Raw genomic sequence first — 106850 nt, forward strand, 5'->3', positions numbered from 1 at the left:
CCTTTAAATGCATAAACACACTGTTATTGAAATAGCGAATAAGCATAACAGTCTCGTCTAATTATTCTTAGGTTTTTTCTCGGTAAAGTCACGTAGGTAAAACATTAAAATTAATGAAAATAAAATAAAAATCACGACGTTTCGGAGGCAACACAAGTCTCCGTCATCAGGTGGGACCGTCACAGCCAGTCTCGTCTAATGTTAGAACAGATTGACAGTAAAAATCCCATACAAAATCCATTACTTTAGCTCCGTTCACGGCGGGTTTTAAGCTGAAATAAAAGCGGACATTTTCAAGTTGCCGGGGCAGAATCGATGTCATGGATCGCAATTAGCGATCCTAACGGGACAGAGACACGCCTCTTACGACGCCGTAACTCCCTTATATGGGCAAAGACACGCCCACTTCCGCTTTTATCGTATTACACGTGCGCGCGCACATTCAATCGAACCCCTCCCCCCCGCATCCTTACAGTCGTCCGTCAATCAGCTCCGTCCGCGACTAAACCCCACCCCCTAACTTTACATTCGGTGCCGCCCACTGGCACCGTCCACCAATCGACTCTGCTTGCATAGGGCGACGGGGTGGCCACGCCCCGACTGCTGCGAATGACCCCGTCCCACCGGGGGGGGGGGTTAAGCCCCGCCCACCCGAGGGTTAGCCACGCCCCACCAGGGGGGGTAAGCCCCGTCCTAACGGGGGGGGGGGGGGTTTAAAGCCCCGCACCACGAGGGGGGGGGGGAGGTTAAAGCCCCGCCCCACCGGGGGGTTAGCCACGCCCCACCAGGGGGGGGTAGAAGCTCCGCCCCACCTGAGAGTTAGCCACGCCCCACCAGGGGGGTAAGCCCCGCCCCACCGGGGGTTAGCCACGCCCACCAGGGGGGGTATGCCTCGTCCTAACGGGGGGGGTGTGTTAAGCCCCGCCCCACGAGGGGGGTGTGTTAAGCCCCGCCCCACCTGCGAGTTAGTCACGCCCACTAGGGGTGTTAAAGCCCCGCCCCACCGGGGGGTTAGCCACGCCCACTAGGGGGGGTTAAAGCCCCGCCCTCTCCGTATCAGTGGCCGACGGGCGGGGTACGGGGGGGGAGCCGCTCCCCATTTACTCCGCGCTCCAGCGCCGCCCTCATCAGTCGCCCTTCGCTACCGTCTGTGTTAATATTCCACCTTCTCGGCGTTGTCATCCTCTTTACTCTGCTTCTACGCGACTAACCGTTCACCAGAATTGAAGGGGGTGTCTATGCAATTTCGCTTCGTTTATAAATAAGTCAAAGGATAGTTTAAAACAATAATTCCTTGAATTTTTGAGGCGTTATAGCGCGCCGCATATTTGTCTCGGTTGTTAAGGCAAAGGGAGCGGTGGAGGAAGGAGGAGGGCTGCTATTGACATGGCCGTCACGGCGAACGGGAAGGCTGCCTCGGAGCCTAACCTGGGGGGTGGAAGCGAGGGGTCACACCTCGGGACACAGCAACAACAACAGCAACGTGGGAAGCAGCAGCATCAGCAGCAGAAGCAGCAGCAACAGCGACCGAAGAAGACGCACGCAGTGGAAAATGGCCACGCCAACGGAGTCGCTTTTACGGAAGTGAGTGCAGTTCTCCTTCAAGCAATCTTTTTATCGGCTGGTTTGAGCTGGGGGTGGGTGGGATGAGACGTCGTTCGATTCACTACCGATCCCGTCAAACAAACACGGAGTCAAGCCGCCTTTCCCCGAGCAATCAGGCCCAGATCGTGTGCCGTGTGTCCGGAGGGGCGATGTCCCCGTAACGGAGTCTTTAACGCTGCGGGTTTTATGATGTCGAAGGGTTTGGTGGAGGGAATGAGACTTTTTGTATTTTTTTTAAAGTTTGTGGCCACGCTCGCCGGGTCTGTTCAAGGCGCACCGGGTTACGTCGTGATGTTAGCGGGAGGTTCAAGGCAATGTTTGATGGCCAACGTGGCGTGGATGGGTAAAAATGTGCTTTGGGAAGTGGCCTCGCTTGATCAAATCTCTGTGTTGGTGCGCACTAAGCTCCCGATTTGGTCGTGTCGGACACGGCACGGGCCGAGGTTATCTGTCGATGATGAGCTATTTGCTCTCTGGGTACCACATCTTGTTTTGTCCACCTACGTTAAAAGAAAAAAAAATTAAAGGATGCGAAATAATTGTTGGTTGCAAGTGGTGAGCAATGCGTTGAACGGGTTAACCCCCACATCGTTGTTTAAACGTGGCCGTATACACCGCATGCAGTGCGGTTCAATAAGATCGTTCCCGTGAAATGTCACGGGTTTTTTAAGGCCCCCCCCCCTTCCTCCACCTTCCAGAAAATACTGAACTTATTCGCCTTGCACACGTTGCCTGGATTATTATCTTCATTTTACAGGACTACCAACACCACACCCACCGACCACTCAAGTTCCACACAAGATTCAGCGTGATTAACTGTTTTCTTTTACGGTTATTTTTTTATAATACCAAAGTTAAAAGTCATGCGGCCTTGCACGGCTCGTCATCGAGACAGTAGAGGTTCGTTCTACGGTTGCTTCCACACGGAATGAGTGGCTCTCATTCGACTGCACGATGATTGTCAAGCAGCAAGTCCCGCGGCTGAAAGATGAACGCACAGCTGCGTCGGTTTGCAAAGTCGAATTTTCGAATTCCGATGGAAATTCACATTACCGTCCTTGTTGGTTATGGTTTTAGGCGTCTCCCATATTTGTTGTATTCTTCGGGGTTTTAATGTGACATGTACAAGTACATGTTAAAAGCAGTCCGTTTATTATAATGCTGTCTTCGACTCCACTGCTGGATGAGGGCCTACCCACACTGCGCCTCATTCGGGGTCATTTTATCATATAGTACTGTACTTTAAAAATACCACTTGTATCAAGCACGCTCATAGCTTTTTGCTTACTGCTTTAAATAATTTGTGGATTCATCAAAATTCAGAAGTTCTTGTTGCATTGCTCCTTTTTACATTGGATGTGTCCCCTCCTGCCAGCGTCATTGCCTCGAGGCCCTTGACGTCAGCCGCCTCTGAAGCACTTTGGCAGATTTCGTAATTAAGTTGAAGTCATTTCGGCCACGCAACACTGGCGGCCAGTATATACGAACCAAAGCAGTAGGCCGATGATGGCGGGGTTGCAAGTGCTTTTCGAAAGCTAAACTTAATGTGAAGCAACACATGCCATTATAAAAAGATGGAACTTAAGGTCAGAAGTGTATGTATGTTGAACTTCTTAAGCAACGTACGTAGCCAACCGTGTTAATAGGAGGTGCGCGGGAAGATCGCACGCAACTAGGGAGAGATGGATGCTTTTGGTTTACACAGGTGAAAATGGGGAATACACGTACAGTACAGTATTAGCATACACAGTATAAACACGTATCTTTTAATCTAAAGAAATATGATTGGGGAATGAGCAATAGGGACAGTCGGTGTACATCGGCCAAGCAAAGACACTGGGTGTCTCCTGATGCCGGTGTTCTTCACTAATTTTAAGAAGGGGGTACACTTTTTCTGATAAGACATCCGTGTGAGGGCTGCCACACATTTGAAACCATTGGTTTGACACCAAGGGCCGCCAGAGGCCTGCCGGCCTTGCAATGAAGAACACTACTTTAGGCTATCTAGAGCACATGTGCGTCACTTTGCCCAACTCCCCACTGGAGATCGTACTGGGTGGCAGGAGTGGGAATCTAACAATTCGACTCCATGCAGTACGGTTCACTTTAGATGTGGGGCATGTCACCTGGTGGTAGTTGATTGAAAGATGTCGGGTGTTTGTGGGGCCCTTTCCCTTGTTGGAAAAAAAGTTCTTGCAGTCCTTGGGACTAAATGTTTTGAAGTTGAAGTCATGGGACAAAGCCCTTTGCGCAATTAATACAGGAATGTGCCACCGATTAATGTGTAACCATAACCGGTTCAATGTTTTATTGGTCAATTTGCCTGGAAGGCTTTTGCATATTTTAGCTTATGACTTTTTACACCCTATAATCAGCCCCTCTATAGGACCTAGCTTCCTGTTGTGATTATTGTTTGTTTTTGACCATACTGTAGTAATAATATTTTACCAACCGGTTACAACTGCCGTTAAAACATACCTTCACATGGTCATTGCCAGTCTTATGTTTGAGATAATTACCTTTCCAGTGAGAGGTTTACCACTTTTTCTTATTTAAACACAACCCAGAATGTGCCTTTATTTGATATTGGATTTGGCATTTGAGTTATGGCAAGCTTTCGTGAGACGGCCAGGGCTTGTTTTGAATTTAGTGGCGGCTGGTTTTGTGACGTGTGCTTGCTGGCTTGTACCGGGACGAGCGAGCGCCGCTGTCACCCCACCGCACATTCCGAAAATTTCCATGAGGGTTAAGGTTAAGATGAGGTAAGTTCCTTCTTTTTAGTTTTACCGAGTTGATATTGTGTGGCCTGGTCTCCAATCGAGCTCGTCCATGGCACGTTTCTTTAGTGCGTCTCGTGTTAGCTCGTGACAACGGCAAAATGCACCCGTGATCCCAACGTGCGCCTAAGATTTACGAGCTACGCGGTCAGGGCGAATTGCCTCGGATGGAATGACACTTTTCGCATTGCTAAAGGCGGGTTCCTCTCTAAGAGGTCCTGGCGTTGATTTGCCGTGATGCACGTTAGTTTGTCATGAACTGGGCTGCGTGCATATTCCATGGCACTGCTTTAACCAAATATACTTGACAAACAAGGCAACAAACGTTTCCTTGGTTGGAGTGGAATCGTTGCATGTTTCATCTCTAGCTGTCAGCACACTTTCCATATCTCTGGCATATACATGTTCCAGACTATCAACATTGAACGAAAATGCCTAAACATCTCTCTAATTCACCATGCAAGTTTACTCAACTGTGCCCCATAACTATTTCCTTTGAACTGAAGTAGTGGTTTGCCTTTTAATTATTAACGTTTGGGTTGAAATAAGATTGCGCCACATGAAGCCAGGTAAGTTACATCTAGTCGTCATGACGATGCGGAGGAATGCTCCCTTTCATACATTGGCTTGGGTGGCTTTCTTTTGTTTGTGCTGTCATGTTTTAAAAACAATTCATTCTCCAGTCGTCGATTCTTTACTCTGCATATTTATTTATCGCTGTCCTGCTGCGTATTGCTGCGCTGAAGTCGCACCGTCGCTGTTGTCAGTGGGTACAGTGGCAGCGTCGTGTGTGTTTATTTCCCTGCCGCGTTGGCTCAACAAGAACATCTTTTATACAAAGTCACAGCGGCCACACTTGGCTAAGGAAAAAAAATATTTTTCCCCAGCTTCCACGAAAAATCGAGTTTCATAGCTGTATTTATAATCACATCTCGGTAAGATCTGTAGCAGTCGCGTACAGCTGGTTGACGGCAAAGTCATTGTATTGCGATGAAAGTGGCCGTTCGGACATGTTTCTGTGATTCTTGTTTTCGGACTTCCACTTTGGGTGTATTTTAGGGTGTCAAACCACACTTGTGTGTCCCTGCTTGTAGCAACAATGTCTGCAAAATCGATTGTGCCCCCAGTGTGGCCAAGGAGGCCATTGTGCATGTCCACCTGTTAGCGGTTCGAGAGTTTGGTTTGCTTTTGGGGCGCCACGGTGGCGAGATGTTAACTACCTTGCCTGGTATACAGGAGTGCGTGGGTTCGATCCCGACCCTGACACCTGTATATTCGGAGTTTGCATGTTCTCCCCGCGGTGAAGTGGATTTTTCTCCAGGCCCTCAAATATGCGTTGAGAATATTTGGCTGCTATACATTTCCACGCGATAAGCCACTTCGTTAAGCTATCATTTGTGGTCAGGTCGCTTCTGAAAAAGAGCTATATAGCTCAGTGGGCCTTACCTGGTAAAATAATAAAAAAAGAGTTTAGTTTAAAGTGCAGCACGAGTGAAGGTTAAGTGTACCTGTTCACCCATTAAAATCGGTTCTTGCACTTTTGAAATATGCGTCACGTGATGCGCACAAAATTTGTTTACGATCTGCGCTTGGTTTGTGATTACTCCATTGAGAGCCTATGAGCCACTGTTGATTCTGCTCCATGCACCGCAATGGTGAGGAAAAAAAAGATTGATCCTTGAATCAAATCTTGATGGTAGAATATTTACAAGTCGTTGAATCGTTGCAAGCCCAATGAGGACAGTCATAAGAGACTTCTGCAAATTTAGCATTTAGCAATTATGGGAAATTTAAATTTAAATGTTTCATTGGTCCATTAGCTCGGTGTATTTTTCATTTGTAAGGCAGTGTTAGTCAATGATGACTTTGTAAACTAATACCAGCAAACTGTTGGTTTCAGGCCTCCCCCATGGCACCTCGGTCATTGGGGATTATTGACGATCATTCAGTATGTGGGTTGGTGATAGAGGTGACCCAGGACACCGGTTCATACAGACCTCGCCACTGATATTTAAAACACTCGACACACACAAGAATAAATATTTCATTGGCCGTGTTTCGGGCAATGGCCCTTCTTCATCGCCATGCCTAATACCACTGATGTTAGGCGTGGCTGTCAATCAAATTCAGGTCACCAGTTTCATAACCAAGTCTGAAGCATGGCGCTATACGGTTCCACCCATACCCTGTATGCCACATAAAACTGCCACATGTACATGTGCACCCTTACAGTGCTGAATAAACACCCGCACGTATATTTATATAGTACCGCATGTGATACCGTGTGGTGCCTAGTGTGGAATTTACAAGTTGCGGGACCCAAGCTTGTATCCCCACGACACCACACATGCCACAAATTGCCTCCCCACTGGGGGCCCAAACGTCGAGCTGACACCCGTCGGACATGGTGTGTGTGTGCGCGCAAGTGCGTTGGTCTAGTACAGGGGTCGGCAACCTACGGCTCCGGAGCCGCATGCGGCTCTTTACGGGCTGCTTCTTGACGATGAGTACGTATGTACAGTATGTACTCAGATGCATTGCGGCTCTTGAAATAATGAATTTTGTACCGAATTGGAAAGAAATGGCTCTTCTTGTTATTTTGGTTGCCGACCCCTGGTCTAGTACATAGCACACTGCTCATAGAACTTTCCCCAACAGCGTATGTAGCCTACAGGAGGTGGGGGGGGGGGTCTTTGTCTTTGCGTGTAAGCTCGAACTTGTGAAGGAGCGTGTGATTTTAATACACGAGAATTTCCTGACTGCCCTGTTCACGCAGGATGAGGGCCGCGACCCCTATGCCTCGATGTACAAGCGGCCCTTCCGGGAGACGTTTGAAGAGACGCCCATGCTGGTGGCCGTGCTCACGTACATGGGCTACGGTGTCCTCACGCTCTTCGGCTACCTGCGAGACTTTTTCCGAGCTTGGGGCATTGAGAGCTGCCAAAATGCCACCGAACGCGAGGAGCAGAAGGTGAGAAAATGTGGGCGAGTGAGTAGATGATTTCGCGATTGTTTGGGTTTGGTGAGCGAGTAGGTTGGTGGATGGGTGGGCACATCGGTGGGTGCGTGGTTTGGTAAATGGGTGAAGTGGATGGGTTTTCTGGTCGGTGGGTTGGATGGGTTCATGGCTACATGGTTTGGTGAGTGATTAGGATGGGCAGGTGGGCAAGTGTGTGGATTGGTGGGTGAGTGGATAGGTGGGCGAGTGAGCAAGCGAGTGGGTTGGCTGAGCAACCGAAATTAGTGTCTAAGCAGAGGATTGGGTTGACGACCAAGTGGTGAATGAGTGTGCGAGTGGATGGTCAAACAGGGTGGGCAAAGCATGCAGGTGAGTGGAGATGGCATTTGAGGCCATTTAAATACTTAACCATTCCATACCTCTGAAGGATTGCAAATGAACAATTTAAAACTAAAGTCCGAAGGTTGTATATTATTTGTTCCTATTATATTCACTGTTTACAGCTTTTGTTAAACCATGAAAAAGTATGTTTACAGTGTAATCATGTCATTCAAAATGTTGATTTAACCACCAATGAGTTCACTAAGATGCATTCATCTATCTTTCACAGGAGATTGACCCACGTATCCATAGCGACATAGAGACAACTATCAATTATTCACACTTTTGTTTTAAGCAATTTACCAGAACACTTCGACACGTACATACAATGACCCACCCTTGTGAATAATGCCACACGATGTTGAAAGTACACTTTGATGCAAATGGTTTGCTTTAGAAATGTATTTAACGTAAAAATCTGCTCTGCAGCCTTTTATCAATCCACTGCCGGATGAAGGGCTTCCCTTGCCGTGTCGGTCATCGGGGTTGTTTGACCAGACTTCACCTTTTTGGTCAATGCAGGCTGATGAAGGTAGACGATAGGGAGGCGGGGGGGGAAGCCCAGAACAGGTTCTGATACCATTAACCACTGATGTTAGCTGTGGCCAGGAATAAAATTCGGGATTTCCAGGTCCGTAGCTCAATGCGCTATACACTGTGCCACTTATCTACCCCTTATATCTTACATGTGGTCCTTGCTCTTTTAGCGGCTTATTATATTCCAGGTTGAACACAATTGAATACTGCGTGTAATGATTTGTGACAAAAGTAAATTGTGGTAATTAGACCTTTAGAATCAGAATCTTTATTTATCCTGGAGGAATCCGATGAGCTATGAAGCTGTTTTTCACGGATGTCCAGTAGGGGCAGGTCAGACCTGTAAGGAAACACCCACTTGTGAGTTAATTAATTTTCACCATTTGGGGGGGGAGGTCACACTTTGATTCGAGATTCCATACATTGTAGGTCATGCGAATTTATTGTCTAATTAGTAATTAGTTCACATGTACGAATAGCAAATAATCTGTTACAGCATTCGATGGCATGTATCATGGGAAATATAATAGATTTGCATCGGAATCATTGTATTGGTACACCAATTGTTACATTTAAGTAAATAGAGCGAACACAAATGTTCAAACTAGATGGAACAAACAAGTAATATGAATGACACTTTAAATGACACAAAAAAAATTATTCTTGAACAGAATCGTGATCATTAATCGTGACAATCCATAAAATCATATTGTGAATGGGCGAGTGAACACGTGTGTGGGGAAGTGAACGAGTGTCGGAAACTGAGTGAGTGGTTAGGCACCTGAATGAGTGGGTGAATGGGTGGGTTGGTGAGTGGATTAATGAATGGGTGGGTGAGCAGGCGAACAAGCACACTAGTGGGTGAGTAAGTGGGTAGATAGGTGAGTGGACAAGCAGGTGGGTAGGTGGGTGAGCGCAAGCCAGCAGGGAGGTGGTACTGTGGGCGAGTGAGGATGCGGGTGGGTGAGCGAGTGAGTGGGTAGCTCGGCAAATGATTGGACGATAACCCCAGTCACGTTATTGATCATGACAAACGTCACCGTTTGCCGTGCCCACCTTCTCCCTAGGACTTTGTCCCGCTCTATCAAGACTTTGAAAATTTCTACACGCGAAACCTCTACATGAGGATCCGAGACAACTGGAACCGGCCCATTTGCAGCGTCCCTGGTTCCAGGTTTAAGGTGATGGAGCGCGTTACCGATGACTACAACTGGAACTTCAGGTACATCGCACTGACTGTCAAGTGGTACACCCAGATACACTTGTCAGAGAAGGAAAATTGTTTCCACTTTCATACAGTCACTCGTTTTGGGAAATTAAATCGATTCCAAAAAATGTAGTTTTTTTTTCCTGTTCAACACCATCATTATCCATAATCAAACCACCTGCTCATGATCCTACGATGCAACTCTCCGCCTAGCGCTTGCACATGAGCCAGTTAGTTTTTCATGATATGACATTCAATGCATGAAAAAAAATGAAAATGTCTTCATCATTTATTTATAAGTGTACTATTATGGTAAATCTCAAATATGGCCTTTGACCTAAAACCACCATCTTGTGTGTGATTACTCGTGTTGTAGCGCAATTCACGACTCCGAGGCAGGTTGCTGTTAGGGGCTCACGCCACGTTTATTAAGGGCTTACGCCAGGTTTGTTAAGGGCTTTCGCCGAACCAAAACCCCCCTAGCCGATAACTCCCCAGGGGACAGGGTACTGGGATCCCTACACCCCGGCTAACTCGGCTCTCCTCCCTGCCCCGGGCCGGGATTACCCCCAACCTCGGCCGGTCGGGCGGAGTAGCCTCCCCTAGCCTCGTGTGAGGATCAACTACCCAAGTCCCCTATCCTACCCCCGACGAACCCTGGTTACATCCCGGGTCCCCCTTTAAATGCCCCCCTGGGGGCATGACGGTCACCGCCCTCCACGGCCCGCCTGACGTCACGTTCCGCGACGCCACTCTCTCAAAGGGCGAGCGTGACGTGATGTCACCCACTACACTCGTAATATTCCTATTTATTTTCAGCCTGCACGTATTTTCCTGCGATTAGTTTCTCACTGTTTACAGAAAGCATTTGAATTGCTTTTGAGATATGTTGTCATCGTTTTTTTCCAAATTCCCAACAAAACTCACTGTGCCGCAGGTTCACTGGGCGGGTCAAGGACGTGATCAACATGGGTTCATACAACTACCTGGGCTTCGCCGAAAACGTGGGGCCCTGCACGGAGGCGGCGGCGCAAGTGGCGCAGAAGTACGGCGTGGGCGTGTGCAGCACGCGGCAGGAAATGGGTGAGCGTCCCTCCCGTTGCTCATCTACTGACCAGGCTCAAATCCCGTGCGTGAGCTTCCGTGATCTGACAAGATTGGGCGGCTATTGGGGCATCTTGATCACAGGCTTAAGAGCTAATGCTATAAGAGCTATCCTTTTCACGTGTGCGCTTCATCCAGTGGAATCTATTTTTGCACGTTTAATAATGAAAGGGCGGAGTTGAATGTCTGTGCAAGGGTCCCTCCCTCTGTTGAGCAGCACGTGACCACCAGGAGGTGGGGAGGGAGAGGGATTGTTTAGGTGTCGTTGTTTCGCAACCAAACCACAGGTCAGTTGATAACGCATGCAGTCACTGGCGGGTTAGGTCTGCACTGTCTCAACTTTCCGTGATGACTAGAGTGACCCCAAGTTCACGTTTAACAACGCTTTATGTTCACACCTGAACATGCTCGCATGAAGATACCCCCTGTAGCCATACAGTTTGTCGGGACAAGGGTTATTATTAGGGAGCACCTATTGAATCCAGTATGGAGTTGTGTAATTAACACCACGTCCGTCCAGCCACCTTTTTCCACCCAGACATGATGTGTACCCACTGCACTAGGTAGTAATTTTAAGGTTGAGTTGATCTAGGGGAGACCCAGGACAAACGTGCTAATCGGAGGTATGGAGGAAGGACAACAAACTAAACAAAAACATGTTTATTATGGTCATGAATTTAACTACATTAAACTACATAGCTGGGATTATGTTACAGTATGCAAACCACCGCTCCATACGCATACTTACACATACTTAGCAACAACTGCCGATAACCACCAAACAAACGGTGGTCATGTCACCAAAACACGTATGGCAGCTGAGGTGTACTTTGAGGCAATGTGATGTGGAATATACACACACAAATACGATGGCTTGTGTGTGTACACACACACACGTACAGTATATACGTGCATACATACGTAAACTTTAACCATGAACAGGTGCGTGCTCATTCTTATTATATCTTTTGCGAGGGAGACATTGGGTGTAAACAAATGAAATGCGCAATAAAAATGTAAGTAAACGACCTGATACATAGTTCGTTTCTGCCAATGTAAAAAAAGATCACGACTGGGGTAGCTGGGTTGAGGTTTTGTTGGGGTGGTTGGGGGGAGTTGGCTTGCTTGGTCCCACGGGGACTGGCGTGTGGGGACTGGCTTGGGAGGCGGATGGACGTACATTATTGTGAAATTGCCCTGTGCCTTGAGCTCGAGATGGCGACTGATAGTTGGCAGCCTGGAGCAGTGGCACCAGGGTTATTAGGTTGTAGATTTAAGCAGTTTGAACGAGCCGGTTAAACATTCACCTCGGAGGGGACCGGAATGGCTTAAACGTTGAGGGTGGTAGGCTGGTGACACAGTGGGTAAGTACACTGCGCCATGAACCATGCCCAATCATGGTCAAACAACCCCCAAGAGGCCATGGGAAGCCTTCATCCATCCAGCAATTAATTGGCAGAGGGCTGTGAATGATAATTTAATATTGTATTTTTGGCTTGCATAGGGTGCATCAATGGGCTGCATTTTAAATACTTCACCACCATGGGTGAGGGAGCATAGGTGTCATTGAAGCAGCTACCCCAATTTTTTTTACTTTTAGGGCAAAGTGTTAGCGAGCCATTTTCTGTGGCCCTCTGATTTCTATCCTTCACCCCGTCACCCTTGGATACTCAACATGGATTCCCTTGGCTACTTGTCTCCCCAAACGTCTCCTCGCATTTCTTCAACGCTGCCCAGCTGGCAGAATCGTGCATGGGTGGCCGACCGACCATTACCTGCCTCTGGCCAAGGTCGGGCTGAATCAGCAGCTTCATTCGTGTTGGCCATGAAACACAACATTGTGGCTTTCTGGTGTAACCAGTGGTGGTGGTGGTGGTGTGCCTGTAAGCACGCGGTTTGGCTCCACACTTACTTTGTGGGCTCAGCCTGCCTAGGCTTGCCAGCTTTGTGTTGCCGTTTGTGTGGCTGTGCTGCCCTTGGGGTTTTGTGACGTCAACCTAAGGATTCGGGCAATGCATGCGAATCACAGATGTCACCTTCCCTGACTGATGGGCAAGGGCGGGTCATATAATGGCTTCAAGCGGTGATGGTCAGTAGACGAGACTGGTGACGGAACGGTAGCCAAAGAAGTTAACGCGCCCAAGGGAGACAGCTGCCATGGAGATGATATTAGCGATGACATACGGGAGGGAACATGGATTGTATCATCACAGGACTGTAAAGGATGGCGATGAGAAGCCTTCATCCAGCAGCTGTGAGACCATGGCAAATGATAACCTTGAGTCGGGCTTGTGGAGGGTAACTAGTACAGGGCAGCTGGTGTGAATTCTTTGTTGCTGAATATATGGGGCTGTATTTGGCTTTGGCCCATTGCATTGGATGAGGCCAGGATCTGCTTTTGTCCAATCCCCCCCCCCCCGTTCACCATTAATCATGGAGCGAATCCAATGTTTACTGTTCATGAACTGTGATTCTCCCCAGCGCCGCTGGCTCGTGAATCTTTGCAAAGCCGCACCGAACATTTTCCAACTTCGGTGTCAGCAGGGCTTTGTGTTGTTTCTGTTGCGCTAGTGAATGGGTGCCAATTTTTTGGTGGTGGTTCAGGGTTAAAACCATTCAACAACCACTTACCTCCACCCCAGTGATTCAATTACTTTAGGGTTGCAATTCGTATCAGGAATGTTTCTTCTCCTTTGCAGTAGTGTTGTTCCCATTAGGCTCAATGTAATGTCGGCAGATTGTTTGCGTATGTGTAGGAATTAATTTTGGGGTTGCAATGTCATGAATTTTTATTATTATTAAAGAATGTGGTGAATGGTAGCGCCCTCTAGTCTGCAGGGGTGACATGAACCTATGACATTCAACATGCACGAACGAAAAGAGATCGATTCTTAAGTGCACGATTTTAATCATGTATTGTGATAAAAATTATTTTTTAAATGCCCAAATTGAAAAATGACCCACAAATGACTGAATTTGGATACATAGCAATCATTGCACCCTTCTGGCAGATATACCCATGATCACTCTTGCAAATGAGACTCATCTTGATTTCTTGAGTCCATACCTAGTTAAACAAAATACACTTTAAACATGAATCCACTGAAGTTGTGTCAATCGTGGGAGTGGTGTGACCATACTTTACCACATGGGTTGGTGTGTTAGTGAAGGGGGGGGGGGCAGTCCCAAGACCATTTCAGATGGAGCTAAAAAAACAACATTTAGAAATTGAGCTCGTGTCGCTGGGTTTGTAACCCAGTACCATATCCATTTTCCACCGTTCCCCCAGTTACATAATTTTCATAGAAGCTGGGTTTAATACACAACTCCCACGGACACTCCGATACAAATACCAGCACGGGATGTGCTGGTATTTGTATCGGTACCTGACTGCGGTATTGGCAGCAGCAGAGGAGATGACAATGTCAGGAAATGTTCGCTGCTGGCTTTTAACAGTGAAGGCAGTGTGCGTTGTTTTGCACGTCAAAGATGAAAAGTAATGTAAACACGTTGTTTTTAAGACGAAATATTCCTGCACGGTTCACTGCACCCACACGGCTCCAGCCTTGCCGTTAACGACGCCACGGGATGTCGACTTGGTGGGGGGTCCCATTGTGCAGACGTTGGCGTGGGCAGATTGGACTCTTGCACTGTAGATTTTATTTTTGCCCGGTCTTGCGGCATTGCCGGGGTGGGCGCGGTGGCGGAGGAATGCCGCTTGTGGCAGAGCCAGTTTTAGCAACTTAAACGGGTAGAGCGAGATGGCGCGTTGCTCGCAGAGGTCTGTGGTGGTGCAGGGGTGGTAGTGATCGTTACATGCTTTGCATTCAAGTAAGAACCCTGGCAAAGGAAAGGTTAGGTAAGGGTACACTTAATGTTGGCGGGTGGCGAGTTAATCCCGGGTTGAAATGTGTTTTAAAGTTAATCTTGATAGTATTCACGAAACGATAAGTTGATATAATATTGTTGATTCTTAAGCTCACGGTACAAGCTTGGGATTTGTGAACCCGAGAATCGATTGTTTATGATTTGCTCGTGTTACGTTCAGGGTAATTCGGTGGACGTAACTGTACAGATGAGGAAAAACTGAGTAAACCAAACATACGAGACTCTAAAAAGGTAGAACAAATACATTGGTTATAATTTTTTAATCAAATTACAACCCTAATAGTGATTATTCAATGAATCGCTGGTGGGATGAATCATTAAATGCCTCCCAGCTAGGATTTACTAATGTCTTTAATTATCACACCACTTGGTGGGAAGTCAACAGTGGCCATCCTATGAATGGGATTGGTTTATGGCATAGGCATGGTGGATTTTCCCACCATTAGCTCAGAACCAGCAGCGAAGGTGAGCATTACCTAGTGCTTGTTTTGTGCCCAGAGTTCATAGAAGGAACACATTTTTGCACAGAAAGAACCTTCCAAAGTAAGAAAATTGTGCAAGGTGCTCCTGTTATTTATTCTTCTAATTGCTTAACACAGAAACGCACGGCTGTGTTTGAACACGAGGCCACTCTCTGCTGTACGTGCCTTCGAAAAACGGAATGAATTGGTCTCTGAGGGTTCCAGCCGTGATGACTGATTCGCCAACTCATCCCCCCCCTTCCCCCGCACAGTAGTAGCTCCCTAATAGAATAATCAAATAAACCAAAGCGCCCGTAATTGCCACTACTTCGTGAACGAAACGCGGCGAATACAAACCGAGCCGTCGGTCTAAGCCTCGTGTTGTTTCTGCCTAATTGTGAAATGGCGAGTGGAGCCAAACAGCTGGAACCAATGAAGCACGCGGCAAATTGATTTAATAGTAATTTGCAGTTACAGGAAAACGAAACCCATGAAGTGAAACGTATGCGTTCAATCATATATTCATGATTTAAGACCAGAGGACAGTATTTGTTAAACTGTCGAAGGTCGCTTAATAGTTATATGCCATTCTTTTTGGTGGTATTATTGATCTAATCTGCCAGTGATACAGAATTCTGCCCATATAGCCCGACCAGATTACTGTGCTTGCAAAGTGGGCGGGTGGGTGGGTTTGTCTAAATCCGGCGCTACCGTGGTGGTACGTGCAGTAAGAACAAGTGCTGACAGGACCAGTATTTCACATTCGTCGGACGTTACTGTATTTCACCAAGAGGCTACACGAATTATTCTTTGGTTCTTTCGGTAAAGTCACGTATAAAGATAAAATAATAAATTAAATTAAATACTAGCATACGACGTTTCGATTGCAACACAAGCAATCATCGTCAGGTATAAATTAAATAGAAACACAAATCTAGTATACTTAGAAATGTAATGTAATACAACAGAGAGTCGGATAACATAACACGAAAGCTCCAAATTAAGTTTAGGCTACACGAAGCGTATAGAGAGAAAAAAACCCTCTTCTGCTGATGTAGCAACTGACGCAGAGCTTTGTGATAATTAAATATGTTGCCTTCGCAAGTATTTATTGTTTGTCCCAAATAAGAAAGGGGAAAGTCACAGGGCTTTTAAGTACTGCAATCAATTTCTAAAACTGGTACTCAGGGCTTCATTTCTCACTGAATGTGGTCTTGGTTGCTGGTAGACTGGAGTAATGCCTAGAAACAGGAACGTAGAAGGCGGATCCAGGACCAAATTAGATAGTCTGTGTAATCGCACGATGTCTGAGCACTCTGAATGTGTGGATTCCACGCGTGTTTTATGTTGTCATATTTCTGAGTGCAGAAATATGTATGTTTGAAGTTCTTTGGCACTGTACGTAGCCGAACAGGACAAGGTAGATTTAACATTTAACCGCTCTTGATGAATGTGCGCGGAGAACGGTGGTGAATTAGATCCCAGGCCAAAGCCAACATCAGTGAGGAGCAATATCCAAACCGGTCCGGGGTGTAATACTAATCAGAATAGTGAAACATGGTCACAGAACCCCCTTTGACCATCACATTGTAGGGAGGCCTTCATCCAGCAGTGGATTGACAAAGGACTTATTTTTTTAATGATATTATTTAATACGCATTTGTGATTTAAATTAATGACTGGGCAGTGAAACAAATTTGAGGAAGTCATGCAAGGCACTTAGTCTGACATGAGATATTTTCACCCCTAGCAGTTTAATTATTTTGATAGTTGGTCTGCCTGTGTCTTTATGTTTATTTCGCATCTTGTGTGATGGTGATGCTCTCCTGTAATCTAGTACTTTGGATCCAAGTGCTAGTGGATCACAAATATGTATGCAACTTTTGTGGCCAGAAAATTAAAGGCCAGAAAGTGGGATCATGAGCATGTGTGTGCACACATTTGAGTGTTACCCCCCTCGTCAGGGGTGGTCGGTTTATCGGAGTACTCCATACACACAAAACTCCTTAAAATAGATTTTGCCAACATCTCAATGCAGCGCCTTCCTGACAAGTCTTGTGACTCAGCAAGGCGTTACTGGATAATTAAATGGCATAATTACTGTGATCTATGTATGTCTGTCTTCTATCTGTGGTTTACTGTCTCTGTCTTCATCTCTGTCTGCTGTTTTTTTCCATTATCTGTGTGCATGTCAGTTTCTTTGTCTGCTTCTCTGCCCATGTATGTATGTTGAACTTCTTTCACACCGTACATAACCAACCATGCATCTGTCTGCTTGCATGTCTCCTTTTGTCCTTCTGTCTGCCCTGTATTGTCTGTCTTTCTTCCATCTTGTTTGTCTGTTTCTCCTCCTGTCCATGTTTGCCATTCTCCCTGCTGTCATGTTTATATTGTCTGCTTCTTTGTTTGTCCGTCTATGCAGTATTAGTAAACTCCCATTGATTGACAAACTCTCTCTGGGGGCCCTGCCTCGGTGCCAGCTGCCGCCTCGGTGCCAGCTGCCGCCTCGGTGCCAGCTGCCGCCTCGGTGTTTGGCGAAATGTTAATCGTTCTCGGCGTGTGTGTCTACAGGGAACCTGGACAAGCACGAGGAGCTGGAGAAGTTGGTGGCGCGTTTCCTGGGTGTGGAGGCCGCCATGGCTTTCGGCATGGGCTTTGCCACCAACTCCATGAACATCCCGGCCCTCGTCGGCAAGGTGAGGAGGGGGCGACGGGACCAAGGTCAAGCTTTAATCACATTTCAGTTTTGGGACAAGTAGACGATTAAGCCAATTCATTGACTAGAATTGTCATAGGCTACCTTTGTTGCGGTCGATTTACTCGTGCCCCATTAAAATGGTGGCCGCTCCCACATGCTGCCTCCCGAAGGCGGGAAACGCCCTCCAAGCCACGGCTGATGATGCCGGTGACGTCGCCAATCGCCACCGCGTGTCACCTCTCGTCCAGCGGCACAAGTGTAACTGTGAGACTTTTCCGACCATTATTGTTTTATCCAATTTGGTAATCGAATTGATAATCGCTAATCGATGGCTTAAAAAATTGGATAGCCCAGCTCTGGCCATGTTTTTTAAACTTATAAATGCGTGTGTATCCACTCAGCCATAAATAAGGTGCAGTGTACAAACAAAAGCACTGAGGAGACAAAGGTGGATGGGTGTAGTCCTGCTCGGACTGTGCCAGCAGTAATAGATGCTCGGTAACAGCACTTGCCCAAACCGTATATGTAAGCTACACAGGCAATCATTGTCTTTCTTGTAGAAGTGGAATGATCTCGTGGTTTTTTTACGCACTTTGACCAGACGCAGTGATTTTTTTTTTTTTAAGAATGGAAATCTTTCTCCTACTTCTAATTGGAAAAACAGAATGCCAACTTGTATCCAAACATGATCTGGGTCTGGCCTTGGTGCACTCAGCCTTCAGTTAGCACTTGGTGTGCAGCCTTGGTCTTGAACATCAGCCCAGGATAACACTGACCACACCATCTCATCATGATGCCAGCGTGCCTGCCCTAACTCATCAGTGGAACTTGCTGCTGAAGGTCTGCGAAGTTAAATGTGGGCGATCGTGCATCTCACCCAGGGCTGTCTCATCCTGAGCGACGAGTTGAACCACGCTTCCCTCGTCCTGGGAGCTCGCCTCTCCACCGCCACCATCCGTGTCTTCAAGCACAACGGTGAGCTGCTCGCCTCACTCATTAATCATTATTTTACGTGAATGGAAAACGCAACAAAAAACTGAGTTAGTTCATTAAGAGTGTTTTTATTTAGGGGATTTCACTGCAAGCAATTGTTAACAGTGAGTGCATGACCTTACATCCACATCCTTTTGTTCTGTGCCGTCATCGTGCTAGTATGTAGGGTAACATGAATATATATTTTTTATATATACAAAAATACTTGGAAAATGTTTAGTTGGCAATCTGGGCATTACTGTTGGCAAGCTTGAGTTTTGCAGAAATTATTTCAGGAGTTTTGTGGTTTTTATGAAAACATACAAAGTGTCTTAGGTGGCATAATATTTGCCTGGCATAGCAATAGGGTAACCCTTTAGCTCCCTTAACTGGGTGCTGTGTTATCTATATATAACTAGGCTATGTATATTGCAATCTAATGCAGTTTTTAAGCATCGTTAATTATACAAACCAATTGAGGGTGGTGATGATGATGAGGATAAGAGTTGCATTTGGTTTTAAGTTGCATCGTTAAGGGAGCGATTTACTGCGCTTCCCTTAGTGTGGGCACGGAGTCACTGAACCTCGATGAGTGTGGAACAACTAATATTTAAACCAGCGGAAATAAAGATATTACTTTACAAGCATGGTCAATGCCCAATTTTGGAAATCTGACCACAGATAATCAAAAGGCATTAGTTTTGGTTGCACCTTTACGGAGCAAGTATATTACCGCTCGCTCCCCACAACTATTATATAACTGTCGCGTTGCTGCTCGTTGTGCTGGCAGACATGGTGAACTTAGAGAAGCTGTTGAGGGACGCAATCGTGAACGGGCAACCACGCACGCACCGGCCCTGGAAGAAGATTCTCATCCTGGTGGAGGGCATCTACAGGTGACCTCCGAAAATTCACACACACCACCCCCCCTGCCCTACCACCTCCAGAAGGCAGCCACTTTGGTTTCTGGCATAACCAGAATTATATGTTCACTTGCTGATAGGTGTAGCACGATAAATTGATTAAAATGTATTCTCGCACTGAAAAAACATGTATCCGATTATGCTTGCGACTAACCATTATTTTCCTCCTTATGCATAAGTATATATTTGTACTTTTAGATATCCATATTTTCATACATTATTTCTCACCACACAGCATCCGTAAGGATGGCAGTGTTCCCGGCCAGAGGCCAGTCACGGGGTCAAACCCAGCACGGAACTATTTTATCAGGCAACTCCGTGGTCACCTGCCACAGTAGGCATATACCACTTCAGTTGGGGGGTTGTCTAAAATTTTTGTTGGTTTGGTTCCATTATCTAGAAGCATAAACAGAAGAAGCCTGTGCTTGGTCAAATATACATCCTGTACTGCAAGGATCCGGCATCAATAATCAACCCTTACAATCATGATTTTGTCTCTGAACTTTAGGCATTGATGCCAAACCCTAAGAATACTAATGAGGCTTGTGTCTGGCTGTCTGCGCTATTATGTCATTTCATACACGAGTTCGCTTTGTGTCTTACGTATTCATCTATGCATATAGAATGTCAATATGAAACGTAAATAAAAATATAACAATATCTGCTGTTCGTTGTGCCATCACAATGTCTCGCATGCTGTTGGTGGTGCACACCTCGGCCCTAAGTGAGGCTTTCCTGGGATCTTGCAAAAGACTTAATTTGTATTAAATGAAGGGTGACTTTGTTAGATTGCATACGGCTACACAACAGAGAGGAGGCTTTGCCCCCTCCACTTCCTCCTCCTCCACATCCCCTGCTCGTTCTATCGCTGGTGACTTAACGCAGTCGCCCGTGGCTTCTTCTTTTCCCCACTGCGCGCAGCATGGAAGGGTCAATTGTGCGCCTGCCAGAGGTGGTGGCGCTGAAGAAACGCTACAAGGCCTACCTATACTTGGACGAGGCGCACAGCATCGGCGCCGTGGGGCCCACGGGTCGTGGCGTCGTGGAGTATTTTGGCTTGCACCCCCAGGATGTGGACGTCTTGATGGGCACCTTCACAAAGAGTTTTGGCGCCTGCGGAGGATACATCGGCGGTCGTAAGGTGTGGGTCGAGGGGGCAAGGGTGGAAGTCGGTGGTATCCAGTGTAAGGGAAGGTTGGGATGAGGCAGCCCCCCCCCCCATACCATTCGATGGGATTATAATGATTTGGGCCTGTTTGAGATTTGATGAATTGTCAGGATTTGGGTTGTGCTTATCAAGAATAGTTTGGTTTCGTTTATTGTAATTGTAGCACCCTTTCATGACCCCATAGGTCATGTAAATAATCTGCACATACAAAAACTGAAACTAATTGATTCATATACATACAATTTGATCCATGCATCTCGAGTGCAAACATTTATTTTAATAGATAAATAATTGTTTAGAAAACAAGTGGTCAAAATTTTTTATCCTTAAATTCCTGTATGAGGTGGCCCGATGTTAATGCACATCTTTATTCGAACAATTTTGGGGGGGGGGCACGGTTAGTTGATCGTCATGTGTGCAATAGATTATAAAGCAGCAAGTAGGTTGCTGACCTATTTGTGTACTGTATTTTTAAGTGTTATTTGCACAGTTAATTTTTCTGCAGGTACTTTGACCAAATACTTGAAACGCACGATCCGTCTATAAAGTCTCGGCTCATTGAGGCTTTCCTGGGTGAATAATGAAAACGGAATTTGTCTTTAACTCTTTTTGTATCTGTGTCCTGCCTCTTCTAGGATCTGGTGGACTACCTGCGCATGAACTCGCACAGCGCCGTCTACGCCACGTCCATGTCGCCGCCCATCATCGAGCAGATCCTGCAGTCCATGAAGTGCATCATGGGAGAGGATGGCACGACTCTCGGTCAGCCGATTTCTCGTACTTCTCATCCCCTCTCCTGCCTCTATCGTCAATGATACTTCTGGTTGTGAATTTTAGGGTTGAAGGGAAGGGGGGGGTGTAACGCGAGAGGTGTTTAAAACGCTACACTTATTACGCCACATGTTTTTCTATTTTGCTTCTATCACAGTGGCTTGGCCTTCATAGTATATCCATCTGAATAGTTTAGGAATTATGTACTGCCCTAGGGAATTATTGATAGATTTCTGTATAAAATAAGTGCTATTTTGTTGCTTAAAATTATTCACTTGTTGCCTTGTATTTTGAAAATGTTCATTTTATAAAACAGATTGTTTATGAAAGTGTGTGTGTGTGTACGTGCCTTTCCTCCCCCGTAGGCGCCCAACGCATTCGACAGCTCGCGGAGAACACGCGCTACTTTCGCCGGCGCATACGCGAGATGGGCCTCATCACCTATGGCAACGAGGACTCGCCCGTCGTTCCCGTCATGCTGTACATGCCCGCCAAAATTGGGTACGGAGCAGAGGGGGTCAGCGGGCCGAGGGATCTCGGCGTGACGTTCCGGGAGGGGTCCCCTGGCCCACTTCGCGGCCCTAAATCGCTGACTTCAGCACGTGGTGGCGGCGGCAGAGTTGGTAGCCTCACCTGATCTCTGGTAACAAGAGTGACCCAAACGCGTCCTCTGATTTGACCTCCACTCTCTGCCGTTCGGACCCTCGCGGTTGACTAAAACCTTCCTGAGTCGAGGGGTCGTGTCTGATGTTTGTCTGTGGCTGATTTGACCGCCACCGGCAGCCATCGCCAGACTCGCCACTGAGTGCTCTAGTGGTGAATTTGGGCCGTGAGTGGGTTGGCTGTCACCACCATCCAGTCTTGCGTAGCGTTGAGAACCCCTGCCTTGTTGACCCCCGCTGCTCCATGCCCGATTTGCAGTGCCGAAAGTGTGCTATCCGGTAACTTTCCTTTCGAAGCCAGGTCATGGAACTTTTATCTCTATTTTTGTAGTTCTCTCAACAACCTTGCCTTTCTCTTTGCACCATTATCTTGTTTACACTTCTTCTGAGACTGAACATCATGGTGATATTATTCGGTTGAGTTCATTGTTTGCTGTATGATAAAAGTAATAATCAATGATTAATGGAACTGCATGTCAACTGACCAGACTATGTGCAAGAGAAATGTTGTCCCACTGAGGAAGGACATAAGAAAGCAGCATACAACAAGGCAGGCTGTATAACACGGCTTCCACTACCTACAAACGTGATTTAAAAAAATTACAACATTGTTAATTGCTTTGTGAACTCGTGATCTCTGAAAATCATCAAGGGTTGCATGCATGTCTTGTGGGTAGTATGGTAGTATGGTAGTCTAGGTTAGGTGCCAGTGTTGTCGTTGTGCTGGGATGTGTCCCCCTCTGCTGCTCCCCTTCCTTTTGATTGCAAATTTGCAGAGCTTTCGGCCGTGAGATGATGAAGAGGAACATTGGTGTGGTGGTTGTGGGATTCCCCGCGACACCCATCATCGAGTCACGTGCTCGCTTCTGTATATCTGCTGCACACACGCGGGAAATGCTTGACGAGGTACGAGTCGCGTGTCACACTTGTTGTGCCGTGGCTTTAACCATCTGTATTTTAATTGCGCTATAAATGGTTTAAAAGTATCTGGAGCCAATGTACGTTACAGGAGATGTAATTTATTCAACGTTAATTTGTTTAGTATGTTCAATTATTTTGTTAACCAGTTGTTTTTGTCCCGATTTCTATTTGCTTTTGCTGTACTTAATGCATGCTTTTTGTCATTTAGGTGATATAGGTCTCTCACCTGGCTAAATAAATAAATTAGATCTTGTGATGCCAAAAAGTGCCATTTTTGTTGCTTTTCACTAGACACTGGCTGCCGTCGACGAGATCAGCGACATCCTGCAGCTGAAATACTCACGCCGCCGCCAGGGCTCGCGGACAGATTCGGGTTACGGCGAAACGTACATGGACCAGGATGACTGAGGACTGTCTTCGCTGCATGTCGTCTTCTTCCCCTTGATCCCTGCCAATGTCACGCTGTCCAGCTCCTCTTTAACCCATTTCCCCTGAATGACATCCAACATCAAACCCACACGCTCAGCTCTGGCTGATTCTCTTAAAGCAGCCACCCCAGCCACAGACCACCAGCTCACAGTGAAGATTTTTTTTTTTATACGAATAAGGAATGAATTTTTTAAAAAAGGTCTTCTGTTTTTTCATACACTCCATTGCAAAACAAGGCATGGAACAGTGGCTCATACTCTTGGTAAATATTACCAGGGCTATGTATTGCCATGGAATTTTTTTATTATTTTGCACTGCATAGTATAGTTCACAATGGATTTTAGAAAAGGTTGCCAGGAGGAATGGTTGCACAATTTGCTTCAAAGATGTATCATTGTTTGGCTGTTTGGCAGCATGAAAGGGTTCGCATTGAAGTCACAGCATGTGCTACTGTATTTCGTTGCTAGAGATTTGCTACCACGGGATAGTACTCGCAGTCAGTACTGGGTTTTTATTCCACCTAAGGGCACGAATGCTGCATTTGATTTGGCTTGGTCATGCTCGCTTGCTCTCCAGCTCTCCAGCTTCACAACTATTTGCATGCCAAGTAGTCTTGGATCATTTGTGACAATGGTGCAGTGTGCAATTTTAAGATGCAATTTTCACACCATTCTAATGTTATTGCAGACCATTGGGCATGACAAAAACGTGTAATGATTCCAGTAGTAGCATATTTGAGACCAAGAGCATTCGTTGATAAATAATGTGTACGCAGGTACCATCAGGGCATTCCGACCATATCAGGCAGAGAGAGGCATCTTATAATTTTTTTGTTTTGTTCCTTTGCCTGGAAACTACTGTTCAGATGCGTGTGAAATAAAAGTGTCATTGTGTTGTGGACGGCATTGGTTTTACGTAACTATACATTCCCCTTATTTTACATAAAGCTTAATTGAGCCTATCACCAGATGTTGAACAAACTGGCACATCTCCGGGAAAAGAAGAACGTTTATGGGCGGGCACTGTACTGTACTCTGTGTGTATGCGTGGTGTCCTCAGTCCATTCCCGTTCTACAACTGACCATTATAATGGACGCATTCAACTAAACCACAAGGTGCGTAGGGTGTCCAGTAAAGTGTAGACAATGGCTGTGTAATAACTCGCACTGATCATTGCAAGATTTCTGCCTACCATAGGGTTTGCGATGGCCCCTTGGTGTATGGACTGTTGAGTTGTAGTGTAAACTATATGATGTAAATTTGAAGTTTATAACATCCACTCTCACCCCGGTTTTAATTTATGAATTGTGTTTCTGGGAGCTGCTGATTTTGGGGGAATTGCTGGAATTTTAAAGAGCCCTTTGGCCCGGAGGAATGGATGGAGTGGTTCCTCATGGCATTGAGAAGTGCAGCAATGCGGCATTGTACTTATAATGTCAAATCGGTGTGAGGGTAGGATATGGGTGTAACTTCTTGCTCGTCTTCCCTCCCAACCCCTCTGATGGTACCTTTATGATATTTTAAGTCAAGAGTTGGCCAAACTGCCAGTCTGGTTGACTGGGCAGGCCACTTTTTTCCCCCCACAGTAAAAAATAAACTATTTTATTCCATTTACGAAACGTTCCGACATGCCGCACGTGTCGATGCCTCGCCTTGGAAAGATTAACTTTATCCCCGGTTCCTAAGTGCCCGCCATTGCCCCCTTTCTCTCGTTTACACAACAACGCTGCGCTTCAAAGTGATAAACGGGAAACGGGTTGTCACATACCCCGGGTGCAAAGTCTCGGTGATACCGAAGTGCTGTGAAGTTTTTGTTCAGGGAGTGTCAAAGAAAAAAAGAGATGGCAAATGAGATTTCATGACAAAATGGAGCACCGGTTTTGTTTATTTATTGCAATTTCTTTCCTGATGCTGAAAGTTTCTAATCATCTCAAATGTACATACATTTTCTAAAATAAAATTTTCTCTTGTAAAGTTGCATTTCCTCTTACTGTTTTAATGTATATTACTGCTCGACAAATATGGGAGTTCTGAGTTATCGTTCAATGTAATTACACGGCAAATATGATATTAAACTCATTAATAAATATTAAAAGAATTACACCACTTTACTATAAATGCATATACATGTTTTGAAATCCCCTGTTTGCATGTGCAGTGAAACTCATCCGTGCTGATGAAGTTGGAACTTAATGGCGTGTTATTGCTTGTGGCTTGGAATTTGTGTGCATGATTGGCGGTTTCGCATGGATAGGACATTTTTTGCTTCCAGATACATTTTATTATACATTGGCAAGCTGAGCATATCCGATTTACCAATGGCGCAATTTATAATTCTGGGGTGTAGATGAATAAAACGGTGGCTTAAGAGGACGTATGAGCCAGTTCATTATATGGTCCAGCGCATCCACATTTTGCATACTTGGTAGAACTTGTTATAAATATCCCAAAAGTGTGCTTATTAGTATCTCACCATTGGATTTAAGCCATTTCTTTTCGGAACTCTTGCATAAGCAGTGCAACATCACCCCGTTGGAAAATTACAACTTTTCAGGTCTCCGCAATACATTTCATTCGTGCTCTCGTATGTACACAGTACATTAGTATTTTATGGCACACAAATAATTTTATAGCCCTCAGAAATAATGAGTAGATTAAAATCAAAGAAATTGATCTTCTGGGTTTTTTTTGTATAACAGGGCTAAGACCACAAGCACGCTACACTTTACCCGATTTAATCACGGATGGATGAAACCGATTCTATCCCATTTATCTCAAGTGCGGGCTCCGTGCCCTGGCAGAATAATAATACTGTACAGTAATGTTATCATTTATTTTAATGGGCAAAATCCGAGTCTTAATACAGTTTCAGAAGGTTCCTTGAAACGGTGGTCCAACATGTATAACGGCACTAAGCAGTCCCTTAAAGAGCCGCATGTGACTGGAGCCGCAGGATGCCGACGCCTGCACTCTACAGGATCGTGCAGATGTCTGGTGACCCCTATTAATTTTCTTGGCTTAGTAATTTTTGTTAAACAAAAGAGATTACATTTTACAGACTTATGTAAATGGTGGGGGGGGGGCTCGAGATCTGGACCAGCCCTGTACGATTAAAAACACATTCCTGTGGAGGGAGCTGGTAGGAACGTTGGGTTGCTCGGTCAATGGCCAGGGTCAACGGCGGCGTGGTGTATCCCGCAAATATGCCCGACTGTGAGAGTGTGTACAAGCCGGCATAAGTAGGTTGAGTTGTATAAGGGCACCACGGGGTGACCAGCCCTCCCCACCCAGCCCCACCCCCACCCAGCCCCTCCACACCCAGCCCCACCCCCACCCAGCCCCTCCACACCCTCCCCACCCAGCCCCTCTCCATCCAGCCCCACCCCTCACATTTTTGGATGCACGACGGACGGACACAATAATCCCCTGTGGGCTGGTTTAACCAGGAGGTTCCTACCAGTAAAATATATATTGATGTACTGCCATCTCCTGTCCATTTCACATAATTGCCCCACTGAGCCACCTTGGTATCTAAGTGTCACCCGTTTAACACGTCAGCTTTCGCGACCAATATAATTCATGTTTTTTTTGGGTTAAATCGCGTAATTTGCTCTCCAACACTGGTGTGCTGTACTAGTAACGAAATTACATGTTCTGTTTACGTTTCAAACCTTAAGAATTGGCTGTCGGGTGGTGGCGGGTTTAACGTCACATTTATATGTACGCGATCTAATCCAAAACGATAACACATTCCTACGGAGGGAGCTGGTAGGAACGTTGGGTTGCTCGGTCAATGGCCAGGGTCAACGGCGGCGTGGTGTATTCCGCAAATATGCCCGACTGTGAGGGCGGGCACAACCCGGCATGAGTAGGTTAAACGTTGAGTTGTATAAGGGCATCACGGGGTGACCAGCCCCTCCCCACCTAGCCACACCCCTCCCACCCCCCACCCAGCTCCACCCTCCCGTCCCCACCCAGCCCCTCCCTGCACGACGGACGGGCACAATAATCCCCTGTGGGCTGGTGTAAACAGGTTTCTACCATTTACACTATGAGATCTTTCGATTTAAAGCTTTCGTGACTGCATCGATTCATCTTCTTGGTTCTTTCGGTAAAGTCACGTAGAAGGGAAGTAATAAAATAATAAAACATAATAAAACAATTCTCACGACGTTTCGGCCACAACGCAAGCAGCCGTCCTCAGGCGTCCTCTTCGCCTGAGGACGGCTGCTTGCGTTGTGGCCGAAACGTCGTGAGAATTGTTTTATTATGTTTTATTTTTATTATTTTATTACTTCCCTTCTACGTGACTTTACCGAAAGAACCAAGAAGACTATGAGATCTCTTTTACCTGTGGCAAAATATAGTAGTAGGTTTTTACCCTTTTAAACTGGTACAAAACTGACACCTTTATTCAAGGCATCATGTTTGCAATAACCACAACACAAGTAGTAAGAATATGAATCCTTGCAGTCACGAAAGCTTCAAATCTAGAACGAATAAACCGTCCCCACCGCCACGTGACCGGGACCGCTCGCCCAATGAGCGCGGGGCGCCGCCCACCCCGCGTCCAATCGACAGCCGGAGGGGCGTGGTTTCCCCCGTCAATTATCGCTGTTGGCGGGAACCGTTCCAGCCAATGGGGATTGAAGGTGGGCGTGGCTTGGCGCTTTACTCCCCGCCCCCACCCGTCTCTCGCCCCGCCCCCGCCCTCGCCCCGTCCCTCATCCCCCGCCCTTCTTCTCGTCCGCCATCAGCAGCCGCTGTCTTCTGCGGCCCAGTGCGGTGACAGCAGCCACCGGTGACCGCTTGTTTGGAGTTTGATTTCCTCGGGCTTCGAGGGAAGGGGGGAACCACACGACGTCATGGCCGACGACGGTGGCGAGGTGGCGGCCCCGCCGCTTGCCGTGCAGAACGTGGCCGAGCCCGTGGTGCTGCAGAACTTCCTGCGGGGCCTGGTGCCGCTGCTGCTGGAGGATGGCGGGCGCGAGGCGCCGGGCCTCTCCGCGGCGCTCGACGACAAGCAGAGCGTGGAGGTGATGAAGAAGTTCCTGGCGGACGCGCAGGTGCACACGCTGCTCGTGGAGAGGACCATGCTCAAGGGTGAGAGAGAGAGGAGGGGAGGGCATTGCTGTTGTTTCGTGCCGTGCGCGCTGAGGGAAAGTGATACTGGGGCCTGTTGTGGCGCTGGTGGATTTGCCAGTCATCTCGGTCGGTCAACCCCGGTACGGTGTGTAGTTAAACATCGTCACCGGGGAGACAAAGGCGGCTGGGAGTGGTGCCTGCCACACCCTTCGTGTACCGTGCCGGCCTTCATAGTTGGCTACTCGTTAACCGCATTAACCCCAACAGTCTGTTAAGGCTACACGGGGGATATTTGTTTTGCATCTGCCAGTCATCTCAGTCCGTCAACCCATGGCACGGGGGGGGACTACCCCGCGACCTCTTGCCAGCAGCGAGGTTTCGACACCCTCACGTGGTTGGTGCACCTGGCCTGGCACCAGCGCCGTGGTGACGTCACCGCCACGACGTGGCCAATGGTCGCGTTGTTGTTGTCGTGGGGAGCGGTGGCGTAGCGGTTAGCGCGCGGCGCTACGAACCTGGCGACACGGATTCGATTCCCGCTCACGGTTAATACCAGTGACTATTATCTGAATCGGTTGTGGGCCTCTTCTAGGTCGGCTCAGCCTCAAATGACGACCTGTGATATAGTGGTCATGGAGGAGGTGAATGAGGGGGTTATAGTGGGAGTGGTGGTGGAGGGGGTGATGGGACTGGTAATGTAGCAGGTGATAGAGGGGTTGATTAAATCGGTAGTGATGGAGCTGGTTGAGGAATGGCTATGGAGGAGGTGATGGGGCGCGTGATGGAGGTAAGAGATGGTGATGGAGAAAGGTGATATTGGTGCAATTGCAAGGTGGTGGCTGTGGATGCAGTGTTGAGTTTGTTTTTGTGGTCGTTGAGCAGAGGATGTGGGCGAAGAGGAAGAAAAAGAGACCGCCGCCTTCTACAAAATCACCAGCGACGTCCATTACGGCATCAAGTCTAACAGGTGCCGTCTTAATGGGCAACACGCAGTATTGTAATGCTGCCTGAAATGCTTAAAAATGTGTGATTCCGCAATATAGTAGTATTTTAATGAATTTCCTGGTTTGTCTAATCTGCATATGCATTTGCTTAGGAAGCCTCCAGCCTTAATTTCTTGGATTAAATGCAAACGTAACAAGCAACTGGCATCCCCGCAAAGAAACGTAATTTAAATATTTCTCTGAAGGGATAGCAGTGGGTGATGTGATTAACTGATTCCATGTGAATATAGAATTTCCACAAACGGCTCTTTCAATTAAAATCTGCTTGAATGGAAACGTTGTTGCACAGAAAGCTTTGAAATATGACAGCTTTTCCCTCCTTCAAAGGCACTTGGCGATACAATCCACTCCCAGTGAAGTACTTTACATGTGTAATGTGAGGGTATATCCGGTACGGCACGCAGCAATTCATTCCTCTCTAAGATGCAGTGCGTGTATCAGAAGTATAAAAATCGATGAATCACCAAACATTGTTACACATAAATGATTTATCCAAGTATGCGGCATCTCTTTAAAATCTTTTGTGTACATGTGTGTGTGGCGGTAGAGTAGCGGTTAGCGAACTACACTATGAACCCGGCCACCCGAGTTTGATTCCCACTCACGGCCAACACCAGTGACTATTTTCTGAACCGATTGTGGGCCTCCTCTAGGTCGGCTCAGCCTCAAATGAGTACCTGGTGCAGTGTGTAAACATCGCCACTCGGAAGACAAATGCGGCCGGGCGTAGTGCTGGCCACCTGCCTCCTCGTGTACCGTGCCAGCCTTCATAGGTGCTTGCTAACAGCACTTGCCCCAACAGTCTGTTCGGGCTATATAGGAGGATCTTTGTCTCTTGTTTTGTGTGTGTGCCTGTCGTGACAGCCTGGCCTTTGTTAAGCGCTCGGCCGTGATCGACGCCGACAAGCCCATCAGGAATCAGCTGCGGGTGATGACGCTGAGCGACGACTCGCCCTACGAGACTCTGCACTCGTACATCAGCAACACCGTGGCGCCCTTCTTCAAGTCCTACATCCGCGAGACGAGCAGGGCCGACAGGTGGGCCTGCGGCAGGGGCTTTGCCTTGCTATAATCGTTGATCTTTTATAATTCTGGGGCATGCGATGACGAATGGGGTATGTGGTGATGAAACCCTGAACCCCACCCTCCCAAGTGATTTTATTGTTACAAATTTGGTGTTGCCTTTCGATTCAAGAATCGATTATTTTTTGTAATTTGTACAGTTTTGTTCATCTGAGACACGCCAGAGTATAGGAGGGTGCTCTATCAAAGCAAATCGTTGTTGCATGCTCATAAAAAATCTTAATGTGCATTTAACCCATGAAGAAAGAAAAATAAGCAACTAAAAGGTCTTATCTACTAGTTACTTTACCTCGGGTGGTATATCCTGTGGTGTGTGACATGAGTTTGAACCTCCATCAATAACAAAAGAGTTTTTAAAGTTACAGTAAAATAAGGTCACTTTGGCCTCGGGTCTCATTATAAGTTGATAACACGGCTGTGAGTGCTCATGAGCACAAGGCGGAGCCAGGATTTTCAGTTTGGGGTGCAACCCCTCCAGCAATGAAAAATGATAGGAGTTATTAGTAAGGACTTGTCCCTTGCTTTTTATTTGACGCATGTGCGGCGATGGCGCAGCCATCAATCGAGGGTCGAATTCTAACTGTGTGATCAGCATCGCGCTCGCTGAAGGTGTTTGTCTTCAGGGAAGTCGTGTACTGTATACGCAACTGCATACAATTCTGTGAGTCGCTTATCACTGCTTTGCCGTTACTTATTGCCAATTATGGACTCGGACTATTGTCCTATCGTCTCATAGAGTCCCTGGCACAGAATAATATGTGACACAGTGGCAGTGGGGGTCGCAAAATGTCGATTTATTACTAATAAACCCCAATAATCCGATCGAAATTAGGGATTTCGATCGGATCATTGGGGGGGCCCGTGCCACTTCACCCCCCCCCCCCCACTGGCTCTGCCAGTGCCTGAGCATGACCTTCTTTTCCGTAATTCCCAAAACTTTTACTTTATAAAACAGTTTGAGACGCAGCCTATGTTTCTGTCTGCAAGATGAGACGAGTATAGAGAGAGCTCTTTGTTTTTTGTGGTGCATTTCCCCTTACGTCATTCGGGTGTGGCAGGCGGTCTACCCAACCGGGATTACGATTTGATTGCTTATAATGAGGTTTGTCGTAACGAGGCCGAGATGAGATTAAATCGGGTTAGGGTGAACTTTTCGCCCTCTTTGTAAGCCCCAGCGCAGAGCCATTTTCATCCACAGCAGATGCTGTGATGTGTAGGATCCTTAAATAATTAACGCTGTGTGTGAAGGGTATGGAAGGAGACTATTCGAGGATTGATTTAGCCAGCACTACAGTGGGATAAAATCAAAAGTATTTATGCTGTTAAATTATTGAACGAAGAATACATTTGGAAAATATATATACAGCCGCCTCCCACTCCCCCCCCAAATAAAATAAAAATAAATAGCTTTTGAAGCTTTCTGAATGTGCTCCATCATGCAACTATAGTGACAGCACTGTTGTGTTAAAATGTATGAGAGACATCGCTAGTGCCATAAAAGTGAACTTGACAGATTTTTTTAAGTGTGCTTTTTTCTGTTAAATGAGGCTTCAATATTCGATTTTGTCAGACAGCCTGCGACACTCGGACGACAAGAGCCATTTGTTTATTTGTTGGCATCCTCTCAGTAAACATCTATTGTCCAATCGGATATAAAATGTAATGTGGCAACTTTTTCTCATACCAGCCGATTATATACATGCAGAAAGTCATGATGAGCCTTCTGCAATTTACAAAGGGACGGCGACAAGATGGCGCCGTCGGTGGAGAAGAAGATTGCGGAGCTGGAGATGGGTCTCCTGCACCTGCAGCAGAACATCGAGATACCCGAGATCAGCCTGCCCATCCATGCCACCGTGAGCTCTGTGCTGCGGCAGAGCCTCGAGCGCGACGAGAAGGCCAAGGTGGCGGATTTCGGCGACCGTGTGGACGACGCCACCTTCCTCAACCAGCTGCAGGCTGGCGTCAACCGCTGGATCAGGGAGATCCAGAAGGTGAGTGTGATGGGTGCTCCGGTGAGCGGGGTGGCAGGGGACATACATTGACTCGCACGAACTTGTAAAGTAGGGTTGAAATTATTTGTTGAATAGGTTAATTAATTGACGAAAAATTGTAATCATCTATTTTTTTCTGGTTGATTACTTCGGCCCCTTTAAAAATACTTGCCAACCTCACATCCTGCCTGCCGAATGTAGGAAATCCCCCTATAAGCCATGCCCAACATGACGCGGCTGATGATGCCGATGACGCTACCAAGCCCCACCCATCACACTTACAACAATACCTGGGACCAGCTGGGACTTGTTTCTAATTATATTCATATTCGCAGGTTATTAGAAAAATTAAACCTATAATAGCTAGAGCAATAGATTACTTAAATAATTCGATATTTCAACTCGATTATAAACCGTGCGATTGTTTGTTATCGAACTCGGCTGACGTTGCCTGCCCGGTTCGTGCCATGCACACCAGGTCACGAAACTGGATCGCGATCCGGCTTCGGGAACGGCGCTGCAGGAGATCAGCTTCTGGCTGAACCTGGAGCGAGCGCTCTACCGCATCCAGGAGAAGCGAGAGAGTCCCGAGGTGCTGCTTACGCTCGACATCCTCAAGCATGGAAAGAGATTCTTCGCCACCGTCAGCTTCGACACCGACACGGGTGCGACGTCGTCCTGGCCAACTCGCGCACGCTGGCTGACTCGCTCACAACTCGCTCGCTTATTTAAGTCTACTCGTTTTTCCCTCCACATTTAGAAAAATGTGTTTTAGAGTATTTGGTTGCTGTAAATTTCCATATGATGAGTCACTTTTTTGAGCTATCATTTGTGGCCAGGTCGCTTCTAAAAAAGACCTATATAGATAGCTCAGTGTGCCTTACATGGTAAAATAAAATAGTCAATGGTTTATTTTGGGTTTAGATCATGTATTTATAACGTCAATGAGTGGTGGAGGGTAATAGTACCCCCTAATTGATCCAAGAAGTTGTTTGCTTCGGTCACTTGGATTTATATGCGTGAGGGTTTAGGAACGGCAATATAAAAAAGTTGCAATCCCAGGGTAAATCTTTTGTTTTTCCATCCTTATTTCCCTTCTTTGGGCTTTCCTATCATGTCCCCTGTGCCTGCAGGCCTAAAACAGGCCCTTGAGATGGTGAATGACTACAACCCTCTCATGAAGGACTTCCCCCTCAACGACCTCCTCTCGGCCACGGAGCTCGACCGCATCCGTGTGGCGCTGCTCGCCATCTTCACCCACCTGCGCAAGATCCGCAACACCAAATACCCGATCCAGCGTGCCCTGCGGCTGGTCGAGGCCATCTCGCGTGACCTCAGTGCACAGTTGCTCAAGGTCCTGGGCACGCGCAAGCTCATGCACATCTCCTACGAGGAGTTCGAGAAGGTGAGTTGGGAGAGGCGGAGTAGAGGGGGGTGGTAGTGGAGGTTGAGTGTGGTTGGGTGCAGGGGGGTAGTGTGGTAGTGGTGACACTGCCAATGTTGCACACTGACCCTATTTTTTGTTGTCGTCTTTTAAGTTGGGTTCATGTAAAATTAGGGGTGTCAATGGAAAATTGATTGACTGTTGGGTGTACGCGAGTTGTTGAACCGAACGCCGGTGACTGCCTTGTGTGGCTCGACAAGAGATGCATTTGATCGCTTGGTGCTTGTGTTTTTTCATGTGCGATGAACGTCAGCTGGCTGTCAAATCGTGTGCACGGGAGGCATGGTATATATAAGGCAAACGGCGAAGATGATGAAGCTGATTGTTGCGTCGCTGTGCCCCACGCGGGACAGGTGATGGTGGTGTGCTTCGAAGTGTTCCAGACATGGGACGACGAGTACGAGAAGCTGCAGGTGCTGCTGCGTGATATCGTGCGGCGCCAGCGGGATGAGCACCTGCGCATGGTGTGGCGCATCACCCCCGCGCACCGTCGCCTGCAGGCCCGGCTGGAGCAGATGCGCAAGTTCCGTCGGCAGCACGAGCAGCTGCGCGCCGTCATCGTGCGCGTTCTGCGCCCCCAGGTTAGCGAGCACGCCTCTGTGTTCTCCTTGAGTTTTCTTTGTCGCTTTACTTTATTTTATGTTTTTTGTTATTTCCCGTCTGGAGATGAGGTGTTCGATTAGAGAGATGTTAATGAACCCGTGTGTTAATAAGAGCCCTGTTGAAGAGATTTCAAACGTAGTCCTGTGATGTTATTTTCCATGGTTGTTTTTGTGGCACGAGGTGATGCACTGCTCACTGCAGTGCTGACTAGACATTATAATTAGGACAAAATAATGTAATTATTTTATGATGCTTATAGTGATGTATTGATGATGGTTATGGTGAATGCAGCCAGAGTTCCGGGCGAACACATACGCGTGTGTTTGTGTGCATACATCAGTGGGGAGCGGAAGTGTCGCGGTTAGCGCACTGCACTACGAACCTGGCAACCCAAGTTCGATTCCTGCTCACAGCCAATATCAGTGACGGTTATCTGAACCGGTCCTGGGCCTCCCCTAGGTCGATTCGGCCTCAAATGAGTACCTGGTGCTGTGTGTAAACATTGCCATTAGGGAGACGAATGTGGCCGGGCGTGGTGCTGGCCACCCACCCTCTCGTGGGCCATGCCGGCCTTCATAGGCACTCTCTAACAGCACTTTCTCCAACAGTCTGTTAAGGCTATACGGGGTATTTTTGTCTTTGTGTACATCAGCAGAGTGCTCCAAGCTCCCAGCCGAGTGGCACCGAGTTGGTGGAGCAGGGCACCGGCGACGCCCTCAATGCCGCCGACGCCACCGCCATCGAGGAGGTGAACCTGGCCTACGAGCACGTGAAGGAGGTGGACGGCCTGGACGTGTCGAAGGAGGGCTCGGAGATGTGGGAGGGGGCCATCAAGCGCTACGAGGAGCGAATCGACCGAGTGGAGACGTGCATCACGTCGCGGCTGCGCGACCAGCTCGGCACAGCCAAGAACGCTAATGAGATGTTCCGCATCTTTTCACGCTTCAATGCGCTCTTCGTGCGCCCGCACATCCGCGGGGCGATCCGCGAGTACCAGACACAGCTCATCCAGCGCGTCAAGGACGACATTGAGTCTCTGCACAACAAGTTCAAAGGTGAAGAGCGTGGGGAGTGCCGCCCCTGGTCTGGCAGGGGCAAGGTGTTGAGGAGGGTACAACTGATGATAGCCGCAATGCACCCTTGTTTCTGCGCCAGATCTGTATTTAATAAATTGTGTGTGTTCTGATGTCACAACCAACAGCAGGCATCGTCATTATTTGTACAATTGAAAGATTCTTGCATTCAGTAATTATACCTGTGGCTCAGAGCCAAACTCGGTCACCTTTAGGGTTTGGTGTTCTATAGAGCCAGCCTCGGGCTCCCATTATATATGATTATTAGGGGTTGGTGTTCATGGCCTAGTGTGATTCATTCACACTAAAGGCACATTTAGAATTCTTACTGTTCAGTGTTAATGCCCCAAGTGCACATATTTGTGTGGAATATCCGAGATCGTCCATTGAGAAGTCCGCAGCTAAGTGTCCCTCTGTCCCCCGCATGCGCTTTCTTGCAGTGCAATACCCGCAGAGCCAGGCGTGCCGCATGAGCCACGTGCGCGACCTCCCGCCCGTGTCGGGCTCCATCATCTGGGCGAAGCAGATTGACCGGCAGCTCACGGCTTACATGAAGCGCGTGGAGGACGTGCTGGGCAAGGGCTGGGAGAACCACGTGGAGGGCCAGAAGCTGAAGCAGGACGGCGACTCGTTCCGCGTGAAGCTGAGCACGCAGGACATCTTCGATGACTGGGCTCGCAAGGTGCAGCAGCGTAACCTCGGCGTGACGGGCCGCATCTTCGCCATCGAGTCGACGCGCGCGCGCACCCGCTCGGGCACGGTCCTCAAGCTGAAGGTGAACTTCCTGCCTGAGATCATCACGCTGTCGAAGGAGGTGCGCAACCTCAAGTGGCTGGGCTTCCGCGTGCCGCTCGCCATCGTCAACAAGGCGCACCAGGCCAACCAACTGTACCCGTTCGCCATCTCGCTCATCGAGAGCGTGCGTACATACGAGCGCACGTGCGAGCGCGTTGAGGAGCGCCAGAGCATCGCGCTGCTTGTCGCGGGGCTCAAGCGGGAGGTGCAGGGGCTCGTCGCCGAGGGAGTCGGACTAATTTGGGAGTCGTACAAGCTCGACCCCTACGTGCAGCGCCTCGCCGAGACCGTCGTCAACTTCCAGGAGAGGGTGGGTCAAGGCTGGCGATGCCGGGTTTCTGATCGATTCATTGTCACAAACATTGACCTTCCGGGGGGGAAGAGTTTTTGTTTGGGTTAATTGTAGATTGATTTTATTTGACAACTATACAAGTCTGACTGCTAATGAGACCGAGAATATCAAAACCAGTTTTAAGTTTGTTTAAATAGATTCAGCTGGATAGTATTGGCCTGGAAAGCGAATTGACTCATGGTCCAAGACATTTTTTCTTTATGTGGAGATATGGAACTCCATTTTGCTTGTATATGTTTATGCATTGCTTATGATATGTATTTGCTTCTTGAAATATCCCTTCAACAACTCTTAATTTCTACCAAACTGGCATTTATAGTGTTAGAAAAATTCACAACGTGCCTGATTGAGGTCGCCGTTTTGGATTTCATTTGGATTTCATTTAAACGTTCCGTCCCGGTTTTCACGCTGCACGGCAGGTGGACGACCTGCTGCTCATCGAGGAGAAGATCGACCTGGAGGTGCGGTCCCTGGACACGTGCGCCTACGACCAAAAGAACTTCTTGGAGATCCTGGGACGGGTGCAGAAGGCGGTTGACGACCTCAACCTGCACTCCTACTCCAACCTGCACATCTGGGTCACCAAGCTGGATACCCAGGTGAGCCGTTGTTAACACCACGCGCTGCGATTTGAAAACTGCCGACTCTTCTCTGTGCGAAGCAAATCCAGGGAATGTCTCGCTCCCCTTTTGAAAATTCACATTGGATTTGTGAGCCCATTTTTTTTTACCTGGATTTAAAGGTAAATGCCAGTAAAACATCTCAAACATTGTGTGAAAATTCCAGATGTCTTTGGAAAAGAAGTATACTATCCCCGATGGGGCATTGTTTATACATTATTCTGTTGTAAGTGGTAAGAGCCTGTGAAGGTAAGAATGAAAAAAAAATCCTCCACGAATTTATAAATTGACAATTCAGGGTGACAATGTGATTTTCAAATACATTATTTTCTGTCCTTCTGTTGCATGCAGAATCCATATTGGCTGCAGAGTTTGCATGCTTCAGCCGCATACCACATTTAAATGCCATATGAATGCAAATCCTGATCCTATATCCGTAACACGTACAAACTGTACATAATCCACTTCCTACACGTGCTTATCCCTGTTGGAGTGCGTGTTGGTGTTAGTATGAATCGATGATGAATTGTCACATGCTTAACGTACTTTAATCCATTGTAGCCATGTGTGCAGCACTTTCTCCCAAGATATCTGTCAGGTCAGCTGATGCCATTTAAACAAAAAAACATTTGAATATAATGTGGGTTAATTAAGATGATTTTCTCATCTTCACAGATCGAGACGATCTTGGGCACGAGGCTGGAGGCTGGGATTCGCGCCTGGATTCAGGCGCTGCAGGGCCTCGGCGATGACAAGGCCGACACGGACGCTGACACCGAAGTGCCTTCCGCTGGACACAAGCCCGGCGGTGACCCCAAGATCCGGGTGAGTGGGGCCCCCACTCCCCTCCCCCCGCCTCCCACCCACCCCAAATTGCCTACTGCCCTCCGTATCCCTTCACCGTCCCAGGCCACGCCCTGTGGGCCCCCTGTTGGCAAGATGTTATCCCCCTCACCTGGTATGCAGGCAGTCGTGGGTTCGATCCTGACCCTGACGCGTGCATATTTGAAGTGTGCATGTCTCTCCCCATGGTCCTGTGAATTTTTCTCTGGGTCCTCCAATTTCTCCCTCCACATTAAAGAAAACATACATTTAGCGTATTTGGCTGCTATAAATTTCCACATGAATGAGCCCCTTCGTTGAGCTATCATTTTTGATAGCCAGGTCGCTTCTGAAAACCTGCTATACAGTTCAGTGGGCCTTACCTGGTAAAATAAATATCGGTTATTTTGTCAACCTTCACTACCTGCAACAAATGCCTCCTCAGTAATCTGGCACGTTGGATCAGAGGTGGTTGGATCTCACACAGAGGTCGTCACATTTAACACCCAGCCCGCATGGCAATGGGGGGAGGTGTGTACTTGGCAGCTAAATAAATAGGTTGCTGTCCTATACTTATGGACTGTTGAACATTGTTCTCTTATATTTGTGCATTTTTTCAAGCATTTTTTCCCACACGTGGAAAGCAACGTGTAAAGAATCGTCCAAATAACCATGCAGAGGATCCTCCATAGAAAGTCTCAAGGCTAATTTGAATCCATCATAGGTATATTTTAAATGTTTTTCTTGTAAAGTGACTAGTTGGCATGTGATGAGTGCTGCTGTTGTCTATACCCAATTTACTGCATCTTAATTTAATCCCTATTCCCAACGGGTTTGTTTGTTTCCAGTGAGCTCTTTTGCACGTTTCCAAGGTTGCCGTGACCTCATTAATTGAGCCGTTCTCTAAGCAAAGACCAGCTCTGAGCTGATGTTGGCCCCAGGGGGATGTGCGCCCTATGACTTGGCAGTAGGGTGTGCATGTGAAAAGTAATACAAAAACAATATTTGTAAACAAATTAAACCACTGCAATTGCATTGTAATGCTCGCACAAGTACACAAAATGGTCATCTCTCGGAGTCAAATATATAATCTGTTACAGTCGAACCATAGTTTGTATGCTTTATTTAACCAGGAGTTGAAATAAACCCATTGAGACACGAGAAGCATTGCCTCTCGTGCAAGAGTGACCTAGAGTTACATCAAGTTGCATACACGTTAACATTCTTCGGTACTTGTATTACATTATTAGTCTTGCGATAGTCGGAGATGAGACCGAAACAAGGTTTGGCGAGTTTGTTCCGAATCGCACATACATTATTTATATAATTAGTTTTGCATCGCTGAACATTGGGGGATAATCCACGATTCTCGGGGTGCACTTTCAAATGTACGATTTCCATATTCTCTGAAACATCAGGCTGAGAAAGTAACCGTGAATGTTTCTCTTTTTTTACACCCATGGACTCCTCCAGCCCGTGGTCATCGAGCTGCGCATCGCCAACCAGGTGATCTTCGTGACGCCAGCCGTGGAGGAGGCTCTCTACCACCTGCATCAGGAGCTGTCACTGTGGGAGCACCACATCCTCGCGTTGCCGCGCATACAGAGCCAGCGGTACCAGGTGCGTCGCCGTGCCGCCCTGGCCGGGTCGTAGTTGCTGTGGCTGGTAACGACCCCTCCCCCCCTCCCCCCCCCTTATTCTAACACTATATATAATCTTTATTTGAAGCTTTCGTGACTGCAGGAATCCATTTTCTTTGGTTCTTTCGGTAAAGTCACGTAGGTAGAAGAAAATATAATAGATCACGACGTTTCGATCGCCACACATGCAATCGTCTTCAGGTGGGAAAGAGAAACCGGCTGCTGATACAAGTCCTGTTATATCTAGAGCCGAGAGGGGGGAGGGGGGGTTGCCGCATCGGGCAAGAGGGTGGGGGGTTAGAGATTGTGCCGAAGCGAGTGGGAAATCCAAAGATGGGAACCGAGATGGGGGGGGGAAAGGGGGGGGTTGTGGTTGATGTGAGAGCTGCGAGAGCTGAGGAGGTGGCCATTGTATTGTGAGAGATGAGCATGTCAATGTAAACGAACCAACGCAACGGTGGCTCTGCTGGTGAGACATCCAGCTCGCCTGAAAACGAGGGAAACAACCGAGGGACAACACCACTTCGAGGGAAGGAGAGACACACACCGAGAGGCACACACCGAGAGGCACACACCGAGAGGCACACACCGAGAGGCACACACCGAGAGGCACACACCGAGAGGCACACCCATGCACAGAGCGAGACACACACACAAAGTGACACACATACACACAGAGACACGAGAGAGAGAGAGACGTATAGGGAGACACACAGAGACACACAAACCGAGACACACACACACAACAACATCACAGCCAGTTATAGTCTACTAAAAAAAAACCGAGAGCCACTGCCACATCGAGGGAAAGGGGCAACGTTGGCTTTGTTAGTGAGACATTTAGCCCGTTGATGTAAAGACATTTAACTTGGTAATGTAAATTGGTAATGTAACTCAGAGTCGGAAATAACTGCTGACAATGGCAGGTAGGATGGAAACATCAACAACCAGTTAATGCTTTACCTGGTTATATAATGCTAATCTTATCTGTAATATTACGTGTAGCATGAACTCCGAACCTCAACATGAATACTATCCATTCGGCTAACTATATAACCAAAACACGAACCTTATGCATAACACGGACATTATTCATAACGCCGATCCTACAACTATTCAGTCAACGAATCTTAACCATCACATTCCCTATAGTCATTACACTAATTCGGAACCTTACAATATTTATGGCACTAATCTGATCCATCAAACTAAGTTATACCCCTTTACACTCCTACTATTTTCAACACTTGCCTATACCAATTCCCATGATAACTCCAAAGCGAACCCTCACCCTAACCTTTAACACCAACCCTGACTGTCACTTGGAACCTAACACTAATCCTCGCTGTAGAACTTGGATATTAGCTGTACCTCGAACCCTAGCCTTAATCCAAAGCTTAAGCCTGTCTCTGGCCCGAACACAGCCGCTGTACGCAACTCGAATTTTAATCCCCAGGTGGGCGTGCACTACGACATCACGGAGGACGAGCGCTGCTACCGCACGGCGCTCAAGCACATGCCGGGTGGCGAGGGTGCGCTCTGCCAGGCCAACTCTGCCATCATCAACACCTGCATGGAGGTGGCCAAGTACGTAAAGGTGAGTTGCCCCCCTCCCCTCGCCACTGCATTCACTGCAAGGTTTCCTCTGACAATGGCGTCTGACGGGCAGAGACGAGGGAGCCACTCATCCTGAGTAGAGCTGGGCTATCGAATAATTCAAGTAATCGATTACTCTCCCATGTGTTGGTTTGAGTAATCGACTAATTGGATAACTCTAGATTTGAAGCTTTCGTGACTGCAAGGATTCATACTCTTAGGTTTTTCGGTAAAGTCACGTAGGTAAAACATTAAAATTAATAACAGTAAAATAAAATAAAAGTCACGACGTTTCAGAGGCAACACAAGCCTCCGTCTTCAGGTGGAACCGTCACAGCCACGACAGCTGTATCAAGGTTCCACCTGAAGACCGTCACAGCCACGACAGTTGTATCAAGTAAATTACTTGATACAGCTGTCGTGGCTGTGACGTTTCCACCTGAAGACGGAGGCTTGTGTTGCCTCCGAAACGTCGTGACTTTTATTTTATTTTACTTTTATTAATTTTAATGTTTTACCTACGTGACTTTACCGAAAAAACCTAAGAGTAATTGGATAACACAAAAATTGGTTGTGAAAAAAATCTGCGCAACTTTTAACGGCTGAGCATGCCAATATCGGTGGCATCAACCACGTCACACTGGGGCATGGCTTGTTGGTTTCCTGCCTTTGGTAAGAAGGTTGTCTGTGTGGGGCCTGGGTAATCCACCATGGTGAAAATCGGTCAATTACAATTTTTCTTGGTAGATTAGTCGACGTTCGGCTCCAGTCCTGACCCATTGATTTCACTTCTGCTGTCGTCGCCTGCGAGCAGGAGTGGCTCCAGTACCAGAGCCTGTGGGACATGCAGCCCGAGAACGTGTACGGGCGGCTGGGCGAGGACCTGCGGCTGTGGCAGAACATGCTGCACGACATTCGCCAGTCCCGCAGCACCTTCGACAACGCCGAGTCCAGCAAGGAGTTCGGGCCCGTCGTCGTTGACTACGGGCGGGTGAGTGGACCGAGCGAGCTTCCCTTGAGCTCTTACCACACACTCAACCACTGCCGCCACCACGGTTTTCCCCCCCACAAATAGTTTGCAGAAGACACCACACACTTGCACCCAGAGATGAATTACAGTTATCAGTTCACATCCCCAATGTTTCCATTAATGGTCAAGTTTTCGGAGGAATGCTGAGATACGGTCTGTCTTTAAACCTGATTGAAACTCGGCATCACAGCGGTGCCAACTCACTAATCTGACACTATCAGTTCTTTGAGCCACACGGCGGGCCTAGTTTTGTTGTTTTAAAAGGCGGCGATGCTCACCCTGTTTTCTGTGCACGCGGTTCGCAGGTTCAGGCGAAGGTGAACCTGAAGTACGACTCGTGGCACAAGGAGGTGCTCAGCAAGTTTGGCCAAAAGCTCGGCCAGAACATGCAAGACTTCCACGCTCAGATCTCCAAGGTGAGCTTCTGATGCTTGATGGTATTTTGGCTCCCATATCCACCGTGTGACCCCTCGTGGTTTGTTCTCCACGATCAAGGAAGACACCAGCAATAAACTGATTAACTTTTATCTTGTAGATGAATGAATACCTTTGCTATGTGTCGTAGGCTGTCCGTCACGAGTTTGAAGTTTTGATATTAAATATAATTAAGTGTAACTCTGAAGAGCACTATTATAGCATGCTATTGACATCATTCGTGATGTTGCAGTCAAAGTATCGTGGCGGCACTAGAGTGCACAGTTGCGCATTTCAAAGTGGCACATTTCCTCATTTAATGAAGCTTCAAGTTTGCATTGGACGGGTGCAGACACGCAGCTTAGTTGCCTGTCTGCTATGTAAGTGTTATTTATTTTTAAGTTGCAAAGTGGCTGAAACTTTGAAAGTCACTTGAAAAATCACTGCCACCATTGCTCTGGTTATAATGAGCCTGGGCCGCTTCGGTGCTGACGGTAACGACACCTGTCTTGTTTGTTCTCACGCAGTCGAGGCAGGAGCTGGAGCAGCACTCGGTGGACACGGCGAGCACCTCGGACGCCGTCACCTTCATCACGTTCGTTCAGTCCCTCAAGCGCAAGATCAAGAGCTTCGAGAAGCAAGTTGAGGTACGGGATTCTGATGATGCCTCTTGTTTCATTGTGCGCGCCCGAGAAAATCTGACCTGTGTCGACGTAAAAGTGTGGTTTCATACGAGCAAATTTTGCTGGGAATACAAATACAAGACATTGGAATTAAAAAAATATGAAATTGCATGAGCTGTCGTCAAAAGGATGTCCGAGTTGTGCGACAGGGCAAAGACCAAGAGCCAGATGATGGCTGTGAGGAAACTCTAAGAGCAAACCTTGGAGGTTTAATGTTGGGTCTAATACCTGCTTAATCTTACAGAAGAAATGGAAGCGATAGCAACGGTGGTTTCGTCAACGGCATGTGACCCTTTCCCCTTGGTACAGTTGGAGGTTCTGTCCACTCCACACGTTCTTCACTTTACTCCGTCCTGTCCGAATCGCCCTTTGACACGCACGCACGGACACACGCAGATGTACAGCGGTGGCCAGCGCCTGCTGGAGAAGCAGCGCTTTCAGTTCCCGCCGTCGTGGCTCTACATCGACAACATCGAGGGCGAGTGGGGTGCCTTCAGTGACATCATGAAGCGCAAGGACACAGCCATTCAGCAGCAGGTGGCCAACCTACAGATGAAGATCGTGCAGGAGGACCGTGCCGTGGAGTCGCGCACGGGGGAGCTGCTCAGCGAGTGGGAGCGCGGGAAGCCCGTCGGCGTGAGTCTCTCCCGCCCCCCCCCCTCCCACGATATAACGCGCTGTTTTTCCGCTATTGGCGGCGCACTTCGCTGATTTTCCAGAATTAACTTGCTGACCTGCTCATGTTATTGGCTGCTTTGTGGTTTGGTAGTATGACTTAATTAAAGAATGCTCACTTCTGCTGTAAGACAGTGATGGTGGCAATTATGATGTCAACTGATGATGGTGGTGGTGAATATGAAAACAACAACAACCACAATGGTGATGTCGATGTAACGATGGTTGTTGTGATTATGCTAATCATGTGTGATGATGGTGATGATGATACTTGTGATTTCTATACTATTTATGGCAATAATGATGATTACGATAGTGCATGTGGCACGACTTGATTTTTATTCTTTTGGCCAAATGAAAAGTTTTTTTAATTATCCCTCCTTCCCACCCATGGTCCTTAACCCCCTTAGGGGAGTCTGCGCCCCGAAGAAGCCCTGCAGACGCTGTCCATCTACGAGGGCAAGTTCGGGCGACTCAAGGACGACCGCGACAAGTGCGCGCGTGCCAAGGAGGCGCTGGAGCTGCCCGACACGGGCGTGTTGAGCGGCAGTGAGGAGCGCATGCAGGTCCGTTGCCGCCGCCCTCGCCACCGCCTCCAAAAGCCGTTGCCGCCACTGTTGCCACTCGCTATCGCTCGCTAACGCCACTACCGCTGACTACGACTACCTCCTCGACTGCCACCATTGCCACCACGACTTCCACTGCTACTACCACACTTTTTATTTCCCGTCACCACCACTGCTCCCCTGCTGCCAATGTCACCACCTCCACTACCGCCGCCACCACTGCCTTACCGTCACCCATATCACTAGTGCAAGTGGACCACTGTGAAGAATGTTTGGATTTGCTGGATGTCGCGCGCCGGGTGTACAGGTGGCGCTGGAGGAGCTGCAGGATCTTAAGGGTGTCTGGTCCGAGCTGTCCAAGGTGTGGGAGCAAATGGATCAAATGAAAGAGCAGCCCTGGATCTCTGTACAGCCACGCAAGGTGATCACTCGAGAAATTTTAATTAATGTTGTTGTCAGAAATATAGGTTGTATGGGTGAGTAAAATAATTGGCTACTTGTGCAGTAAGTGGTGCTAATAGTAACGCCTATGGATGTAATTATTTGCTCCCTGCAGAATTTTATGAATTCTCACACATCTTGGTCAATACCCAATTTATTAATAATTTCCCTATTTGTCGTTGTGTGGTACACGTAATCTTTATAGTGGTATAAATCTATACACTTTACACTTGTATAATTTGCCAAATATATTTACGAGTTCAAAATACCTGTTTTAGAAATCGACATTAAGGTGTAATTGAATCATAATTGATGAATAAATAACGTCCCAGTGCCTACCTCGGTGAGGACGAGTGGTAAGTTGCGAACTCTTTACTACCCGTGGCTCCAGGAGAAGAAAGGGCCCTTGCAGAAGGTCGTGTTTTAGGAATTTTTCCCCCTCCTCTCGTCATGATGTGGTGATGATGGCTGGGGTGGTGGCTGTGTTTGTCTACAGCTGCGACAGGCGCTAGACGCTTTGGTGAACCAGCTGAAGAACTTCCCAGCTCGCCTGCGCCAGTACGCTTCCTACGAGCATGTCCAGAAGCTCCTCAAGGGCTACCTCAAGGTCAGTCGCTCGCCCGCTCAGTCGCTCCCTCACCCTCCCGCTCACTCGCACTGCCGAGATACAGCCCTCTGCTTTGTGTAAACATTTTGGGGCCGCGTTGATGGTGGTTTTGACACATGTACATGTACAGCCCTTCTTCATTTCACTGCTGGATGGGAGCCTTCCCACGATATTTCGTTTGTGGGGGTTACACAACCATGCTTTGCCACGCTGGTCAGTGTGGGCTGGTGTAGTGAATGTTTAGACATGGGTTAAATGTACTTAACCACCACCGTCCGTATTACTGCTGCCTTGTAAACTTAAACATATACAACTTTAAGCTTAGGCTTCCTACGTGGGCTGTTGTATGCTGGTGCCGTGGCTAGCAAAGGGATGAAGCCCTAATGCGAGTTGCCGGTGGTCACCTGACCTCGACCTTCACTCGTGCGCAAATGAGCACTCTCGCTCAAGAGCCGATGGGGAGACCTGCTGAGCAAACGAAAGCTGGGGCTGGTGAGCGCATGCGGATTTTCACGCCACGCGGTGCGGGTGGGGGGTGCGCGCTCAGGTCAACGTGATGGTGGTGGAGCTCAAGTCGGAAGCTCTCAAGGACCGCCACTGGAAGCAGCTGATGAAGCGCCTGCGAGTCAGCTGGGTGCTGTCGGAGCTCACGCTTGGCCACATCTGGGAGGCCGACCTTCAGAAGAATGAGGCCATCGTCAAGGACGTGCTGCTGGTGGCGCAGGGAGAGATGGCGCTAGAGGAGTTCCTCAAGCAGGTGTGTGTGTGTTGACCCCTCCCCCAAGCTCATCGCCTCCCCTGCATCTGTTTTGCTCCTCCAGTGCTGGCACCAGTTCTGCCCCAATTCACTGGAGTTTTCGTCGGTTTGATCGCTACGCCATCCATACCTCACATTTGTTAGGTGTCTGTTAAGTCCCAGGAATTAATCTGGTCATTTGATTTGTCTACCACGTGAGCATGTTCATTGCACTGCATCCATGTGTTGATTAATTAATTTGTATTAGCAAATGCTTCCATTGTTGTGTGTCTGTTAATAGCTGCGGATTTGGTTTGTCCATTTATCGGCCCATGAGATTGGATCCTTTATTAATTTGGCTGTGTGCATGCACCCGTCCCTGGCACCGCAGATTAAGGAGCTGTGGAACTCGTACGAGTTGGACATGGTGAACTACCAGAACAAGTGCCGGATCATCCGCGGCTGGGACGACCTCTTCAACCGCGTGAAGGAAAACCTCAACAGTGTCGGCGCCATGAAGCTCTCCCCCTACTACAAGGTGCGCCCCTGGCGTCGTTATTTCATTTTAACTTCTGGGTTTTGTTTTCACTTTCATTTGTAATTTCCGAGTTTCTCCATCCTTTAGGAAGAGGGGTCCCATGGTTGGAGGTGATCCGTGTGTACTGTTGTTCGTTGGTCTCATGATCATGCTAGTGTAGTGTAGTACAACCACGCGGAAACAAACAATACTATAACGGCTGTTGCCGTTTATTAACACGCACTCTCACTCGGCATCCTACACTCACACCAGTGCAGGTGCACTCTATCTCCGTCCTTCACACGGACACTGAATAACTATTTGGATCCTTCCCCTTGGCTCTCGTCTGCCCGGGGCAGGGGATCAGCCAACACCGCCCCGCGACGAGGAGAGAGACCCCTACTCCAGCCGTTCCTTACCCAGGCCCCCAACGACGACCCTTTGGGTGGCTCCTCCCCCCAGCTCAGCCCTGCCCACTTTCCCGAAAGTGCTTTCCAAAAGCCCCTTGCGTAACCCGTGATGTGACGTCATCCTTGGCCCCGCATAACTCTCAACCAGCTCGCACCTCCCTCCGCTTGCCCCCTCATTGGTTACAATATTCTACATTAGTATTGATTTACCTGAATTTGATTATTCATTTATGTGAATGTGATCAACTCGTACCTTTGAATACGCTGCTAATAGAATACCGTAGCCTTTGCTCTGACTTCATAAAATCATCTTATATAAATTGCAACAAAAAACACTTTCGACTCCTTGGCTCAAAAGACTCTTACCTGTTCATAAATAAAGGCCACTCATCTATTGTGATGTTCACTTGAAATAATTGACCTAGAGACAAATGTGCATTCTCATTTACATGCCAAACTGAAACATTTTAAAAACCTTTTTAAAATTACCGATTGATCATAGTTTAATGCATCATGTGCGACACCTTTCACTCGGCCTTGCCCCCACCCCTATGACCACTTCAGCCACTCCCTGATTACTTCCTTTTCGCTGCCGCTATGGGACAGGTGTTTGAGGAGGACGCCCTGAGCTGGGAGGACAAACTCAACCGCATCCTGGCGCTCTTCGACGTGTGGATTGACGTCCAGCGTCGCTGGGTCTACCTCGAGGGCATCTTCACGGGCAGCGCCGATATCAAGAACTTGCTGCCCGTTGAGACCGGCCGCTTCCAGAGGTAGGCGCGTCGCGTTACCTCGTAGGGCCCCTCGTGCGCGACTCATGTGAGCTGCCGCCTTCACGTCATGTCACATCACATTGGAGACTTGTGTAAGATGCGCGTAGTAGTTTTTTTTTACTTGTACGTTGTCGTGTTGCCACAGCATCAGCACGGAGTTCCTGGCGCTCATGAAAAAGGTATCCAAGTCGCCACTCGTCATGGATGTGCTGAACATCCAGGGTGTGCAGCGCTCTCTTGAGAGGCTCGCGGACCTCCTGGGAAAGATCCAGAAGGCCCTGGGCGAATACCTGGAGCGGGAGAGGGCGTCCTTCCCAAGGCATGTTCCATTTTCTGTTCTCTTAAGATCAGGGGTCCAAAATTGGAAAATAATTGGGGTTCATCCATATCGGGGGTATTGGTGAAGCAGTATCATACTCTACTGAGTATAGCAATGCTCAGATTTGCACAGATTTGTACTGGTTTTAAATGGAGGAAAACTTTTTGCTCTGCCTGTCTCTTTCTGCTGGTCTGCTTGCCACAACCTGCCTCTCTGTGAATTTATACCTACCTCCTGATATTCCTGAATTTCTGTCTCGCCTTCTCTTTTTCCTTTTACCTACATGCGTGCTTGCTTCTCTCTTCCAAATATCTACCTGCCTCTCTGCCCTGCCTGCCTACTTATCTCTTTACCCGTCAGTTTGTCTTCGTCCTGTTTGCATATTCAAGTTTCCATGTCTTTTAGTCCAAAATTGCCACGAGATGTCCAATTTTGGATCGATTTTCATTTCTTTCAAATGTTTATTTTCCTTATTGCCAGGTTCTACTTTGTTGGTGACGAGGACCTTCTGGAGATCATTGGCAACAGCAAGAACGTGGCGAAGTTGCAGAAGCACTTCAAGAAGATGTTCGCCGGCATCGCCGCCATCCTGCTGGACGAAAACGACGGCCAGATCCTGGGTATTGCCTCCCGGGAGGGCGAAGAGGTGAGGGGTGGGAGAGGGGGTGCACCGTGTCACCCTTTCGCAGTACTCTGCCCCACAACGGGGTTTAAAATGTTACGTATTTAAAACATTTCAGTTATAGAAAGGGTTTCGTAAACATTTTTTTTTAAATAATAAGCAAGGTGATTGGTTATCAGTGTCATCTGTCATATTATTCTCAAATATAGTCATATTCTCAAATATAGTCAATATTTGAGAATGCGAAGAAATTATTTGGGAGTAATCGGACTGGGTGCTGACACACCAAAAAAACCGATTTTATTGTGGGGAGATTTTTTTTAGAAGTGTACTCGGGGTACGGACATGCCAAGATTTTTGTAACGTTTGATAATTTTTTGGTAGCACTGAATGGCTAGGGTTAATGCTGAGTGGCCACAAACGTTGTCCATTTCTCACCCTCCCACCCCCATGGCGTTCTCCGCAGGTCATCTTCAAGACGCCCGTGTCGATCGTGAAGCACCCAAAGATTAACGAGTGGCTCACTCTCCTGGAGAAAGAGATGAGGGTGACGCTGGCTCGTCTGCTGGCCGAGGCCGCCACAGAGCTGTGCACGCTCAGCAAGGAGAGGCCTATCAACCCAGCCGCCTACCTCTCCTGGATCGACATGTACCAGGTGATGGGACGACAGGGCTGTAGAGCGATACGTTTTGGCTCGGGGAGGGGGGGACAAAAATAGTGCTGTAGTTATTATATTGCCTTAACCCTAATCTTTTTAACCCTGTTTAACTCCTCACGTTAATGGCTACGATGTGTCCACACACCGGTTTTCTCACCCGCTGGGTACACAAATCGATTTCATTTTTAGGACCAAAAATGCTGTTGCTCTGAAAAGTACTACTGCCACAAACCAGAATTGATTTTGGCGGCCAATGTGGTGCGGTAATGGGTGTGTCATAACCACGTATGGGTTATAAATGCACAATAGGATTGGAGGTGGGGGTATGGTTAGGGCGACTGAGTATTATTTTTCTCCACATCAGCAGTGTTCCACACAGCAGTGCCACTCAAGTGCCACCTGCAGTTGTTAACTGTTGTGCAGGGTGATTTAAACAGGTTTCATTTACATTTTTTACAAAAATAACTATTGCAGGCAGTGCTCTCCCCATGATGCCTTGCAGGCCTTTGCTGTATCATATCTAACTACCAAAGCATTTCTTATGTTGTGCGATGAAAGATGTAACAATAATAATAAAATGTTGACAACATTTTTTGTCTTTCATTGGTGTTGTGCAGGCCCAGCTCGTGGTTCTGTCTGCGCAGATCGCGTGGTCCGAGAGCGTGGAGAATGCGCTGAACACGGTAGCTGCCGGGGGGCGGCCCGACGACCAGGGCCCCCTCTCGGCCGTGCTGACCAACGTAGAGGCCACGCTCACCGTCCTCGCTGACTCGGTGCTCATGGAGCAGCCCCCGCTCAGACGCAGGAAGCTCGAACATCTGGTACGACGCCCCCCCCCCCCCCTTACCAGCAGAACGTTTCTTGATGGAAGTGGTGCCACAACGATTCGCCACGACTTTGAAAATGTTTGTGTATTTTTTTCATCATATTGGAAACCTGGTGAAGGTTTTGCAATTGTCAGCTCACTTAAGTGGTGTGAAAGAAGTTCAACAGACAAACATGTACAGCCAGAAAACTGGAGAAATGCTATTTTCTCTCAACAAATAAATCAGTGATCTTGACCTTTTTAAAATAGTCTTATGTTTTCCCAATTTTATTCCGATGTTGCTATCGGCATCATGTCACAAATGTAAGTATCCATTCACAAATCTGGCACACCAGTGTTTCTCTCGCCCCATGTTAGAGAATGGACTGTGGAAGTAGATATCACACAACTGTTTTAAAGATTCCTTCAAAACAGCAAAATCTTCCAGAAAAAACACCGTATGTCAACGCTGTGTGCAAAAATTCCAGTGGGATGCAAGTGAAACAATAACAACCATAAGACAATTTAGATTAAAGTTATCAGGCTAACTCTGTACTTCAACAAACATGGCTTAACCATACGTTTTCGAAATCACCAAAATAAAGCTATAAAAACTATGTAACAGTGATCATAGGAACTGTGATTCAAATTGAACAATAAACGATATACATAACATGTACGACCAAACTTTGCAGCCATAGCTGGCAGCATGAGTCCACTCCATAACAGCAGGAGTATCAAACATTTTCAATGCACCTTTAAAGATCGGCACACTATAATCAAAACTCGATCATACTTTGCAGCGGACATCCGGAGCGATGCATTTGATTTCAGAACGTGGAGACTCATTGAGGCCTTCCTGGATTAATGTAAGTTTAGTATTTTTAAAGATATTTTGGTGTTTTAGAGTGAGCCAGGTATTGGTTGGGACAAATTGCCCAGTTGAATAAACTTTGTCACTAACAAAAAAACAAAAACACAATTTCTTACCTCTTCTTTCTTGTTTCTTGTGTTCCCACTCACCGGCTCGGCCGTCACAGATCACGGAACTTGTGCACCAGCGCGACGTGACGCGCATGCTGCTGCGCAGCAAAGTCAACCACCCCAAGTCCTTCGAGTGGCTCAGCCAGATGCGATTCTACTTTGACCCTAAGCAGGTGAGGTTCTTCCTCTTCCCCCCCCCCCCTCACCATTCTACCTCAACAACATGTCTAAGTGCGAGGTAGTGGTCTGATAGATCTGTGTGTGTACAGATTGACTGTGGGGTGAGGGCCTCATCATGTCATGCGGGTCTTGGTAGTTATTTTACGATGCTTCACCACGCTGGTTGACAATTCACCGCGTTGTGGGGATTATAGAATTTTAGGCACAGGTACAGTCCAACGATACATTTCTCTGCATCACCCCATGCTGAAAGCGTAAACCCCGCAGCAGCCTGCAGCACCTGTTTTATGCAAGGTTGTCGCCCACCCACGCAAGCACCGTCCGGACTCGATCCTGCTTAGCTTCCGAGATCCGATAAGCGTGGGCCCATTTCTGGTGAACTAAATTGCCCTGCAGAAGAAGGTAAGGAGAAGGCCATGTGTCCAACATTTGACACGCTCCCTTCCCTGTCGCGTTTGCGCTTGACAGTCGGAGGTGCTGCGGCAGCTGTCAATCCACATGGCCAATGCCAAGTTCAACTACGGCTTCGAGTACCTGGGTGTACAGGACAAGCTGGTGCAGACGCCGCTAACTGACCGCTGCTACCTCACCATGACGCAAGCTCTGGAGGCTCGGCTCGGGGGATCGCCCTTTGGTGAGTCACTGCTATCGAGTGCACTGCGCTATCCAATGGATTATGTAATCAGGACCACTGGGCTATCCAATCGACCGCTGCGGTCTGGCTCACCGTACTATCCAATCGACTGCGCTCTCAGGCCCACTCTTATGTCCGATCCCACTGCACTATCTGTCCCAACGTTATTTCTGGTCAGCAAATGGTATCTGGGTAGCCATGCTTTCCTGCCCCACTGTGCTCTCTGGCCCCATTGCGTTTTCTGGCCAGCCAAATGATCCAGCTCTGTGTTCCCTCTACGGTCTCCATTTCACTGCGCGGGCCAGTCGACAGTGCTATCTGGCCCGCTCGCCGTGCTATCTAGCCCGCCACTTGCTTATCAAGGTGTTGTACTACAGGGCCATGCTGTGGTGTCCAGACCTCCATATTTTTCTTTTGAAGGTTGAATATGAACAATATAGAATCGGTATAGCTATTTTTTTATATTTAAACTTTTAGCGACTATAAATAAATAAGAGGTTAAGATAAGATGATTTTTGCCTTACAATCTAGAATTGGGGTTTTAGGCAAGATACATTTTTTTTGTTATTCAGTGAAATAATTGTGCAGGTATATGCTCCGCTTGGGAAAATCGCACATACCCACGTAAAACCAGTCAATTATAGCTCCACTTTTCCATCCGAAAAAACTACCACATACCTAACAAATGGAGTAAAAAATTTTTATAAACTCTTTTCTTATCCAGTTCAGACATTTACGAACACCGGCTTGTGTTTATGACACGTCGTCCTCCTGCTTGTAATCCCGTGCCGTGCATCTCCACAGGGCCTGCCGGGACAGGCAAAACGGAGTCCGTGAAGGCCTTGGGCAACCAGCTCGGGCGCTTTGTGCTCGTCTTCAACTGCGACGAGACCTTCGACTTCCAGGTTAACAGCACGTTTTATTTGTAACAAGCGATTTGTATTGTGGCACTGTTGTGGCCACGTGTGCCTGAATGCATGTAGCTTTCATGCTGATTGTGTGTGAGCGTATTGGGAGAGGTGGCTTAGTAGTTTGTGGACTGCGCTGTGATCCTGGTGACATTGATGTGATTCTTGTCCACGGTATCTGAACCTGTTTTAGGCCTCCCTTAGGTTGGCTCAACTGTAAATGAGCAATCTGGTGTTGCATAAACATCGACACTGGAAGACAAAGGTGGCTGGGCGTGGTACTGGTAATACTTGTTGTGCCATTCTGGCCTTAATAGGTGCTCGTTTAACATCATTTGCCCCGACAGTCTATAAGAACACATTCCTGCGGAGGGAGCTGGTAGGAACGTTGGGTTGTTCGGTCAATGGCCAGGGTCAACGGCGACGTGGTGTATTCCGCAAATATGCCTGACTGTGAAGGCGGGCACAAGCCAGCGTGAGTAGGTTAAACATTGCGTTTTATAAGGGCACTACGGGGTGACCAGCCCCTCCCCTCCCAACCCCCCACCCAGCCCCTCCGACGGACACAATAATCCCCTGTGGGCTGGTGTAACCAGGAGGATCCTACCTGTATAACCTTTGTCTGCGTGCGTGTTTGTGTAGGCTATGGGCCGCATCTTCGTGGGGCTGTGCCAGGTCGGTGCGTGGGGCTGCTTCGACGAGTTTAACCGCCTGGAGGAGCGCATGCTGTCGGCTGTGTCGCAGCAGGTGCAGTGCATCCAGGAAGCGCTGCGGGAGCACGCCAACCCCAACCGCACACGCGGTGTGTGACCAACATGCCCCCATGATAACCACGATAACCACAACTGTGAACGGAAACACCATCACCATAATCACGGCGGGTCGGCCAAGAGATGGCAGGACAGCAATGAGTTCTTGTATCTTATCGGTTAGGTACTGTGAGCTTTATCCCCTCATTATTTGGTGGGCTTTCTCTGGGTTCTGCCATTTCTTCTATACCAAACTCATGCATGGAAATTGTCAAAATTTCAATGCAGGATCTTCCTGTAAATGATCTTTTTTAACCTCACTAACCCTTTTGTCGGCGAATAAAAGGAATTCTAGTTAGCGTTGGGCTGTCTGATTATTTAAGTAATCAAGCATTCTTCCAATTATCAATTTAGTTAATCGGCTGGCTAATCAGAAAATAGTTGTAAAAAACGTGTCACCTAAGACGTGCTGCTGGTCAGGAGGTAATTGACTGGGCTTGATTACCTCAGCAACTGTGTCACGCTGGCCATGGCTTGTCTGGACAGCCACAATTTTTTAAGGGGACCTGAGTAATCCTGTACGTAAAAATTAGTCTATTTATATATGTTAGTCAAAAAATCTACTCAATCAGCCAATCATTTCAGCTCTTAATTCTAATTACCCAAACAGCAATCACACTCGCCTCAACAGCAGTGACATTCGCAACCAGGGCCGCAAACGCAACGTCCTTTGTGTGTGCGCGCATGTGTGCCCTGTCTCGCGCGCGCCTTGCAGAATCGCCGCCGGTCACGTGCGAGCTGCTCAGCAAGCAGGTGAAGGTGAGCGCCGAGATGGCCATCTTCATCACCATGAACCCGGGCTACGCCGGCCGCTCCAACCTGCCCGACAACCTGAAGAAGCTCTTCCGCAGCCTGGCCATGACCAAGCCCGACCGGCAGCTCATTGCGCAGGTCATGCTCTACTCGCAGGGCTTCCGCACAGCCGAGGTGCTCTCCAACAAGATCGTGCCCTTCTTCAAGTGAGCGTCGTTCCCCCCATTCTCACCTTCTCGAGGACCCTCCTCCCCCACCGGCCGGCATAAGGCATGCATGATTCTTGAACGGAAGCTCCGGTGGTCTCACTCTATCCACAGCCAGGTCACACGGGTGACTTGGTGAGATATTCTAATGTACTCTGCTAGATACGCTCATGCCACTTATTTAATTGTACACACATGCGTATGGAGATAAATTTGATTCCTATCGGATTTTAGGGTTAGGCCACGTAATAATCTGGCCAAGACTGTGTCGTAAGATTCCCCCCCCACCACTCCGGTATATCCAAACAAAAATGTAATTATCACTGTATAAGCGTTTAACAAACCAATTATTATTGTTTATTATTGCTCACCGGTAAGTCGAAGAATAATTTCGACAGCCAAATGTAGTAATTAGATACGACGTTCACGATGTAACGTCAGGGAAACTCATTGCTGTCCTGCCATCTCCTGGCCGACCCGCGGAAGTCGGAACGTGCCTTGGCTACCTGCACGGTCCAAAACGTGCGGCGGAAGCAGCATTGACGGTCTCCGATTTCCTCCTTTCGCTGTCCCCTTCCGCCCAGGCTTTGTGACGAGCAGCTCTCTTCCCAGAGCCACTACGACTTTGGGCTACGTGCCCTCAAGAGCGTCCTCGTCAGCGCCGGCAACGTGAAGCGTGATCGCATCCAGCGCATCAAGCGCGACAAGGTGGAACGCGGCGAGGAGGTGGATGAGGGCCAGATCGCCGAGAACCTGCCCGAGCAAGAGGTGACGTGCCTGCGCCCGTTTGATTGCGTTTACGATGCGGTCCCTAAACCCTGAAATCTTACTAACTTTCAAAATTGTTCTTCACGATATAATTCCAACGATCGATAACCATTTTTATCTTGTTTGTGCAGTCCCCATTTGTACCATTCGTCTAAAGGTAAATAAAGTTTCACGTACAGAAACTCTTAATTGTCCCACAGTTGCTTGCAGAACTTAATAGAGTAGCTTTTGTGGACTCAAGTAATAGTTCTTATTAACCAGAAGGTGCTGCCACCTGGGAGACAAAGTGCGGTTATGTGTCTAATGTTAACAGTGACTGGGTGGTGGAGGGATAACCCAGGTAGCCTTCAGGTCCCTCGTGCTCCGCGATTTCATTACCAGTCCTAGTTTAAACAAAAACCAACGACCCCATCTGCAGGACAGGCCGGTGTTGGTACTATAACTTTTCTCGTACCGTGCTCACTTGTGTGCAGATCCTGATCCAGAGCGTGTGCGAGACGATGGTGCCCAAGCTGGTGGCGGAGGACATACCTTTGCTCTTCTCGCTGCTGTCGGACGTGTTCCCCGGCATTCCGTACCACCGCGGCGAAATGGACGCCCTGCGCCAGGAGCTGCGCAAGGTCTGCCTGGAGATGCACCTGACGTACGGCGACGGAGAGGAGGTTGGCAGCATGTGGGTGGAGAAGGTGAGCGCGCACACCGCTGCCGGGTTGGATTTGATCCTTGGTTGGAGGCGATTTAGTCGACCAGGGCATGCCGTCCGCGTCGCTCATGTTTGCGAAGGTTTGTAACGACAGATCCGAAGTAAAAGGGCAAATATATTCTTAGGTTTTTTCGGTAAAGTCACGTAGGTAAAAAATTAAAGTTAAATAAAAAATATATTAAAAAATATGTTCTTTTTATTTTACTTTTATTAATTTTATTTTTTTACCTACGTGACTTTACCAAAAAAACCTAAGAATATGAATCCTTGCAGTCACGAAAGCTTCAAATCTAGAAAGAATAAAAGAGCAAACGGCTGTAATCTTGTTAGGTACGTGCCCAGGATGTGTGTGTAACAGGCACCAATGCTTGAGTATCAAGCATTGTTGGTAATGCTGCCACTGTCCCGTGACTGCATTAGAATCTAGACTGCTTCATGAGTTCTGCTTGGCATATTTGGCCATCTCTTAATGAAATGTTTATGCTTGTGCAAGAAGCCATAACACTCTGAGTTCCTGCTTTAGAGATAACTCAAGCCTCCACAGAAATGTTGGCCTTCTACTCGCTCACCCTGTATGTGATAATATCACACACAGTGATGGTTTGTATGATCCACCAAGCCCACTTCCCAAATGAAAGACAATGTGTTGATAAATGCTTGCCTGACAGCTAAACAATCGCTGAGTTTTGTACACAACCAAGACCCAGTCTGTGAGCTGCCAAAGGACCGCATTGGGTCACACGATTATTGACATGCTGATCGTTTTGCGTGGTGCAGGTTCTGCAGCTGTACCAGATCACACAGATCAACCACGGCCTCATGATGGTCGGCCCGTCGGGCAGCGGCAAGTCCATGGCGTGGCGCGTCCTGCTCAAGGCCCTGGAACGGCTCGAGGGAATGGAGGGTGTGTCCCACATCATCGACCCCAAGGCGCTGAGCAAGGACCACCTGTACGGCACGCTGGACCCCAACACACGCGAGTGGACCGACGGCCTCTTCACGCACATCCTGCGCAAGTGAGTGCGGCACGGTTGAACGTGTCAGTGAGCAAGCGAGCGAAAGAGTGAGAGCGCTTTCAGATGCACTTATGCGGCCGTCTGGAATGCCCTTCCTTCCGAATTAGGAAGTCACTTGGAGCTATGCACTTCTTTATATAATTTGAAAACAAATTTCTTTAGAACTACTTTTTGTGTCTAGTTTTTCTTTCCCCCGCACCTCCGATTCACACAGTTGGCTACGTACGGTGCGAAAGAAGTTCAACATACATACAAGAAAGTGAATGAACGTAGGAGTTGGAGAGTTAATGAGCGAGTTATTGATCAAGTTAGTAATTGAACCAGTTGGTAAGTGAATGAGGGAGCAAGTGAGAGGGAGTGAGTTAGCAGGACTGGACCGTCTTAAGAAAAGAGTCTTCAGACTCGGTGAGGCTTTCCTGGGTAAACAAGCATAGCACTAATCATACTAATATTGAGTGAGCAAGTTAGGAAATGAATGAGATCAAGAGTCGTCATTCAGAAGTCGTTGTGTTGTGCTTACTAGGGAGTGAAATTCATACCTAATGATTATTGTGAAAGTGATGAAAATAATATTGATAATGGATATAGTGATAGAGTTAATAATGGCGATATTGACAGTGATGATGATGATGATGAGATTTATCCGTGTGACTAGGATTTGATATCGCAACACACAATTGAGAGCACGTTGCTACTTTGCTTACTGAGCCAGATTTTTTGGGAACTTATTCAACCGTATTTTCTGTCTTCCCCCCCCCCCCCCCCAGGATCATCGACAACGTGCGCGGGGAGCTGCACAAGCGGCAATGGATTGTGTTCGACGGCGATGTGGACCCCGAGTGGGTGGAGAATCTCAACTCCGTGCTGGATGACAACAAGTTGCTCACGTTGCCCAACGGAGAGCGTCTCAGCCTTCCGCCCAACGTGAGTGGCACTCTCCACCCCCCCCTCCCCCTGCCAGCGCCCTCTTTACCCAGTGGTGACGCCTGGTTAACATGGACCCCGAGTGCAGGGAATTAAATCGTGGCAGCCCCCTGTTTCATTTCAACATTATTTGTAGTCCAGCACTTGGGCCCCTTCGGCCCTTGAGCATCGGTGCAGTCTCACTGCCTTTACTTTAGCATTACACCTACAGCTGCCCTGCTGTAGGTGACGAGCATGGCACTGTTTATCTTAACTCTAACCCATCCCAGACTAAAGCTTGTCCTCATCTGACCTCGAATGCAAACTGGTAAATATGCCTGCAGTAATTCACCCCTTCCACGATTTACTGACGTCCGATGATGCCTGTTTCATTAAGAACTCAATTTAAACATTTCTCTGCATTATTTGTTCTTTCTCATTTGCCACATTAGCCCAAGGCTAACGTTTTCATAGAATGTGCATACATTTTCTGTGCTTACTAGGGCCCAAGGTGGTTGTTAAGAATCGATCTTATGAGCCCAATTTCAATACGTGTATCACGAGTCTAAGAATCGATTTTTAATGACGTATACAGGAGAAAATAATGCATTTCAATCTGGTCTGCTGGTGAAACGCTCCGTGCCCGTGTTTATTTTGAATCGACCGTTCTCTTCCACGGCACGCGCATGCCTGCTCCTTGGCGCGTTTCGTCGTGTGTACGCACGCGCAGGTGCGGGTAATGTTCGAAGTGCAAGACCTCAAGTACGCCACGCTGGCCACGGTGTCGCGCTGCGGCATGGTGTGGTTCAGCGAGGACGTGCTCAGCGCCGACATGGTGTTCAACCAGTTCCTGACACGCCTGCGCAACGTGCCGCTCGACGAGGGTGACGAGGACACCCAGCGGCGACCCAAGGTGGTCGAGGAGGAGGAGACCGAGGCACTGTCGCCCATGCTGCAGGTAAACGTCCCCCCCCCTTCCCCCCAACTCTTAATGGCCTCCAGTGCTTCCTTGCTCCATGGTCAGTTCAACATACATACAGAAACTCATTTATTTAGAACTGCTTTTGTGTTTAGTTTATCGTAATACACTACAACTGCTGCACTGCTCTCTGCTGCTCACCGGATAGCTCCCGCAGCAGCCTACAACATCTGTTTTATGCGTGGTGGTCGTCACCCTGTCCTGGCTCAGCCTTGCTTAGCTTGCGTAGATTGATGAGATCTGGCACATTGTGGGTGGTTTGGTCAGAGTTCTATTATTGTATTATTATTGTAATCCATCCATTGTCTTGAACAGACAGTAGTTGTGGACACAGCCATAGTAGGAAGACTGCCACCAAAGCTCATCTTCAATCAGCAAAAAATCACACCGCGCGACTGACTCCGCCACCACTAACGCCGTGCCCTTATGATCTTCTGCGCCTGCTATCTCTCTCTTCTCCTCAACATTCTCCTCAACATTTTCCTCCTGCCCTCCGGGATCTTCTCCCGCACCCCCACACAGATCCAGCGCGACGTGGCGTCGGTGCTGCAGCCATTCTTCGCGTCGGGCGGCCTGGTGATCAAGTCGCTGGAGCACGCGTCGCGGCTCGAGCACATCATGGACTTCACGCGCCTGCGCTGCCTGGGCTCGCTCTTTTCGCTACTGCACCAGGCGTGCCGCAACGTGGCGCTCTACAACGCCAACCACCCAGACTTCCCCATGCCCTTCGAGCAGCTCGAGAAGTACATTCAGGTTGGTAACCTCTCCTGCCTCTGCCCCATCCAGCTCCAGTCCACTCGTCCCACTGCCACCTGCCTGCTCATGTCCCGTCCTCGCTTCTATGCGAACCAAGGCTTTGATGAACTATGCTTGTAAAACAAAACAGCGCCTTAGTAGCAGGGTTGGTGGATTACGCACACATCATTTTGTGGCCTTGAGACTTGACATTAGTCGAGCTGCAAATTGACCAGGATTCGGCAGTTCAGTAATTAGGCTGCTGGCCGGAGTAACGGAGTTTATAGTTGTGCCTCCTGGCATATGGGTTTTTGACAGTTTATTTTGAAGAAATATTTTTGGTACAGGAAGAAACTCGAATATCTGGAGAATGTCTGCATAATGAGTGCACAAACATTATTGGTGTAGTGCCATCTTCTGGTTGCCTCTAATCTCCGTGGCTTTGGAAGTGTCACAAATCTCTGCGTGATCCTTAACCCTTGCCTACAAAGTGCTGCATGACAGGCGTGGACCACCACTCCCAGCAGAGTCCCGAGACTCGGAGAGAATTTCCTGAAGGTGTGCGAGTGAGAAACAAATCATTAAAGGCAGGGTGGTGGTGGTGGTGGCGTTTGTTTCTGTGCAGCGCTACCTCGTGTACTCCATCCTATGGTCGTTTTCTGGTGACGGAAAGCTCAAGATCCGCTCAGAGCTGGGCGACTACATTCGCCGGGTGACCTCCATCCCACTGCCATCAACTACCAACGTACCCATCATCGACTACGAGGTGAGGGGGCATATGGCTCACCTGACCCCACACGCACCTGATCACTCGGTAAAGTGAGCATCTCACACCATGTAGTTTTGTTCTCTCCACTGGGATATGCTCACTTGAAAACACATTTAGGCTGCACAGCATTGTGGGGTTTACACAAGCTTTATGCAGTGTGTAGGTGTGCCCATAGTGTAGCCTACTATATTCCACCAGACATTAAATGATTGGATGTTATAGCCTGCTTACTGAGCAACCTGTTATCCCCTCGTGTGAGTGACAGCTTGCCTCCACATGCTGTTTTTTATTAACTGGCCCAACATCTCAAGCAAAACCCTCTTAAAATCGATTGTTGAGAATCTAAGCCCTTCCTGGATAAAAAAAAAAAAACACAGGGCACTAACCACCCGCTTGGAAGGTAGAGAAATCAAAATATAAGATTTCTTACGTGGACAGGGTGTCGCACGTATCACAAGCAGTAGGAATCGATGTTTATCGGCCAAAAATTGCAATGTTTACGCCCGTTTGCTACCAGGTGTCGATCTCAGGCGAGTGGGTACCCTGGCAAGCGAAGGTCCCGCACATCGAGGTGGAGACCCACAAGGTGGCGGCTCCCGATGTGGTGGTGCCCACGCTGGACACCGTGCGCCACGAGGCGCTGCTCTACACGTGGCTCGCAGAGCACAAGCCGCTCGTGCTGTGTGGCCCGCCTGGCTCCGGCAAGACCATGACTCTGTTCAGCGCGCTGCGAGCACTGCCCGACATGGAGGTGCGTGAACGTTGTTTGTCCCACCAAGGCCTGATTATAGGAAGCCGCTGGAACTATGCACTTTTATACGTGGATTGAAAACTAATTTCTTTAGAACTGCTTTTTTGTTGAACGCGTCGGCTTTGTGTTTAATATGTCCTTTCCCTTCCTCTGCACCTCCGATTACCACGGTTGGTGACATAATACATATATTTGAGCTGGGTCTGATTGGGTCGGTGGCCTGGATATCCACACCCAGCCCACCATTTAGTATACCCCTCCACCTGGCTGTGGTGGCTACGAGTCACGTGTCTACTGCAGTTCTGAATGGACACCTTCGTCCCAAACCATGATGCTTATAACAACTGGAATAAAGTAGGTACATTTTTTTCCCTATAAAAATAAGGCCATAAGGACAGTTTCCCCTTGTTTCTGGAAACGTACCTCCAAATTTAGTGAAAATAGCAAAGGTTCGGCCATGTTTCTGCCAAATAATTGGTGTTAAACGCTTCTTTTGGTTTCACCCAAGTATTCGGTGGTATTCCTCTTCACTGATGATCCCAAATAAGTGGTGAAAATACCACATTGCTGTTTGTTTATTTGACAACCACTGGTGATTTCCCAAAAAGCAGTACTCATGGTGAGGGTCGGTGCTTCGTTTAGACACCTGGCAGAGGTTGTGAAAATGGCACCCCGTGTGACTGCCCGCCCCCTCCTCCTCTCCCTCCCTTACCCGTCGTTTCCGCAGGTGGTCGGTCTCAACTTCTCGAGTGCCACCACCCCGGAGCTGTTGCTCAAGACATTCGACCACTACTGCGAGTACCGGCGCACACCCAACGGCATGGTGCTGGCGCCCGTGCAGCTTGGCAAGTGGCTGGTGCTCTTCTGCGACGAAATCAACCTGCCGGACATGGACAAGTACGGCACGCAGCGCGTGCTCACCTTTATCCGCCAGGTACGTCAGGGTGTCCCGATTGTTTATTTTTCTCTATATTAATTTTTTTCAACCCTTTCTACTTTCTTCACCCCCCCCCCATACTGACCAAGTATTAATGTCAGATAAGACTTGCCAGTATCAGCTGAGCTTCTGGAAATGAAAATTTCACAGCAACCATTGTGCACTATTTGTCTTAAGCTTTTTGCCTTTTTTTGTTTAATGAAAGGAAAAAAGACATCACTGTGTATCTGACTAATCCCCACTCAATGTAGACTCATAACAAATTCAAAACAACTCTGCTCGGCTCATTCAACCTTCCCTATAATTCCCATACCTCGACCCTCGCCTCCGATAGCCACAGTTGGCTACGTACAGTGTGAAAGAAGTTCATACATAAGCACTTAACAATTTACTTCCACTGTGACTAGATGATTTGTCACGAATCGGGGGTCACCATTTGACTCAAGAATCCTTGTTGCTCATTGGTGCAGTGGCTGCGAGTTTTACGCGATCAATCCCAAACGGCAGTTCATTTTGAAACAATGTTATCTTGCATGCTCAGTTTTATCCAGCCTTGAGCTTTAAAGGGTCCATTTCAATCGATGAGTCCTCGCCCCGTTACTTGTGTGCACGCCGCAGATGGTGGAGCATGGAGGTTTCTACCGCACAGTGGACCAAACATGGGTGAAGCTCGAGAGGATCCAGTTCGTCGGCGCGTGCAACCCGCCCACTGACCCTGGCCGGAAGCCTCTGTCGCACAGGTGAGGAAACGAACATCCCTTTTGTACGCTTGGGTTTTCCTCGGGGGCATTCCATTGAAAAATTTAAGCAAAATTTTATTTTTGTCAAAACTCCAAAGTGGAACATGCTTACTGCCTCATGAGGCCAATATAATGCTACACCTGTTTGCTCACCAACAACAACTGCCGTTTTCCACGGTGGCAGAGCTTGTGTCGGACTAGGTGCACCTTGAGGCACAAGGTATACCACCCATGAACACCACTAACATCACCGCCATCATCACTCCTACCACTCTTGTCACCGCTGCCACCATTACCACAACCATCACCATGGTCATGACTACCACTATTAGCACAACGATGGCTGCTGCTATCAACGCTACCATTATCACCATTACTGCCATTGCTATTTCCGCTCTCACTTTCACCACCGTCAACCCTGGCATCTCTACCATTGCTGCTACGACTTACCACGAACATCACCACCACGACCACCACGAACATCTGCACCATCAACACCACCAATACCAATATGACCATCACCCCATTGTCACCATTACCATCGCCCTCTAAACTTCACGTCCCCCCATCCACACGTTAACTTCACTCTGTCACCCCGACTCCTGTTGGCAGGCTCCTGCGCCACGTGCCGGTGGTGTATGTCGACTACCCGGGTCCCGCGTCGCTCACGCAGATCTACGGCACTTTCAACCGCGCCATGCTGCGCCTCATCCCGGCACTGCGGGCCTTCGCCGAGCCCCTCACTGCCGCCATGGTCGAGTTCTACACCATGTCGCAGGTGAAGAACGGTCCCAGGGGCCTCCGATAAGTGTGGTTGGCTATGTACGGTGCGGAAGAAGTTCAACATACATACTTACGGGTGTGGTGAGTGTGCTATTTCAGGGGCTGCGTTTGCCACACTTTAGCAGTGCTTGTAGAAATGTATGTTTGTTGAACTTCCTTTGCACCGTACGTAGCCAACCGTACGAATCGGGGGTGCAGGGGAAGGACGACAAACTAAACACAAAAATAATTTCTAAAGAAATGCATTTTCTAACTAGATTTAAAAGTGCATAGCTCCAGTGGTTTCCCAATATCGAAATGAAAGAGCGTTCCAGACGGCTGGTTCCTGCCATAAAGGAATTAAATTTACACTCACAGCTTGAAAAGTACCATTATAAATGAGCACTGCCCTTCGCTGAATTGAGTAGTGATGTGCTATTTATGGAACTTTTATATATCGACGTTAGATTGCTGCATGGGAGCTTGAGTGTAGACAACCAGATACTGCGCTTGACCCCAAGTCCTATGCAGTCCTCGCTCGGTGATTCCAACACCGTTGTTACGAACCCCAAAGAGACAGAAAATGAGAGTGATCAAGAAAATGGGATTATAGTCAGGATCTTGCTGGTACTAATTAATTTTGACACAACCATTATGAAGCCCCCCCCTCCCCTCATGGGAAAGAGACTGCCGGATGTCTAACCCACGTCCACAGTAATGCTGCCTTCTATCCTTCAACACAGCTATTATGGACCGTCTGGTATATAGAGAGAGACAGCAGGAACCAACTTAAAGGCATTTGAGCTGGGAAATCTGCACACCATGTTCACTTCGCACGCACGTCTTCCTTCTCCTGCCCACCCACGCGAACCCCACAGGAGCGCTTCACACAGGACATGCAGCCGCACTACATCTACTCTCCGCGCGAGATGACGCGCTGGGTGCGCGGCATCGTCGAGGCCCTGCGGCCGCTTGAGAGCCTCCCCGTGGAAGGCCTCGTCCGCATCTGGGCCCACGAGGGCCTGCGCCTCTTCCAGGACCGGTAACGGAGGCACCGCTCGCTCGCTTGCTCGCTCGATCACTCGCTTGGCCGCTCACTCATTCGCTCACATTTAGCAGTTAACATATGACCAGATTGCCCTGAATGCACCAGATGTCTTTGTGGGATCTTTGAAGCTAATGAGGGTTGTACTGAATTAGTGTTTGGATGGGTGACCGCCATTGCATATGAGGTGTTACCATCACCCGGCAGCCTCGTGGACGATGAGGAGAGGCGCTGGACGGACGAGAACATCAACATGGTGGCGCTGAAGCACTTCCCCAACATCGACCGCAAGCAGGCGTTGGAGAGGCCCATTCTCTACAGCAACTGGCTATCCAAGGTGCAAACCCTCCACCACCGCTCCGCATAATACGTTGGTTAAAGGAAGAATTAAACCAAAGCACAATCAAATAGCTCTCGTGTTGTATATACGCGTACCAATGCTGTGTGTCTCGGACTGCTCGACATGAGCTTGACAGCTTCGTGAATTAAAAGAAAGAATACTTGAACTGGTACGTCAGTGGCGTCACCACATGGACGTTATATTAAAATGGATGGGTGCATTGTCAGCGGTGCCTGTGTACCACCATCGTGCCGCGTGAATTGCTGTGGAGTTGTGCCGGGTTGTGCTGATTCGCCGTATCGCCCCCGTCGCGCAGGACTACGTGCCTGTGGAGCAAGAGGAACTGCGCGAGTACGTCAAGGCGCGCCTCAAAGTCTTCTACGAGGAGGAGCTGGACGTCCCGCTGGTGCTCTTTAATGAGGTTCTTGAGCACGTGCTCCGCATTGACAGGTGACTTTTTTTCTCTCCTTTTTTTCCCGCAACTCAACATGAGTCGGGTACATAGCACCGATCACAGAACAAGGAGGGGTCAAAAATTGTGCAAGAGATTGACGCGGCAGGGCTTGGTGAAGGGGGGTAGACTGGTCTCACTGCCCCACCCAGGTGGAGGGGGGGGACAGGTGACCTCTTTACAAATGCTTATGATGACTCAGCAGTGAAAGGCAATACGGTCAAAAACGTGGGTCTTCCCGAGTGACCTGAAGACTCGTCTTTGTTGCTGTTGAGTCCTCTTATGTCGGCTGCTAGGAATCTCTCGCAAGCGCGGCTTCCGCTTTAAACCCCCCACGTCCGGTCCGCTTGTTCCGCTGTGCAGGATCTTCCGCCAGCCGCAGGGCCACCTGCTGCTCATCGGCGTGAGCGGGGCTGGGAAGACCACGCTGTCGCGCTTCGTGGCCTGGATGAACGGCCTGAGCGTCTACCAGATCAAGGTGGGGCCCACACCCTGACGTACAAAAGAAATTCAACCTTAGCCGGAAATGGTTGTGCCGATTTTTTTTACCTGTCACAAATCCGCACTCCATTGCTGATGTTGGGTTTGTGCTGAATGCGAGCGAATGCAAAAGAATGCGAGCAAAGAGGAATGAAGGTGGATGTTGGCAGGTAAAAGCAGTAAAGGCAAATGAAGGTGGTTTTTAAGTTTCGTGTAAAGGTGTATGAAGGGGTTGCGCGTAGTGAGCATGGGGAAAATCTGCCAAGATGGGGGAAATGTTTGCGAAGGTGGGTGAGCTTGAAAGATGTCACCGCCACTTAGTGGTTAAACGGCGGTTGTTGCTTAAATTGATGCGAGTTGAACGCTGCTGCGTCCGTGCCCCGCCCGCTCCCCCGACGTCCGCATCCTCCCGTCCCGCAGGTTCACCGCAAGTATACCGGCGAGGACTTCGATGAGGACCTGCGCAATGTGTTGCGTCGCGCCGGCTGCAAGAACGAGAAGATCGCCTTCATCATGGACGAGTCTAACGTGCTGGACTCGAGCTTCCTCGAGCGCATGAACACCCTGCTCGCCAACGGCGAGGTGACCGCTGACGCGCCTTCAAGATGAACCGCACTGACTCGTTTTCTAACTTTAGCGGCCCGCGTTTAATGCATTGTGGAGCGGCGGGGGATGGATGATGATTGTGAATGCAGTACGGAAACGTGAAAAAAAATCTCAGCGCAGTGAAAATGCTCTGGTAAATTTAAAGGATTGTACTAATTGAAGGAGTTTTATTTACTTACTAGCCTTTTGCCCGTCCAAGGATGGGTGTATTTTAGTAAATCTGAAACCTGCAAGCGAAAAGCAGACCGCGACGTGATATATTAGTGCCAACACAATTCTTCATTCAAACAGGCTTGTTTTTTCTAGATATATCGTTTTATCGACATAGAAGCGGCTCTAAGGATAACAGAGATGGCGACGATAATGTGGATGAGATCATTATAATGACAAGATTAAAGCAATAACAAGTGATAATAACAATGATGGCGATGATGAGAAATAACCCTGACAGTGATGGTGATTGTGACGTGGATAACAATGACGACGATGGCCATGATAACGCTGGCACTGGTGCGATAATGACAGTGATGGTGAAGATGGTGATGCCGACGACGATCGTGACGACAATGCCGCCGCCGTCATCGTTGTCTTGTCCCTGTAGGTGCCGGGTCTGTTTGAGGGAGACGAGTATGCGGCGCTCATGACCGGCTGCAAGGAGGGATCTCAGAAGGAGGGCCTCATGCTGGACTCGCACGAGGAGCTGTACCGCTGGTTCACCAGCCAGGTCATGCGCAACCTGCACGTGGTGTTCACCATGAACCCGTCCTCCGAGGGGCTGAAGGATCGCGCCGCTACCTCGCCCGCGCTGTTCAACAGGTGACAGTCGCCGCCCCCCCCCCCATCCATTGAGCATTGATTTAGCCGCTTGCTGGTCCAGAGTAAACAATAATAAGTATAATTTATAATGCGCGCATATTTGCCAAATCGGACTCGACAACTTGGGAGGGGTGGGGAATTGCTGCGAAGCCAACGTAAAGACACGGCTAATCGCCGTTAGCCCAAAGTAATTCTCTCAAAGTATTAACACTTGGTTAATCACCACTATTCTGACGTCAAGACACAACCTGTCACTACGAGCTCAAAGTAAACATGGATAATTGCACTGAGAATACCATGCTGTTCAGGTGCTTCATTTGATTGTTATTGTATTTTGAAGTCTCAAACGACAGCAAGGCCTGCTCTCCGATGGGCCATTCTCTTTAGAAGTATTCCTGCTTGTGATGCAATGCCAATTTATTAAAAAAGGTTGCATCGAGGTCTTTTACAAAATACTTTTTTACATTTTGAATTATAACCCTCTTTCGGTGACCTCTGCCCTGCCCCCCCTCCACTCGTGCTGACACCATCACCCTCCACCCTAACTCATTTGAAAACGAATTTCTTAACTTTCTTTTGTGTTTAATTTGTTGTCCTTTCCTCGCACCTACAATTAGCACTTGTTTATGTACGGTACTAAAGAAGTTCTCAACATACAAAGGAACGCTTTCCCTGCCACAGGTGCGTGCTCAACTGGTTTGGCGACTGGTCAAACGAGGCGCTGTACCAAGTGGGTAAGGAGTTTACGAGCAAGATGGACCTAGAGAAGCCGAACTACGTGCCGCCGGACAGCATGCCGGCCGCGTACGACAACCTCCCGCAGCCGCCGTCGCACCGCGAGGCCATCGTCAACGGATTCGTGTTCGTGCACCAGACGCTGCACGAGGTGCGTTGCTGAGCCTGCATGCCACCTCGGTGGCACATGCTCGCCTTGCCCCCATGCACTATCAGCCTGCTTGCCTGCCAGCAGCCCACACCACACCAGTCGGCTCAACAGCCAGTTTTCTCACATGTGTATGTGTGTGTGTGTGCACGTGTCTGTCTTATTGATTTGTTGGCTGTCTGACTAAGTCTGTCTGTCTGGTTAATTGTCATTCTTTTTGCCTGCCTATTTGTCCACCCATTTTTATGGCTCTTTCTTGGTTGGTACATTTGTCTGTGTGGCTGCCTACCTGTATACCTGTCCGCCTGCTTAACTATCTCTCCTGCGTGCGCCAGGCGAACCTGCGCCTCACCAAGAGGGGAAACCGGACGACGACCATCACGCCGCGCCACTACCTGGACTTCATCAACCACTACGCCAACCTCCTGAACGAGAAGCGCAGCGAGCTCGAGGAGCAGCAGATGCACCTCAACGTGGGCCTGCGCAAGATCAAGGAGACCGTCGACCAGGTGACGCCCATTGCCCCGTTGCCGAAGCACGAGCGCGCTGGCACGCGAACAGGTCGTCGGGTTTGGGCTCTGGCCCGACGTTGCTCGGCTCGGCTGCCACCTTCATCGTTGTCGTTTCATTGCTCGTTGTCAGGTGGAGGACCTGAGGAAGGATTTGTCGATCAAGTCGCAAGAGCTCGAGGCGAAGAACACGGCGGCCAACGACAAGCTGAAGAAGATGGTGAAGGACCAGCAGGAGGCGGAGAAAAAGAAGGTAGGGTGGTGCGTGTGTGGGTGGGGTTGTGTGTTTTTTGTCATCGTTATTGGTCTCTTTTTGTCAGCACATACTTTGTTAATTGGGATCTGGTATTCAGACAATACATGCTCAGATGTCACAGGCCACAATGAAGTATGAGCTATATGCAACAAGCAATATGCACTCCAGTAACAAGCAAAGCACTCGTGGCATTGTAGGTTTGTAAATGTTTTGCTACTGTTTTAACATTTGGGCACTTTGCTATGTATTAATTAGGAGGAGGGAGGTTTTGAATGGCATTCCATTATAAACCGTAGACGGTAGGGTTGCGTACTATTAAGTGGCAGCCGCGACATGAATTTAACGCACAGTTTGGAACGACGCGACACGCAGGTCATGAGCCAGGAGATCCAGGAGTCGCTGCACAAGCAGCAGGCGAAGATCGCCGAAAAGAAGATCAGTGTGCAGGAGGACCTGAACCAGGTGGAACCGGCCGTCATCGACGCCCAGAACGGTGAGCTCAGTTGCAAGAGACGAAACCCAAAATAAGCGACAGAAGATATTCCCCAACGCTGTGCGTTGTCTGTCTCTACTTTAGTCCAAAGCTAAGGTCATCAGACCATCCCAGTGGCCACCATCAATCGACATGCAACTTTTTTTTCTGATTGCGTTAATGTACTTCAAGTTAATGTTGTTTTGTGTATGGCACCAGATGTAGACAAGGGACAGCCATTTTTTTATATTCAGGAATTATAACATTTGTAAGCTTAAATAAAATCTTTCAATGTGATGGATACAACGAAGCACGAGTAAAAAGGGACCTTGAGATAAATGTTGATAGTTGTAAGGCTTAACCGGCCATTGCTTAGACAAGGGTGGATAATGGCCAGCTCTATAAATGTGAGAGCAGCACATGTGAGAAGCTGGCCTGAGTTTGTTCACTGTGGGGGTTAGTGGGTGGTGAAGGTGCTTGTGTACTTGTGGGGAGCAGTCGTGTGGCGGTTGGTGCGCTGTGCTACCAACCTGACGACCCAGGTTCGATTCCCGCTCACGACCAACACCAGTGACGATTATCTGAACCGGTCCTGGGCATCCGCTAGGTCGACTCAGCCTCAAATGAATATCTGGTTTGATGTGATAACATCGCCACGAGGGAGACAAAGTGGTCGCGACAAAGGTGGTCGGGCGTGGTGTTGGCCACCTACCCCCTCAAGGCTATATGGGGGATCTGTGTCATGTGTACTCATATGTTTTTGAATGTCGGTGTCACCATTCGCTGGATATCTTTATTATTTCATTTCACAATTTCCTTTGGGCCAAATGTTAAGAATAGTGAAGTCCAGTGGACGGCGACACCGACCATCAAAAAACAGTTTTTACCAAGGTTACAAAACCTAATTTGACCTACTTACGCGTGTGTACATGCATATGCGCCTTTCAGCGGTGAGCTCGATAAAGAAGCAGCACCTGGTGGAGGTGCGCTCCATGGGCAACCCCCCGGCCGCCGTCAAGCTGGCTCTAGAGTCCATCTGCCTGCTGCTCGGAGAGGAGACCAACGACTGGAAGAAGATCCGCCAGGTCATCATCCGCGAGAACTTCATCACCTCCATCGTCAACTTCAACACGGAGGAGATCAGGTGGGGGGGGGGACCCTGATGGCTTACCCTAGCTTTCTATCGCATTCTTTTTTTGCGTAACTCATCTGGCACCTGACGCTAACGCCCATCCCCCGCCATGAACCCCGACAGTGACGTGACCCGTGACAAGATGAAAAAGAATTTCCTGTCGAACCCGAGCTACAACTACGAGATGGTGAACCGTGCGTCGCTGGCCTGCGGACCCATGGTGAAGTGGGCCATCGCCCAGGTGAGTTTGAGGGGCAGCGGGTCAGTGCCTTCTTCATGATCTCCAGTAGTCAGTATAGCCTTCTAACCTCCGACTTAACTATTGTTGTTTTACCAGGTAAAGCACACTGAGCTATATAACTCTTTTTCAGAAGTGACCTGGCTATCACAAATGATAGCTCAACGAAGTGACTTATCACATGGAAATTTATAGCAGCCAAACATTTGAAGCGCATGTTTCTAAACGTGGGGGGGGAAAACCGGAGGACCCGGAAAAAATCCACGCAACCACAGGGATAGAGACATGCAAGCTCCAAATATACAGCAGGCGTCAGGGTCGGGATCGAACCCACAGCCTCCTAAATTCCAGGCGAGGTAGTTAACATCTCGCCACCGTGGCCTCCTGTGCCCTGCAGTTGAACTACGCAGACATGCTGAAGCGCGTGGAGCCACTCCGAAATGAGCTGCTCAAGCTGGAGGAGGACGCGCAGGAGAACCAAGTGCGGGCGGACGAGGTGGAGCGCATGATCCGCCAGCTGGAAGACAGCATCGCACGCTACAAGGAGGAGTACGCGCTGCTCATCTCGCAGGCGCAGGCCATCAAGGCCGACCTCGCCACCGTCGAGGCCAAGGTGAGCGTGGGTGTCCGGGCCGCTTACATTTCAAGATCGTGCTTCCGGTTAGCATGGTTGGCTCTGTACGGTGTGAAAGAAGTTCAACATACATACGTACATGATGATCTGTAACCTCAAAGAATGTGTCAGAATTTTTAAGGCCTTCAATAGCGTGTCACCTTTTAGTCTTAGGACACTGGCTGTTTTGTGTATTTATTGCTTTTGTCTAGATTCAGTAGATGCTTCACTTTGGCCTTCTTGTAAATTGAACCAAAATCTTCAAGACACCCAGACAAGTTTGTCTGTTTTTATGCACTTGAACTCTGGAACTTGCTCCCGAAGTCAGTTAAGGACTCAATCACTAATTTGTCATCGCATCTTAAGACTGGTGGTTATTTTAGTACATTGTAAAGTAACTTAGGGATGACTTGTGAGATATTTATTTGAGGGTTATATTAATTGATATTCGTTTTATTTTCTTTCCACTCCTCGACGGTGACCTCTCAATTAACCCTGGTGCCACTCCCTGGCGACCCCTTCTCCCCCCCACCTCCTCTCCCCTCTTTGCCCCCCACCCCAACAGGTGAACCGCAGCACAGCGCTGCTGAAGAGCCTGGCGGCGGAGCAGGACCGCTGGGAGCAGACGAGCGAGACGTTCAAGAGCCAGATGTCCACCATCGCCGGGGACTGCCTCCTGTCGGCCGCGTTTGTAGCCTACGCCGGCTACTTTGACCAGCAGATGCGCCAGATGCTCTTCACCACCTGGACTCACTACCTGCAGCAGGCCAACCTGCAGGTACAAGCCCCTGCTGCATCTCTGAAATCTGAAACAGAATTCCTCTTGTGAATCATGCATCTTTTGTTGAATGAGCTTGAACTCGTCTGTAAAAAAACAAATCTTAATGAAGGCCAAATTTTTTTTTTCCTGAAAGAGATTCGGTTATAGCTGAGTCCTGGCACACAGTGGTTGCTGTGAAATGGAGCGCAGTAACAACACTGACACGTGTGGTTGGGGTGGCATTTCTCATGCTTTCTGCGTCATGTCGTGAGAGGAAGCGTCAGTTCAAAACTATCGCATATCCGTGTGTCACTCTGTGCTAGAGGGATGGTCCATGGAATCTGCGTGAAACACCGCTAGTTCTGAAATACCGTCAATGACCTCTTATCCGCAATAGAGGGAGCTGCACTTTTCCCACTTGCTCTGCTGCAGGGAGATGTTCATCTCGTGGTAGTCAAAATAAAAAATATTTAAAATAAAAAGTAATACATTCTCAGAGCTGAAATATAGTCACCAAATGAAGTAAAATAAACCGACATTAAGATTGTTTTTTCAATGTATTTTCTAAAATGTTTTTTGTTATATTGCTTCTTAGTTCCGCTCGGACATCGCACGCACCGAGTACCTCTCAAACGCCGACGAGAGGCTCCGCTGGCAGGCGAACTCGCTACCTTCCGACGACCTGTGCACGGAGAACGCCATCATGTTGAAGCGCTACAACAGGTGAGCATGTGCGCGCACTTGAGCTCTCCGATACAACTATGTGATGCGTCATTTTTACGTTTAAAATGTCGGTGGTTTTTCGCTCAAAGCAGTGTGCGGGGGGGGGGGGGCAGCCCTCATCTCCACTTCACAGCCCTGAGCCAGTGGTGTAACTTCTGTGTACAGGAGGGCGAGTCTATCTTGTAGCACAACCGCTGGTTGATTTCCCACGTAATGGAATTTGTTTTTATTAGCCCCATAAGAGATGAAAGTCTGCGTCAACCTCGTACCAGGATTTTAACTCGCCACCTTCCAATTTTCACACCACGTACGCTACCCCCTCCACCAACCTGCTTTAAAAAAAAAAATCAGAAAATTACATTATGCAAGGTAATACTGCTTTCCGTTCTCATATCGTAACGTGAATTATTTTTTACCGCCACCATCTCCGTTATAGGTACCCTCTCATCATCGATCCGTCGGGCCAGGCGACCGAATTCATCATGAACGAGTTCAAGGATCGTAAGATCACGCGCACCAGCTTCCTGGACGACGCCTTCCGCAAGAACCTGGAGAGCGCCCTGCGCTTCGGGAATCCCCTGCTTGTGCAGGTGACCACCCTCGACTACACCATCGCTACACATGCCCTAACAGTTGTGTTGGTGGTGCCAGTGGGTCGGAGCATTGAGTGAGCTTGGTGTTTTCTTGAAATGTGATACTGGCCTTGGATAGTTAACACTTTTCAGCGATGAATTTTCACGTACCCGGTATTTATGTTTTGTGAGTGGGGGTCGTGAATGCGTCAAGCTTTGTGTTTCTGCCGCAGGACGTTGAGAGCTACGACCCGATCCTGAACCCGGTGCTGAACCGGGAGGTGCGGCGTACAGGCGGCCGCGTGCTCATCACGCTCGGCGACCAGGACATCGACCTGTCGCCGTCCTTCGTCATCTTCCTTTCCACCCGAGATCCCACGGTACCGCCAAATTTGTCTGTTGTGTTCTAAATTGGAATACGAAAACCACGACACAATAGAGGCACTTTTTTGTTTCATCTCCAAAACATTGTCGATTCACGGTAGTACCGACCATTTTGCCTTCCCACATCTCCGCTCGTGACATTCGTTGAGTCCAAAATGAACGTGGTGTTCTCGCTCTCTCTCTCTCTCTCGCTCGTTCACAGGCCGAGTTCCCGCCGGACCTGTGCTCGCGCGTGACCTTCGTGAACTTCACGGTGACGCGCAGCAGCCTTCAGAGCCAGTGCCTCAACGAGGTGCTCAAGGCTGAGCGGCCGGACGTGGACGAGAAGCGCTCCGACCTCCTCAAGCTGCAAGGTCGGCAAGCTTGCCGCACTGTCCCTCCATCGATACCACCCCACTGCTCCTGGGAAGCCTGCTCATAGACTAAAAAAAAAATTGTCACAAAACGCGAGCCTGTTACAACACATTGCATAGCTTACTCAACCAGGTGACATCGTCCGCGTGGTGATCTTGTCCGAATTGCTCAGGAATCGCACGCAGCTGAGGTGTGTGTTTTTGGCAGCTGCCAAAGGATGAAATGCCAGATGGAGAGAACTTTAGAGCCACGTTGTTCATTACTACTGTGACATCACGCGTTACCCTGTGTTTCGCCTCGCATTTGAACAACTAAGTATAGATAGGAGGTGGGCAGGCCAGGTTAGACTGGTACACCTGCCTGGATTGGTCAGTTCAATTGTTCGCAGGGTAGTCTAAACACAGATAACGAGGCTTTCCTGCGTAAATAAATACGTGCATCAAATCGAGCAGGCAATGTTTGATTTTAGATTTGTATATGTTCAATCAAGTATATATTTCTGTAGATGTCTACCATCATCTATCACAAGCGTAAAGAAAAAAGTGTGATTCAGGAATCCTGCCGTGACCCCAAAACTGTGACGATTCGTCAAATCGCAGAAGCCTTGAATTGCGACGCCCCCCCCTTGCCATTTGCCCGTTCCGCGTTTCCGGCCTGCAGGTGAGTTCCAGCTGCGTCTGCGGCAGCTGGAGAAGTCGCTGCTGCAGGCGCTGAACGAGGTAAAGGGGCGCATCCTCGATGACGACACCATCATCACGACGCTGGAGAACCTGAAGCGCGAGGCGGCCGAGGTGACGCGCAAGGTGGAGGAGACTGACGTGGTGATGGCCGAGGTGGAGGCCGTGTCGCAGCTGTACCTGCCCCTGTCCAAGGCCTGCAGCTCCATCTACTTCACCATGGAGTCCCTCAATCAGGTGAGGGGGTGGAAAAGGCGGTGGTGCCGGTTCTAAAGGGGACAGCCATTGGGGGTGGATGGGTGGTGGTAGGTGATAGCTGGTAGCAGGATTAATAATAATAAAAGCGAAAAAATTAATTGAATCACGACCCTGAATTGTGACAATTCTTTGAATTACGAGGGTTGCGAAACAGCTTCTGCACAAGTCACGGGATCCGTAAAAAAATATATTTGTGGAAATTGGCAATGTAGACATAGATGTTCTACAGCACTTCTTCTTTGATGTCATTTATATAAACAAGATTATTCTCTTGGAGTAGATGCGATTATCCATCAGTGACCTCTAGGTTCCACGAAAACGCAACTGTGAGAATCCCTGATTTTGAGTGAATCTTACATTTAACGCCTTCATAATGAACTCTTCTTTACATCTGTGTTTGTGTGTTGTGTGTGTGTGTCTGAAAATGTGCGTGGTGCGGTGCACAGATCCACTTCCTGTACCAGTACTCGCTGCAGCTGTACCTGGACATCTACCATGCGGTTCTGTATGAGAACCCGCGGCTGCAGGGGGTGCGCGACCACACAGCTCGGCTCGACACCATCACCAAAGACCTCTTCCAAGTGCGGTTCGCAGCGCAGCGCTTTGGAACACGCGCGAGTGCTTGTACACCAACGCGACACACATTGGCACTGCCACTAGCACCTCCGATTTAGTACGGTGTGAAATAACTTCAACATCATACATACACCAGGATGGTACCTGCCTGCACATGAAGTAGCTCGCGTAACACAAGGTATGGGCCGTGGACTCACCGCGCTTAACGATATTTGCGCACGCGCGTGTGCAGGTTGTGTACAGCCGCGTGTCTCGTGGGATGCTGCACCAGGACCACGTCTCCCTGGCCGTGCTGCTAGCCCGCATCAAGCTCAAGGGCACCACCAGGTGTGTCACGGTGCAGCGATGCCCGGGAAGTCAAATTGGGTCACGGTCTGACCATCGTCAAAGGTTGCCTCGTTCCCTTGAGAATATCTCAGTGCCTCCCTCGAATATGCCGTTCGTGGGAAGCACACACGTGTTATCCATGGCTTTGGAAGCGGGGTTTGTGGATCGCGCAAGTATCAATCGCGTGTGCATGTGTGATGCCCAACCTGCTGGGATGAAGGATTTATCTGTCGAGGGAAGTAATGTGGAGCGAGGAGTTTCTGGGCTATCTGAGGATTTGTGGGCACGTGCTCCTATGTGTGTGCTCGTGTGGCGTGCTTGCTGTGTATGGACGTGTGGGTGCCTCTCTATGCACGTGCACTTACCTTTGCTTGTGTAAATACCTGCGTGTGTGTGTTCGTACGTCAGTGAGCCGTCGTACGACGAGGAATTTCAGCACTTCCTGCGCGGGAAGGAGGTTGTGCTGAACGCTGCGAACCTCCCCAAGGTGAAGGGTCTCTCGGCCGAGCAGACAGAGGGTATGATGCGCCTGAGCCGCGTGCCAGCCTTCAACAACCTGCCGCTGCATGTCAAGGCCGACGAGGTGAGCCACGTCTCGACAAAATGTCAGCGGGTTGCATCCGGGTTCCATCACGGTCTGGCTGCCAAAGTCGTTTTAATAAGTGAGCAGCAAAATTTTACATAGAATGAAAAGTGAAAAGGTTGTGGGGGGGGGGGGCTTAGCGAAGGTACAAGAAGTAGAACTACAGTTTGGTAAGGGGTGATGCAAGGGGCTGGTTGGAAAGTTGATTATGCATGGGGCTGGTGTCTAGTTAACGAGTTGGGATTAAGGGAAGGGCTCGTGTTTGGTTGGTTACTTGGGGATAAAGCTATTGTCTGGTTGCTTGGTTTGTGAGGGTTATAGGTAGACTTAGTGTCTAGTTCACGAGTGTGGTCATGGTTCGTGATAGGGGGCAGGGTCTGGTTGACTAGTTTGTTAGGGCTAGGGTCGGCAGAGTTCGACCACTGTTGGCGATGTCTCGTCGACAAGGCCAGCACAAATCACTGTCGTGTGAGGTTTAACGCTATTTCTCGTTCGCTTTCCCACCCCGAACCCGTCGTCCCCTGTGTCGCTTCAGCAATTCTACATCTGGCTGGAGATGGGCTCACCCGAGCATATGGTCCCCACCGTGTGGGACGTGGAAACGCCGCTCAGTGAGTGTGTGCAGTCACTCATGGCGGCACGCTGTGTGGGTGCCCCGGGCGTGTGATTTGTTTTTTTTTGCCCCCTTTTATGAATCGATGAATTGGCACAATGCGTGGTCATGATGCAATTCAAAAATGGGTCAGTTTTAGTCTTTTTTACATTGTGAAATATAGTTCCTCTAGTGGCTGCATGGGTTTAAATTACCAATTATGCGGAACTTAAATAAATACAACAATTTTACATGTACAATATACCGTCAGTCCAAGAATCAAGTTTAATCAGTGAATTCATGCATCGTTACATGCCTAATACATATATTTATTCATCATAACCATGAGAGAGTCCATTGAGACCATTTCATTGTAGCAAGCTGGGATGTAAGCGCTTGAACGCAACATCGACCTTTTCCAGGAGTTGGCAGTCCAAAAAGTGTTGAGCTTTTAGTTCTGTCCCCTCGTGTGTGGGGGTATTCTCTAGATCCTCTGGTTTCCCCTCGCACACAAAACACTCAGTAATATAATCGGCCAAACATCCCAGCACAGCATGCTCCAGAGAACGAGCCTTGAGACTTTCTTGGGTGAGTAAATACAATTGTTTGAATTTATAAGGGTTTGCAAACCTTCAATGCATTCAAATTCAAATGTCAAACTCCTAGGCCAGTTGTATAAACACCGCTCGCTTTGAGTCAGCTGGTTGGTCATTTCATTGCGTTGTCAGTGCCCAGAGGCTAATTCCATGAAGCACATTTCATCTCAACATGTATTTCTATGAATGGCGAACTGAAGTAAAATTCTACTTGCACTGTTTATGCAACCGGCTCCAGGGCGCTGTCTCTGCTGTGGGTCGTTGATTTTGCGCGCCATTGCCTCTACCATGGTTGTGTTTGGCGGTGCTCGGAGACCCGTCGTAACGACTGCTTGTGCTGTCGTGCAGCCCCCTGCGGCCAGGCCATGTACCAGCTGCTGGCGATCCAGGCCTTCAGGCCCGACCGCTTGCTTGCCATGACGCACTTGTTTGTGGGCAAGGTGTTCGGCGAAGCTTTCGCATCCGAGCAGCAGATGGACCTGGGTGCCATCGTGGACGCCGAGGTGAGGACGGGCTTTTGTGTGTCGTGGGCAGCGCAATTGCAGTGGATAGCGCACTGCGCCACGAACCCGGCAACCCGAGGTTCGATTCGCGCTCATGGGCAACGCTCGTGGCAAGTATTTGAACCGGTGCTGGGCCCCTCCTCTCGGCTTCAGTGTGTTAACATCAGCATTGGGGAAGCAGAGGATCTGGCCACCCACTTCCTAGTGTGCTGTACCAGCCTAAATAGGTGCTCGCTCACAGGACTTGCCCCAACAGTCTGTAAAAGGCAGACAACGAAGATCTTTGTCTTTTGTTTGTGCTCACCTGGTATGGAATGTGGAAAGATAATACTGGGTCAGAGCGCTGAGCCGGCAATGTTGAGACTTCTGGGTTTAAACGTTCTCGTTTTCAGCCGCACGCGACTAAAACAGATTCTATCGGTTTCGTCTCGGCGCACTATTACAGCGAATGCACTCTGCGGTTGGCACGCACGAACTCACGTTAATTGCGTGGAGCTGTTGTCATCATCATCGTCTTTGTTGTGGACAGGTGAAGCCCGGCACGCCGGTGCTCATGTGCTCCGTGCCCGGTTACGATGCCAGCGGGCAGGTGGAGGATCTCGCAACGGAGCAGAGCAAACCACTCACCTCTATCGCCATTGGTAAGGTCACACGGCCCATCCTTCCTCTCTCATCTTGTTTCTCCTTAATCTCTTCCTCATTTTCGCCCGTGCCACCTTGTCACTTTCCTTCACGTCTTCTCACAGTGCGTGTGTGTTATTCCTATGTGAATGATCATCACACGTGTTCATGAGTGAGAATTATTCTCCCTGGCAGTTGCTGCAGAAAATCCAAAAACTTTTTTTATGACACTCTCCTGGTTTCTTTGGACAGCTATCTGTGCTGCAGTATGCAGAACCTCACAATGGGGGAGGGGGGTGATACTTTATTCTTTGCACCCAGCTGCGTGCACAGAATTTATAGTGCTCCTAAAGAATCAAGAGTGTATGGTGTGCATCTCCACACAGTCAATAACTCCTTGTCCAGCTACCTTTTGTGCCTATGTTTTTTGGGGTTGAGCCGTCGGCGATTAAAAATTAACGGTGGATTCCGCTCCACCTTCTCTTTCTTCACCTCTGCTCGACCCACTCAGGCTCCGCCGAAGGCTTCAACCAGGCAGAGAAGGCCATTAACTCCGCCGTCAAGTCTGGCAGGTGGGGAGGAGTTCTGTTAACGGTCGTTAAGCGATAGCTGGTATTTATAGCACCTTGCAAAAGGCTTGAGTGTTTTGTTCAGTGCTTAATTGTTGTTGTCTGCAATTGCTGCTCGCTGGAATGAATACTGAACGCGAGTAAGGATCGATTATGTTGGGTGAGAGAAATTTCCTGAGACTCTACGAGCCAAACTTAAGGCTCCTCGAATGAGATGGGGCATCTGTGTCGAATGTGTCTGTGATTGATAGTTTCAGACAGCAGAAACGTATTCCTGACGACAGGAATGCCATCCATGGACTCATGATAATTTGTCAACTTACACTGAACAAAGGTCAAAAGCCTAACCATTGCAGCAGTGCAGCAATGAGTTGCGTGTACAAATTATTTTAACGGATTGCTTAAGGTGGTGCCCGTATGCCAGTCCTGTGGCTTACATTATGACCTCTTGACCTGCATCATGACCTCACGACCTCCATCATGACCCTCGATCTCGGTGCCGCGTGCTCAGGTGGGTAATGCTCAAGAACGTTCACCTGGCGCCCGGCTGGCTCATGCAGCTGGAGAAGAAGCTGCACTCGCTGCAGCCCCACACCAACTTCCGCCTTTTCCTCACCATGGAGATCAACCCCAAGGTACGGCTCCTAACCCCTATGGGGGCAGAGGCAGTGCTTTGGACAGTTGCTTGGGGTGTCTCAGGCTTTGAGTCATTGGTAATGAATGATGTTAAAAGAGCAGGGATGATTTGAGATGTTGAACACCTTCCCTCCTTTCTTTCCTTGTATTTCTCATCTGCCTTGTTTTTATTATTTCAATTCTTCTTGTTTCCCATTCCTACTTGTCATTCCCATCTCTCATCTACTCTGGTCTTTATATCTCACTTGCATCACCCACACTTTCTCAACTACCGTATCGACTATCCGTAAAACATTTTTCTCATGTCTCTTACCTCTTCTTTATCTCTCTGATCGATCATTCCGTTCGATTCCCACCACCCCCATATCCCCCACCTCCCAATGTCTCTGGCAGGTTCCGGTGAACCTGCTGAGGGCTGGCCGCAGCTTCGTGTTTGAGCCTCCGCCCGGCGTCAAGGCCAACATGCAGCGCACACTGAGCAGCGTGTCGGCCGCTCGCATGTGCAAGGTGAGGGTCATGGTGGGGGTGGTCGCCACCTTCACTGCTGTCACCCACGATTCCGAACCCCCACCCCCACGGCTCATGGCGACACGAGAACAGGGTTCACGATGTTTCATTACCGTTACGCAGACAAGACTGCATGTTAATTGTATTTAAGCATTAAATCTGCTGTGTTAAGCTGAAAATATGCTCAGCGCTGTTGGTGTCACGGCGATTACGTAATTAAACCCTTGACTCGTTACAAAAAAAATCGAGAGCCAATTTGCACCAATGACTGAGTTGCTTAATTTAGAAATGGGTGAGAAACCGTTGGGGTGAAATTTCCACGAATAATTTTTTTTTATAAACTAATGAAATGGCCTGAAATAGAATTATTATCACGTGTCCCGAGTCTCTTAATGAGCAATGCGCCAGTGTCTTTTCTTTTTGAAAATGTGCCAATGGCTTCCATAACCCATAACTGGGAAAATGGCCGAAGTGCAATATTTATCAACCATTTATTTAAAAATGGGAAAAATCTGGATGTAGTATTCTAGCACAGAAATTCTAACTTTGTGTATCCCAAGAAAGCATTGGCACCTTCCTTGATGGCTCTGAACTAGTGGTGGAAGTTTGGCAAGAAGTCAGTCTATCTGTAGGACAACACTGATTACTATTAATGATAATGTTTTGTATTTGGGTAACCCTTGCATCAGATGATATTTTTTTTGGACAGCCACGCAAGCAAATCTTTTTAGAGACCAGACGTCCTTGAACCTTTTTAACCATAGACCCCCATTTCTTTGGCTAATAAAACGTACGACCCAGAGAAGTGTGATGGTATCAGTTGACCTAAATTTGATTTTGCCGATTGAACAGACTCGATTTAAAGCTTTCGTGACTGCAGGGATTCATCTTCTTGGTTCTTTCGGTAAAGTCACGTAGAAGGGAAATAATAAAATAATAAAAATGAAACATAATAAAATTCTTATTTTATTATGTTTTTTTTAATTTTCCTTCTACGTGACTTTACCGAAAGAACCAAGAAAATAAACAGACTCCTTCATTTAATTTTTTTTTATTATAAACGCTTTGGCCGAGCGCATCCTCACTGCTGTCACGATGTTCCGGCCTGCCCTGTGCTCAGGAAAATGTCATGCCCGCTTCCTGCCGCACCACAGGCCCCGGGCGAGCGGGCGCGACTCTACTTCCTGGTGGCGTGGTTCCACGCTGTGGTGCAGGAGCGCCTGCGCTACGCGCCGCTCGGCTGGGCCAAGAAGTACGAGTTCAGTGACTCCGACCTGCGCTCGGCGTTCGACACGGTCGACACGTGGCTCGACGATACCGCCAAGGTGCTGTCCCCCCCCTCTCCTCCCTCTTCTTCGTCATCCTCTCTTCGTCCATCGCTGTGCGCCCCTCGTCCATGCACCCCCCCCCACTCCCCGGCTCCTCATCCACCCCAGCTCCCCCTGGTCCACTCCTACGTTCCACTCGTTAATTCCACGCTTCTTTTGCACAAAGGCAGAGTCGTTGACGGCAAAAACAAGTGAACAGCTTGTTGTCTCGTCGAAAGTGTGATCGTGCTTTATGTTCACTGCAACTATGTCTACACAATCATTGTTTTGAATCTCGTAAAATGGTTATTTATCCAGTTGTTTTTTCCGCAACTTGCTTAATATACACGTGCTTGCCTTGCCCTTCAGTGTAAAACCGTGCATCTGAAGCATCGATCGCTGCTGCCGCTGCTCTCCCACCGCAGGGCCGGCAGAACATCTCGCCGGACAAGGTGCCGTGGACGGCGCTCAGGACCCTCATGTCGCAGTCGATCTACGGCGGCCGCATCGACAACGAGTTCGACCAGCGGCTGCTCAACACCTTCATCAATCGCCTCTTCACGACGGCGAGCTTCGACGGTGACTTCCGGCTCGTCCGGATGGTGGACGGGAAATCCGACATCCTCATGCCGGACGGCATACGGTACGAGAAAATCCAGTGCAGTGCAAGAGATGATAGGGTCCCGCGGCCAATGCTGTTTTTGCAGTATCCGCTTGGGAGTTTGGTACTGGTGTATATTTGTGTGTATTTGCTCACCGCTGTGCGTATGTTTTTGGTGCGTGCGTGTTGGTGAGACAGACGGGAGGAGTTTGTGCAGTGGGTGGAGATGTTGCCCGACAACCAGACACCATCCTGGCTCGGTCTCCCCAACAATGCCGAAAAGCTTCTGCTCACCACGCAAGGTAGGGCAACTGAGTGACGTCGCGTGTGGATGTATCTGCACACGTGCACATACGTCCACACAACTCTGACATATGCACAGCGCACACGAAAATATATTTACATACTTCTGCATACAAACTCCCACGCATGTCTGTATATACTGCACACACAAACTGACAAATCCACATATGCACAACACACGCACTTGCATGCGCGCACACAACACAAACAACGGCACGTACCCCCTAATCCCCAATCGTCGCACGGCGCACACCACTTCGCCAAAATTCCTGCCAATACATTCGAAAGATCCCGAATGTTGCCCCCTATGTGGGTAGGGCAGTGAGCTCACAACCACCTTCCCTTGCCCCGTGGGCACCTGGCCCCTTGGGCTTGTTGTCTACGGAATACTTCACGCTTTTTATAATAAAAAAAGAAATAAAAAACATCTAAAGACCGTCGGCCTCCACTCTCAACCGCCAGGCACGGACATGCTGAGCAAGCTGCTCAAGATGCAGCTTCTGGAGGACGAGGAGGACCTGGCTCATCAAGCGCCCGAGAAGAAGCGGCGCCCCAGCTCCACGTCGGACGGCCGCCCCGCGTGGATGCGCACGCTGCACACGACGGCGCTCAACTGGCTGGGCCTCGTGCCGGACGCGGTGGGGCTCCTCAAGCGCACCGTCGAGAACATCAAGGTGAGTCTGCGGTCCGGGCCCAGTGTGGCCAGCGATGTCTGTGAGCGGTGGGACTTAGCGGGTGACCAGGTGGTTCAGGGTGGCTGATAATGTTTGTAATGGACTTTTGTTGAACCCAGTTTCCAGGTCACAAATCTTGAATTTCAGATACCTGTGGTTAAACTGGGTTGTCAAGGGTAACGAGGTGATGGTCATCTCGGGTTTCTCACCAATGAGTGGATATTAAAATCAGTATATTGCAATCTATGGAGATGACAACAGATTCACTTTGTATGCGTGATGTTGCAATTGAAGTGACCTTGTAAATAGTTATGTCATCACTTCCCAGTGGCCATTATTATTAATATAAATTTTATTGTTTACCCAAGAAAGCCACATTCTTTTTCAAGATTGTTTTTCAGGTTTTTGCAGTAAGGGAGCAGTGTTGCTTTGTGTAACCCAAATTAAGTAATTCGCAGATACATTTTTCATTGCTTGGGATGTTTTACCAATACCACTAACATTTTCAGCTGACATGGGGCAATGATAGTGCTTGCTGCTGGGAATTGCAAATGGAAATGTCATCTCATAACGTGCCAATCGTATGCATCATTAAAATATATTTGGCGTCGATGAAAACAATTCTATAACTTCGTGGTGTCTCGCCACTTGCACTCCGTGGCTTGGGGCTCGCAGCACCAGTGCACGGCCCTCATTCCCTCTTCCCTCCCACCCCCTTCCCCTACCCGACGCGCCCTGCCAGGATCCGCTCTTCCGCTTCTTCGAGCGCGAGGTGAACACGGGCATGAAGCTGCTGCAGGTGGTGCGCGGGGACCTTAAGGACGTAGTGCATGTGTGCGAGGCCAAGAAGAAGCAGACCAACTACCTGCGCACACTCATCAGCCAGCTCGTCAAGGGTGAGGGCCTCCCCCGAGTGTCGCCACATGCGTGCCCTTCTCTCGCTCCAAAGGGAAAGGGGCGCCGTCATCGAATGCCTTTGCGTGGCAAGGAAAGAGCGCCCCAGGCAATCGTGTTTTGGAATTTTCGCCTTGCTCCCCAGATCAACCAGATCTCGGAAGCTACGAGCAGAGTTGAGATTGGTTAGTACTTGGGTGGGGAAGACTCCTCTGGAATACCAGGTGATGGAGGCTTGGGTTGCGAGGTGGCCAGTGAGATTGATTCTTGAATTTGTCATTGCGGAGCTTTGATATATGTTGCCCCTGTCACATTAGTGTTTTATCTACATAATTTTGTTTGTTCCCGTGTGAGTGTTTTCGGAGTGGTAGTGAAGTGGTTTATATACTCTGCTCCAATCCCAGCCAAGCTGGTTTCTCCTCTGAGCCATGCACAACATGGGTCACAAGTGGGATTTGAACCATTCCTGTGTCTCCCATCTCTTGACTTAACCTTAAATAAACATCCTGGTGCATTGGGTAAACATCACCACTGGGGGAGACAAAGGTAGCTGGGTGCGATGCTGGCTATCACCGCCCCCTCATGCGCCATGCCAGCTTTAATAGGTGCTCGCAAACACTCTACTAAATGCTATGCGGGGGAGGAAACTTTCATCTTTGTGTGTGTTCTTTGTCTTAGGCATAATTCCACGTAGCTGGGGGCTGTACACGATTCCCGCCGACATGACGGTGCTGCAGTGGGTGTCTGACTTCAGTGATCGCGTCAAGCAGCTGCAGAACATCTCAGAGCGTGCGGCAAGCGGCGGCGCCAAGGAGCTCAAGGTGGGGGCGACACCCCGCCCACCCCAACTTCCCCACCACTCGCGCCCACACATTCGCACACCCACCCGCATGGTGACCCATCCCACCCACCCACCCACACCGTTCACTCTGCAAGAGAGACCTAGAACACCGCTTTACATTGTCATCATTAGCAATCTTCTTTTGTACGGCTGATGTATATGCAGAGCAAAAACTACAATTTCCCATTCATGTGGGTTCAAGCCAGAATGTGAAATTGTAGTCGTTGCTCTATCAATTAACCATGATCGACACAAAGCTATCGACGAAGGCTCCCCCACGATGGCTGACGATGGTCACGATGATGACTTTTTTTCCCGACAGAACCTGCACGTGTGGCTGGGCGGCTTGTTCGTGCCGGAGGCGTACATCACGGCCACGCAGCAGTATGTGGCGCAGGCCAACAGCTGGTCACTGGAAGAGCTGGCGCTGGAGGTGTCTGTGACGAGCCTCCAGCACGCCGCCCTCGACTCCTGCAGCTTTGGCGTCACAGGTTCGTCATGCTTCCCAGCCACCACACACATCCCCCTGCCCCTACACCCTCATGGTGCCCGCTCACATCGCGTGGCCGGGTGGCTGCAGTCGAAGAGCTAAGTTTCATAATCGCAAACGTCTGTGATTTGGGTTCTGAAGTTTGATGTCGTACTCTGCCTCCTATTCAGTTGGCTCTTAATGGTCGTATTGGACCACTGAGTCAGCACTAAGATGATGGAGGTCAAAATCAGGACACTTAAACATGATTAAACAATGTCTTTTTTTCGTTGATTGTCTCACCCAATCACCAATAACTGCAATGTATATTAATTGAAAAATGGTTATGCGCTTAGCTTTTAAACTAGCCCCACTCAGGATATTAACATATCTAAGTGCTTAGCTTACTCCTCTTCGCTCCCTGTGGAGCATAAGGCCACCACAAGCGCACGTCATGCCGGACGGTCTTTATCAGCTTTCTCTGCTTCACCCCAAGACAGACCCCCATGGTCTTTAGATGTCTAAGTGCACCAGGCTCTAAATTTGCAAACTTCTAAGGTTATCCCTAACTTGCTCAATTGGGATTATAATTGGCAAACATCACCCCCTACTGGCAAAATAATTGACGATGGTCACAATGATGACGTTTTTTTAGAAACGTGTTTCGAATATTTGGCTGCTATAAATTTCCGATAGATGATAAGCCACTTTGTCGAGCAGTCATTTGTTGCCAGATCGCTTCTGAAAAAGAGCTGGAAAGCTCCGTGGGCCTGCCCGGTAAAATTTTAAAATAAATTCAGTTTAATTACCCGTTTGCAGGTCAGGTGCTAAGTCACCTTATGCTTAAAGGGAGCAGTTGCCACTGGTGATGACCCTTGAAAATGTGTTGAAATAGGATGTCATGTAAAGCGCTCAGACATCCCGACCCAAAGGACAGGGGGTGCTCTATCAGGAACAAATCATCTTCATTATCCATTATTACCAGTGGATGATGGACACGCGGTGAACTGCTCTTCCAATAGAAAAATGAGTGCCGCACTGTTGCTGCTGCGTTAAAGTCATAGCATTGCCTCCATAAATTGTTTGATGGTGTCCTCTTCTTGGGCCGTTCACGAGCGTGGCTTTCTGCTGGCTTGTGGAGTTCAATTCGTGATGTTGATTTGCCTCATGATATGGTTAACTCGTGATAAGTTATCTGGTCATCTAATAAAACCTATCCTTGTGCTTGCCATAATCCATTTTTACGTGCACAACTGAATGCGTGCGTCTGATTTATACATATTAAATATTCATGTAAATTATGTGAATTCTTCAAATTCACAGCGGTCTGCATTTATCAAGCAGGAACATTATCGACTCCCGAATCAAATTGCACCCCTGAATCACGATTCCCTGAATTATTTACGCTAGGAATCATTATGGCTCTACCGATAGCAACATGTTTGGTGATGTGTTTTTATTACCGCTGTGCGAATACAATTGAGTGTAGCTATAAATAATGCAATTAGATGCTTGGAAGGCGATGGCATGTAGCCATGTTACATGACCATGTTACATAGCTCTGCCTCGACCCTTCCACGGTCTCAATAGCATGCAGACTATTGAAGTATATAAAATTGGTTTGTATTTAATTATAATGTATTTCTTGATTTTCATATTTCCTTATATTTGAACTGTATGCGTGCATTTTTTTTCCTGTTTGTAATATGTAAGCTTCCCTAATTTATATTTGACACTTTTTCATTTTTCGTTTTCTACAATCTAAAAGTGTTATTTGAAGCGAAGGCGGGGGGGTTTCAGGGGACCTCGTAAAAACGTGTGGCATTAATTAAATAAAGACTGAGGCGCATCGCCTATAACCGCCTGATCCTCGTCCCCCTGGAGCAGGCTTGAAGCTGCAGGGGGCCGCGTGCAACAACAACAAGCTGTCGCTGTCCTCCGCCATCTCCTCCGACCTGCCCCTGACGCAGCTGCGCTGGATCCGACAGACGTTGGCCCAGGCCAAAACAAACCTGGTATGTCCCCGTCGGTGGCTCCGTGGTGCCCCCTTTGTATGCCTCGCCGCTCTGCATCCGTCATTGTCCGAGTCTATCCCAATTTCTTGGGAGATTCGGCTCGAGTGCTTGCGGCAAGTGCTGGAGATTAAACGTCTATCTTGGAGTTCTTGTTTAAACTTACGAGTTAAACGATTTTTATATGTGATGCTGGTGGCAGTGGTGCACAAATACAAAAAAACGTCGAGAGAGATGGTCTCTCTTCTATGAAAAATTGTCATTGCCCAAAAGGTTTTCCGCTACATATTTCCTTTATTGCGGTATTATTGACAAGTTGGTTGAGTTTTTTGTTGTTTTAACCATAGATGAGGGCGCACTTTGCCGAGCAGTCTCTCATAAGCAGTGCATGAGTTGATCAGTTATTTATCTCACTTGTCAGTATACCCAGCGGTGGGAACACTCAGTGGTGTTTTTTTTAAAGGACTGTAACTTCAGATAATATTTGGATAACCGTCAAAAAGTTTGACATTTGATTGACCGTATAACGAAATCGGTCTGTACCACCCAGTGGTTTACCAATTTAGTTTGGGAGCAGTTTCTGCTGCAGTCTGTAAACTACGGTATAATATACATTATTTAAAGTATTAATATAAAATTTATTTTATTGGTTAGATAAAATCGTAAACTTGAATAGGAATTAAGTACTGTTTTAATTAAATTGTTGTTTATTAACGCTGATGTATACATCCGTGCAAAGCAGAAACGCGTATCTTATTATCTCGTGAATGTATTGATAGTTTGTTCCGTGTTTATATCCATTCTGTTTGTTCACTGCAACTGTCTCCATTATTTTTTTAATTTGCTTTTAATGACAACAAGCGGATGATCATATTGTATTTACGGTGGACACTTGTTGAACATGCGCAAGAGCGATGGGTGTGTTTTTTTTGTTTGTTTGACGCCGCTGCCTGCGCCGTCCCCTCCAGGTGACGCTGCCCGTGTACCTGAACTTCACGCGCGCCGACCTCATCTTCACCATCGACATGGAGATCGCCACCAAGGAGGAACCGCACAGCTTCCACGAGCGCGGCGTCGCCGTGCTGTGCGCCGAGTGAATCCCCCCACAACCTGCCGCCTTGCCCGTCGCGTTCTCCGTGCACGCCGTCGCCAGCCAATGAAATCCTTCGTCTCCCGCTGCTGTCACACCCTTCACATCGCCATGCCTCGACTCTCCATCCCTACATTTTTGCAAGACTGGCGTTCACCACATGCATCGGCATCGGCGTTGTATAGTCACCATTGGCTCTCCCCTAATAATAGCGTCACTACCGTATCCTCGACATCAACGCTGTTGTTCACTTCACTAACAATTCCTGTCCACCTCACCACTCCACCTTTCACATGGCCAATGTGCCATCTATACCTTCTCTCCTATAAACAACATCACTTCTCCATATCTCCACTTTGTCATCAACTCATTCACCAACCCATCTCTCCTCACCAAAAACACGCATCATTATCACCACCACCACCCCTTTTTCACCACTCCCTGCACACCATCAGTACCATCATCCTTTTCTCACCACCCTCAATGCTGGTCGTGCGATACTCGCACTCCAGAAACCCCCAAGGGGGGGGACGGGGGACTGTTCTTTGTTCTCAGAGCGGCGTCATGTGGGTTTTGCGACACCTTACTGGGCACGTTGATGGCCAGGCCGTGACCGGGAAAACCTCCTGCTGACATTTGTAGCATTAGCACTTGACCAATTATATTATGAATCCCCTGACGAGCCAGACGAGTGGCTCTGCTGGCGAAAGCCTGGTTACATGTTCTGTACGCTCCGGAGACTCGGACTCCAGAGCTGGGTTTGGTTTTTTTTTTATATCAGAAGGATCAGAGTAAGTGTTTGTGAAGGCTTGAGATGAGATGTTGATTGATTTCAATTTCCCTTCGTTGGGGAATTTTTTTTAAAGATTGACACGAGAGTGGTTGCAGCAAAGAGGCGCAAAATCGGCACAACGGCTACATTTTGGAGGCTACCATATCAATGACCGTTCACCTGTAGAAATGTATTCAGGCCATCGCCATAGCATTCTGTTTTATTATTTTCCATAGCGATGCAAGAGCAGTCCTCTCACCCCAATTGTCACCCTATCGTGCTTTTCGTCATTGCAATGGGAAAAAATAAATGAAATTCTGTGGAGGTGGTTTCGTTGAACAGAAGCCAAATAAGGAGATCCCTTATATTTTCACATCAATGGAAATGAATTGCGGGTCGCTGTTATTGATCTCGCTGAAAGTGATCGGTCATCACATTGGTCATTATCTGAAAGTGATGGTCTCTGTCTGAAAGATCCCTATAGAAGTGATTGCCAGTTGTGTTTGCAGCAGCATACTTGACCGGTTTTACAAAGATCATGCCATTTTTGAAGCGCCACATGCCGTTTTAGTAGGCGTGTAACGATTCAACGATTAAAATGTATAAATTTGTTCACGATACGTTTATCAAATAATGCAGGTAAGAATCGTAATTTTGATTCGTATACATTTGCATTATTGATTCCTTATAAACCTTGCAGACAATTCGAGGCTTGATGTTTACCAAAATGAGAAATGCGATTATCGAATCAAATTGCAACCCCTGACTCGTGTAACTTCATCGCATTATGGGGGGAGGGGGGTTTGCGAATTGTTACACGGCTACCACCAATTGGTCGATTGTGGGCAATCGGTCACCAGCCAGCTTGTTAAAAGTTGGTGCCGAGTGCCTACAGGGACTGCGGCATTATATCGTCTCGTGAGAACCCTACGCTGCTGGAGAGCAGTGTCTGGGTGCTGGAGAGTGAGGAGAATGTTGGCATTTGGCAAGTTTCCGTTCTGAGTTTTGTCTCTAGAAATAACGAGTGAGAAGGTTTGAGGTGTCGGTCCAAAGATTGTTCAGAGAGGTCCATCGGAACTTTTAACCAAGGCAATTATAACCGCTTTTTCTGCAGATATTACCTAATAAATTGCTATCCCTGCGACATGTGTGCGGTGTCTGTGCGAGCATTATAGTTGTTTGGTTTTCTCAAGGCCCCTGTTGAACCCAATTGTGGCAACAGATGAACTTCGGGTGCAGTTGTGCACCATGAGAAAATGAGCAAAGAAACATTTATTTACAGAGGAAATTGTAAATCCTTTATTTACCAAGGGAAACCATCCCCAGGTTTCCTCGGGAAGTTATTTTTCAGTTTGGTTCTTCTTGGGAATGTTTGGTCAATTCCATGCTTTTTTCCATATAGATTTTAATGAAAATAATATTGACTTGAGTCTTCACGGGGAGTAAAAATTTGTAGAAAATTCAACAAGGGACCTGTGGTAGTGGTGTACACATTTAAAAATGCACAACTTTGTTAACACTGCCCTTATTGGAAAATTAGACGTAACACACGTTTTGAGCAATAGGTCTTGTTCTGCAGAGCCATTGCCTGAATAATGAGCCTATTATATTAACATTTTCTCCTGTAAAAAAAAGTCTCTTCATAATGAAAATATTAAGTTTTGTTAATTATACTGCGGGAATATGGTAAAAAAAAGCACATGGGGTGACGTGGTAATCGCCTTGCATGCAATCTCAGCAGCTGCCAAGTCTTGAAACGGGTGTGACCTTTTACGCCAAAGTCAGATCCGAGTGCTCCGTGAAGATTTGCTGCTGCTGCCGCTACAGCCCTGAGACGGATGGTTTTGTTTAGGGACCTCTTTGTCTCGAAATTCGCGAGTGTGCAACAGAGAACGTGACGCGGTGGCGGCACATCGTTGACAACGAAGATTGTTTTTACTCGAACATGCACTGCGTTTTTATTAAAAAAAAATTCCAAAAAAATCACGAACACTACAAACATACCCCCCCCCCATCACCCCGTCTTTAGTATGCCACTCAAGACTAGACCTAACATATTAGCAGGAATTGATCCATTTAGGATGCAATTCACGAAACGGATACGGTTTCTGTCCGTGTAAGTGAGCTAGTCCATCTCGTCTTCTCTCTGCCCAAGGGCACGTTCATGAGCCCCCTCCATCCCATTCCACTACCCCCCCCCCTTCTCTTCACTGTGCGGCACCACCCTCCATGCTAGGGGACCCTTAAATCATTACTGGAAGCCTAGTTAGAGGTGGCTTCCCATTGCCTTCATCAACAATGTAATTTACGATAGGATGCAGTTTAAAATAAAACCCACCGACGGAAAGTAAATTCTCACGCATTATCATTGGACACGAGAGTTGTGGCGGCTTCGCTTGTGGCCTGTCCCGGTGGTCCGCGTGCACGATGCGCGTAACACAAGTACAGGCGCGGCCCTGTTGTCGATCCAGTGCTGGTTATTTGACCCCGACTTCACCTGGCTCGTTGGTGAATGCGTTGAGCATATACGCGAGGGCATAGTACAGTACAACGATATTACTGCACCTCCTCCACCGCCCGCCACATAGGCCTGTGGCGACCTATTCGCATCGTGGTGGTCAAACCATTCAAGCAACTGCTGTCCAGTGGACACGTGGTGTCAGAGGTCTCTTCCCCTTTGTTGACTTGGCATAACATCGGCGCCCAATAATCCTGCGCGTGCACCGACCGTGAAGGGATTATCAGCAGGATGCGTCAAAGCCGTTTAAAGCCATCACAGGCGGCGTTCTCGCAGGGGAGGCGTTTTGTGTCCCGTATTCCTGAGCGGCAAAGCTGTGCCCGCGGACTCGCTGTCATATGGGCGGTGACCCGGCCCAAACGGTGGCCGCGTGGGCCGCTTGGCGCAGAGGTTCGCGGTTTGAACCCCAACGGCCAACCCTGGTTAATTACTGTGGGTGTATCGAATGTAAATAATACGCGCCACGCCTGCGTCACAGTGGACGTTAAAAAGCCCGTGACCGTATGTGACGACGGAGTCACGTACGGTTCGCGTATTTCCCTTTAAAAAAATATCAAAAAAAATGATTTCAAGAAGGAGTGAAACATGAAAATAGAATCACGTGGCGAGCATCGCCTCTTATTGGTAGACAGTGTGTGGGGACCACGTCTCATTCCCTGATAGACCAGAATGACGCGAATACCAAACGTGGCCGACTTATTATTGGGACCTTTATCATGCTTCGTGTTCGGTGTCATCCGCTGACGACGCCGCCGGCCGCCGCGGCCGCCTCCTGCTTCCCAATTACAGCAGCATCGCGCGGCCGCACCTGACGCCTTGAGTGCGGTGCCCGACTCAATAATGACGGAACAATTCCCCGAGATGCGTCACCGGCCGACGTGGCTTTCACGAAACCCAGGGGTGGTGGGTTCCAGACGGCGACGGGAGCAGGTGGGTTTTCGGGGCGGTGGAGTCTTCCAAAGGGGCCCGCTGGCGGAAATTGGCACGGGACGATGCTGGCGTTTCGTTGACTTGGTCTGAAATCGTGCGGTGCATTGCGTAGTGTACGTTTATTTTCACGGTCCACGTGTGCGATTGTCATCTATTATGGATGGTCAGCCTTCATCGATCATCATAATAAATGTTAATCGCCATCAATACGCATCCATAATTATAATTTTAAAATCAGAATTACCCTTATGAATGCAATAATCATACAAATTAGTATTCATATTGAGCCTTCTCAGTCAATATCAATTGTAAACCATATCATAAACCGTGGATATATCAATATATGATCATAACCATCATCATCCTTCATACATATTATCACCAAATATTCACCATCAGTATCCATATTCACCGTTATTGTCCTCTTTATCAACATCATTTGTTAACATAATCATCGGCAACATCGGTCATCCTAAAAGATATCAATAACCCTTACAGACAACATTAATAAGCAAAGTCAATCATTCCTATCCCTATTCGCCATTGCTGGTGTCAACATTGAACATCGCCGATATTCTGCCGCGCGTACACGATTCCATTCGCCACGACAAGTCATGGGTGACGTCACCGCGGCGCTTGTGCCAAACTTGGTGCACTTTGAGGCTCTCGCTTGGTGAAGTGTTGAAGGCTCGCCGCTGGGAGGAGGTCACGGAACTGACCCCCCTCCCCTCCCACCTGTTATGGGTTGACTGAGATGACCAGCACCACCTGCGGGTAGCCACAAACATCACCAAGCGCGCACCCCATGGGCCTGAGCAGGCGCTCGTCGACGGCTCTCGCTCTCTGACCTCGGCAGCCAATTCGGGAGGGGAGAGAAAAAGAGAGAGAGAGAGCTGTCTCGGCGCATTTCAGCTTCAAAATAATCGCCCGCGTGTCCCTTAATGGCACCATTATTGCTTAATCGATGCGGAGAGTTCTGCATGAGATGGAAATGCGGCGAGTAATGCGCCCAGTCAGGTCGCCTGCAGCTCACCGAGGGCGGCGGTGGTGATGGTGGTGATGATGGTGGTGGTGATGATGGTGGTGGTGATGATGGTGGTGGTGATGATGGTGATGGTGATGATGGTGGTGGTGATGATGATGGTGGTGATGATGGTGGTGATGGTGATGATGGTGGTGGTGATGATGGTGGTGATTATGGTGATGGTGGTGGTGGTGATGATGGTGGTGGTGATGATGGTGGTGGTGATAATGGTGGTGGTGGTGGTGATGATGGTGATGGTGGTGATGATGGTGATGGTGGTGATGGTGGTGATGATGGTGGTGGTGGTGGTGGTGATGATGGTGGTGATGATGGTGGTGGTGATGGTGGTGATGATGATGGTGGTGGTGATGATGGTGGTGGTGATAATGGTGGTGGTGGTGATGATGGTGATGGTGGTGATGATGGTGATGGTGGTGATGATGGTGGTGGTAGTGGTGATGATGGTGATGGTGGTGGTGATGATGGTGATGGTGGTGATGGTGGTGATGATGGTGGTGGTGATGGTGGTGGTGATGGTGGTGGTGATGATGGTGGTGGTGGTGATGGTGATGATGGTGGTGGTGATGATGGTGGTGATGATGGTGATGGTGGTGATGATGGTGGTGGTGGTGATGGTGGTGGTGATAATGGTGGTGGTGGTGATGATGGTGGTGGTGGTGATGATGGTGGTGGTGATGGTGATGATGGTGGTGGTGGTGGATATTTCGCGCGCTACGCTACGAACGAACTCAGCGACCCGGTTTCGATTCGCGCTCACAGCCCAAATGCAGTTTCCGTGACGAATATCCGAGCCGACCTCTGGGCCTCCCCGAGGTCGAATCAACCTCAAATGAGTATCTGGCCCAGTGTGTTGACGTCAGCATAAGGGAGAAGACAAAGGCGGCCGAGGGCGCGCCGGTGGCCACCTAAATCCCGTCGTGTGCCGTATCGGCCGCTCGCGAACAACTCGTACCAGCAGCAGCCTCCTGTTAACGCGTCACGGGGGCATCGTCATCGTCTTTGGCCAACGAACCGAATCACCCTTAAAGCCGCCCGATGTCCTCGGATCTCGGCAGCTTAGCAAGAGAGAGCTTGAGCCTGACCAGCAGCGGCACGTGGGTAGGGAGACGACAACAAACAGGCCAGGGGCACATCGCCACCACGCGCGGTCGGCTCGGAGCAGTGAGGCGGCCAGGGGGCATCGCGGGCACGGCAATTTGTGCGTGGCCACACATTTGGGTCACTCACGGAAGGTTGAATCTTTTTTTTTTGCGGAGCTTCCGAGTGTCTCACCCGCCCTCTCGTGTGCGTTTCATGCCCGGGCACTCCGCTCTGATCCTTCCTCCTCCCCCCCAGTAGGAAGGCGCGCGCTCGTTAAACGAGAAGTGGACTGAGACATCCGCAGCGCAACAGGCGCCACCCGATCAAAAAACAAACAGTGAGCGCTGGGGCCAAGTGAGGATTTCCTGGGCAAATAATTGGCGTTTTTGCAATCGACGTGTACGTATGTTGAACTGTCTTCTTGGTTCTTTCGGTAAAGTCACGTAGAATGGAAATAATAAAATAATAATACATAATACATAATAAAATAATAATTGTATTATGTTTAATTTGTATTATTTTATTTTTCCATTATACGTGACTTTACCGAAAGAACCAAGAAGATGAATCCCTGCAGTCACGAAAGCTTTAAATCGAAATATGTTGAACTGCTTTAGGGACGTACGTAGCCAACCGTGCTAATTGGAGGTGCGGGGGAAGAAGAACCAAGAGCAGTTATAAAGAAATTAACGTTTCAATCCAGTGACCGTCGAACGCGTAAATGCTGTGAGGTCGCTCTCGGCGTCGGGTGGAGGAGGGTTTACGACACACATTTTATTTATGCGATTTTACCCGCACCCCATCCCCGTCCACAGTTAGGGGCCGTCCATAAATGACGTCACGCGATTTTGGACGATTTTTGACCCCCCCCCCCTCGTCATACGGCGTCACAAAAAGTTAGACCCCCCCCCTCAAATACGACGTCACAAAGCTCTGCCCCCCCCCCCGAAAATAAAACATGCTTCAAATCGCTTTAGACTACAGTATTGTCATTGTAGTGCGTATTTAATGTGGCGCTGCACTCTGTTGTAGGAGACAACATTTATTATAAAGTCTATTTAATTAAGTAGAACGTGTTGTCTATATTTATTTAAAGTTGCGCATTTTGATGTGACGTCACATTTCTCACACCCCCCCCCCCCTCGTCACACATCGTCACAAATGTCTGACCCCACCCCCCCTCAGGTGCGTGACGTCATTTATGGACGGCCCCTTTAGTATTTTCATAAAAAAAATAAAATCATCAATATTCGTCAGCATGGGTGGATACAGGGACAGCGTGTCTATTTTTGCGATGTGTATCGTCATCGTCTCTGATGCACGTAGCGGCTCCCCCTCTATCCCCAACTCTCCCCGACCTCTCTCCCCTGTCCTCTTTACTGACTCGCCGCTTACGATCCCTCTCTCTCTATCTATGCCGCCTCCATCTCACCCTTCCTCCCCACCACCTCCTCCTCTTCTAATCTGTTTAAACGTCGCTTCTCTCTCTCATGGCCTCTCGCCATTATTCTCTATCCCCTGTGTGTGCGTCTCTCTCTCTCTCTGCCTTTTGTTGTTTCTCTCCGCCTCTCCCACGCTTTGTTTCCTCCTCTCCCCCGGCCCACCCACTCCATTTCCTCCACGGTTCTGGCCCATTTCACCCCTCCCTCTTCCTCCCGCTATTCCTCTCTCTCTCTCTCCCCCATTGCTATATTTACCCTTTTCACTCCCCTGCCTCTCTCCCCCCTCCTCTCTCGCTCCCCTCTATCTCATCTCTATCTCCCTCATTCCTTTCCCTTGCCTCTCTATCTCCCGTCGCCCTTTTGCCCAGCCGCACTTTTCTTGTCTCCCCTCCCTCTGCCTCTCCCTCTCTGTCCCTTCACCTCTCTGCACTCTGGCGCTCTCATTTTTATGTCTCTCTCCCTTAACAACATCTACACATCGGCTACCTCTCTCGCACTCCATGCCTCCGCTATAATTCTCCCCCGATCCCCTCTCTCGCTCTCTCCCCACCCCGGTTTCTCTGCTCCCCCCCCCTCCTCTCTCTCTCTCTCCTGCCTCTCCACTCACTGTTGCCCTATCCGCGCCTCGTGCAATCAACGCTGGCAAACGACCGCGGGTTCAGGCGGCGATGTCGTGGCCTCGCCTCGACTGTTCCACTCATGCACGACATCTCTCGTGTGCCTTGTGTGTGCCTGCGTGCGCGTGTCTGCGTGTCTCTGTGTTGTCACCGTGGGGAACGGTGGTGCAGCGGTTAGCGCCCTTGCGGGTTCGATTCCCGCTCACGGCCAACAGCAGTGACGATTATCTGAACCGGTCCTGGGCCCCGGGCGTCCCCCTAGGTCGACTCAGCCTCAAATGAGTAGCTGGTGCGGTGTGTAAACATCGCCATTAGGGAGACAGAGGCGGTCGGGCGTGGTGCTGGCCACCCACCCCCTCGTGTGCCGTTCCGGCCTTCATAAATGCTCGTTAACAGCACTTGCCCCTACAGTATGTTAAGGCTATATGGGGGATCTTTGTCTTTGTCTCCATATAAGGTATCCGTCTCATAAAGCCTCGCCGCAATATCTCCATGGATGTTCAGAATGTGTTAATATATTTTGTATTCATTACTTTCATGATCACGCGTGTTTACCCAGGAAAGCCTCACATGGGACGGTCTCGTCTCGTTTGTCGCTGTAGGAGGGCGATGCTGCTGCTGCTGCTGCTGTGTAATCCCAATTGAGTAATTTTCAGGTATTTTTTCAGTATTGAGATGTTTGGCCCAGTACCAGCTCCATTTTATGGTGGAGGTTTTGTTTAGCTGTGGGAGGAATCCGGGGGACCCAGAGGAAACCCATGCAGACCAGTGGGAGAACATACCAACTCCGCACAGCAAGGCGCCAATGAGGCGTGAATCGAACCCAGGCCCTTCTAGCTGTGAGGCACAGGTATTAAACCACGGTGAGATGTATGATGACTGCACTCGTTCCATTGAGCCCTAATGCATTTTCACTGTCTACAAATACTGTAATGAATGGCCCAATAATTTACACGTTAGAACTACAACGTTAGAGGCGATGGTTGAAGTGCCGAATAAATAGGGACGTAAAGTTGGGCTCGAAATTATCTTTAAAAAAAACTAAAAGAGAATGAACAATTGACAGGTTTCCTAACCTAAGATGCAACTGTAAGAACACGTGCTACTATAAATGCCTATCGGGCAGTAGTCACTGAAGGCCGCATCGCAATACAAATAAACTATTTTACTTTTCTATTTTTAATTTTATCAGGTAAGGCCCACTGAGCTATACAGTTCTTTTTCAGAAGCGACCTGGCCGCAAATGATAGCTCAACCAAGTGGCTTATCATGTGGACATTTCTAGCAGCCAATTACTCTCAACGCGTGTTCATTCTAAATGTGGAGGGAAAAACCGGAAGACCCGAAGAAAAATCCACGCGACCACGGGGAGAGACGCGCAAACTCCGTATATACAGGCGTCAGGATCGGGATCGAACCCACGACCTCCTGTATACCAGGCGAGGTAGTTAACATCTCCCAGACACCGTGCAGTGGAGGGGCCGATGAGATCAGATTGGATGGGGCGCTTTCGTAAAACAGAAAGAAAAAACCCTCCCCACGTGATAATGAAAAGCAATTTATCTGGGCTCACGCGTTACATGTTTATCAAACGCACAGTCTCTCCCCTGTACAATACGGGGCCGTCGCTTTCTAACAATACGCATTGAGTCACCCCAGAGAAGAAGGCGGCCCATTAAGTAATCCGTGGTGCTGGAGGGGGTTTATGCCAACAAACGGATCACCCCCCCCCCCCGTATGGGATGCCCTAAACAGGAAGGGGGGGTATTTTCCGGAACTTGGCCATGGACAGCTCCGGCTGAAACGAAGCCCTGGCCATAACGATTACTTATACAGCCGTGGTTACTTTGGGCCCTTGGTGGTGAGTTTTTTGTTAAAAAGGCGGGGAGGGAGGGGGGGGTGAATAGCCCCCCCCCCCCACTTCTGATATGAATGGCTGCTTTAGCCACCAAGACCGGTCACTGACGATGATGATAATAATGCGATATGTATACACATGGGAGAGCGGTGGTGCAGTTGTTAGCGCACTGTTCTCTGAACACCGTTGACCCAAATTCGATTTCCGGCCACGGCTACCATCAGTGGCCAGCGCGATGCGAACCGGGTGCTGCATTGCTATACTCCACCCCAACCTCCTGCCCCCCCCCCTCCTCTTAGACCACTGTCATCGACGAGCGACCGTGGTGAAGTATTGTCGAACAAACTCTCACGTATGCATGTCGGACTTCTTTCGCACCGCACGCAGCCGCCCGTGCCAATCGGAGGTGCGGGCGAACGACAACCATCGGCTGGGAGGAGGAGGCCTTCATCCAGCGCAAAGGACGGTCAAATAGTATCGTTCATTACCGATGACACGTAATGCGCGTGCGACATACACCGGACACAATGTGTATGTCACGCGTGACACGTCTCCATGCAGTGTGACGGAGACGTGCACCATGAATATATACGGCGAGCACGTGTATCATGCATGTTCACGGCGCAACGTCGAACACTGTTTATGGTTTGTGGAGAGGGTTGGGTACAGGGTGGGTGCAGGGTGGATGAATGGCAGTGATCCATGGATGGGGAGGGGATGATGCAAAGGCATGGACGATATGACGAGTGGGAAGCATTCGGGAAGGAATGATGGCAAAGGGATGGTTGGATGAATGAACAGCAGGGGGTTCGTGCATGAACAGGAAGGGATGGTTGGCAGAAAACAATGCATAGATTGATGGGATGGAGATTGGGTAATGCGGAGGGGAGGGTGCCTTGGAGTGGTTTTGAGGGAGAGGCTGCCCTGGGAATTGGGGAACAGGGGGAGGCATGGAGGCTGGGTGTGTGTGTGTGCGCGCTTCAGCCTCAAATGAGTAACTGGTGAGGTGTGTGAAATTATCGCTACTAGAGATACAAAGGCGGTCGGGCGTGGTGATGGCCACCTACCCGCTTGTGTCGTGCCGGCCTTCATAAGTGCTCGCCCAGCAACTTACCCCATGTGTCTGTTCAGGCTATACGGGGGATCCTTGTCATTGTATATGGGGAGCGGTAGTGTAGCGGTTAACCGCGCTGCGCTCCGAAACCGACCACCCGAGTTCGATCCCGCTCACGGCCAACACCAGTGACGTTAATCTGAATCATGCCTGAGTCTCACCTAGGTCGACTCAGCCTCAAATGAGTACCTGGTGCGAAGTGTAAACATCGCCACTAGGGAGACAAAGGCGGCCGGGCGTGGTGCCGGCCACCCACACTCTCGCGTGCCTTCATAGGTGCTCGCTAACAGCACTTGCCCTAAACGTATGTTAAGGCTATACGGGGGCTCTGTGTCTTTGTGATGGGTGCGGTGAGTAGGGGGGGGGGTCGCGTGGCTGTTGGCGATGGGGGGAGAGCACCGCCTTTGTGTGCGCGCGCTCGCTGCAGCTTCACAGACCCCAGACACCCCCCACACACAGACACACACAGACACACGTGGAGTGTAGCGGTGCTGCAGGAGCAGCAGGAGCAGTAGGAGACCCACCACCTCCAAAGCCGTCGTCGTCATAATCGGCCCCCCTCCACCATCGTTGTTGTCTCTGCGCGCCGCTGCCGTGAAGGAGGAACAGGAGGAGGAGGAGCGGAATCCCCAGGTACCCGCACAGTGCGCACACCGGGCTCTGGCGGGCTCGACCGAGACACGGGGACGCACGCCAGGCACTCCCAGGCACTCCCAGGCACTGCCAGGCACTACCAAGGTGTACGCCGAGACGAGCCAGTCATTGGCGGGCACTCACGAGACACGAGGGCGCAACACCGCGTGGTTCCAGACACAGGGGTGCACGCTCCGAACTGCCTGGTTTTAATGAGTCACTGCAGGGGACTGGTTGCCAGACGCTACCACACACTTCCAGAGACTACCACACTCTACCAGAGGCTACTCTGCGCTATAGAACACGTCGAGTGACTTACTAGACTCCCCCAGAGACTACCAGACATTACCATCCACACACTGCCATATATTACCATAGACTACCGGACACTACCAGATACAACTAAGCACAGCAGGCGCGACTTGGGCGTGATAACCAGCCACTATCACACACACACACGCGCGCGCGTGTCCACCAAGAGCTAGCACCGGGCACTAGCAGGCACTGACCAGAGGTCGCAACCGGGTACCCGATACCCGTACCCTACCCGATACCCGGCTACCCGTACCCGGCCAGGTACGGGTACCCGTTTGCGACCCTGGTGCGGCCGGGTACGGGTACGGGTAGGCCGTGAGTCACTGGTGAGTAACCGTTTGTCACTCATTTCTCTCCGTGCCCGTCTTTATCTCTCCCTCTCCATCCTCTACTCGTTAACTCGCAGTGTGGAGTCGCGGGGGTAGAGAGAGAGAGGGCGGGACCCGGGTCAGAGTGAGTGGTTAAGAGAGAGAGAGAGGAGGTTCGTGGAATTGTGGTGGTGGACGTGAAGAAGGAGGTTGGGTAGGTGGTGGTGGGTAGTGGTGGAGGTTCAAGGAGGTGGTTTGGGTGGTGGTGGTGTTGATAGTGGATTACGTAGAAGTATTTGGTGGTGGTGGAGGTAGTGGTAGTGAAGGAGGAGGTGTTACTGGTGGAGAACCTTGTGGTTGTTGGTGGTGGAGGTGGTGAAAGTGGCAGTGGAGGTGGTGGCGGAGGTTAAGGAGACGTTTCAATAGGTGGTGGTTGAAGAGGTGGCGTAGCTGGTGGTGGAGGAGAGTTTGGGGTCGGTGGTGGTGTTGCAGGCGGTGGTGTGGGTGGTGGCAGTGTATGGGGAATTGCAATCGGTGGAGTTAGTGGAGGTGAAGGAGGCGTTGCAGTGGGTGATACGAGTAGTGGTTGTAGCGGTGGCAGTACTCAAGTAGACATTTCAGTCGGTGGTGGAGATAGTGGCGGTGAAGGCGTGGTTGCAGTAAGTGGTGGACTTAAGCCAGCCCTCTCAATGGAGCTCAAGGGGTTGGACGCCGATCAGGAATCGTTCACGGACAAAAGCGGTGGAGCGGGAGGAGGAGGAGGTGGTGGTGAAGCGGGCGGTGGAACAGGTGGAGGAAGAGGCGCAGGAGACGCGGCCACCGGAGGTGTCGTCATCCGGGTGAAGGAGAAGAAGGGACCTCTCCGTGCCGCCATCCCGCGGATGCCCATGCTCGCGGCTGTACTCTGCCTCCTCTGCAACATGGTCATTCCTGGCTCAGGTGCGATCGCCTCCTAGATCCACTCGTTAACACTGAATCGACGCGGAGATTTGCGCATCCGACTGGCGCACTCTGGGTCGACTTGGCATCAATGTCATCTTCCCTCTCGGAGTTGGGCATCAGCAAGCAGCGACTTTGTACAAAGCAGCCGTATAAATTTCGATTTAAAGCTTTCGTGACTGCAGGGATTTATCTTCTTGGTTCTTTCGGTAAAGTCACGTAGAAGGGAAGTAATAAAATAATAGAAATAAAACATAATAAAATAATTCTCACGACGTTTCGGCCACAATGCAAGCAGCCGTCCTCAGGTGAAGACCAGGTCTGTCGGGGAGACAGTTCGTGGTGGGCAGACAGCTGTCTTATTTTATTATTTTATTATGTTCTATTTTTATTATTTTATTACTTCCCTTCTACGTGACTTTACCGAAAGAATCAAGAAGATGAAAGCAGCAGTAGTTCAATGATGATGAGACTGGTCTCTGCCATGGGCATGTGGAATGTCCACCGATGGGTTAGGACATTTCAACCGACACAGGGGGGGTCTCCCTTGAATGGGGCTTAGGCTGTTGACAGGCTCTTCGTTAATAATGTACAACCCTTGTCAATCCACGGCTCATACTTTACCACGCTGGTCAGAACGGTTTGGTGATTGGCGAGGCAGAGGGGAGGTATGGCAGGATTGGTTAAGATGTCACTCACCACTGGTGTATACATATTAACCATGGCTGGCAATAGAACGTAGGTGGGCAGGTTTATAGCGCATCTGAGATCTTGCTATTGAAGGGATTGTACCGTTACCGAGTTGAGATTTGGGTTCGTGGTGGGCAGGCGGGGCCTTGAGTCGCTGCCTACTTGTAGCGTCACTGCTCTAACACTGACACCCAATTGTGGGGTTGTTCTCTCTGCATTTGCCAGTTTAGCGACTGTAAAACATGGGTTGGTGGAATGCCAAGTCATGATATGTATTTACACAGCAAAGCCTCGCTGGGTCTCGAGGCCCTTTTTTGTCGAGGAGGATCCTGCATCGGAATGTTTGGCCAAGTTCCATTACTCGGGAGTATTTTTTGGCTTCAAGAGGGAGAAACCTAGAGGACACTATTCAGAAGGGGATACAAACAAAAACAAACTCACCCCCAATTACGACAGGGCAGCAATCAAAGTTCCACACAGATGGATTCAACAGTTCTAGAATGGCCAGAACAGCGGTGGGACGTGGGGGGGGGATCAAGTAACCGGTTGCTGTTGAGAAAATGGATCGGAGCATCTGTTTAGCATTAAACGAAAATATGTTAAGGACGATTTAGTGAATCCACAGCACACAGCGCGCGGTGACCGGCGTTGACAACACGATCCGGGTTGGCTCTGCTGAAATCGTTGCCCACCACGGTTTCTCGGTACGCCACGTGTCGGTGGCGAGCGCACCTTCCCCGTTCGACTTTTTGGGGCGAAACGCGTGGGCTCCCACGGTGGTGGCGATGGTGGCGACGACGGCGATGAGTTTCACAGACAAATGTCCTTTCAACGCCACGCAAATAAATATATTTTTTGCTCACATTTGGAACATCTTCCCAGGGTGGGAATCTGGCCATTTTTTTGTACGCGGTATATACTGTATTTCAGTGTAAACACCTCAAAGTGGCCAAGATCGTGATGAGTACGGCAAGGAATGACCAAATTAATCTCTGTGGAACTCTGGCATACGTGCGGCGGGTTTTCTCTGAGCCGCAGCCCCTCCTCCAGTTTCCTGCCACACGAAGGTAAAAACAGCTTGCCAGTGGACATGGCCCACCAGCCCCCCTCCCCTCGGTGAGGCTTTCTCCTGTGTGCATAAAAAAGGTGCATTATTTGGAATTTCCTCCCGCACGACCCGTTAACCAAAACGGAGAACGAATAAAAAAAAGCGTCTTGAGTTGTGGACGTTGTAAGTGAAATGGAGAGATGGTAGCGGTGGGGGTAGGGGGGCGTTCGCAACGCACGCGGCTCACAATCAATGCCCCCCCCCGAACCCCTGCAGATGACATTCCTTTGCCTAATATGGGGGTGAGTTTCGTCGTCTTTCACGGACTTTGACGGCGCACGGATTATGGCATCGCCACCGCGCACAACGCGCTGCAACGGCGGCGGTCACAGTACGGAGTCGGTGAAAACGAACCCCGGGGGTGGGGAGGCGTGGGGGTTTGAGCGTGCGGTGCAGTGGTTAGTGCACCGTGCTGTGAAGCCGGCGATCTGAGTTCGATTCTCCGGCCACGACGAACATCAGTGGCGAAGTGATGTCTGAGCCGATATTGGTCTTGCTCCGTGACCGAATGGCATGGGGGGAGGCATTCATCCAGCACTGGATTTATAAGGAAGATATGGTCTGTACAATACAAATATTTGCGTGTTGTAACATGTACAAATACAAATATCCCCGTATAGCCTTAGCAGACTGTTGGGGAAAGTGTTATTAGCAAGCACCTACGAAGGCTGGCATGGCACACGAGGGGGTAGGTGGCCATCACCACGCATTTTGTCTCCCCAGTGGCGATGTTTACACATCATACTCGGTACTCATTTGAGGCTGATTCCGCTCGGAGAAGGCCCAGGACCGGTACAGAAAAATCCTCACCGATGTTGGCCGTGAGTAGTAATTGAACTCTGCTCGCCGGATAGCACAGCGCATGCTAACTGCTACACGCTTGCAAGTGAACCCAGCACAATTTCACTCGCAATCATGCAGTGACCCAGATAATGAACTGGGTCCGTTATTCCTCCGTGGCCACTCATTAGTGGCTATCTGGCCAGAATCGCATATTGACGTGCCACAATTATTTGGTGCTGAGGGAGACATGGGGACGCCTTTTTGCCAAAACTTGTACATTGAGGATCGTGGCTTATGGCAAGCGCTACCCCTGGAATGGGGCACTGCCTTTCCACCTTTGTCTCTCCAGTGCTGATGCTGCTACTTGTGCCCTTGTTAACCAGATTGAGGCTGCACGGGATATTACAACTCTTAGGGCCGAGTCTACTTAGTGGTGGACCGGCACTGAGTGCACACGCACACACACGCAGGCAGATTAAGGGCATCTCGTTTGTATGTATGTTGAACTTGTTTTTAACCGTACATAGCCAACCGTTCTGATCCTGAGGTGCTTTGATGTACGCTGCAAATGGTGTGTGTGTAAGCCAGGGTGATGTTTGTGGACTTCGTTATAACTAGGCAGACACGGGCATTTGATTGAAAACTGGATGAACCCAATACACTATGAAGTTATTTTTTCACAGGTGTCCAAACCACAGCTGGTGGAAAATCACAGAGGAAGTAACATAGGTAGATAAATTAAACGATCGCATGTAAACTCGGAACAAAGTATTAGAATGATACGTAAAACATTTTTTGTTAACCAACAGCAAGAGTTAAAAATAATGGGAAGGAAAATTAGTCGCTCAAAAAGTTTGGAGAATGTCGCATAAAGTGAGTGGGCGATGGAGGCTCCGTTAGTCTCGTTAATTGGGCGGTGGCAAACACGCCCCCCCCTCCCCCGTTATAGGGGGCGATGTGAGAGGTTAATTGGTGTCGTTGTTAGAAAAAGGGCAGCGCTGAGAACAACAGCGTTGGGAACACCGCTGCTCACACCGCGCGCCGCACTGCTGCACGACTGC

General features: G+C 48.9%; 3 protein-coding genes across 4 annotated transcripts in view; all 3 read left to right on the forward strand.

The window, feature by feature from the left end:
• Positions 1-1085: 1085 nt before the first annotated feature.
• SPTLC2 (serine palmitoyltransferase long chain base subunit 2) lies at positions 1086-25437 on the forward strand. The gene is made up of 12 exons (XM_078871876.1): positions 1086-1584; positions 7159-7353; positions 9327-9481; positions 10404-10549; positions 17491-17615; positions 18499-18592; positions 19380-19485; positions 20434-20653; positions 21316-21442; positions 21817-21952; positions 22890-23019; positions 23326-25437. The coding sequence occupies exons 1-12, from the start codon at positions 1387-1389 to the stop codon at positions 23440-23442; spliced, it is 1749 nt and encodes a 582-aa protein (XP_078728002.1). The 5' UTR covers positions 1086-1386; the 3' UTR covers positions 23443-25437.
• Positions 25438-28189: 2752 nt separating this feature from the next.
• Positions 28190-91550, forward strand: LOC144943962 (cytoplasmic dynein 1 heavy chain 1-like). 2 transcript variants are annotated; one of them, XM_078871877.1, is made up of 80 exons: positions 28190-28566; positions 29431-29515; positions 30417-30590; positions 32374-32629; positions 33108-33294; positions 33763-34034; positions 34427-34654; positions 35329-35731; positions 36190-36854; positions 37316-37495; positions 38192-38341; positions 39812-39958; positions 41435-41575; positions 42389-42565; positions 42910-43020; positions 43546-43665; positions 44098-44337; positions 44787-44942; positions 45250-45363; positions 45880-45990; positions 46538-46747; positions 47118-47264; positions 48260-48426; positions 48572-48745; positions 49226-49391; positions 49834-50022; positions 50643-50846; positions 51871-51987; positions 52463-52628; positions 53433-53533; positions 54179-54338; positions 55061-55304; positions 55889-56072; positions 56546-56758; positions 57553-57791; positions 58559-58715; positions 59425-59652; positions 60196-60426; positions 61034-61174; positions 61695-61928; positions 62656-62862; positions 63484-63605; positions 64218-64383; positions 65246-65409; positions 65620-65749; positions 66069-66202; positions 66567-66681; positions 67104-67265; positions 67891-68105; positions 68787-68991; positions 69324-69497; positions 69631-69750; positions 70126-70246; positions 71174-71369; positions 71481-71598; positions 71993-72208; positions 72774-72986; positions 73564-73691; positions 74128-74281; positions 74497-74643; positions 74850-75000; positions 75662-75915; positions 76383-76517; positions 76745-76839; positions 77248-77422; positions 77958-78033; positions 78959-79113; positions 79643-79754; positions 80246-80306; positions 80815-80938; positions 81333-81446; positions 82601-82771; positions 83179-83396; positions 83553-83656; positions 84120-84331; positions 85074-85227; positions 85904-86046; positions 86389-86557; positions 88423-88550; positions 89516-91550. In XM_078871877.1, the coding sequence occupies exons 1-80, from the start codon at positions 28329-28331 to the stop codon at positions 89642-89644; spliced, it is 13914 nt and encodes a 4637-aa protein (XP_078728003.1). In that variant the 5' UTR covers positions 28190-28328; the 3' UTR covers positions 89645-91550. The 2 variants fall into 2 exon arrangements, with proteins under 2 accessions (XP_078728003.1, XP_078728005.1); XM_078871879.1 differs by having other exon boundaries at positions 35332-35731.
• Positions 91551-101381: 9831 nt separating this feature from the next.
• STUM (stum, mechanosensory transduction mediator homolog) overlaps positions 101382-106850 on the forward strand; it is an 18816-nt gene continuing 13347 nt past the window's right edge. Inside the window, exons 1-2 of the mRNA XM_078871880.1 lie at positions 101382-101646; positions 102368-103208. Of these exons, the coding sequence (XP_078728006.1) occupies positions 102959-103208 (250 nt within the window). The 5' untranslated portion in view covers positions 101382-101646; positions 102368-102958. The remainder of the gene's footprint in view (positions 101647-102367; positions 103209-106850) is intronic.

This window comes from Lampetra fluviatilis, chromosome 33 (assembly GCF_964198595.1).
Source record: "Lampetra fluviatilis chromosome 33, kcLamFluv1.1, whole genome shotgun sequence".
NCBI lineage: Eukaryota > Metazoa > Chordata > Hyperoartia > Petromyzontiformes > Petromyzontidae > Lampetra > Lampetra fluviatilis.

Coding starts and splice junctions, on each gene's coding strand:
- SPTLC2 (XM_078871876.1), top strand. CDS start 1,387: ATGGCCGTCACGGCGAACGGGAAGGCTGCCTCGGAGCCTAACCTGGGG. Junction 1,585..7,158: donor ACGGAGTCGCTTTTACGGAA/GTGAGTGCAGTT, acceptor CTGTTCACGCAG/GATGAGGGCCGCGACCCCTA. Junction 9,482..10,403: donor GACTACAACTGGAACTTCAG/GTACATCGCACT, acceptor ACTGTGCCGCAG/GTTCACTGGGCGGGTCAAGG.
- LOC144943962 (XM_078871877.1), top strand. CDS start 28,329: ATGGCCGACGACGGTGGCGAGGTGGCGGCCCCGCCGCTTGCCGTGCAG. Junction 57,792..58,558: donor TTCACGCACATCCTGCGCAA/GTGAGTGCGGCA, acceptor CCCCCCCCCCAG/GATCATCGACAACGTGCGCG. Junction 83,397..83,552: donor CTCATGCCGGACGGCATACG/GTACGAGAAAAT, acceptor TTGGTGAGACAG/ACGGGAGGAGTTTGTGCAGT.